Source organism: Netta rufina (assembly GCF_964035555.1).
Source record: "Netta rufina genome assembly, chromosome: 8".
Lineage (NCBI taxonomy): Eukaryota > Metazoa > Chordata > Aves > Anseriformes > Anatidae > Netta > Netta rufina.
The window spans coordinates 30,494,468-30,625,782 of NC_140131.1; the positions used below are offsets into that span (position 1 = coordinate 30,494,468).

At 39.4% G+C, this 131,315-nt stretch overlaps 2 protein-coding genes across 2 annotated transcripts; one reads left to right on the plus strand and one right to left on the minus strand.

Annotated features, from left to right (window-relative positions):
- The first annotated feature begins 5,320 nt into the window (after positions 1-5,320).
- On the plus strand, positions 5,321-27,933 carry CNN3 (calponin 3). Its single transcript, XM_084291392.1, has 7 exons — positions 5,321-5,534; positions 22,229-22,350; positions 22,775-22,841; positions 24,303-24,440; positions 25,315-25,431; positions 26,187-26,333; positions 26,824-27,933. Exons 1-7 carry the CDS (start codon positions 5,478-5,480, stop codon positions 27,169-27,171), a joined length of 996 nt encoding a protein of 331 aa, XP_084147518.1. The 5' UTR covers positions 5,321-5,477; the 3' UTR covers positions 27,172-27,933.
- A 3,908-nt stretch (positions 27,934-31,841) lies between these two features.
- Positions 31,842-72,122, minus strand: SLC44A3 (solute carrier family 44 member 3; the record flags this gene model as incomplete). The annotated part of the gene is made up of 16 exons (XM_084290970.1): positions 31,842-31,980; positions 33,032-33,124; positions 34,945-35,181; positions 35,691-35,828; positions 45,115-45,198; positions 47,757-47,913; positions 53,800-53,965; positions 62,254-62,440; positions 63,964-64,088; positions 64,725-64,814; positions 65,387-65,556; positions 67,031-67,124; positions 68,501-68,637; positions 69,245-69,387; positions 71,836-71,943; positions 72,096-72,122. The coding sequence occupies 16 exons, from the start codon at positions 72,120-72,122 to the stop codon at positions 31,975-31,977; spliced, it is 1,962 nt and encodes a 653-aa protein (XP_084147096.1). The 3' UTR covers positions 31,842-31,974.
- Positions 72,123-131,315: the final 59,193 nt, after the last annotated feature.

The window sequence follows — 131,315 nt, forward strand, 5'->3', positions numbered from 1 at the left end:
CCACTGTGTCAGAGGTGGGAAACACTTCTGATTAGGAATCAGTCTCACTTAGAAAATACAGCCTAGATAACTAAAATTGAAAGAAGTCACTGAACTAGGCAGTAAGGGGACGGTTTTCTATTTTTCTTTTCCATATTCAGATTTTGAGAAGGAAAACGACAGTACCATTGGATAATTTAGCAGCCATTTAAAATATCAGCCCAGCTCAAGCATAGTCTGGTTTTCAATAAAAGGCATTCTGTATCAGAATTAACTGCTTATATCAGTTCGTTTTTAGGTCTGGTCAGAGCAGAAGACAGGACACAAAACCAAGCCTCTATAGTTTTAAGGTCCGCTGAGCTGGAAGCGCCCCGTGGCTTTGGGCACACTGAGCCCCTCAGCTCTCCCCGTGCCTGGCACAGCTTGGTAGAGCAGAGGGTGTGCTCCTAAGATAGCCTCACCTGCTAGCATCCTTTCAAGACCATGCATTATTTCTCTTTGTCACTGATGCAAACAGTTGCAGGACTCTAAGTGTGTGCACATATCCTCTGGCTTGTCGCTGGGAGGAAGAGTTGTAGTGTACACTGCTTGGTGGGCCCGGACCTTGGCTTTCTGATGCTGAGGGCTGCCAGCAAAGCTGCCTGGTGAACTCGGGGAGCAACAGTGAGACTGAAGCAGAGCTTCACATGGGAAATTTTTAGAGGACAATTAAGGAAAAAGCCACCATTTCTTCAGGGGTGTAGCTGTCTTCAACAACAGCATGAAGATACAGTGCCAAGTTTTCTGCCTACCAAAGTCTGCCTTCAGTAGGCACGTGAAAGCCAAGTGCTTTTCCTTTTCTTCCTTTATGAAGAAGAAAAGAAGAAAAAGGAAGATACACTTCTGTCAACTCCTTCACAAGGATGATTGCTAGTAACACATACTGTCCATGCATGCATTGCCTTTGTGTGCTTTGCTACAGTGGTCTTGTAGGTAAATACCAAAAATAAAGCAGATGTTTGTTAACATTCTTTGTTGACAAGTGGAGTGAAACACTTGAGTACACACATGCTGGTGACAAAGATCGTCTGCAAGTGGTTTAGGTCTTACTGATAGAGAAATGAGGTTGCCAAATAGGAGGGAGAAGTGAATCTCTGCTACCTACTGCAAGCCAGCAATCTTACTTGTTGTTACAGTGCTTGAGGCTGAAATCTTGAGGCTGAAATTTCAGCTTGAAGCTGAAATCTCACCATTTTGCGTAGCAAGTGCCCTGAAGTCCTTGTTTGTCTTCTCTTTGTATATTAATTATAGCAAGTTAAAAACCAATACCAGAAGCATACCTATCAATCATATTTGGGACAGGAGGGGAGGAAATCCATAACGCTAACCAGGCTGCAGGTAAGTTGTATTTTTTAAGTCTTTAATATAAAAAGCTCTATCCAGGAACGTACTTTGGCACTGAACTGTTGTCTAGCTGTACTCCCACCGGTAAGAATTCAACTATCACATTTTAATAGGTGATGGATCTCAAAAATAAAAAAGCAAAATGTCCATCTTCAGCTTATTTATCAACAGCTAGCCTCACAGCGGGGGGGGGGGGAATATCTTCATAGGAGAACAGAAAAGGATTTCAGCACTAGAGTCACTGAAGAAAATGGTGAATTAAGAAGTGAACATTTAGATATTGAAATAAAACTGAATATGTATGTGAAATAAAGCTTAGACTGCTACATATTTGTATCTGTAGAGATTTTCACTTCAGGGAGTTATTTTGTCATGAATGTGAGTAACATTTATGTTGTAAAAATCTAAATACAAAGGGGAATCTTTCTCCAAAAGAAGACTAAAGCTCCCAGTCATACTTTCCAGAACTTGTGCTTAAAAACCCTTCCCACAACCAGAGATTTCCACTACTGCCACTTCTCAAGGATGGTCTTGGTTTGTATTTTTTTTCTACTACAGTATTTAAGGTTTGTCCCTATGCAATTCTCAGAGCATTTTGGCATTGCATGTGTCACTGAAGTCTCCATATATTTTTTTTTTTTTTTTTTTTTTTACTCAAACAATACAGGGAAAAAACAGAACATAGGTATCAGATAATTCCATCAAGGCTGAATCTGACCCCATATTTTGTGGTATTTGTAAGAAGCACGCATGCTTTGTTTTTCCAGATGTTGGTTTTTGAAACACTTGTAAATGCCAGCCTTTTAGGTAGAATTAATGACTGCCAAGAAAATGTTGTCTTCTGTAGTCTGCTTGAGAGGAGAGCGGAGTGGCTACAACCACCTCATACAATCTGTAATTGTTCTCCAAGGCAAGAGAATCTCATGTAGGATGAGAATGGAGTCTGCTAAACCAGACACGAAGGCGATACCACATACATACAGTATGGCATGTTTCCTTAAAGCACAGAGGGGAGGACTGCACACCCCCTTAAAATCCCCCCACATATTTACAATTAGTAGCATGAATATAGCAATGTTTTAAATATTTGAGGTAACACATCAACGGATGTTACCTAGGTTTCCCTAGGGAGACATCACTGATTATTTTGGAAAGGACTCCTAGTAAATGAAAAATCCAGGACATACATGAGTACTGGTAGGGTTCACCATTGCCTGTTCTGTACAGCTCTTTTTAGGCAGTTTTTTTTTAAATATTACTGCATGCTGTTCTAACATTTGTTCTGAACAGGAATCAACCAGCAGGGAGATGCAAGTCTTGCTGCAGACAGACTCACAAGCTGTATCTATCCTGCAGCTGGTTATTAACTTTAGTCCTACACATCAGTGAATCAGGCTAAAACATTAGTGAGCAGCAGTAGGACAGGTCATTTCACAGTGCCAGGACTAATTAACACACTGACGTGGGACAGGACTGCCCAGGAAAGGCACCACCAAGTTCAGAGGAAGTGCAAGAGGTCTTAGCTCCTTGCCTCTCAGCTGAAGTGCATCAGAGGGGAAACAAGCAGCGCAGCCTTGTCCTTTGCCTCACCAGGTCAGTACTCACAGTGTTCTCCCCCCAGCCTCAATGCTCAGAAAAGGAACGGTTGTAACTCAGAAAGCTTAGAGTGCTTCCCCTTCCTTAAGGCACCCTTTCTTCAGCCAGCTCCCCCATGGTTACCTGCAGCCAGGTAGCACCATGAACGGCACAGCATGGGACTCCCCACACCAGTCACTACTGCCTTTACCCCACAGGGGCACGGCCCCAGCTTCATCCTTCTCTTCTGCTACAGCACAGCCCCCCCAGGAGCCCACTCTGCTCCAGACAGAGCTACACCCATATCTGCTACTACAAACTCCTGGTGGCATTATCTCCCACCCAGCCCCAAGGCTGACGGCACCTCCTTCCCCCCGAGGAGCTCTGCTCCCCTCCCTAAACAAGCCCCCTCTCAGCAGAGCCCCCTTCTTATGTATCACCTTCTGGAGCCAGACTTGGCAAAGGAGCTTCCTGAGCACAGTTTAGCTCGCCTAAACACACTCTCCATCCCTCAGGGAAATCATCCAGCTCCCGCTCAGCTGAGCCAGATAATTAAACCAAGGCACTTTATCAGGATCAGATGGGTAGGCAAGAGATGATGATCCGTCCCAGGCAGGGCTAGGCCCAAATCCACACGGACGACTTGCCAGTCACCCCATTACATGGCTTCAATCACTGACGCTAAATAGGGCTTCCATCACAGAGTCGAAAATGAATAGAAGTGCGTGTTTGATAGTTTTCCATTGAGCCACATTAATTCTATAGATTACAGTGGAATTACACAAGGGATAATTTAGGCTCGGGGCATTTAATAGGACTACACATATGCTTACAATAATTCATGTGCAAGAATGTTTGCAAGATTATGGCCCATGTTTCCAAGAAAACAGATTGCGTCTCTTCATAGCTCTTTTTTCCTAGTTTCCAGCTGAAGTCATCAGTGCATGTTTATGATATTACATGTGGTTGCTGAAGAAGTTATTACAATGTCACAAAGAGGATTATGATTTCAGGTGGGGAATAATTCTTGTACAAATCCTCTTTCCATACAAACAGCCTTGGCAATAAGGAATGTGGAAAAATAGGGCAAAGATAAGAGATTTATACATAATGAGCCAGATTGCCCAGTATGGTCCAGCTGCTTTGTATGGCACTGAGGGGTTTAAATTTGCTTTGTGTTGTCAGAGGGATGCAAAACAGAATGTGTTTCTAACTATGCTCAAATATTTCTCTCTTGTTGTTTTCCTGTAGGGTATAAGCATGATTCTGTGATATTACTGGTCACAGAAGGAATGGCAGCAGTCACCCCAAGAGATCGGTAGCTTTCTTAGCAGTGTCAGAACAAAAACACCAAGTGTCCCGATCAGATGAGGTAAAAAACAAAAACGCTTAGTGATTTATTTGAGCATTATTTAAACCTGATTGTTCAGCGAGAAAATATTATCCCATATTTTTGTCTGCTACTAATCAGGAACATTTTGTTTCAAAATTGATGAAACATATAATTCATGGAGCTGAGAAAAACATACCAATTGTAAATGTCTGAAACTTCCCAAGCCACTGTGTACTGCAGCAGAAATGATTGAGCGCATTAAGAAGCAAGGTTCTGATCCAACATTTCTTAAGTCAATGGAAACATTTCCAAAGACTTCAGAGGATCTAACCCTAAATCATACGTTCCCTCGAGACCACGAAAGATGAGTTTCTCCCGACAATGATGTCTAAAAATTAATGAACTTTCATTATGTTTACGCGAGCCACCATTTCCCTCACCCCATTCTTTAGTTTCCTGCTTCTCCTGCAGTTTCCTTGTCCCCACGGGTAGCTCAGGCAGCTCTGCTTCCTTTAATTAGGAACAGCCCCGGCCGTTCGCCTTAGAGGCCGAGCGGTTCCCTCCGGGCTGCGGCCGCCTGACGGGGCTCCCACCCCGAGCCTCCCGCCGGGCTCCCGCTGGTCTCAGCCGGGGCCGAGCTTTCCCCACAAACACCTCGACGCCGAACTGCGTTGTATTTTTTTATTATTTATTTCAGTATTTGTACGTGGAAGCACGCCCCGCGCGTGGGGCCGGGCTGACAGACCGGCGGCCCTCCCGGCTCTCCGGCCGCCCGTGAGGGGCTCCCGCACCCCCGGGGGAAGCCCTGAGGGGCGGCGGCGGGGCCGGGCTCCCCGCGGGGATCGGGTGCCGGTGCCGGGCGGGCAGCGCTGCCGCCGCTGGCAGCGGATTCCTCGGCGTTGACGTCTCCCTCCCGCCCCGCTGCGCTGCGCTCCCCCTCCAGCGGCGCCCGGCGGCGGCGGCGGGGCGGGGCCGGGCTCTCCTCCTCCTCCTCCTCCTCCTCCTCCTCCTCCTCCTCCTCCTCCCCCCGGCCGGCCCGGGAGGGGCTCCGCCATCCCGGCGCCGCGATTGGCGAGCGGGCGGCCGCCAGGGCCGCGGGGCCGGGCCGCGAGGGAGGGACTAGAACTTTCCGCGGCCGCGGGCGGACTCTTCCCTCAGCCCCGCCGCAGCGAGCGCCCGCCGCCAGCGCCCCCAGGCAGCGGGGACCATGACCCACTTCAACAAGGGGCCCTCCTACGGGCTGTCCGCGGAGGTCAAGAACAAGGTAGGCGGCGGGGCGGCGGGCAGCTCGCCGCGGCTTTGTCCGGCTCCACGCGGGGCGGCAGCGAGGGATGCGCACCCCCCCGGGCGGGGAGCGGAGCGGAGCGGGGAGCGCTGCCCGGGTGCGGGGCGGCCCCGGTGCCCCCCCCCCCCCCCTTCCTCCGGTCCCGGTCCCGGTCCCGGTCCCGTCCCGGTCCCGCCGGAGCCGTGTGGGCGGGGCCGCGCGGCGCATTCCAGCCGCGTGACATCATGGGCACGGCCGGCGCGCGGCCAATCAGCGGGGGCGGCCCCGCCCCGCCCCGCCCCGCCCGGGCACACAAAGGCGCGGGGGCGGCACCCGGGGGGGGGGCGGCACCCGGGGGGGGGGGGGGCTCGGCCCTGAGGGCTGCGACAAAAAACGGCGAAAAAATATATATATAAAAAAAAAAAAAAGTGAGCCCTGACGTCACCTGCGGCCGCTTCCCTGCTTGGATGATGCCGTGTGTCAGATGCCCTTGTTTGAAACCTTCAGTGCTGGTCCCCAAGCAGTTTTATTTTCCTACAGAAGGCAGGCGTGCTGATAGCTGTGCTGCCTGAGGGCCCAGCTCTGCCGGATAGAAAAGTCTCTCGGTTTCGGTTTTTGTTCTTCATTTTCTCATTTGGCACTGTGTTAGTGTTCAGAGAGACCTTTTGTTTGCTGTGGTATTTGGATAGATGAATGTAACATGTCTTGATGCTGCCTAAGAAATTTTTTAAAATTTACGTTCCAGATTCTGGCTCTAAGCTTCAAATCCTTATTTAGTTCAGTTTGGTGTTCAGGGATGTATATTTTTTTTAGTTTTCTTCTGAGGCCCTGCCCTTCTCTTGTTTTGCTCCTTACCTCAGGTGACCGATGAGGTACCTGCTCCCATTACTGATCTCCTTCCCCCTCTCAACCAATAAAGGGTGGAATTTGGGTACTGGTTCCCAGCTAGAAGGAAACTTGTCTGCATGAGAAATGTGCAGGTAGTCAAACTAGCATAATCCCTTTGAAGTTGGTTCCCTGTTTACTTGAGATCATAGCCGATACTTGATCCAAAACAAATGTTCGGCGAGGAGCCTTTTAAGTTGCTTTAAGCGGATAGTTTTTTCTGCAGGCGGGACATTTTCTTCTGAAGAAGTGGGACGGTTTCTGCAGTGCATGATGTTAGCGTAGCTTGAGACAATGATTAATGAATTAAATAAAGCTACAAGCTGGAGTTGTCTTGGTCTCTGACTTAGGACCAAGGTAGCAAGGCGTTAGCAGAAGCTTGTGCTCCGTTGTCTCACGGCATAGTGCGAGGAAGAAACAGGAACGGGTAGGAGCCGAGCAGGCTCCGGGTCGCTCAGCTGCTTCCTCACGGCTCCACCCTTCCCATGTCAGCCGCATTGGGATGGAGCCTTTATCTATATTCTCCCTCCTCTCAGCTTTGGTGCGTTGCCGCTCCATCCTAGCTGCGCCTGGAAGGAGGATGGCAAAAGCAAGGTGTGGGTGGGGAGTCAAACTTGGTGTGGCCTTCGGCAGTCCTGCATCTCGCCTCCAGTCTCCACCGTTCCTCCCACACCGCCACCCAGCAGGGAGTTGGCCTCGGCCCAGGCCATTTTCTGACGCTTTATAAAAGACGGGGAGTACCTGGAGGGAGTCTGGCTGTCCCTGCAGCGGTGACCCCGAAAGGCCAAGCGCTGGCGACACGCAGGAGGCAGGGATGAACAAAACATCGCCAGGCATGCAGGAGGGCAGTGGCGCTTCCTGCTTTCATTCTCAAGGGCAAATATGAATTAATTAGCATGAAATCAAGTCTGTGCTGAATTAAGACCAACCAGACCTAGGTATGATTATTATGCTCCTCCTGAAACTGCTGAGGAGAAAATTCTTGTACTGTATTTCACTTGCTACAGGCCAAATAAAAACAGATTTAATTTCTTCATCCAGAAATTACCTTTTTGTGAATACTTTAACAGGGAACCAGATTCAAATTACTGCCTTTCAGACTTTATACCTTTGTGATCCAGTTGGCTCAGGATCTAGGTGAAGTTTTGTCTGCCTGTAGCTGGCCTGCTGGGTCCTTTCCCTCCCCTTTCACAGTCTTCCTTTCAACATAAAGATAGTAAATACCCTTTTCTTTTTAAAAAGTAACTTAAAACCAAACTATTCCAACTGTACACTTTTTTCCCCTCTTTTCACACTTCTTATATACTATTTTCCTTCAGCAAACCTTTAGTTTTGCTCACTGAGCATTCTTTAGGAACCTTATATAAGAATTTTTGCTGCTGATGAAACGTATTTCTACTAACATTTATCTGTAATGACATAACAAAAATTAATAATAAGGCAATAGTGAGGCTAAAGGCAATGAGAATGCTTTCAGAGCACAGGTGATGCTAACTGACAGTGCAGGATTTCTGCTTGCCCGTTCTCTTGTACAGAGTACTCTAACCTTTAAAGAAATAGTATCTTTAATTTATGAGTTATGAATTAAACACAGGTGATTAGTTTAAAACAAAAACAGTCTGGCCTTTCCCATGATACACATCTTAACAGTTTGTTGCATGGAGAGTAAATTAAAAAAGCAGTGTTTTGATGCTGTCAGAAACATTACAATAGAAGTATTGTACGCTGAGGTTTTTCACGGGGAATTTCAGAAGCAGCAAAAGGGTTTTAAAGGATCAAGCGCTGAACTCCAGTTTGCCCCAATTAATTCATGGTTTCTGATCACTGATCGTTGCTCTTGAAGTTAACATTTACCAGCTAAATATAAGGTTCATTGTGCACAGGACTGATTTTGTTCTCTTCATGTCTGATTTCTTTATTTTTTTCCAAAGAACTGTGAAATTTTTCCAGCTGGATCCAGGCTTTAGTAACAGATCTGCCATTCAAATGAACTACTCGTAACTTCATCTTTTATATTGATTGTCTTCCAGAAATCTCAGAGCGCAAATCTTCAAGGATTTTATTTTTGTGATATATGTTCCCAAACCTCCTTTATAATTGTAATGTACAAAGATGAATGAAAAAAATCCACTATAGATTTAGTTAAGAAGTCTGTCCACCAGATACGCAGAATGCACCGATGTAAGAAGAGCATGGTACTTAGTGGTCTGCTTCTGATAGCGAAGTCAGCACAAATCTGACCACAACCCACAAATGTTACAGTGGCTATTCCATAGCTAAACTAACGTTCAGTCCGTTTGGCACAACAGCTATATGTACCACTTAAAACACATTACTGATGCAAACACAGGAAAACTTGCATTTTGTAAGTTAGTCTTGAAATGCCAGATTTTTTAATGTATCAGCAATCTAGGTTACTTCTAAGCTACTTAAAATATGCTTGCTGGTTACTTCTTTCCAATGCTTAGTTTTACTTTGACTGATAATACTAAGTTTCAGTAACTTAGGTGCAAGGTCACTTAGAAAATGGTCCTGCCACGTGCTTCCCTTCACATCCAAGTCACGCGTTGCTCCCTCTCTGGACAGAAGTCTCACGCTTGTGAGCATCCTGGGCGTGAAGAGCCCTCACACCAATTCAGGCGGCATGCAGAAGCCTAATCAACAGCTACACGTTTAGTTTAGATCTCTTTTTCAAAGGGGGAAGGTCTTCAGACAGCAGGGAACCTGAACTGCGGTGTCTCCATCCACTGCTGTCTTCTCCCTGCTCTGTCTCCGCGTGCCCGACCTGTTTTTTGTCACACTGCTCACTGTCCGAGGACAGGCCTGCTCTCCTGAGCGTCTCTCAAGCACAGGTTTCCAGTTCACCGGGCATTGTTTAGAAGCATTAATGCTAAAGCAGCAATAGGTGGCCCTCCTAACAAGCTGGTGGCAATGAAACCTGCATAGTAGACAGCTCATATTTAGAATATTTCTCTGTGATAAGCAGAGAGACGTATTTTGCCATGGAACCGTTTCCCTTGCCAGCTAACAGGGATGTGAGCACCCAAAGCACAAGCCTTGTTTCTGTGTGCCGAGCACTGCCCAGCCTGCACCCTTCCCAAGCCCACGGACCCTTCCTCAGCCCACCCGGGTAGGCCCGTCCCATGGCCACGGGTGGCCCCACACGGCTAGGGGGAGGCACGCCACAGAAGGTGGCTGCCAGGAGGACGTTTGGCCGGCACTGCTGGCACCAAGGATGTGACGGGCGATGACTTTACCACATGGTTTAAATCCCCAGCAAACCTCGGCGTGTCGCTGTCAAGCTGACCGCTGCTTTTGGTTGTCCCGATGTGTTCCTAAACTGGCCGGGAGCAGCGTCCCGCAGGAAATCCTGAACTGTGGGACTTGTGTCGGCATCCTGCGTAAAGCCCTGCACGGCGGGTGGAGTCTCGGGTCTGTCCCTTGGCTTACCCTGTCTTTTCGGGGAGGAAGGTGATGAATGGCAGAGCTTAGCTGGGATTAGCTGCTGCTGCCCTGTGAACGCCTCTCTGAGGCGTTCTGAGATGTGAGGCTGGTTGCTCCATGCTGGTCTTGTGGTTACCTTGGGCAGCGCATTGGCTGCACTTCCAATTCAGAGCTGTTAATTTATAAAGTGCCTTACAGAAACATTTCTGGTGGATTAATAAACTTCTCAGTAAAACTTTCACTGGTGATAGAAAAACATAAAATTTGAGCTTAGGGTTTAAGGGTGGGGAATAAGCACCAAGTTTTGCAGCCTTTATGTGCAAGCTAACAGTATACCTCCTGTAGCCAGAACACATCTGAGGAAAGCAAACTGAATTTACACAGTCGTGATGATTAAATACGATTTGTAGTCTCAGAAAATAGAAAATGTAATTTTCACTTCAGTAATACTTGCTTGTTTCAAATGTTTATTTATTTTTTTTGTGTGTATGTGTGGATTCAGAGTTAGACTTGGTTTAGAATTTGGAGAAAAGTACCTAATATATATATATATATTCCTGCTGCTGAGTCAATACTCTAAAAGCTGATGGATGCGTGCACGTGTTGTTTCAGGATAATGGCACATGAGTAATTTTTTTCATCTCAGCTTTCTTTGTAAGTATTAATTCGGAAGCGTTTTCCTGGGTTATAATTTACCTTGGAGAGTAAAGGATAGACACTTCTCTGTGTCCAGGATTGCTGGCTTCGGTAGCTACGTAACACCGTATGCGCTGTGCATCTGACACATCCTTTTAAGGAAAACTTTTTAGAGATTCCCATCCCCTATGGAACAGTACAGGAAAGGCCTTCAGTAAAAATGGGCCTGAGGCCAGGACACGTAGGGCAATTTGAAACAGATTTTTTCTAAGTGAGATCATGTGAAAATCCCTCTTTGTAAGAGGGACTCTTTTGCTTAGAAATGCTTTTTGTAAGTGTTTGATTCTACACAACTGTTAACTTGTATGGATATATTCAGCAGCAAACGTTCTCTTTTGGGTAAATATTTTTGGTTTTGCAGTATTGCCTCAGTAACGTATGTTGTTTCTGTTTAATTGGATTGAATTACTTTGTGTTTTTCTCTACCCTTTCGACTTTCTTCAGGTGGGTGGTTCTATGTTCTTGTTTTCTTTTAAAAAATAAAATAAAAAAGCAACCCTTCATTTTTTCTTAAACCAGTGCCTATTTTATTAGGTACTAGGAGGGGAGACATAGTGAGAATTCTTACTGCCTTTATAAAGCCATCTCTTCCCTGAAGCAGATGAGATTCTGGTGTTCCCTTGCTGCCCTGAAAGGTGTTCGTGAGGGTGGGATCTGCTCTCCTGCATCAAGGACTGAAGAGTTACAGATCAATGCCAAATGAGCCTCCCTAGCTCGCCTTGTATGCTTGGACCATGGCTGTTCCCAGAGTGAAACCAGACATCACAACCATAAAAGCTTTACCTAGCTTTCCTGTTAAGAAAGCTCTCCTGTTATATTGCTTTCCTGTTGATATTTCCACTGCTACAGCCTCTTATTTATAGACAGATAGCCTGCTCTTAGTACTCCTCGTTATGCTTGAATAAGAGTGACTTAACTAAAGTGTTTTTCTGTTGTCCCTGATCCGTTGGCTAAAAGCTCCCAAGTCTTGCCAGCAAAAGACGAGGCAGAAAGAACAAATGCATACAGGAAGGCGTTCGCTTATCCCCAGAGGCTCGGGGTCAGGGGCAGCTCTGCCTTGGTGGTGAGCGGGGACCCCCGCGGCACATTTCCCATCCATGCTGAGCAGGGCCAGGTCGGGAGGAAGGCCCACACGCAGCCCCCAGCCCTGCTGCACAGCAGCTGGGGCTCGTGGCTGCCTGGTGAGTGCTGAGCTGCCACTGCTGGGGCTCTGTAACACCACGCTGCTCCTGCTCGAAGTGGCCCTATCTATAGCACAGCTGGAAGTCACTGCAGCGTTAACTCAACAGAGCATATACAATTCAGACGTCTATCGCTAAATGATCTTTGCAGATTTTTGTAGGAGGCTGTCCCCTTACCTTGCTGAAATTCTTGTAGTAATCATGGCCAAATAGAAGTAAACAGTTCAGGAAACTTTCTAAGAAAATAAAGACTACTGCCTCTTCATTACGGCCTATCTGGATAGCACCCTTTATCATTAGTAAACAATGGCATGAAAATCGTTGCGATATGGAAAAGTACCTCTCTTTTAAAGTAATGAAGTGGTTTTAACAATAATTTTAAAAAGATCTGTAAGATTAAACATCAGAGAGAGAGAACTGGTCTTTTAACGGGTGGAAAAGAACTGGAACAAAACGTAACTAACAAAGGTAGAGTTCAGTCAGGGCACCCCAGCACTTTGTTCTGCAGAAGAATGATGGAACCTTCAGCACTTTAGGTCAGGGACCCCTCTCAGTTACACTTCGTTTGTAATATAGCATTGCTCTGCTCTTGGTTCACCTTGTAAGTTTGGAAAACACCCTGCACGCCTCAATTCGTTGTAATGAGACTACAACTTACCTTGCAGTATCCAGAGTTTGGGATGCTGTGCATACGTGCAACCCCTACCCACCCCTAGTGGTGCTGACTATTGATAATCCTGTAGGATTATCAGGGTCTTTTACCATCTGTGCCATTCACTATCTGAGCAAAAGGAGCTGGCAGGAAGTTTCCAGAAGACCAACCACAACCTGTAAATGAAATCTGTTGTATGATAGGGGAAGACCAGTAACTGCCCCCTTTTTTTTTTTTGTTGTTGTTACAAGCTATTTCTGCCCAAGGTGGATTTACATAAATTAGCAAGGAAGAAACCGCTGAAATAAATCAAGGAATGTGTTTTACCTGTAAAGTGCAAACAAATCTATATGCCCTTTCTGAAAGACTTTTCATTGGTTACTAGCAGTAAAACCACAATCTTTAAGTTTTTAACACTTTTGTAGTATATACCATTCACAAACATTTACACATGATTAATTAAGCATGCGTATGGGTTACTCTCCATTTGGATTTTTGACCAATTCCAACTCTTATACTGCATTCTGTACGTATGATGTGAGTACAGCTGGATTTGAATAGAGATGAAAATTCAGTCAGATGCCAGAATAGCAAATAAAGCAAGTGAATTAAAATAAACAAGTATCGTTATGGTAGTTTTCTGTGTAGAATAGATCATCTTAAGTTCCGTGCTAAGAGTGTGGTTGTATCCAGTGGTGTAAATGAGCCGTTTCAGATCAGTGTGTCCAGCATCCCTTCTGCTGGGATCTTCATACCGATTGGAAGACATAATTGAACTTACTTTCACCATTTTTTCATGTTAAAATAAGTCAGTTATTGAAATGCCTTAGTTTGAAAAACTTACATGAAGAAATATTCTTCCAGTACTTGCTTAATTGCTGAAAAATCCTGCCTTAGAACTTATTACAGGATGGTTAAATCCGAGCATCTTCGTGGTTTGACTGTCTTTAGTACTTTAACAATAGTACTTTCTTTCACACTAGTTATAAACTTCCCATATAGCAGGTTTGTGGCTTGATTTTCACATAACTTAAAATATAATTTAAACAAACAGTTGATCCAAAAGTTCATCATAAACTTCTTAAAAATACCTATTCTACCGTCTGTTACAAAGATTTTATGATTTCTACAGAACTGCCTACAGGATCTGTGTAAACAGGGAAAGTGTCATGCTAAATTTCAAATGGTCTTAGCATATGTTTTCTTAGACTTTCTTGAGTAATCTTCCAGATTTTAAATGGTAGACTTTTAAAGATGGATATTATTACAAAATTAAGTAAACATTTTCTAATATTTTTCTACTTTTTTTTTAATATCACAGTAATTGCAGATCATATTCTTCTTGCAACTCCTTCTACATGGTTAAAGCACAACTTCCCTGGGTGGCCATATCCAGAATATTCTTTGATGTTTCCTGGAATACAATCAACATTTTTTATCTCCTACTGGGACGTTTTAAAAGCTGTTCTACTGGGGGAGAAAAGTATGTAAACTTGAAAGAGCGCATGATTTTGTGGATAGTTGTAGCAGCAGCAGAGAAGTACTCCCAAATAGATATAGTGACCCTTGGTGCTCTTGCTTTCTGGCTGCAGGCTGTCCAGGCTTTGAGAACACCGTTCCACCAGCACTACCGCAGGAGGAACCTCAGGAGACACTTTCTTGTTTGCTACTAGGGAAAATACGACGTTCTCAGAATTTTTGATATTTGATGTTTATGTACCGGGATGCTCAGTTAGATTTTGTTTTTCCCCCACCCATTAAACAAGCAATTCACTGGTCTTTCTGGACGGCATGGTAACAGTATTTTCAGTGTATGGCTCAGCGCTTTTCTTTCAGAAGTAGTCACTGCTGCTGCTGGTGTGATCTGCACCCATTTATTGTTGTACCAGAGTTCAGTAATATTGGGGAAGGGTTCAAATCCAAGTAAAATCTGTTCTCAGGAGGTAACAGGTCTTTGTGCATTGATTGGGATCAGTACTGTCCTGACTGAGAAGAAACTTTACATCCTGGTGCTTTTTGTGCAGTGAAAACTGCCATGGTTTAAAATAATGGGTAGTGAGTATTACTGAAACCATGTTCTGTAAAGAAATTCAAACTATTCAGAAATACACAGAATAAATAGTACAATGCAAACAGATTTGATATCAAGAATAATAATGTATGGTGACAGGAGCAGATTATAGAATCATAAAACGGTTTGGGTTGGGAGGGACCTTAAAGCCCACCTAGTTCCAAGCCCCTGCCATGGGCTGGGACACCTCCCACCAGCCCAGGTTGCTCACAGCCCCATCCAGCCTGGCCTTGAGCACCTCCAGGGATGGGGCATCCACAGCCTCTCTGGGCAGCCTGTGCCAGTGCCTCACCACCCTTTGAGTGAAGAATTTCTTCTTAATATCCAATCTAAACCTACCGTTTTAGTTTAAAGCTATTACTCCTCGTCCTATCGTGTTGCTGCAGTTGGAAGTAGAAGCTGATCAATGAGGAGAACAGGAGTTACAAGCCAGAAATCTGACTGTGACAAGAAACGATTACGTGAACGTGAGGGGAAAAAACTGTGAAAACAAATGTCAGTGTGAGAGAGCTGCAGTAACCCAGCTGCACAAAACAGGGTAGATGCAGTATTCAGTCTGAGGATGGACACGAGTCTGAGTTAGAGCAGTCTGAGGGAAGGGATGGTAACATCTTTTTCTTGACTGGCTTGTGAGCTGTCACAAAATCGTACTGGACAGCCAAGGAATAGAACACATAGTTCTTCCAGCCTGCTGCTCTGGCAGCAAAAGCCCATCATGACTACAGGTATCTTGTTTGTAAGATGACTTGGAAACTGTGAGGCATGGCTTGTTCTTACTTCACAGAGCTTCAACTTGTGCAGGTGGAAGCAATGCCAGGAAATTTGGATTAATTCTCATCCATTCCTCTTTTAAGGTTTGTGATCTAAATTATGATTTACAGAGAAATCAGTGAAACATGTAGCATAGTTGGTAACTCACTCAAATAACAACAAAAAAAAAGTTTAATATTAAGCAAGATGGATACAGCTGTAAAAATTTTGTGCTAGATAGTGTGAGCTCTATCTAGCTCTCAGTGAGCTCTTTTAACATTAGTTTTACACACTGTTTTCTGCCTTTCTGTACAACAGTCCATAATGACAGGAGAAAACTGTGTGTTCAAACAGCAGGATATGCTTAATGGTGGCTTGCATTTTGTACTGTACCTTCCCATTTATTTTTCATCTGGTTTTCCGCATTTCTTCTTACATTTGGGTTTCTCATTGCACAAATATGCATCCCATGACATCTGTTTTTGCATGGAGCCCTGGTCAACATACATAAAATTAACAGGGAATTTTAATTTGTCCTTATGGTGAAAGTTCATTGGGTTGGTAGCTCAAATGACAAAAGGCTCCACTTGATGGTGAGCTTGGTGCTGTCACTCCCTCTTCTGCCCCACCTTCAGTAAAACCAAAGCTTTGTAGTTTCCCACTAAAATTCTTTGTCTCATTTTAAAGGTTACACACTTTATTTTATTCTACAACTAAAGCACTTTGTTGACAGACGTACTTGCTCCAACTAGAAGCCTTGTGCTGAGAAAGGCTGATTATATCCTTATGTTACTCTCCCTTAGCCCTGAAGTTTAGATACGTACAATAATCAATTTACACTTTCAACCACAAAGTTTTAACTCGCTTGTATAAAAAGTAAATCCAAACAACCTTAAAAAAAAAAAAAAAAAGTGGGAATTGGAAACGTTCTGGAACAACAGGCAATGAACACAACAGGGCAGTTGAGATGCAAGGAGCAGGAATGCTGCAGAATAGTTTGGGATTAACCTTGTAGTCTGCCTCACTCCCGCTTTGACAAGCACTTGCTCTTAGGGTTAAAACTTTTGACCAACGATCAGTTTTTCAGCTGTTTTCTGGTACTTCAAGTACAGCATGCTGCATGCTAAAGGCGTGACTCCTGCTGCGGGGGCGTGAGGCCTGAAGCGCAAGTCAAAAGTTCCAGCAGAAGGAAGAGTTGTTGGCAGATGTAACGTGATAGGGAACTTTGGAAGTTTTATCTTCTGGAACTGTTCTTTTTAACTTGCTAAATTCTGTGTTTGTTAGTCCCAGCGACTTGTAAAAAGGTATGCAGCCTGTGTAAACCTTTTCCTGAGATACCGTTACAGTATTTTTCCAGAGCACAGCAGCAAGATAGCTGAACTCGAACTGGAGATTTGGCATATCTATAGCCTGTAATGTGCAGTGTGTACCGTGTAATTTGGAAAAGATTATTATAAACGGACAAATGAAAGTCCATATGAGATCATTTATGGTGTGAAATACTTGTTAACATTATCACTCAAACTCAGCACCCTACAAGCACATGCAGTAACTCGAGTGATCTGCCTGCATCCCTCGAGGTTGGCAAAGATAACTTTGCATTTGTTTCAAGGAATCCATACCCTTGATAAAAACAGCGATGATGATTTCTCTTGTACTAAGGATGGAGGGAGGTTTTTTTACACTGTAAGAGGTCCCAAACGGGAAAGTCCTACCTGAACAGAACAAGATGTGAGGATCAGAGAGAGTTCAAGAATCCTGAATTCTCTGTTTGCCAAAATAAGCATATTATAAGTAAGCATGGATAGCATGAAATACTGCAGTAAGTTTATCCATGTATACCATCACCAAAGCATATTTCACTGTACATCTAAGTATTGTGAAGTTTCTAGAGGAATCAAGTTTAATCCAAGCATTTTAGCCTAAGGCATATGTATTGGCATAAACGTACATATATCAGGATGCCTAGTATTATATGCGTGTGACATTCAAAGATGAAACTTGGCATTTAAAATAGGAATTGCTAGTAAGAGTAAGAGCTGACCTATTGGTACCCCAAGTTCTAAAGCCAAGTCTGCTCCTTCCGCTCCAGAAAGACAAAACAAATTAGGAAGCAAAAGCTTAAAAAAAAAAAAAAAAAAAAAAAAAAAAAAAAAAAGCCCCTCCACCTTCAGAACTGAAATGCATCAGTTTTAGGTTATAAAGATAATGTGCTTTAAGTTATCTGTAATAGAAGATTACTATATGGAAGAGATTTTACCTAAATTTCATACTGTGTTAGTAATTTTTTTTTTCTTTCCTGTTTCTGTGCATCATTAATGAGGCAGTCTTCTATCCTGGCTCTATAAGACAAGATTATATACAGGACAGACTCAGTACAGCAGCAGCCCTTAAGCACCTTAAACAGCTTCTGATAAATTTAAATCCTTTAATAAAATGTTAACATTGTATGACTGCATGTGAAGCTCAAGAAGACAAATGTAATGTCTATGATCTCAACTGGTACAAAAGAGTCAAGCTCAAAATGTTCTTTTAAAGCATGGAGAAGTTTTCCTGATTTCCACCTCCGTCCCAAAAATTCACATACAGCTGGAATGTTTTGCAGAGATGCAATTAACTGAAGTATTTTATACAGCTCTGTTTGAAAAGTACTTTTTTTTTTTTTTAAATGAAAAGAAGCCAGTCCTAAATGACAATAAGATCCTAATTTTTCTGCAGCCTCCTTTTGTGACTTACAGTAGCAAAGTGAAACCTACTTAGTCTTCGGAAGATTACCTCTACCATAAAAGTATCATATTTCTACTTAGAGTTAATCAGAAAAGTTGTCTTCAGTTGTCAAAGTATTTTTTCTGTGCTGAAAGCGAAGCCAGCTCTTCCATATTATGAACTTTACTAATAGTCAGGAGCTTGTAAAAGGCAAGTAACATGTACTTGTTTCCTCCCACAACCATAGAGCACCTACAATTTTTCACCACTTGCGTAAGTTTAGTTTCCTTTCAAAGAGGCTTCTTTGAAATCTGTATCTCAGAAGTAACAAGAACAATAGCATCTATAGCTTTATATCTTTCAAGAATTACAAGAACAAAGTAAAGAACTTATATTAATAGTTGGCTTCCTGCTGTTTTTAAACCAGATTTTAAATTTTTATATCCATTGCTACAATTGGATCTTTTCTACAGTGTTCTGACTGGTACCTTTTTTCGATGGCACTGGCGATGAACACTTTGAATTAAGGTGCTTAGCTACTGCTATCATCTTTGCTAGACGGTGCTTTCTTTTTTTGTGAACATAAGTTTTAAGCATCTTCCATGAAAGTCAGTACTTTAAAAAGAATCAAATGTTGGCATGTTGATAAGCAGTAATGGAAAAAGCCATAAAGTTTTTCATTTATATTAAAGCTTCCAACTTTCCCCTCACAGATAGCAATCAAAGGAAAACTGGAACAACTGATAGTGATAGACATGTGGAAAATATGAAGTATTCACCAGTTTGGTGTTGCATAACTTCTAATTGTGTCACTGGGAGTAAAAAAAAAGCTAACAATTCAAAGTAAACATAATACTTTGCTCCTGGTACCTGACCCAGGCTCTTCCTGCTTAACTCCTTCTTGTCATACGTTTAAGCCAGATTATAAAAGGTTTCCATGTCTTTACCTTTCAGATAGAGTAAGTATAACTTTCAGAGAAACTATCACCACTCTTTACTTTCTGTAACCTAGTTGCCCACCAGTTCAAATACATCAAAACAAAACCTTTGACATATTTAAATCAAACCGCACAGTACTTACTGAAGACAATGCAGAAAATTTTCAGATTTAATAGCAATGCTTTTAATGCCAAAAATGCAAAGCTTCCTCACGTGTTTAAACATTTATTTCCTATCTGTATTTAAGCACAGTAGCGATATCCCCAAGAAACTTTAAAACCTCTTGAAAAACTGAAGATTTTAACACACGTGAGAGTACTCCAACATAGAGTAAATATTTAAGAGACATGATAAAATTCCATCTGATTACTTCCAAGTTACCCAAACAGTGGGGGTTGTGGTTCACTATTCGTCTCAGTTGTAATCTCAAATGTGGAATGTACTTTACATTATATGAGAAAAAATGTTACCTTTCTTTTTCCTTTATATACTTGCAAATAAAGACTGAAATAGCCACACGTAGAACTGTTTGGTGGTACTCTGTCTAGTAGACTTTATTTATTGTAAATAGGGGGAGGGAGGAGATGAGTGATCTTTGAAGTGCGTCCCTTGATCGCTAACTTTTCTGTAACCTCATTTACTTCCATGCACTGGCAATTTTTTTCTTCTTTTAAAAGGAAACTAAGTTGTAGAAAGACAACTCCAGTTGTACCCTTCCAGCTGCAGGATGGCTGACCTATCACTTAGCATTGCCTTTAAGCTACAGTGAAACAAACTGCCTGAATTTTGAGATAGCATAGGGTTTGTTACATGTCTAACTATAACTAAAGAATAGCGGAAGAGAGCATAAACCCCTCTGTACCCACGTGCATGTTAGAGCTGAGATTTTCATGTTGTGTGAACCATCAGCACAGAAGCAGCCAGCCTGCACAGTTCCCTCCCCTACCCGGAGTACCAGAACGGGCCGCGTTCAGGCCTCCGCTGAGCTGGGCATTTCGGAGTATTACCTACAGCACATCTCGTCTGTAAATCTAACTTCAGATTTTGTCTGCGCGCTTCAGTAAGGTCTCTGCAGGTCCTTTAACACATAATAATGTCATGCTACATTTTAGTCTTTGGGATCTGTCTCCTCGGCCCGAATACTTTGACACACACATACAAAACGATTGATTCCGTTGTTTCTGAGATTGCAGCTCCGCTGTGAGTTCGGCGCAACTCAAGCAGCTTGTTCAGATGTTACTAGGGAGACAGACCCAGGGTGTGATCACACAAGCCTGGTTTCCATAGGAATCAAAAATAGCCATGAAAAGTCGTTTGTAAGCTAACCACCAGGTCAGGAAGGAGAAAGACAATAACCAACTTCCTCATACACCATTTTCAAGACAGTTAACCTTTCTGGTAGGCCTCCAAAAGGGGCTACCCTCTCCTTACAATCTCCTATTACAATCACTGAATAATGTGGTAGCACTGAGTCTTGGGCTAAACCTAAAAAAAGGGCAAGAGGAGTATTTCTTAAAAAAAGAAAACGAGACAAAAGTGGTGGCTTTTGGCTGTGAACTTAGCAGCTAACTTTTCTAGTCCACTTCTCATCTTAGCTATGTAGTATCTGAAAAGTATGATTAAAGAAAGTCATTTTCCTCACGCTGAGCAGGGTAACCTGAGCTTTCTTCCTCTTTTCTTTGATAAGAGAGAGCACTTGATTGTTTTAGACCACCATTGGTCTGAGCACTGAGGTACGTATTTACTGTCTTGTGCAGAACACTGCGGAGTTTCACGTATTAATCAATAAGGGAATTATCCTGATCTGTAAGTAAGGCACCAGAGCAGCACTATTACGAATAGTTTAAGGAAAATAACTATTACTCACTCTAGTTTCTGAAGTAAAGCCAGAGATACGGGAATTTTCCATTCCCCTTAGAAGAAAAATAGAGAACAACATACTGTAATTTTTCAGTTTGGTCAGTTTGGAGTTGGGGATTGCTAATGCTAGCCAAAGTGCAGCAATTTCCTCTCTCCCAGTAGTTCAGATAGATTGGAATTATAATGTCCTGCACTATAAAATGGTTGCTAATAATGGTCTTAGCCTTTCTGGGATGGAGTCTATATGCAAGAAGTATGAAACTTACATTGTGGCATGAACGTCAGTGGCGTTACCTGAGCTTCCTGTTAGGAATCTGTAAGGGACCGGCGGCCAGCCGGCCGAGGTGTCAGTGGGGAGTGCTGCAGGCACCCCTGCGCTCGCCTGTCACTCACATTCCTTGTGGCAGCTCCCTCACCCCAGTCCTGCTCACTGACACACGTGGGACGACTTGTAATGCAGGTGGAAAGTGTTGCCAACCTCCGCCCTGGAGAGGTTGGTTATGCCATAAAGTCCTGCGCTCAGTTCACTTGTTGTGTGTGCAGAGAAAGTAGCAAGTTATAGTACTAAGGATTGCTTCCACTGAGGTAATCCCTTCTCTCCAGCTTGCCCCAATGCTTTTCAGCATCACCTGTGAAGAGCAGGGATGGGGAGCCAAGGGCAGAGAGTAGAGCCTGCACCGTTGAAGTGTGCTGGTTTGCATCAACTTCCAGCGGTGAACTCTGAGTATCTGGAAAAGGCATTCAAGTCACCTTGCTAACAACTCTTGGCCTCTGTTTGGTGCCTTGAACTTCAAAGACCAGGCTTCCTCTCTCTACCATAATAGTGTACTAACTTTGCAATGAAGACATGAGATCACAGCTTATTCCATGTGAGTCTTCCAGCAAACCCAAAGAAAAGAGGAATAGCAGGGATACTGACTCCTAGCTTGGGGGTGGGCAAACGCCACACACAGCCCCCAAATTCCCTCGCAAGGTAGCTCTGGATGTTGTAGCAACAAGGGGGAAAGCTAACAAGCCATGTCCATTAATCATAATCTAGGTAAAGAAGCAAATCCACCATAATCTTCTGGTAAATAACATCAGATCTATTATGCTAAAGTTCCCATCTGGAAGTCTGTGCTGGAGCAGTACTACTGATGCTGTGGCAGTTAAAAATTCTTACTTCCATAAAACATTATTTCACTTCTTACTTGCTGCTAAAGTACAACTTAGATGTAAAATATTTTTTTTAAAAAGTCCTTATTCCTCTGCAGCTATCAAAGACGGTTCACAAGTTCTAGCAAATCTTACAGTAGGAAGAACTGTTAAAAGTGCTTTAAAGGACCATTTCCGAATAAACATTTAGTAAAGCCATTAGCATTGTAGTAGAAGGAATAAAGACATGTATCTGTAGCCTGATCACTAAAATACCATACTAAATAAATGCTATGGCATACTCTTTGAAACAGATTTGGGAGAAAGACTTGCAGTTTTCTCTTGTGAAATAACTTTACAACTGCTTCTGTTACAGATAGCCCTCAAGTATGATCCCCAGATAGAAGAAGACCTGCGTAACTGGATAGAAGAAGTTACAGGACTGAGCATTGGTGCAAACTTTCAGCTGGGACTAAAAGACGGCATAATCTTATGCGAGTAAGCATTAAGTAACCTTATTTTTAGCATTTTTCCACATTTGCAAAACTGAAGAGGGACTTTCTGAAGATTCCCGTCAAACACAACAATGACAGTCAAAGATAGCAGACAGTAGGGTGGGAGACAGCTTCTTTGAAATTGTGGAGAAGAATGAGAAATCTCCTTTATACTACAGCAAAGATAAAGAACTATTTCTAAATTTAACAATGAAGCTCTTTTCTGTGATAATGAAATGGCACACAACAATAATGACTTGTCTGTTAGACTTGTTAGACCAGAGGCACTCTGTATAAATCAAAAAACTAACAATTTTGATTAAACTAATGCAACTAATAAAGTATGAGTGAAAATATTATATGCCTGCACAGATGATATAAGGATGAGATTTATTGTTTAAGCATTTCCCTTTTTTTCACCTCCCCAGGCTTATAAATAAGCTGCAGCCAGGATCAGTGAAGAAAATTAATCAATCAAAACTAAATTGGCACCAGGTAAAACAACAGAATAAAACCCCAAAACTACACCTCTAACCCCTCCAACCCCAAAACAGTTCTTTTGTATTAACAAATTTCCTCTGAATATCTACACCTTAATTCTTCATAGCATCAAGTTTTGTGTACGTGTAGCAAGATACACACAGCAGTTGAGATTACTGCGTACATGGAGAGCATTCAACAGGAGAAATTCTAATAACTAAGATGTCTCATAAATGGCAGTTGTCTATACATACTTAATAGTAGTGCTGTTAAATGAAGTCTTAAATGGAGAATGAACATAGAGCAATATAGCAAGGCTTTTTCCAAGTTTAAAACCAACAACAGCTGTCCTTCCGTCTGTCTTCCTTCCCCCCCCCCCAAAAAAAAAAAAAAAAAAAGAGAAAAAAAATGTTTTAACCCAACAAAAACTAGAGTATTCCATCCAGACAGTGCTGTAAGGCTCTAAGGTCAACAGCTTGGCTGTACCTGCACATTTGAGGTCACCATACAAAGCATCCTCCTGAGAAGGCAGCTGGGGGACATAGGGGAGGGAGAGGACCCAAACGGTCTCAGAGGAAGTACTTGTGTAACAAAACTCAGAAAACACATGGTGCAAACTACAGTGTGTATCTGAGTTCATTATATCCAGATTGGATTTCATATGGGTGGTCTGCCAAGCACTTTTTTTTTTTTTTTAATCCCCAAGAGACTACCAACAGCACCATGCTTTGAGAGCATGCATTGGAAAGGTTGCTGGTTAGAGTTGGCTGCCTTTACTGATGCTGGATCGAGCTCAACACTGCTGTGTCAGCCTCTTATTTTATTGGTACCAAACACTAATAAATGCAGGGGATTTTTTATTTTTTAAGTTTTAATCTCTTACAATTCCAAAAGGAAAGATGAGTTTCAGTCTTCACTTATGTACTCCCTATTACTTGCCGTTTTCTATAGTACGCAGTGCTAAAAACTAGCAGTAAAACCCAAAAGCTTGTCTGAATTTTTTCCAGTAGGTGATCAAGAGAATACTTTCAGACCAAGTTTAGCGTTCTTACTAACCACACAGTTATGTTTTTGCTTCTTTTACTCAAAGTTATCAATTGCTAAAGTCAAGCAGCATTGACATTTAAGTAAATTTTTCCTATTTGAAGGTTTTGAATTTGGATTTCTCTTGGGACACAGTTGAATTCTGTCATTACAACCCCCCTCTAACAGATACGCGCTGATAGAGAAATGCTAGACTAGACAAACCCTTAAACTGATTTCAGAAGTTTTCTGTAAAACTTTCTGTAAAACTACAGAAAGTAATCTCAAACTCCTCATTAGTCACTCTTAACCAGGCCAGCTGTTTTGACAAACTTCACAAGGCAAAGAAGGTGTGTAAAGACAAAACCAACACCAATAAGCCGTGAAGTTACTTAAACTTTGTTTCTGAACTGAAACACTGAACAAAAAATGGCTTTTTTTGTTTCTGTTTAGCTGGAGAACATTGGGAATTTTATCAAAGCCATTCAAGTCTACGGCATGAAGCCACATGATATTTTTGAAGCAAATGATCTTTTTGAAAATGGGAACATGACTCAAGTACAGACTACTCTCGTGGCATTAGCAGGTCTGGTAAGTATTTGTACCCCTGGCATTGGTAGAAATCCACATGCCAGTCAAGATACTCTCTTGCCACTCATTTAAATACAGAAAACAGCATCCAGCCTATCAGGAGGGGATACATACTATCTACTAGATAGTTGCTCTTGAGATGGCTGTGTCTTCATTCCTTGAGCAAAGGCTAAAATTATGTTTTTTCAGGGAGACCTTATAGTGGCCTTCCAGTAACCTATAGGGGGCATACAGAAAAGCTGGGGGACTCTGTCAGGGAGTGTAGTCAAAGGACAAGGAGTAATGGCTTCAAACTGAAACAGGGTAGATTTAGACTAGATATAAGGAAGAAATTCTTCACTCAGGGTGGTGAGGCACTGGAACAGGCTACCCGGAGCAGCTGTAAATGCCCCATCCTGGGAAGTGCTCAAGGCCAGACAGGATGGGGCTGCGAGCAACCTCGTCTGGTGGGAAGTGTCCCTGCCCATGGCAGGGTGGGTTTTAAGGCCCCTTCCAACCCCAACCATTCTATGTTCCTTGACTGCAGATACACAGAACCAGGGAATATCACAAGAGAACATTAATGCCTGCAGATTGTCCTTCCCACTCTTACAAAAGATACTTAGATAGCTTGGGAGTGCCACCTTCAAATGGTGATGGAAACTGTTATCTCCTCCCACCCACAATATATGGAGTTTCTCATACAAGTTAATCCTGCTTGTGGCATCATTTGAGAGACCAGAGGATCAGGTACAGAGGCAGCCTGCCTTTCAGCCTAGGTCCCTGTATAATAGTAGCAATTTAAGTAGCAGAAACTATACTTTTAATGCATACTTCAAGTAGCAGAAACTATACTTAATACGAAATACTCCTATTTTCCTTCCCCCCTAAATAGGCAAAAACCAAAGGTTTTCATACTACAATTGATATTGGTGTCAAATATGCAGAGAAACAAGCACGAAGTTTTGATGCAGGAAAACTAAAAGCTGGTCAAAGTGTAATTGGCCTGCAGGTAAGTAAGAAATTCATGTTTGCAGATACTCTTAACAACTTTCTTGTTTTGATTAACTGATTTATTCTGTACACAAAATAAAAAAAATAAAAAAGCTGCAGTTAGAATATGTTCTTATCATGGAAGGAGGTGTGAGGTTTTAATTCCTGTAAGCAGTTAATTGCTGATTGCCTTTCTGTGCTCATGTGACTGTCTGGAAGGTTTTTCTGCTTGTTCTAGATCTGGTAATGAAAAGAGTAGCTAATATTATCAGTATTATCTCTGTCCCTGACAGCGGCTTTAAAATTAGTAGGAGTCTTTGGATATCAAAAGCTCCTTATATGGTAGAAGATTTTTTTTCTCCCCCCCTCTCTCTCCACTTTCCATAATAGTCATAAAACCCAAAATAACTGACATAAAATCCTAAAATTCCTGTGGTAAACAAGTTGTGGCAGTGAAATTGAATCTCTACTGTCCAGAGTAGAAGCCGATTATTATATTTTGAAGCATACATTCATTTCTAACTGCATATGCAGTTGGGCAAATGCCAGTCACTGAAATGCGTTAGGAGGACAGTTGCTTTATTTTACCTTTTGAAGCTCAGTATGGAGAAAGGGTAACTTATTACAGGTAGCGGTCAAGCTACATGAGAAAAGCGTGCATTGAAATTACTTTTTCAGTCAGCCATCAATTACCAACTGTATGTTTCCTTACAATGGTGCTTGCTGTACAAATAGATCTCTTACTCTGTCTACCTCTTCCTTCTCCCCATAAAGATGGGCACCAATAAGTGCGCCAGTCAGGCGGGCATGACTGCTTATGGCACTAGACGACACCTCTATGATCCAAAAATGCAAACTGACAAGCCATTTGACCAGACAACAATTAGCCTACAGATGGGCACTAACAAAGGAGCCAGTCAGGTAAGGAGGACTGCGTGTGGTATTTCTAGAACAGACAGAGCTCCCAACCTGGGAGAGTCTGCAGGATGGGCAAGTGAGTTCTGTGGAGTAATTTAAGAACTTCAATTTCTTATCATTAACCAGTGTGTTCTGTGCTGAAAAATCTTCAAGCATAAAGGTGACCTGGCACTTTTAGAATTTTCCGCTGGCTGTGTTGTATCAGGAGAAAGCGGTAACTTCATTTCCAGTACTAACTAGACAGACATAAAAAAGAAATTACTTCCTGGGCACTACCTCAGTTCAAACAGTATATTCTTTCCAAAGAGGGAAAAGTCCCTTTCAGCAGGGACTTTCTTCCTAGACTTGCTTACTAGTGAACACATGTGCTGTTCTGTTGTACTTAAGTTTGTACTTTCTAGCAATTCCAGTAAATCATGCGAGTTGTAATCATAAACCCTGTAACCGCAGCTCTTTACCTTCTTATTGAACCTCTACAATCCTGTTTCACTAGGCTGGTATGCTGGCACCAGGTACCAGAAGAGACATCTACGATCAGAAGCACATACTGCAACCTGTGGATAACTCAACTATTTCATTACAAATGGGTACCAACAAAGTAGCTTCACAGAAGGGAATGAGTGTGTATGGGCTTGGACGGCAAGTGTACGACCCCAAGTACTGTGCTGCACCCACAGAACCTGTCATTCATAATGGCAGCCAAGGAACAGGAACTAATGGGTCTGAAATCAGCGATAGCGATTATCAGGCAGAATACCCAGATGACTATCATGGAGAGTACCAAGATGACTATCAAAGAGATTACCATGGTCAGTACAGTGACCAAGGCATTGATTATTAGATTTGCATCAAAAGTTCAGTATTAGTCCATTATTTTATTCAGTAAGAACGAAACTAGCCTTGTGGAATTGTTACCTGTCTTTCCTACACACTATGCTTAATGTACCTAAAGAAATACTGCCTTACGTACATTCCTTTCTCCTTTCTCTGCCCTTTCCCTGTCTAGTTGCCTTTAGTGCTGTAACAGTTGTAGTCTACAGCATAAACAATAATTGCATATGAAGTAAAAAGGAATACTGTGAAAGGGGGAGTGCTCTCGTACAGCCAGGCCTTCTAATAAGAAGCTATGCATTTTTCACAATCTACTCAAGTAGGTTTACATACCACATTAAGCCTTCATTTGACATATTTACAGCTTTTCTGTTTTCCAGATGAGATAAAAGAATTCAATGCTTAAAATTAAATACGGTCTCTGCCAATTAAGTTTAAGACATCACACTAGTGATTTAAATATCATTACTATGTTTCTACGGTATTGTTTGCTAATGGTAAGTCCTGCATTAGACATAAGTGTGCATTTGTGATCGTGTATTCATTCCATTATCTACACTGACCAAACTCATAGAAATAGTTGTCTTACTAAAAAGGGAGCTTGTACAAAGTCTTGAGCCAACAGAAGTCCATGTTTGATGGTGCATTTACCTTTTATTGTGCCATAATATATCCATGTAGAAATGCTTTTTCTTCCTTGAACTGTATTTATTGCCACTTCTCAAACTGATCCCAGTGTATTTTTATAAATAAATATTTTTTCTTAAAGGTATGTAGAGGATTCTGCCTCATTTGTTATCCTACCATTATTAAAGAATAGATGGCAAAAATTATTCCCAAATCACCATCACCCTTGCCTCTGTTAAGGGCAATGTAAAACTGCTGTCTGTTGCAGTTAAGTTCTTCATTTTCCATGGGATTTAGTCTAACAACCTTGTAAAAATCTCTTGTGAGTGAGTGACAGTGACTTAACAGGAAAGGAATGTAGCTCCTTTACAGCAGAGTTCAGTTCCCCTCTACGTTACTGTGAGATTAAAACCAAAGATCCTTAGATGTTCGCTAAATCCCTGCTCTTCTTTCAAGGCAAATGAGGAACTGCAGATACTTAACACTAACTCTACTTCAGCCTATAACCTTCCTTCATACCATCATTTTGAGAAATTAAAAGACACTTGCTTTAAAAGGTGAAATGAGATATCCAGATCTTCATTTCCGCTGGTCTGCAGTCTGAATTCTTTAGAAATAAAGCTCTGATAATAGTAACTAAATTGAAAACGTTTTTGTCCTTGCCATAAAATACAGATAGGCTGTACTAATTTACCTGGGCTCCTTGCAACGGGAGAAAAAAGAAGCTTCTATCAAGGGCAGGGGGAATTTCACTAGTCATAAATTCTGTGAATAATAGAAGGTATTTTAACATGTAAGTTTGAGACTTGTATGAGATTCTTCCCTCAAGACAAAATTTTGTGCTTTGCTCCATTAAGTTTATTTTCAGGTGTGGTGACTTTACTTCCAACTGACTTATTTGATGAGTAAGCGTTAAGCTTATTTATTTCATATAATTTAAATTAGGAAGGACCTCTGGAGGTCATTGGTCCAAGCCCTGCGTGTAGGGCAAGAGAATTACCAAGATGTCTGTTCAGACCTGCTTTTCCTGACCTATACTGTACTTCCCCCCTTCAAGACAGTAGCATTTAACAATTTAGAACTAGGTTATTAAATGCTGAAAAGCAGTGCTATGATTGACAACAAAAGCTTTGCTATTTTCATAGTTTGGGTGAAGTTAGGATCTCTTTTGAAAGCCTGACCCATGCCTTCCTGCTATTTCTGATGCCCAAAATGATGTGTTAAACCACTTGCACATATTTATTATGTATGTACTTGAAAGGAGGCCCAAAACAATATGCAAATTGTTCTCAGCACACCTGTTCCTTTCATGCACAGAGGTACACAATGGAATCATAACTAAATTGAGTTTGAAGAAGACACCAAGCAAGACTAGATACAAAACTTCCCTGCTTAAAACAAAAAAACTGTAATATGTAGCTATTTTCCAGTATGCAGAAACACCGTCTAATAGTCCCCATCTCTCTCTCTCTCTCTCTTTTTTTTTTTTTTTTTTTTTTTTAAGGGAAGTAATTTCAAAAGTACCTTCCATTCCTCGGAATCCAGTCTTCTGTAGGTGCAGGAAATAGCATCAGTCAGTCTAGAAGGGTCCATGTGCTGTTGGGCTGCCTTATGGGGCAGACATCGCAAACACCAGAAGTGACTTGGACAAGTACCAGTACACGCAGTAGTACTAACTACACTCTCATGAGCTCTGCCTGCCTTCCTACACCCACCCCTGCACCTACTCCAGCCTGCTTTACAGTTGCCTGACTAGGTATCCTGCAGGGGAGGACAGCAGTAATGAGCGCTAAATAGCATCAGCTTCCCTGTGGGTGCTTTATGCTTTTTACTCAGGTGAAGATTCTTGCAACATTTGGAGACTGTTGACATAATTACTAGAAGAATGTATATGATTAGGAAGTCTTGTGTTGCACCTGAAAGCTATAAAGCTATGCTTTCTGTACAAAATATAGTTAAAAGGTAAACATTCTGAACTGTTCTGTAAAATTATACCTGACCGAAAACATTCTGTTATCACAGTTGTAACTTCTGGACTACAGGCAGTACAGCACTGCTTAAATGAAACACACTCAAGTACAGTTTAACTGTGATTTTCAATAATTTCCTTCTTTGAAATACACACTGAACTTGCTAGTAAGCATCTAAAAGTCCTTTCTCCATGCAGTAACTGCACTGAAGGCAATGATACTGAATCATAATTGCAATGAACATAACCACAGAATTATTGAGACTGAAAGGTACCCCTGGAAGTTATCTAGAGAGTGTCCAGCGTAAGGACTGTCTGAAAATGGAGATACATTTCTTGAAATGTCCCCTCCTTTCTTCCACCACTCAGTTGAGTTCTGAGTCAAGGGCCAAAACATGCAGTGTGAGTATCAAATACAAATTGGGGAAAAAATAATGCACAGTAACTGATTTTTCTAACTTCCAAGGCAATCTACTATGCTTTGTAAATTGCGAAACATCATTTTTACATTGTGCAGACGCTATAATTTGCAAACAATCTTACTGAGACCTGTGGAAGAAGAAAGAATTTTTCCCTCTGTAAGTACTATATCTGCACACTTTCTCAATATTAAAGTGCTATTGCTTATTCAGTGTAATTTTCAGTTGCCACAGCATCCACAAACACAAGCACCAGAAGTACCCAAGTGTATAGTTTAAAATAATGATGAGGTAGTGAGTCACAGCCAAGCAGATCAGCAACCTCACCTGCCAGCCAGAAAGCAATTAATCTTTCTTTTTCTTTCCCAACATCCATCCCTTATCCTTCCACTTCTTGAAGTGGCTCATATTAAAGTAGACAGGTTATTTAAACGAGGAATAAGCAGCCACTATTTCTTAGCATCCACGGGCAAATAACTAGTCTCCTTTCAGCAGCAGATCAGATAACAGTATTCAGATGAAAATAGATTTGGCATTCTGACCATCAATGAGCTTTACTATTCTGTACATGTATGTCACTTCCAAGCTGTGACTAATCAGAGGTTTAGCAGTATATTCTACGGGCCTTATTCGTTACAGCAGTTTCAGTCACTTAACTTGCGGTAATGTCTTGCTTCCTGATGTGCAGCATACTGAAATCCCTACCTAGTTGGAGTCATCTTCCCACCTCAAACCTCTCTTCAAAGAGAGAAAGAATAAAATCATGTTGCACTAAATAAAATCTAAAACTAACCCCATACCCAGAACAAGGTGGACCGTGAAAGTGTTTTATAAACAGTCCAAGTATGAAGTTTAAACAGACCTCAAATCTGCTCACAAGAAAACAGTTTTTCTTCTTAAACTGCATCTAAACTTACCTTCTTTCCCTCTTCTGATTTAAAGCCCTGTCAGTCACCTCTACATTCCTCCATGATACTGTGTATTTCATATCCATGTTTCAACTAACACTTATTCATAAATTATTATTTATGTTATCCTTTTATCTCATTTCTGTTCAGCCACCACTTCTTTGTCAAGCTTTAAATCCAGCTACAATTTGTATTTGCTTTGTCTTTTCAATTGCAAAGAAAAGGTAGTTGTTTATTTACACACACAAAAAAAGCCATTCCTCATCTGCCCTTTGAAGAGGAGCCAATGGATGGTTTATGACACTGACTTGTGAAGCCCATTCCCAATAGAGTCTAATTACAACAATGACAGGTACCTCATAACTATTAATTATCTTGACTACAGAGAGTTTCCATCAATGAGCTCAGTGCCATTCCTTAATTGGATGCACTGTCTGTTCAGATATACTGAATAAATCAGGAAACAACTGGAGTGCTCCTCTGCAAATGTTTCTACATTTTCTGATCCAGGCACAACCAGCCCAGAGAAGCATGATAAGAAAAAAAAACCAAACACATGTTGAATGACATGCTACAAAGGTAAAAAGGACAGCTCTATGATCTTGTAAACTCAGTATTTTTAGCTAAAGGACATAGAAATTTATGAGGAATTTGTTTATTAACAACTTTCATAGACTATCATAACAAGTCTATTAATAAAAATAAGATATGCTGACATGAAACACATTATTCATACAAATAGATGGTCATTTTACCAGTGCAACAGATTTAACAGAGATTTACAGACCTAATAGTTACTTTGTCCTGGGTTATTGGTAACCTGTACTTTTTTTCTGCAACTGTTTTTGCTATTGCTGGTTTGCCTTCATACTTCCTGGTGTACTTCACATTCAAGTCTACAAACAGAGAAAAAAGGAATCAAGCAATGTGTAACACTGCTCCTGTTACTGCATTTATATGCCTGAAAAAGTAAACTGGGAAAATAATTACGGTTCGTGTCTTATATCTGCAGTCATCTCTTAGGGACCAGAAACCCCCCAGTTTCTGTGCTTGCCAAAAAATTACTGAAGAATACATTAACAGACACACACACAGTGAAAAGAACAAGTATTTATACACTGAAGCAGTGCCCTCGAGCCCACCTGCCTACAGCAGAACGCCCACAAACAGTGGAGAGTACCCTCGAGCCTGGGACTTCTTCAAAGTAGACAAGAAAAATCACCAGTCTCTGTGCCCCCGTAACAAGTAGCTAGGACGCAAGATGCTAGTAGTAACGTGGAGCAGGAGCTGGTGCCAGAGTAGCTGCTGCATCTTTCTCCAGCAGCCCTGGCTTAGCCCCCTGGCGCTGGGGTAAAATCGCCCCAGATTCTCAGCTGGTGGGGCAGTTCCTCAGCTCGGGCAGTGTGTAGACCTCAGATGGCAGCTGGTGAGCTTTCACTCTCGGGACATTCCCGTGCTTGGGTGTGGGAGAAAACTCCCTTCTAGCGTCTCAGCTTTTTTACCCCAGCATAAACCAGAGGCAATAAATACTTAATTACTGTAGAGGACATGCCAGGGTGGGGGTGGGGGGAGAAGAAAGGGTAGGCATCTAAGCTCTAACTTTACAGTTCTGGGAAGAGTTCACAAAATCAAGCAGCCTGCTGCTGTTCTGACTTTCCTACAGCAGGCATGTGAAGGACTATCCAAAGAGGATTGCTCTCCCATCACCTTGCAATTGTCTGATTTTTCTCATCCTCTGCTGGGCACACTGGGGAACGGGAAGAAGGATGAGTGTATTTCATCCTTCCATTTTGTACCAGCAGAGGGGTTCCTGAGGACTGAAAGCAATGAAGGGAAATGTTTGTCGCTGTGAAACATCAGAAGACACAACAGTCTACATCTTTTCTTCAGGACATAAAGGCAAACAGCAGCTGGCAGACAAGTTCACAGCCCATATTCCCTCCTCACCATAGGTTGGAGCTCTGTCCCATCTTCGTTGTCACGTCTCATGGTTCTGTGTTTATGCCCTTCTGTTAAGTTGTTACTCTGATTCACAAACATCTACAAACAAAAAGCAGGGTGAGATCATTTGGGAATGCGAACCATTATGTAAACAAAATAAAATAAAATAACAGCCTTGTAAAGGAAGACAGTTAACCTGGGGCTATGAAACTAGCTGGTCCCTAGCTGGATGACACTGAGTGATACTGGGAGGCACTCTGCAGGGTGATGAAAGAAGCTGAATAGGATGAAACAAGAATCCCTCGTACTTTCTCTACTGCAGCAATGAGAGCTCTGGCTGTCTGAAATCACTCACCCAGCTCTCTGTCTATTGCCACATATCATCCTGAGGGCCACAGAGCCTCCCTTCCACCCCCAGATGTTTATCACCCAACTGTAACACAGATGCCACACATAAATGCCTTCATGTGTTGGGAAACTCCAAGCCCTTCTCTATGTGATGAAACATACTCTTGGTCGTGCAATGAGGAGGAGTCTGGATGTGCTGCCCCCAGTTTTTCCATACAAGGTTATACTGCCTGCCCTGCTTGCAAGACTCGCCCCTGCGGGAAGTCCTCTTCACCCCAGACCCCAGGGAATGGCTAACTACAAAGAATTAAGAGTTAAACCAGAATTAAAGAAAAACTACCACAAAGTTTGGAAGTGGAAAAAGGAAAGCCTCTATTTGTTTCATTAAGGAGAATTGGCTTAAGAAGTATTCTAGCATTTGGCAAAACAGAGGAAGAAGAACAGAGGTCAAGGCTTCAGAGTTTTCCATTAAGTAACATATTCCTATTCAGGACATGTGCTTAAGTACTGTTCTGAATCAAGGCCAAAGAATAACCATCTGCTTTCTTCTGTAAAAAGGGTTAAGCCTATTTTTAGGCTGCCTTTTTATTGTTTTTGTTTTCAACAAAATTCTAAGAACATTACAGGAAATCTAATAGCAGCATAAAAACAAACAAACAAACAAAACCAAAACCAACCAACCAAACCAAAGCAAACAAAACCAAACCAAACCAACCAACCAAACAAAAAACAGTTCTTCTGACACTGCCCTGAAGAAATCCTTCCAGAAGATTCACATCATCTGAGCTAGTCTGTCCGGCTGCTAAGACTTTCGTTGTTGCATGGTTTATGAAAAAATGGACAGGACAGGCAAAAATAGTGTGAAAGGAAAAAAAGCTTCCACATTTCCAATATTCATATGAAAGGGATGGCGTGTATACATTCAAATGCTCCAGATGCAGCTGTTAACTAAAGCTCTCCATCATTATTAGCTATGCAATGATTCTCCATGGGAAGCTTGCAGTTCAATACAGTAATTATCAGGGTAGAGACAGAACAGTCAGTCCAGAGACAGAAGGATTTAATCAAGAAACACAGGACAGTATTTTGGCAAAAGAATCTATATATGTATGAAGGAAAGCAACTCAAGTTTGAATCGAGTTTGTTCAAAACTACAGCATCCACAAGATGTATATGAATACCTGACCTGCTACAAGCTCCTTGTTCTTTATTTTTGTTCCTTGCTGTACAGAAAGTCAAAATGGACATAAACATCTAATCTTAGGGCACACTGTGGATAGTACTGCAGCGAGCTCAGCTATTTATTTATATATTTACTAAACCTTAAGAAGTCAGCCATTGCCTATAGGTAGCAGATCACAGCTAGCACACAGGGGCCAGAGGGAGGAGTTCATTTATTTCCATTTTTAAACTCACCTTTTTAATTTGCATCCCTGAGCCCATCCTGTTCTAAGGGCTTGGAAAAGAAATCAGATGGATTAAGAGTTCAGATTAATAGGTCACGGGGAAAGAGAGAATCCCCAAAAGCTTAGAACGGCTCAAACAACTTTGCTGTTATCAGTGGGGCTTACCAACAGTTCCTGATCTACGAAGTACGGCTTCTCTGCAGATCCATCATTTGTTTCCATATCAACAGCAAAGCAAAGGAACATGGCATCCAGCGTCACTTCAAACACAGACAGGAAGCTGTGGGACATCAGGTAGGCAAAAAATCCAACCAGCAACAGAGGAACTACCCAAGCTTGCAGCTCCTGATGGTAGTTAAATGCCATCAATCCTCCAAAAACAGTAAAACATACAACAAACACCTGTAAAGGGCACCGAGAGACAAATGCAGCCTTATTAATAATCACATGATTTGTTTCTTTGTTTTCCTGAGAAACATAAAAAAACAAACAAACAAAAAAAAAACCACCAAAATCCTCAGGCAAATTACAGCTAGTATTTTAAAAGAACATCTCATCTGAGAGATGGCTATGCAGTTTTTGGAAAATAGTTGCCACATTCTGTATTCAATTCAGTGTGCAAATTTTGTAGGGCAGCGGCAATCTACTATATATTTACCAAAGACTGTGCATCAGAAACCGCAAGAGTGGCACCAAGGACACTACTTTAACACAAATAAGTAACTCAGTAAAAGCTATGAAATGGATTAAGTTCCTTAAAATTATCCTCTCTACCAAACTCATTTTACAGCATTAACAACACCGAGTTTAACAAGAATATTACCTTATTTGACCTTAAAGCCTTATTTACTTTTGGTACAAGAAACAGAATCATACCCTGATTATTCACCTCAGCCTTTTCCTACTCTTACCTTTCCTAGAAATATGATAAAATCTCCACAACAACTAATGGATGCAAATTCAGCAGAACTCTTCACCAAAATACGGACAGCATCCTTTGCTGATGTACAAAAACTTGTTCCATTTATGGCAGTAGTTGTGTATACATGCTGAAATGAGAGAAGACAACAATGCAATGTGAGATGAAAGACCCTTTTAATCTAGATTTTACTTCTACAAAAATGAAAAGCTTTAAACATGATTTGGAAATGCTGACTTTGTGAATAAAAAAAAAGTTATTTTGCATAAAATGACAATTTTATTTCAAGTGATTAGAGTAACTATGCTTCTAGTGTCAAATAGTTTGTTTTTTTTTACATCATTTCCACCATTAGCAAATGCTGTAACAGGGATGAAGTAAGTTTCTAAACCGATCTTTATCCAATTTATTTTAAACCACCAAAATTCTCTACCCTAATTTTTTGTTAATTAATTTAACATAGTTACCACAAAACACTTATCTGAATCATGCTATTTGAACTTACTTATTTTCCATGTATCTACCTTCCACAACTGCTGGAAACCTATACATGCAGAACAATCAAGCTATGTAGCGATGAAGTAATTTAAAAGTTGATTATTAAAAAGGTTTTATGCACTGCCCTTTTAGACTATTCATATGCTACTGAAATTCAAGCTTATGGCTACAGCCATAAAATAAAACCATCGCATAAAAAATGAAAACAATTATGACAATGATTGTAAAAAAACAGTTAAAGGACTAGACCAGTGAAGAATCTTGTCACTAAAAATAATAATAATAATTTTAACAGACAGTAGGGGCAATCAAAGGTATCAGGAATATTATAAGATTTCCCTTTGTGGAAATTGGCCAATGCATGTGGGATGGCCTTCTTGGACTGGATTGTTTTAGCACCTGTTCTGGATAAGTTGACACACCTGTCCCATTTATGGAACTCCTCAATAAGGCTTTGAAACAGCATCCAAAGTATCAGCTAGGAATAACAGCACTCAGGATACCTGAAATATTTGCTGAACTTTGCCAGCAAGTCTTATGAATAGTTTCCCTTTTCTCAAAATATTAGAAGGTGGATTATGTCGCAAGATATTAGTTACATCTGGTACATTCAGAAGAACCGCAGTGTGCAAGGGATTACTGTTTTGAAGGAATTTATATACCCGAACATGTACTGAAGTGCTTAGATTACTTTCTGCTACACGTAGAAGCAGAAAAAAATGATTTGCTAAAAGTGAATTATATTGGCCTACTACAAAACAGTTCCTGTTCAAAAATCTGTTTTTTCTTACAAATCAAAATATAAAACAGCTTCAGATATCTCAAGGCACAGAAAATTATTTCTGCAGAGTCCCGTTTTATCCCAACTTCTGTAATAAACCGTAGTGTAGCAAAGCTATATTGACATTACTGTATCTTAAACTATTGCACAGAAAGAAATTAAACACAAAGATCCTTTGTATCTTCATTTTTAATATTATTTATTTTATATATAGCAAACGACTTATTTCCTCTGATTAGTAAGCAAAACAAAGAGTATAAGCAGTGACATCCGGTAAGCACTGTACTTATATCATACCTAATGCATCTGTAGATGGAAAAAATACAACCAGAAACCATGGATTTATTGCCCACTATGAGGAAAAAATACATAAAAATAAAGATTCCCCTGAACTCTACAGAAACATGTAGACTATTTGCATAAAAATCTGTTTAAACAAGCAAGTTCTCTCCATTCCAAAATAAGAAAAAATGCCTTCAGTACAGCTTTCATTTACACCATCCTGTGCAGTGCTGCCCCGGGGCCTGCAGGCAGCCTGCCCCTTGGCGCATCCATCCCTTGGGCTTCCCAGTCGCCCACACCCCTGAAAGAGAGGCAGCCTCATCCCACCTGCCTCACGAAGCCTGGCTGCTTGGCAAGAAAAGCAGGCAGCCTGCCAACTCGCCCTCCCCAGGGTGGAAGGCGATCAGATCAGCAGGCCCAGGGCAGCCCCGCTGGGCCTCCCCCTGCCCAGGGCACTGCCACCAGGTTCAGGGAGGGCGGCCTCAAATCAGGCTCCCTCTCTGCCTTCTGTCTCTGGCTGTCACTGCATTTTTCAAACACGGATAACACACCTATCTTTATAACATGCTGTGAATTAAGGCTGCTTCATTGTTCCCCTTAACAGACAGGAAACTGAGACACAAAGTGGAAAAATTGGTTTTGTAAGTTTGTTGCTGTCCCTTAAGAACTGAATTCACAGAGCAGATCCTGATCTGGTGAGGTCAGTATACATTTTGCCAATAAATTAAATACAGATTCTGTATTCATTATAAACTGAAAGAAAAAAAAAAGTTCTGTTTTAAAGATTAAAAAGAATGCTGAAAATGCATGTGCATTTGTACAAACACTGTACCAAACCTTAAAATAAACAACCACTTGTTCACATTCTGGAATTAGCCACTTCGGTATCTGAGGAATGTGCCATGAAAAGAATTTCTGATATTTATTAACTAGAACAGTTTTCTTGGAAGAACTGGAGAACAATACTAGAGACTGAATACTACCTGGATAGGCATTTGTGTTGCTACGAACCAGCTAATAAGAAGTGGAACTTATAACAATTACAACTTCAACAAATACAACCATCAACTAATAACACATAAGCAAGAGACACAGCCAGGTGGTAATCCAACATTACAGAAGAGGCACAGAAATGAATGAACTAGAAGGCTACAAAAGTAGACATTGGCATGGGTGAAGTATGAATGTTACTAGTAAAAGCTAAAGACTGAGTCAAGCGATCTTTGGGGAAAAAATACATTTTCAAACTCAGAGTTGCACAGAAACTAGTTCAAATGACTTCTCATCCTTACCCACCAAAGAATAACTAACACATAAGCTACTCCCAATATTTGCAAATGATTTTGGACTTTGGACTAAGAAGCTTAGCTCTCCCGTTTATTTTCTACTTGCAGGGATTGCAACCCATTCATTTTCAAAGAAAAGATAGTTGTGAAGGATAAGATGGCAGACTGCAGTCACATAAGAGCCTGCTATCATTTAGAAACAGACTATTCAAATGTGTTTTTTTTCCTACCAGTTGTATTCTCTTTCCTCATGCACAAAAGCTTTAGTGGAATTGGAAATGTGTGAGAGAAGGGCAGCAGGAATGATCCAAAAGGTATGGAATGTCTTCTGTCTGGGGAACTACTGAGTGCACCAGACTCCACTGTCTGGAAAAGAGATGACTGAAGTAGGATGCGGTAAGAGGGCTACAAAAGCACGAGAAATATGGAGAGTAGGTAGGATTCGATGCTTACTGTTTTTTCTAATGCAAGGACTAGGCAGAGTGGGTAACCATATGAAGCAGCAGGAACCAAATTTGAAAACAGATGACTGCTCTTCTCACTGTATCCTGTAAGTTGTGAGCTCCTGGCCAAAGGATGCTCTCTAGCCGCTAAAAGTTCCTGTGAGCTCAAGGGAGCTCAAGTTCAGGGAAAAGGGATCCACTGAGAGATACTAACCACACAGAAACCACACTCAGCTCAGGATGTTCCTAGGCCTAAAACAGATTCAGAAACAGCACTGGATACAGGGAAACACACACTCTTTATGGCTTTGCAGCCACTCACAGCCACTGTTGGAGATGGGTCACCAACCTAGGCAGAGGTTCTACCTGGCCCAATAAAGCTGTTATATACTTATACTTTGCTTAATGCATCGATGTTTTACAGTGGTAGTCTCTGCTGCAGTGACAAGCAAGTACTAATAGCATTGATAGCATACCACGGATCAGCAAGCATGGGAGACAGAGCGTGAGGAGGTGTCTCTATCCTTGCACCATCGAGTTGGTACTGTGTCACCAATTTTGTGAAGAACACAAGCCTCTTCTGGCTTGGAGCCTGGGAACTAGACACTGGTTTCTCAGTGTCAGGAGGAATAAATAAGGAATGTGATTGTTTACATATTTCCAAATACCACACTATGCAAAAAAGAATTTAAAAGAATACATCCTTCTGTGCTTCACAACACAGAATGTCAAGGGTCTTGGAAAAACTGACCTGCCAGTTTCATGAGAAAGGCACTGTGGCTCAGATCCAGCCCATAAGTTCCCCAACTGTTGAGAATAGTTGCTACTTTGTGTAACAGCTGAATTCAGTCTTCCATTCTAGGACTTGCTTTAATAAAATGAGCTTGGGGAAAGACCGGATTGCCATAGCAACAGAATCCTTTTAAAAAAGAAGCAGGAGACATGCTGGTCTCACATCCCATTTCAGCTTTTTCTGCTCTACTGATATTTTCAGCCTGATCCAACGGGCTTGTTGCTGCCAACTCCCTTGGGGGCTGTCCTGGCTATCTACACCCACTACAGTGCCATGCAGCTCAGCCAGGGCTTTTAAACGTCCTAGCTTGCAAGTGCCACAGCTGCCATAGGATTTTCCTCAGAAAACAAAATCTAGTGGTAGCAAGTGGAAGTGACGTTTCTGTGGCTGCTGTACAGGCCTTTAGTGACCCAGTGGGACAGCTGTATCATGACTCTCAGGTGGTGGGGGGAAATTGGAGCAATGCGGGCCTGTGAGGCCCTGCTGAGGAGATGAAGACATGTAAAACTGGAACAGACATTCAGGCACTCCAGTCCCTGGCTATTTCAAGCTATCATGCTACTCAATTTCTTCTATTAAGTGGAAAGCTCCCTCTTTAAACTACTTAGGGCTTTTCCCTCTCCCAGCCCTCGCATTTGGATCTATTCCAGACCATTGTCCCTCTGGTCCTTAGGATCCTTCTTCCAATTTCTAGACAACTCAGGAACTCATGAACAGCCTACAACTACTCATTCTTCTGCTTATCTTGTGTTGGATCTTACCGTTCCCTGCCGTTTCTCTTCCTGATGCACTCAGAGATGGTAAGTCCTGCTCTGACCCTTTATTTGTAAGGGTAGACACACCAGGATATCCCAGTCCCATCTTGTGAGGTAAGATTGTGAGGTTTACTGCCTAAAACCAGCAACCTGAACAAAGGCCATACCTTCCCATACCTTCTCCAGGACTGAATCTGCCACTTCTGCGGCCATCTCAATAACCAACTAATAGCCATTGTCCTGCAAAAGACAAACACACGGAGAACACTCTCGTCCATCACTTCCCCAGTGAGCACACAGCTAATACTGAAACTGTTATTTCTGATTCTTAGGCTAATCACTAATAAGAAACTCGACAAAAGCCTCCTGATTTTTTTCCAAGCAGTCCAAAAAGCCCAGCTTTGCATTCCACCTTACATTTGCAACCTGGACTTGCTGGAAAATACCTTGTCCTTTAACTTCCCTTGTTTTCTACTCTGTCACGTACTCCCTCCACAGGTGTCATCCAGCGGGTACAATCAACACAGCTTTCTCCTGGGTTTGTAGTTGGGTGTTCTCTCCTGCAGCACCTCACTGTTAGCACTCTTACTGCAGAGAACCTGCTCTAAGTGCCCATTGCATCATGATTACATTATTACTGGAGTCACTTAACTGTAGCTTCTGCAATATTAGCGTGACAGTGTTTCCATTAGGGAGTTCTGAAATAAAAACAAACTGAACGTGGTCTGGGAGTTGTTCAGAATTGCCCTGCTTAAGAGCACTAAATTAGTGTTCAGTTGTTTCACTGCATCCCATCCCCCTCAATTTTTATTTATTTATTTTTTTAAAAAAGTGGGAGAAGGGAGAGAAGAAAAGCATCAAAGCAAGAACAGGTCATTCTCATTCATCTCTGTGCCCCACATGGTTCACCCTATGAAGCAAGGAAAGACCTGCAATATTTATCTCCCATTACTGCATATTTAAAAAGTTTTTAGAGGGAAAACAAACATATTTAAAACAACATTTCACCAAAGACTGATGTTTTAGCCAGTATTTTCAAGATGATTGAAAGTTTAGCTTCACATCTAGAAGAAACTTTGCCAGTAACATTAAAGGGCAGTATTGGTTTTGGGAAGAAAAAAGAAGTATTTGATGGTGTGAGGCACAATATCTTTGGCAGCGCACAGGAGAACTGTACTTACATTAGCATGCCTGAATTTTGGTTTTATCTACGTCATTTCTCCAGAAGACATTTAAGCACAGCCTCCTGATAGGCTTCCATCCAAAGTTTAAGAGACAACTAACTACCATGGATATATGACCAACAGACAGACTTGCTTCTGTTTTTTCACACTAGACAGTTGCTGGCTTTCAGTGTCACTGAAGGGTCTCAGTAGGAGCAAACGCAGGCGATCACACCGTGTCATTCACCAGGAATGGCTACCACAGGGCCCGGAAGGCTACGCAGCACGAAGCTGTGCTGAGAAAAACAGAGAAACCACATACACTCAGCAGCTCCAGAAATCCATGTGCTGCACTGTGGAGCGGTTGCCTGCCAACTGGCTGCAGATGAACCCAGTGCAGACACAGAAAAGCAGAATTATCCTGAAATAGATATATTGTTAAAAATGTCATTGCAACAAGGCTGTAAAGAAAAAAAGTGACTGCTTTGATGTATCAAAAGTTAAGATTTTGCCATAACAATTTAAGAGAGCAGGAGACAGACAGACCTTGTAGCTCCCAGACCACATAAAGAAAACAGTATACTCTTTTTACGGAAGAGAAATTTCAATCTCCCAGATTTTACTTGAGATGATTGGATATGTTTATCTGGAACATACTGAAACTATCAGAGCCAGAAGATGAAAAATCTGTGGTAATTCTGACAAGTGTTGGCAAACAGAACTGTCAAGTAAGGATAATGACTTTATATTCACAAAGCACTTTTCATCCAGATAGAACCCAGAGTGCTTTACAATTGTTACTAATGGATTATACACACACATGAATCACTTTGCCCATGACTGAAATGGAACAGCTTAAGGAGTGAACTGTTTAACAGCACATAGCAACACTACACCACAGTTTAGCACAGGATCCAGTTGCATATCCAAAAGAAATTTAGGAAGGCAGAATGTAATTATCCACATTGCAATCTGAACAGGATACTGGTTTACATTATTCCTCCTGCAATGACCGCCACTGGAAATACAGGAACTGTCAGCATCAAGTGCAGCATCTGTCATGACAGGAAGATGACAGGGTACCTTTTTGGCCCTGTTCAACTTAAATTGCAAGAGAGCTGAACACAATTTAGCTGACCAAGGAGAGAAGGAATCTCTTCAGGAATACACACAACAATCAAAGTTAGTGTTATACCCCTCCTGAAAGACAGCACATCAGCCCATTGACAATGTAACAGGGCACTTGGTTCACACTGCATGGGAAGAAAGAAGCTCACACACTATCACCAGTGTTACTTCCTCCAACACCTATTTATCATCTGCAAGTTTCCCAGAGAGAAAACAAGCTGCTCTGCTTAATCTGATTATACTAGTGAATGAAAGAGCAAGAAAGGATTTAAAATATCTAAGCAATACAACAACAGGTTGAAGAAAATAATGCAGAAGTGATGGGGAAGGCTTTTTAAGTTTCCAGGTAATTATATGCTTATTACAATGGTGAACGTAATAGTGGAATAAAAGGCAAAAGCACAGTAAGGAATGTTAATGAGCTTTGGACCGACTTTTGTAACAGCTGTTCCGCATTTCTATAATTTCAACTCATAGAAAAATCAAAATCTAAACTTAAAAATACATTCAAAATGTTTGATACATACGCATATGTAAAAGCAACTTTTTAAAAGTCCCTAAAGTCCAACCCTTGAGTCCATGTTTAACAGCAATGTGAAATTTCAAGGCTGTACCCAACTTTCACTGATCTCAGTGAGCACTCTTAAATTCAACACTTGTGTTAATCAAACTGTATGTTAAGCTTCTTAAAACTAGTTATTTTTTTCCACAAAGACTTTCAATCTTAGTCAACACTTTTATTTTTAATAGCCTTGAATATATTCTTTATAGAAAAAAAAACATTAATTGCCCTATGAAATGCCATAATCTGAGAACATTACCCTTTCAGACAGATAAAATTTCTATCAAAATCTTACGGAATGTTCTTGCTTTTGTTCTCTGTCTCCCAAACTGCCCCAGATTTGAAGCTTGTGTAGCACCATCATCTTTGCTAAACTGACGTTCAAACAAACAATTATCTAGCAGCAAACACAATACTAAGATCACTAGGCTAAAAAACATAACTTGTATAGAAATAAATTTGCCTACAATAGATTAGGAAACAGGAAATCTTTTAAGGGAACAAGAGATACAATACAGCCTTCTGAAACAAAAGAAAGTACATTACTGTAATTAATTCTCCTTTTAGCAAACACATACCATACAACAGCTGGAGAAAGTAAACACTGTGATGCTGGCTATCTCTTTGAAAGGCAGGAAGCCAAAGGGAAAGGGTGACTACAAACGGGAAGCCTGGAGTTAAAAAGAACTCTAAGATTCCTCGCCGAGTCAGTGACCGTAAGAACTACCTAAAAAATTAAGTCTGGAAAATTCATCGGCTAGAACCAGAGATTTTACCGCACAAGTATTTAATCTAAGGTGAACTAAGTGAAAAATGTTCTTTTCATAGTTGTCCAGGATTAAGCTTTATTTATGCAACTACTTTAGAATGAGAAATCTGACCCTTTATCAGCATTGTCTTGTTTACTTCACTGCTGCTCTTAGCAATGAGAACAAAGAAAGCAACAGTTAGAGTTATGAATCAGCAAGAACATCTGATTCCTTGTCACATTAATAATATCACAGCCACCAGAGATAACAAAAGGGGACTGACAAAGAGAAGAATTAACTATTTACAATGATGTACATAGAACTTGGAGAAATATTCATAAATCTGGAGAAAAGGATCAGAAAGGAAAGAGTATCAGAAAACCTGCTGCATGTCATAAGTCATTCATTTCCAATAAAAGCACTTTTGAAACAAAACTGCTAACAAAACAAAGAAGTCCTTCAAATGCAGAGCATTATATCATCTGGCTTTTTGATCATGGTTTATATTCCCAGATATTTTGATAATGGAAATCAGCCAAGACTTCAGTTTTCTTTAACAGGGACTTTCAAGTGGAAAATACTGTATCTAGTTTAATGACGCATCTCCAGGTCTGTTTCTCACTTAATTTCTTCCTTCTACCTGGACATTTCAATTGTCTCTCTGGCACAACTTAACAAGATGTTGTCCTCTTACCTTCAGAAATAGCAAGTGGCCCCCTGAAAGGGTCATCTCAAGCTGTATTAATAAGTTCTCTAAAATTTATACTCAATTACCTTGCATGTTTGTCAACTCCCTGTTTCTTTGCAACAATCTCTACCTACACTTGAAGAATTTTTTATTTGTTTAGCTAGCCAGCAGGTAGCTTTGACTTGTATGCACTGGATATTGCTTTAGTCATGCTAAATGGAGCTAGCATACACACATGGTTTCTAAACTAGGTGTGCAGATGGTTGAGTGGCGGAGATGACAGCGTACCTGGTTAAAGTAACTTAAGCAACCTTCCTGGCACCACAGCCAGCAGGAACAGCATTTCAACAGGCACTTTGCACATGCACTCTCCTGCAATAAAATGAAATGTTTGGTTATTGGACACAGAATTAGACTCAAAACTGCCATTTTAGAAAAGCATGCTTTACAGGTGACCGACTCTTCTAACAGTATTCACTTCGGCAGCACATGCTTCCTTTTGGATTATAGGACTTGTTTTTAATTCAGACCCTACAGTATTAATGACTGATGAGCTGAGCATATTTTTTTTCTTCCTGTAGATGGAAGATACTTCTCCAGGAAAGAAAATAAATGCTGTAAGCAGCTTTGTGAGCTAACAGCTGCACGGAGAACAAAACAGGCAGGCAAGTCAGTAACCCTTACAGTACTATGCAGTGTTTAGGGAGTAGAGTTTGTTGTTTGTTTGTTTTTTACTTTTTGTTTTAAACTTCTTTTGTCATTTATCAAAAAACTTTCACGGTTCTGAAATGAGCAGTATCCTAATGGTCAAAAATTAAAAAATGGGCAGGACTTATGTGTTTGTGTTGATCCAGAGCATACAATCACTTTCCAAGACATGAGGAAAATACTTTTTTCTAGAACAGACCGCAGACCACTGATCTCTATTAATTTCATACTAAAAACAGAGAAGGAAACTCAGTGTTTGTTCTACCCCCCACAGCCCCACCAAGAGCTCAGAACTCTTCATCACCAAAGATTTTATCAAACAAGACAAGAAAAAGATATCTTGGTAACCCTGGTAGCCTTCCAATTTTAAATGCTTGTTTTTCTCAGCAAAAGGAATTTCAGTTCAGTGATATTTGAGTCTTTTTAACCTTATTTTTCCAGAGGCTAGAATGCTTTTCTTTTGTTTTGGAAAGCAGAGATCTTCCAGTTACTGTATGAAATACTCAGGTCCCACAGCTACCATGGAGTTATGTTGAAACCACGGGCCTCCCAACTTTTTTCCCCCAAGTTCTTGAAAATATTCCATGAATAATTCCTTTACAATGGTGAGTGTACATACAAACTCCTGACAGCAGAGAAATACTTTAATCCCACCATGCTTTGCTGGAGAGATGATTTTACTACAACTGTGTTAATCTCATTAAGCACTGTTTATTCAAAACAGAGTAAGGGACTTCAAGCAGAATAGCAGAAAGGAGATTGCAGTTGAAGACCGCTGTGTAGGAAACACCAGTGAATTTACCTGCAAAGCTTGCAAACCCCTGACTTCTCCTCTTCTCAGAAAACAGGAGCTTATTTTGCAAAGGTGACAAATCTGGGTGAGCTCTACAAGAATGCAGCACCTCTTCTCCCTCTTTAGTACTTCTCCTGCCCTCTACTGAGAGAGCTTTGATGGAAAGGGGCCACAGCCCCTCCCTCCTGCCATGGGAAGGAGCAAAGTTACTTTGTGGGGCATCCTTTTGTGGACTGAGCACTTCATAGCCTCTTTAGGAGCAATTATGGCAATGGGACATGTCACATCCTAGCTAGATGCTTGGCAGCTGGACCAAAAGGAGTTTAAAGCATGCTACTATTGAAAAAAAAAAAAAAAAAAAAAAAAAGTAATATTTCTTTCCGAGGTATTTCTACAAGTATTCAGATTACAAACAAGCATGCCCAACAAGTCCACTGATTCTGCTTCCTCTAGATTCAGGCAATACTCTGTCTTCTTTCTAGCACAACACAACCCACCTACCATCTTTAAACAAAATTCTTAATTGACCCAAATCACCATGTTTTATAACCATCATATGCTTTCATATGAAAGCGATGGTAACCCAGTCACTTCTACATCTCTTGAGCATTGTATTACGAAGGGCTTTTTTATCTGAGCATTCTCAAAGTATACCCACATACATCTCGGAGGTACTAGGGATGCTCAAAACTATACCGTCAAAACTATATATAACACGCTTCACGGTCGAGGCATTTGTTCTGCAGTAAAAGAGATGAATTCTAAGACCTACATTTAAAAACTTTGTCTAAATCTACCTCTGAAGTCAGAGCTGTACAGTCACGAGAGCTCACTCTCTCCTTGCCGAAGTGCCAGAGCTAACCACACTGGTATGTTGTCAGCAGAAGGTAAGAGATGCAGAGATGCATGAAAGACAGAAAGAATGCAAGCAACAACCACAACAGCCTAGCCGTATTTTTATATACCTTAATAGATGTGGTTTGGCTCCTGTATAAATCTCTGGAATAGTTCTTATTTCACATATTCTTTCCATAAACACATATCATAAAACACGTGAAATCTTTTCTGTAAAAGGTATTTTTTACTAAACAATATAATTCTTACTTTACTTTTTTTAATCTATGATGTGAAAATTCTAAATAAAGCCTTCTGCCAAATCTGTATTTTTCCTTTATCTGCCATAAAAACATTTCCAAACAAAAACTAAATAAAAGTGGTTTTTATGTTAGCATTTTCTCCTCATATAAATATCTGAGTTGAGAGAAAAAAATGGAAGCACTTGAAAAAGGCCTTCTTCATGAAGAAAATGGGATAAAATAAAAATTCACATTATGTCATCCATTTTAAACAAAGTATATTCTTCACAATATTTTTCTCGAACCTCACCATTTAACTACTACTTTTATGTGTTACAGAATTATATACTTACCTTTTGTTTTAGGATATTAAAAAGGTGCAAGACAACAATCCTTGGTATTCTCAGTATAGTAATTAAAAATGAGCCTTTTACAACAGTTCCTAGATGATAGCAGAAAATAATTGAAATGGAAGACAGGACTGGGTGACGTGGTGGGCTATTTTTGTTTCTAGAAAGAAAAATAACATTTTAAAATGTTTTGGAAACTGTTATTTAAGGAGATATGCATAGTATCAATTTAGTATTTGGAGATTTAAGCATTTAAGCTGGTATACCCTTTCACACTTAAAACTACTCCAATTTTCCTTCTGACTTCATCTGAATGTTCACCTTAGTCCAAAGCAAAGTAGCCAAGTTTATAACTTTTATTAGATTTGTTTAATTCTTAAGCAATGACTATTTTGATATATTCAGTAATGGAAAAAATATCTAGAAAAAAATTCTATGGAAAAGAACAGAAGTGAACAACATCTGAGAATACTTCCTCAAACATCTCCCTCCCATTTCTGTCGCTTTTATCCTCTCAGTCTTTTATTTGACTGTCTTTTCTGCAAGATTTTAGTCTGAAGGAATGAATTCACTATTTCTGCTTTAGTGATAAAGCTAACAACAGAACAAATATAACAAGATCTCTTGTGCAAAACTGAGATTTAGTTACTGTTGCAACTTGACTGAATTTTGTTTTAAATTTTGTTCAGATAATTAATGCTTTTTATTTCTCACTGAACAGGTTTTGTTTTAAAATGGAAGAACACACAAGAAAGGAATTTCAAATTGTATGTTCAACATTATAATTTGGCCTAAAAATCTTGTAATTCCTCTGCAATCTGTGTCGTTCTGGGGAAATAATGTATTTCCCAAATTTCAAATGGAAAGACAAAAAGTTAACCTCATACGACTGGCCTAAGAATCCCAAATACAGGTTTTATTTCCTTGCTTCCTTTATAGAGTTCAGTTTAATGTCAATCATTTACAGAGAATAGTATGACACAGCTCTCAAGAATTTATATGAAATCCAGGAAACAAATTTAAAGCCATTCCCCAACCCCTCTTCAAACACTGTAAGAAAAAAAAATCAATCAGATTAACACTATAAATACCTAAAAAAATATTTTGGAGGGTTCAAAAAGAAACAACAACAACAAAAAAAACACCAATGATTAAGAGTCACAAACTATCCATCTATAATGCAACTGTATGCAATAGGCCCAACCCTGAAAAAGTTACTCAAGCAACAGAAACAGTGGGTAAGTAAAGATCAGACTTCATAAATACGATGTCCTATTTTCATAAGTGATTCCTTCAAAACATCTGTTACCTTGAAAAATTAATAGTTTGCAGAAGAAGGTAAAAAATAAAAAGGAAGTGATAAGAGAGAGTGACTGGTTGGGGCTAAGTATCTACAAATACATTTTTGTTTTATAAATATTTTTTAATTAAGTCTTCATATACACTGCTTTACGATGTGTATCACAGTTCTGCAATAATCCAGAAGGTATCACTGCAGTTCATTCAAAACACTAACTGCAGTTATATTTAAGTATGTGAATATACCACATTATTTTAAATAGGAAATTCCAGCAATGCAATTGCTGCATTTATTATTTTTGGTCTCAAAACTAGAGGAACTGCTTGGGGATACTGAAATTTTATAATAAGTCTTTTTTTTTTTTTTTTCCAAGTTATCAGGTTTCCATGTTGGAAACACATACATCTCAATATAGAGAAGTTACTCTATTCAGATAGCACTAGTGTTTCCTTTTCCCTTTTACACTGTCCTACACATAACAGCCTCAGTCAAATCTCAGAATATAAAAATTAAGTTTCTGCAAGTTAAAAGGCAACCAAGGCTGTGAAATAAAAAAGGATAAAGTTTACTTGATAATTTACTTGCTACCACGGAGAAGAATAAAGAACGGTTTTCCTACTTCTAACAGGTCTGATTAATGAGCAAAAATCTCAGAATTTGAAGTTTAGATAAATTCCTACACATTTGGAAGCTCTTCCACGTCTTCTTTTCCTAGCATTGGAATCCTCACAAGAACAGAGTCTGACAAAGTTTCTTGCTTTGCTTCCAAACAGATTGGAAAAAGAACAAACTTTTTCCTTATAATTCTGGCTCAGGGAAGGAAACATAGGGCAATAGCTAGCCAAATACAACAACAGGTTATACTTGTGACTAATCAAGTTCAAGACTGGCTCAATTATCCATCTACACCCAAGTACCCTCAAGGATGAAGTTTCATCCCACTTTTTACATTATGCCTGCAATCCTGAAACAACTTTAGTAGAAGCATGCAGTCAGCCACATGCATAAGGTTTTGTGGAAAGTTTGTATTGTTCAGTGAATCTATGCATGCAGACTCATGGCATGGATGCAGTGCCCCAACATATGCAAGGTATCAGGGGAAAACAGGAAGATTCCTGATAGGACTGGTTACAGGACTGATTAGGGCCACAGCTTGATTTTCCTCTTCAGTATTCCCATGTTATGTCACCAAGGGATTGCTTGATTCATACAGAACACTATCATTCCAAAATCCTGTGAATCGTCCTCGATACTACATCATCTTTAAATCACTTTATTTTTTCAAGTGCTGCCAACTGTCTATTTTCTTATGAGCTCTGTGATATTTGATACCTTTCTTAACACTAAGTTCCTTGGATTGAATGATCACACAAGCATCTCATCTTTAATTTTAAAACCACTTTTTTTGTGTGATGAAAAAATGCCACCTAGACCCACACAGAAGTCTTGCGTATTTAAAAGAAAAAACAAACAAACAAACAAAAACACTTCTCCTTTTCAGAACTGTGCTTATAGTTTTCTTAATCCTGCCTCACCTTTTTCAAAGAGTGCCTAAATAGAGATTTACTGTAAAATACTTCAGAAGTATTAACGAACGAATCATATATTCTCCAGGTAAATATGAATTCCAGCTTTTAAAGAAGTACTAAGAATTTCAAGATTTGTAACAGAAGAGACATTATCAGGCTAACAGAAAGCTCTCAGAGTGTACTTCAAATTGCCCTTTTAGCTGCTCTCAGCATCACAGGGACAGGTTTGACTACATGCACGCTGATAACCCTTTTCATGAGGTAGGTCAGTAGGGTAAAGGATGCTCATAAATGCTACAGATCTCTTGGAAAAGGGAAGAGGAGTCCTTTACAAATTTAGTCCTAGCTCATGTCTCAATGACTTTGGTGCAAATCTCGATTGTAAATCCATAAAGCTTTGTTTACTGGGAGATGTATTTCACCTCTTACTGAGTCTCGTACTGGAAGTTCGTGGTGCTGAGCATCTTAGAGTCAGGTGGAAAACTCCAGTCCTGCAAATACTTCCTGATCAACACTCTGCAGTGACATACATACAAGATTTAGTTATTGGATAAGCTCAAACATGGACAGGACTGCGATCCCTGTGACACAGGTTGAGTTAGCATACCACCCTCCTTTAACTGCAGGGAAAGGAAAAAGCTCATCTAATCAAAAAGGCAAATACATGAATAACCCCTAAGCACACCAAAGTGAAAATAAACCCTCATGTAGGACAGCAATAATAACAAAGAATATATATATATATATATATATTTAGACTGAGCCTTCTTCACAAGTCATAAAAAGTAACCATTCAATCTATTTTATTGAATTAATACATTATTTCACAAATTCATGTTTCATCTAAAACCAAAGAAGGCAAAATTAATTTGTGGTGGTGGTACTGCAGGTCAAACGTACACTACCTGTAACGCTGACCCAGCTAAAAGATCCACCCTGCCCTCCCTGCTCAGAAACCTGGCATGGCTGCCGGTCGCACAGCACATGGCTGCATGTGCTGTGGAAGGAGATTTCCGCACGGAAAGGCCATGCCATTTCCTCGGAGCACTCAGAAGCCAAGAAGAAAGCATCTCTGCGAGGTATCATAAACAAACTCTTGTGACATGCCTTTGTGATGCTGCCCCAGGGAATACATTAAAAACACATAGCAGGCAAGCCCTGAATTTCTGGAACAGCTTGAGATAACCCCTGCCCTCGGCAGTGCGACTGCTCTTGTAGCTCACCATCCTCTCCCTGTCCCTTCCCTGCTCTCTGCAGGTCTGTGCTGACAGCCTAAAGACCAGGAAGAGGGGTCACCACCACACCAAACCTGCATTTCCTTTTCCAAGCACAAGTCACTCAAAAACAGTATGTTTAACCTGGCAAGCAAAAGGAGGGCTCAAAAGTAGCAGTACAAAAATGATTTCAATACAAGTGGGTGCAGGAACCCTCTGTCCTCCACAGCCAGTTCCTGCAGCAGTAGAAAATAGCTGGAAAGCGGAAGACCCTGACAGAGCAGCAGAAGTCACCACACAACAGCTTTTACAGCTGCTTCCCTGCTCTGCATGAAGATATGGACAGTGTCTTTACCTTGGGGATTTAGATGGTGTATTGTTCAAATATGCACTGCAGCATGCGAAACAGTAAAAGGCAGCAAAACTTACTTTCTTTCCTGTGCTTTCCCAAGCAAACAACCTAAATGAACACTTAGTGCCTCAGCACTCAGCTGCCAAAGCTAATTCAACTGCTAAAGCTTGAAGAACATAAAATTTGCTTAGGAGAAAAGAGCAGCCAGCTACCAGGGAACCACAGACATGCTAGTTACTTGCACTCAGAGCCTCAATAGGGAAAAAGGAGATGACTTGAACTATGAGCTCCTCCCTTATCAGGTCCTTTCACAGGATGTAAAGTAGCAGTGTCACTCAGCAGGTCTTAACCTTTTGAAAACCAGCATTTTAGGTTTTGTCAGCACCCTTACTAGCACCCATTCTGTGGAATGGCTGTCGGCTGTGTAGAGGATCATAGCACAGAATTCGTAATGTACATGTTAAACAGTGCCCTGCCCTGGCCTTCTGAATGGGATGACTAAACATTGCTTAAAACAAGAATGACCACTGACTGTTACACCTTCCAGCTTTGCTGCTACAGCTGGAGCACTCCTGCATGCAGGCCCTGTACTGATGTCTCCGCTGGGCACAGTAGAAACCATTTGGAAACCTTTTGGAAAGAGGCTTTTCTCTGGAACTGAAACATCCAGGGATATGTTCTAAAGAGCATCAACAGAAACCTGCTATCTAGGTGTTGGTGAAGCCCAAAGTCTCCCTTCCCTGGTCCCCAGTCCCAGTTGTCCCAAGCTGCTTTGGCTGAAGCGCTCTGGGCCCTCTCCTGCCACACTTGAGTTTTTCACAGATGGAAACCCTCATTGCTGGGAGTGGAGGAACAGAGCAATGAATGGAAGAAAGCTCATGAAATATTTATGAAGAAAAATGCTTTCCAGATACTACTCTTCCCATTGTCAAAAAAAAAAAAAAAAGCCCAGCAATTGTGGGATTTAAATCTCCCTCACAGTGACAGGGTAGCACCGCACAGGGGCATGAAACCAGTTTAATTTCATCTTAAAATATTTTAAATGTAAAAAGCAGTACAAATCATGATAAGTGGGGATTTTTCCTCCACCTTTACCTTTCAATATAGTATAAAATTCAAGGAATTTTCTTTACATCTCGAAGTTCTTAACAGGCTGTTAAAACATTCACAGTTAACTGAAAATATCTGCACAGAACAAAAAAAGTGGAGCAGACTAGGCACTTACACAGTCAGAACTGGAAACTCAGTGCAGGGATGAACACTTCGGAAGAGGTCAAATGGCCAATGAATACATAAAATTATGGCAGGCCTATATATTACATCCCTATTTGGAGCTTCCAGTCTCCTGGAAAAGGGTCAAATGCAGCCTTGTGCCCTATGAATGGCAATTTCATCAGAGTCAACAACGTTCTCTTGGCTTGTATCATGGCTCATTTTGGCCCATTAACTCAAGTGGTAGGGGGTGAGTCATATTAAGATCACTCACACTGTAAAATCAAGATCTTGCAACAAGTAACACTATTTTATATTAAACTGGATTCCAAAATACTGGCATAAACTGCAGTTCATTTGAGACTACCTTACCTAGAAAGAGACTGAAAGTAAATGCTAGCAAATCCCCAGAACTATAAGGAGGCAATTCAGCACTTACCTGTTGAAGTAGCAAGTAACCACTGCCCCAGCAATTGTCATTTGCTGACAGGCAAGAATGAATTCACTAGTCCAGATAAGGCCAACAAAATGGTACCATGCCATGTAGCAAATTCCAGACAGAGCTCGGTATTCTACCTGTCCTTCTGAAGTGGTTTGTGCGGTACCTGGGATTGGGATTGTATCACCGTATTAATACAATTCATTAGAGAAGAACAAGCAAGTATGTATGTAACCTTTTTCTTAACACTTGTTCAATGAAATAAAAAACATAAAAAATAAGTTCAAGTAATATTTATTTCTACCCACTCCAACAAAACCAAAAAGCCAAAACTTTGTAATTGAAATAGAATTTTGAAAAGTACAACCTTGCAAAAAGTAAAAGTTTGGGTTTTAATTTGGTCTAAAGCACAGCTGCCAATAAAGTCAAGAGGAGAAATACAGATCAGTAAAGATTTCTATGAAAACATTACTAAAATATTGAGTAATGAAACGCTTCAGAAGCATCCTAAAAATATCTTTGTTTTCTTCAATCAAATTTGAAATTAACTCATAGTTATGAAATGTTTTAGATTTTCTCTATAAGGAGCAAAAGAGAAAAAGTGCGTAGAAATATTAAGGATGTATAACACTGCAACAAAACAAAATTACTATTTTAATGACTACTACTAATTAGAACAACAGCAACCCAGTTTGCATTCTCTATACTCTGCAATCTTTGTGCAAAATACAGGCATATAAGGAAAGCCTCTCCAAACCCAGTGCCAATAATAATGCAGATATCTGTATCGTAGTAAGCGCTCCAGTGTGACTACTACATTGAGGAACATTGAAAAATGCACTTATGCAAGCTAAATAAAATTCTCTCCACTTCCATTAATAACAAAGAATTCATTCCATACTCAAAAGGTAGGAATAACTCAGGCAACTTAGCAATCAGACCTTTCCCTATACAATCCGATTTATGACACTTCACTTTGAAGTCTAGTCACAGAATAACTGTATCAGAACATTCATTCCTAGTGAAAGGTCTCTAGGTCCATAACCCATGGTTGTTTTTTTAATGTTTTGATTTTGCTTTTTTTCTTTTTATTTTACCAAGCCTTTACTTCATTAACCTTCAAGATATACATGATCACAGAATAAAATGATCTCTGGAGGTGAGTGGTTTCTTACTCCAACTGCTTGAAAGAAGAGAGAGAATTGTCTTTTACTGCTGGAGCAGCATTCTAATGCCAGCACTAATGTGCACCATCTGCGAGTTCAAAAATACCACAGATCGTAAGCTATGAAGTGGTTCACTTAATTCTGTCCTATTTTCTACAACAACAGAATTCATACTTAAGAATAGCAAGGAGTAGAAACAATAAAGATTTGTTTTCAGCTATCAGGTTTAGACAAGCTTTACAAGCCTTCACAACCGAAGTGCATTTGCCCGTAAATTATGAAAAATATTAATCCACCCCATAGCAGCACTGCAAAATTATTTTGAAGTGCTTTGAAAGGACCAAAAATCACTACACAGGTGCATAATCGTTACTATGTGGTTAGCTTAAATATGTGTCTGTATTTTAAAAATTGAATTATTTTACTCCTACAACATTAGCACTACAAGAAACTCATCTCTCTTAGATGCTCATAGAAGAACTATTTGCTATTGAAAGGCATGGAAAAAAGAACAAGACTATGAATAGATTTATAGCCTACAAACTAAGCATTCTTCCCACAGTTGAGCCAATCTTGTTCTCAGCACTCTTGTAATCAAGACTCGCATGCATCAACGCAACACAACTGGCCTCAAGGAGGTGTTTGTAGGTACTGTAGGTATCAGGCTTGTTCAGCAAGGCAACCTTTGCTGAAGTGCAAACACAGAATTTTACTTTTTTTTTTTAATATTTTGTTTTCTGAAAGGTTATCAATTTTAACTAAACAGTTAAACTCTTTGCAATGCTGTAAGGCTGATCATTCCCATTAATACCACTGCTTCCATTATATTCAAATGCATTTTAAGACTGTGAAATGCAAGATGCTTGCTGTTGTAAAAAAGATATTACTCTTATCTCAGATCCCTTATCACAAACTCTCAGCCATTCTTCCCCATTCCCTGACTCCTTGTTTTTAAGTTTGGATACAAAAGTTATTTATCCTTTTTAGCTTTTTTTAGAATAGACTCATCTACTTTGGCACATTAAAACAAGCTATGTGCTATATCTTCCCTCCTTGTTCTGAATCCAAGGCGGGGTTCATCACCCTTGCTTCTTCCAGGGGCTCTAGACTGCCAGTTTCCTGCAGCACACCCAACTAATTTCCCCCAGATATGCTCATTAACCATAGCCTATAGCCTTTTCTGAGGAATTTGTGCAAATGATAGGTCAATAAAATACAAGGTCTACCACCTCCCCATTTCTATGCAAAGACATAATGCCGTTTGGTAGCAGAATTAACCATGTTTTCCAGCATACAATCTACCTGAACATTTCTTTTTCAAAAAAAAAGGCACATTTCTGGTTTTGCTTCTCTAGCTTTGTCATGAGGATTGGCAAATATCTGCATTGTAAACTAATTCCTTTTGCTTTTTTCCAGCCTACTAAAATAACCACCTGCAGTAACAACAGCAATAGTTTTGTTTCCTGGCCAACCTCACACACGGCTGCATGTACAGCACTGTACCCTGCTGCACAGGTTTTGTTACCTCACAAAAATCTGTTTACCAATGTAAATATCTGTGCCTGACTGATACCCTGTATGCTGGGCCTACTGTGCATATACAACGTTGTCAACAGAATTCCACACAATGCTGTTTCTCATGTCAGTCCTAGCAGCACATATAAACTGTAATGCTACCCTAGATATGCTTATGAGAAAAGTATACGCCTTTTTCCTCATCACTGCACTTTCTTCTTACTGTTCACATAAGCTAAACTTTCTCAACAAAGCCTTGAAATACAGTTTTAATTTGTCAGCAGAGCATTTTTCCTCCAACTACATTCTCACAGCAGAGTCTGCTGAAAATGAATCCTTCTGGTGTACTATATATACATTCCTAGTGGTAAGGCTAATAAGTCAATAGTAAAGAGCTTACGGAACTAGAGTCCTCCAGCTGAATCACCAAATCTGAAAACCTCTGATCAGTACAAATGTTTATCTGCTGCAAATACTTCAAAGCAGTGCTGTTAACAATGCAAACAATCACAAGTGTTTGCAGCAGGATTCGGAACAGTTCCTCCACCTGGCTGTGCACTGACTGCAGTGTGATGCCGTGCCGTGCTGTTGTACCAGCCAGCGCAGCAGTGCAATGACAGGGAAGGCAGCGTGCACAGGCAGCATCACCAGCTACACTCTGGTACTCTAAGACTTGTTCAGAAGCAGCTGCTGCAAGTTTTTGCTGATGCCTGAAGCAGCAGGCTGTTTTAAAGGGATGAAAATTCCTGGGAAGTCTAGTTTAGTAATTGCGTTATCAGAACAAAGAACCACTGCCCAGAAAATACCGAGAGCCTGTTTATCAGTTCCTGTTAACATGAAAATACAATGTGCACTTCCCACTGCTAAGTGAGGAAAGGTTCTGGCAGCATGCACTGAATCTTCATGCATCCTCCAACAGAATTTATTGTGTAATTTTATTTATGTATTTTTCCATGTAGTGGTATTTACAGCAAAGCTAGACAACGGTAATTGGAATGTCAAGGACCCTGCAAGCAATAGGTTTTTATTGTTGGTTTAGCTACTGAACAACTTTATATAGCAGTTCAATTGCTCTTGCTTGTAGGATGCACCTCCACTACAGGAAAATCTCACGCTGCCTTCTCATCCTGCATTACATACATAGTATTAATGCCACCTGGACTTCACAGCTCCCGCACGCTAGAAAGCTGAAAGACATGTTTTGCTGTGCCAGACAGCCACTTAAGTTCTGCAATGAAACACCACACAAATTCACAAACAGTAAGACTCAATAACCCTAAGACATATCAGCTTTTCCAAAGCACAGCTGAATTCCATTCCTACCCGGCTAATGGTTCTAACTGGTGCCACTGTTTGCGCTGTCTCAAGTCTCGTGGAGCCTGGCATTTCTCCTAGATCTCTAGGTCTGGAATTCACTTGCTCTCTGCTGCTCTTACGGACTCTGAATTACTGAGGTACTTAAGCAGGTGCCTACCTTAAAATGCATAAGTAGTCCCACTGATTTTAATAGGATTATCAACGTTTTTCAAGCCAGTCATGTGCATAAGTACCTTTCCAAGGGCATCTATAGGTTCCTATAGCTCCCAAGAAGTTAGTCTCTTCTCAGAGTAACGCTAACTTTTGGAGAGGACGTAAATAAGGTGCCTGTGTGCTCACATAAAGATCAGGTGCATCACAGCTCAAGCGAGAATCCAGTGCTCCAGAGCTGTAAGATGCAGAGACACTATAAATATTATATAACTAGTGAAGATCCAAGAAAAATGTTAAGAACAGGTGCAGCACAGTAGCAAGTCAATTTCATTTGCCCATCTCTGTATTATACAAAAGACTCGTGTTTTTATAAACGTTTCAGTTTCTCAGCTTTCTTAATGTATTTCCGTCTAAGATATAGATCCAGAAAATACACGCGTGAGAAAAAAAGTCAAAATGTCATAAACAAGACATAACCACCTATATTTTATGTAGTCTGGCTAGGCAGCTATTTGTCAACAGAGAAAACAAATTGTTCAAAGAGAGCAGATCCTGGGAGATCTTCAGAAAAGATCTGTGAGCTGTTGCAAAAAGTCCCCAGAATTTAAAAAAAAAACAAAAACACACAAAAGAAATGTCTTCCATCTACAGGGTGATTAAAGAAAACAAGTACAAAATACAAAGCTGGTCTGCCAATGTATTATTAGCCAAACAGTACAGTATATACATATATGTATATATATATTTATGGGATGCTTAATTTCTAGCCATTCTAAAACACCAACGCAACCAGCTACCTTACTGTGATCTGCTTTAACAGTCAGCATTTTGAGGACTCATATTTGGGTTGAAAATTTTAAATAAAGTTTGAAGGAATTTTCTCAATATCAAATCTAGCCTAGAGATTATTATCCTCGTTTTGAGCTACAAAAGAAATCTAAGATGTGGTTTACTGGGTAGAGTACGGGACTGGAACAACTATCATACTTCTTGCTGACACCGACCTTCTGCGTCACCTCATCAAAACCCCTTGATCTGTGAGCCAGATAAAAACAATCCTTTATTACCTCTCCAGATCATTAAAAGGCTAAAACTGCCTTTGTTGTCTTCAAGCTCCTCTCAGGAGGAGTTATTCTGTAATCAGAGCAGCTGTAAACAACTGAGTAGATCCAGAAATAAACCTTTCCTACATTACTTTATCGGCACCTAGTGGGCACTGGGGCTGCTGCAGGTCATTTACATGTTATTTACATATAAACACCTCAGCCCCAGGACTTTGCCAAAAACTCAGTTTACATCTGTTGGGTAACAACAGCCACCATTTAACACAGACATCGTAATAAAAAGCATACTTGCAAACAAATGATAAAACCAATGGATTCAAGTTTTAATCAGGTAAATGAATGAAACTCATAGAGTGCATTTGCTACCTGCATTCATGCTTAGGCTGTAACTTAGAATTGGTACAGATCCTTTATCAGATACACATTCCCTTCTAAATATTAACATACTATCTATTAGTAGAAAACTCATACAAGGATTGCCACCTACACTACAAATATCCTGGCAGAAGATTTCAGTTATAACTTATGTTTTACTAGACTCCCTACATGAGCAATATATTGATAGTTAAGTGCCTGGAAATGACCTCCCTTTCTTATGCAAGAATATCTGCAAGAAATCAATTCTTTCAAAACTGAAAGCATGCTAGAAATTTCAACATTGCTCTACTATGCAGCAAGATTATGCTGCCTTCCATACTGCCATTTGTATCTTGGAGCACTAGCGTTCCTATTATGCTAGGGGAAAAAAAAAAAAAGTAAAATACCTCTGAGCCAAGAGATGTCTGCTGCACTATGAATGTTAGAGCAAGTCACAAGCCATTTGAATTCTGCTCTCCACTATGGCAGGAAAAAAAAAAGCTGAATGGAAATGTCTAGCAGAAAACAAAGAACGTAACCAATATGGGAAAATGGCACAACATGGAAAAATCATAAAAAGTCTCTCAAAGTCAGTTTTCACTGTTTTTTATTTCCCTGTGAATACATGTGGAATTTGCTCTCAGATATAATGTGCAACTCACTATTTTCCTGCAAATCTGTAAAAGCCTCCAGGAAGTATCTGACTAATTCCCCACCCGGCACTTATCATCAAGCTGTTTCTGTCATATAAGCTAAAATATTTCTACTCTTTTAATGATTTCTGCATTTCCAAAAGCTTTTCAATATGACAGACTCGGCTGGCATTTTCTAAATTTAGATTTAACAAGGGCAAGCTTCACATCCCTACGTGTGCTTATTAAGAGTACCAATGAATATTCTTGTGAGTAATGTGTCAGCTCAGATAAAAATCAAAAATGTAGTATTTTTTCTAATAGTTCTTGTTAATTATATATTTAGCAAATCCGTGTGTTATCATTCCTTTTATTTACCTGCTGCTATTTTTACTATAGTTAATGTTTATCTTAAATTGCTTCTGATCCAAGCAGGTGCATGAAATGAGCAGTTGGTTGATAGCCCAGGAGATGCTCAAAGGACTGGTCTGAACCAGTGAAAAGGTACCCCAACAAGGACAGTTTGAAAATTACTGCCACCTAACTGATATGTGCAAAAATGGGATGAAGACTACAGAAAAGCTAACACTCAAAGGTATGTCTAGCACACAATACTGCCTCTGTAATCGGAAAACCCAAATCAGAGGAGCATGGAAAAGAAATATCCATGACCCTTAAAGAAAAGTGAATTTGTCTGACTATTTAGTCAGGCAGGAACCACTCACAAAGAGACTGCAGGCTGGACATCTGGCCTTGCTAGGTCAGACCGTCATCAGGCAGACAGTGCTTCAAGCAGCAATTTCTGATGGACATGAGCTAGTGGGAAAATGGTAGCTGAAACAGAGAGATCCTTGCAAACCTGCATAACTCCCCAAGGAAAAATGGAGGGAAATAGATCCCGGTCTAGCCTAAGCAGTGGCTGGCTGATGCACGATACCAGTATAGACTCAGACAGAGGGTGTCTCATGTTGCAGGTGAAGTGGGTTTTGTACATTGCCAGATTTAAGAGAGTGAGACTGAGATGGAAGCAGTTGTCATGGGAGACGAGTGAGGTGCCTGACCCACAGAGGTGGGGAATACTGCCAGTTTTGGCAAATGGGCTCAGCTACAGAAAAGTTGGAGGCTTTTCTGGCCTTGGAGGGATCTGCAAGCCTGTGCAGAGGAGTTACTACAGCCACAGGCTCAAAAAGTGGTGGAAGCACATAACAAAATAAAACATAAGCGTTAAAAGAGCTTGGCTGCATTTGCTTCTCCACACACAAAGGACCGCAAAGATTCAGGAAAACAAACAAACAAACAACAACAAAACACACAAGAATAACTAAAGCTTCCATGACAAACAGCTGTCTGCCTGCATCAATTCTGTACAAACGCCAACCCACAGGACAACATCTGACTCCTAGCAGTCACTATAGAAATTCAAAATGAAAAACAAACAAAAAAATTCAACACTCAAATCATCATGCTTCCTGTGGACAAAAGCTGATATTTGCATGAAGAGTTATTCCCAGAGCTATACATGACCAGCTTAGCATCCTTCCTTCAGGTGGTTTCACAAAAGGATAACCTTCCCCTCCCTCAGACAGTGATGCTGTGCCAAGGGACAGCATCCAAGTTAGCTATGGTTCAATCAGTGACAAATCTTATAGCAGAATGTCCCTCAGTAATACCATTTCCATAATCATAATCCGTTCTTCTTACAGATCTTTCACAGTATGATTGACTTTCTCTACAGAGCACCTCCTCTACAATTGCAAGAGCCTCTGAATCGATCCAAGTACTATTGTACCAATCTAAATAATTACAGCAGTTGTCAATAAAGTACTGCCCTAAAACAATGTGCTGCCTCCACGAGATCTGGACATTGTTTATAGTCACAGGAGATTAACAGGAGAGAGAAGACAACTTTTAATGCAGTTACGAAATGAGAATGTTACTTTCCTCATTTAAATACATCAAGCATATACATATCTACCACCATCTATTCATAAATTAAGTAACTGAGAAAGAACAAACCTAAAGCCCACATCTAGGAGCAAAAAACATTTCTCCTGTAGTGCTGACTCACAGAAATATAGCAATGTCAAAGACTGCAGCAAGAGTTAAAAAAAAAAAAAAAAAAAAGAGTAAAATGGCTAAATAACATTGCTAGCCCATATTTTGCATACTAACAGCAGAAGGTCACATATTTAAGAACTGAACTTAGGAAGCAGATAACATTCATCAAAAACATGGAAAGCATATACTTACCTGCAGTTCCTAAGCTTAGTAGCACAGCAACCCAGAATATCCAATAGACAATCAGAATCAGAAAGGTCCAAAGTGGTTGGAAAAGGAGGAAAGGGATTCTGCTTATCATTTTACCAACAATCTGGAAGAGTTGGACAGTGAACTGAAGCTTCTTTCTTAGCACAAGTATAAGGGAAAGCAGAACAATCTGTTACAAAAAATAAAACAAAAATAGTACTTTTTTTTCTTTCCTTAAGAAAAGTAGGAGAAGTTGTCACATGTGAAATTTATATTCCATAAACACTGCACTGGAAATGCTTTCTAAGATGCTGCCTATATTATCAAGGAGTCTGTGAATTAAAATCATTAGTTTCATGAAATTAGATCTATGAAATATTACTATTGCTGCTTTAAAACAAAATAAGACTCAAAAAACTGCAGTTCACCCAATGGAAACAGTCTGTTTTGCTTTACAGCAACAAACATAAATGTATGTTTCATGCTACACTTTCAGATACTCTATATGTAATGAACATGTAAATTTCCTTCCTACTCAAGTCAGCTTGCCACCATTCACAATGGTTCAAAAAGGTCCAGTCCTTTTCTGCAGAAAGTAACAGTAGCGAAACTAAATTGATATAAGAGCTCTGTATACACTGAAGCAAAGCAGACAGAAGATGAAACCTCCACTTAAATAATTCAGTTTTCCCAAAGTACAAAAACAAATTCAAAAAACAACAACAAGGTGTAAACACCACACTTCACAAGTTTTTTGTATTTGACAAGGAACTATGAACAACATTTAAAAGGCAGGCTGGAATTCATAAAATAATTAATGCAACCAGTGGCAATTGCTTCACCAGTTTTCTTGCCTGTTCTACAAAGATGCCACCAGTCATGAGAGAAGAGCAATCTGCAGCAGACGCTCCCACTGTCCTATGAATGAAAGTCAGTTGTATACAAATAGACCTTTTCTTACCCTTTTATTATCAACAGAAGTTAATAGGTAAGTTCGTAACTTACAGAGGATATGAAAAAAATCTGATCTGTAACATTTATATTTTCGCTATAAACTCTTAGACTGTTCATATCCAGTGAATTCTAGTCTATGGATCTGCTTTAAGAAAACAAAAATACAAACATTTTGACAAATGTCTCATCAAGTACAAACGGTACGCTTGTATTGAACAATGACTAACACTGCAACATCAGAGTGAAAAAAAAGTCTTTAAAAGTTGAAGGCAAAAGTCAGGTTTTCTGTTGGAAAACAAGGTCAGTGAGAGAAAAGCAGAACTTAACACTGTAACTTGAGGCCTACACACTGCTGCCTGTGCTTCACCTACCCCTTTCATTGCCTGAAAGAGCCACCCCCCTCTACTTCTGCCACGGTGGGCACAGATCTCGTTCATGAGGAGCCAGAGCCACTCTGTTCATTTGCCACGGTTCTCCAACTAGCTGATGCACAGAAGAATGGGGATGGAACATAACTTCTGCATTTCCACAAAACTGGTGCTAATGCTGCTTATACAAGTGTGACACAGCCCTGCGATGAAAAATGAAATTCACAGTGAAGATATAAAACTGTTTAAACGAGTGTAAGCAGATCTCATCATTGATTCTCCTTTTCAAATTTGAAATGGATGAGGAATTGTTCTTATTGCTGCAGAACCCCTGTAGTTCAATTTTTTTAGTTACAGCCTCCATCACTGCTTACTGTAAACTACTACTTACTGTAATTATTGTAGAGAAGATAGCATATCCAAGTAGAAATTTTACATTCTCCTTTTGCGTTTCCAGTTCAGTGCTGGGATCATTTCTGTAGTCATAATAGAGCCACCAGAGGACACCTGAGACAACTGCAGCAAACAAGCAGTGTGAAGGTGGGCAGTGCTCCCCAGGCTGCAGCATGCAGCGTCCCACCTCCCTCCTGAACTTCTCACCCTTCTGCCTATACCCAGCTCCGCTCAGGAGCTGTCATGTATGAGAGGTACAGTATCCATGATCACAAAGAAAATTCACATCATGGTCTGTTAGTCTGAGGTACAAACCCAGAAGAAGGAGCTAGGCTAAAACTCAGCCATATAATTTTGTTGAGGAAATAAGAAGCTAACTGTTATGGAATGACAAGCATTAGCTGGACACATTCCTACAGTTTTCCCTTTCCAAAGCAGGCAATATAAAATTTCACTAAACTTTCTGTGAAACAGCAGCATTTTCGTAACTGCACTCATCTGCCAAAAGAAATGTCATTTCCAGGCATCTATAAATAACTCAATCTTATCATCACCCCGACACTTAGCAGCTGGAACAACACAGCCAGATGTTGGCATCCCAAGGCAAGCAGGACTCAGTTTGGAAATGGCTGGGGTAAGCTTAAGGTTACAGAGGAGGGCCATGGAGAAAAGGGACAGCTGTTTGTTCAGCTGTCTCTCCTTCAGTTCAGTGAGATGAGTGCTTTAACTACGCATACACTAAAAGGTAAATATACTTACATAACAACCCAAATACAACCAGCGCAATCAAAGTATGGACCAGAAGTGTCCGAATGAATCTGAAGGTTAAAACCACTATAAAACAGAAAGCTGAAAAATACACAAAGTTTATTATTAGTGTTACCAACTATTTAACTCTTATTTATATTATAGTTAAGTTTAAGGTTCTTGTAGAATTTGGGCTTTTACTTTGCAAGGGTGGTCTCAAAAGCAACAGCATGTACTGAAGTTGGTGACCTTTTAAACATTTGAAACAGTTATCTATAACTTTCTAGTAAAGAGTTTATAACTCAAATATTTCACCTTGGGAATAACTGGCTATTCAATAATATTATATATAAAGACTAAAGTAAAAATCAAAATGTTAAAGCTAATGTTATTGTTCTTTTTATCAACAATTTCTTAGTCCCATGAAAAAAGGTATATGATCATATCTAGGAACACAGAATCTGGTATTTGCTAGCACTGAATTTCACCAGTCTATGCCTCCTGATAAGGAACAAAAACTCTTTCTTGAAAACATTTCTGCCCAGAAAATGTAAAAAAGGTCAGTACTTTTAAATAAAAAACTATAAAGGTCATAGAAACATTTTAAACCTCACTTTCTAATTGAATATTATTCACTTTTTATTTATAACCTCATTTTTTATTTGTAACCTTACCTAGTGCAAGGACACTCAGTCCTATCACAGTATCTCTTCCTGCCAATATTCCACTCAGAATTCGGTGAAAAACATCCATTTCATTAACCATACTTATTAAGACAGATGCATATTTGGAATAGCATTCAGGATGTTGTGGAACACACCGATTAAATAATGGAAAAGATTTACTGGAAGGTTAAAAAAAAAGATGATGAAAAATGTTTTCATTACTGGACAAACAGTTTCAAACTCACAGCAATCTATTCCACGGCTCCCTTTCAAGCCCTCTGCAGTGCCCTTCCAGCAGCCTCAATACACTTTTGCAGCAGCATTCAGACAATCTGCAACCTACCAGTTATCCTCCCTGCCTGGGACAAAACCTTACACACAGAGTCTGACACAACAGGACAACGGGCATGGCAGTGGTCTGTTACAAGTGGCCAGACAGTACTTCTATGCTCCATCTGCAAAATAAACTCTTGGCAGCACCATGCCTGTGTTGCTGTGCTAGAACATCCACTCAGGACCAACCTGGAGAATTACTATCTCAATCACCATCAGCATGTAGCTCCTATCCTGTTTCTAATCTGGCTTTGTCTGCTTTGCTCCCATGTGTTTATGGGAAACCTAAACTCCTGCTAGCATGGCTGTAAACTATGTTGTTGTAGATAATTCTAGACCAAGAACATTTTGCATCATTTTGAGGATATTTAAGTATTCTCAAAGCTGCTCCAAAACAATGTTTGTAATGTACAATTACCACCACCTAATATTTACATATGAAATTATCTGGCTCTCAGAGCCAGCTTATTGAATTTATCATCCTATTTTGGCAAGACCACACTACAACAAAGAGACATCCCTACCTAAAAAGGAGAGGTCTCTCTGACTAGCTTTGCTGCTACTGTGAAATGTTACTGTGTGAGATGTATATGGTAAGTTCCTTGCCAAATAAAGAAAGGCTTAAAATGTCAAAGAAATAAGTAAAATACACCATATTTTTCATCAGTTTACATGCCTTTCTTTGATCCACTGTATAATGCTTTTATATGTCTCCTGCTCTCTTCTGTGTTTTTTTCCCCCCTTCTATTTTCTCTTGTTCAGAGCAGTAGAGGACTTCGCTCCGCAGACATGGAGATTCCAATTCTTTGCTGTATCTTCATGACAGCGGAATTGAAAATCATGGGTTTAAGGATTTTGACTCACTAATTTGTAACAAATTAAACAATACAACTAAACTGACATCTGTACTTTTTACATGCTGCAGAATGTTAGATGCTGACATCCACAGACCTGCGGTTCAAGCCAGGTGGCTATGAAATGATTCTGACAGAATATTTCTGGGTTCAGGGTAACAAGCCAGGTCTGAGAGCACAGCTCCTCTTCCTTGGCATTGAGGGAGTCTGTGCAGGAGATAAGCTGCTCCTCATGAGGAGCGTTCTGACCCTGAGCTGGAGAGGAAGCATCTCTAAAGGGTGGAGGGATGATGAGAATGCAGTCCTTGTTCATTCTGTGGGACATGACACGGGCGAGTTCACAGGCACACACAGCAACAAAATTCTGATTGTAAAGCATCATGTCAGCTACAAAATGTGAGGAACTAAGAACCCTTAAGAAGCTGCTTGGACTCAAGTGTGTTGTAAAGTACCCATTAATCCTTACCTTGGTGGAACTGGCAGTGTGGGACACAACTCAGCTGCCTTTGGATTTAGTGTGTAGCTGGAAACGTTCAGGTTGTAAACACAAAGACAAGAACCTAAGAAATAAGAGAAATGGTAGCTTAATATTAGTTATAATTTTGGAAAAAAATACATTAAGTTTTGTTCGCACTTCTGCTTTAATCCCTTAGCAGGTCATATTCATCACTGATATTCTTGTAGGAATGTAGATTAGAATTAGTTACCCATTAGAATTAATGGGTAAATCTACAGCAACCTCTACAGGATCTTTTGTCTTCTTCTACACTTAACTTCAATTACCGTTTACAGATCTTCCTTGAGCACAGGCACACTGTTTGTTCCATAGTACAGTACTTCAGCTTTAAACTCTTGCTCCTTTAGACAACAGAAAAGCCTAAATTGACACAAGCTACAATAGAACCAGGTCCCTCATAATTTAGAACAGAATATACATCTATCCAGAAGCTTAATATTTTCTTGACTCTGCCTAAATAGTGCCAGGTACTCTGCTCCATTATATAATGCTTCTAGGATAGAAATGCTGGTTGTATTCAAGCCATTCAAAATGCAACACTGCCCTCTCCCTTGAGATGAATATGCAAGCAGTTTTAGCATGTGGATGGAATTTCATGCCATTTTATTCAGTTACATTGAAATTACTTACACAGTATCACAGGTGTTCACAGCTTTCTGTACATAACCAAATGATGACAAAATATCCCAAAATGAAATTAAAACAAATGTTGTCAATTTAAACAGAAACCCTTGCCAAAAAAATCAACAAAACCAAAAAGAATGGAATTCTGACCTCCAATAAAAATAGCCACTAGTATCTGTATGGTCTGCAGTTCATGCATACACTGTGGCATAAGGGACGGGCCACAGGTTACTTTACTTACATGTTGGAAATGAATAAACTGGAGCTGCCTCTTTTGCACAATAGCTACTTCTGACATCATATTCATTTTGAACAGTAGAAAAATTAAAAAAAAAAAAAAGTCTAGGTAAAATAGCATATTTGGGGCTCTGATGTCAAAAAAGGCAACACTGCCTATGTATATCTAGAATTAATAATTCCATCATGGTTTTAACCAAATTTAAAAGAACCACTTAGGCAAGTTTCTCAAATAGCATGTAAGCTCTGTTCACATACAGGCATCCCCAACAAACCAATTTAGTTCATTCTCAGCAGCCAGTTTTCTGCTGGATAATCTCAGCATCGTGCAGGAATGAATCAACAGCTTTTAAATTTGCAAAAGTGACCTGTAACAATCCTAGAAACTATGGCTCTGAAATAAAGCAGAGACGAGGTTTTATTTTCTGTTGCCATGGACTGCTCAGGAAATTAATGGTAAGAAATGACTCCCTAGGGTAGCAAACAGAAGAATAATAAAGTGAAATCTTCTCAACTGTTCTACAGATACATTAGATACTCATGTTCCCTGTTGCACACCATTGTTCCTTGCAAAACTCTGGAGGTCTTCCAAAGAGTTGAGCTGCTCTTGTGGACAACTAGACACGCACAAGGAAACTGAACTGATTTTGAGGCTTTGCATTTCCAGGCTGCATGAATTCAGAAAGAACACATACCTAGAAAGACAAAAAGATCCTCATTTCAAAAAACAAGCTTTCTGGTTTTCATAGGTTTAAATTCTGAGTCTTCTTTCCATCTTTTTAAAGTGCTACAAAGCAGATGAAACTTTTTCCACATACAATGAAAAAAAAACGGAGTTTGAAGGCTAAAGTTAAGAAGCAACTTGCGAATATGCTATATCTTTACATTTCATTTTAGGTTCTTAAATGGAATCAGGAACTTCCAGGGTGGGTGTCGCTCTACAAGCGTTCTCTTACACAGTAGTCGACAGAATGACTGGCAACTTCAGCTTTTTTTAAACTTCCATAAATTCAAACACTTGTCTGTGTAGAATGACTGCTGGTCCGTCTGAAGTCCTATTTAAGACCCTATCTAAGAAAAAATCAGCATAAAGCATAAAGATGTAGTACCTTTTCAAATTCCATCTTAAATTTTTAGCTTCCCTTACCATTTTGCACAATTCTTATACCTTATTTGCTTTTAAAGTTAAGCATGTATTTGTATATGTATGAAAATGATTGACAACTAGATGATATATATCGTATGAAGTTATGCTCCCTTCTTAAACATTAGATTTATTTAAACAGTATCTGACGTACTTACTTTTTATTAGTCATGTCCTGTCCAGAAAGGGGTGCCCCTTTTACAGGAGTGTTCTTCCTACCACATATGTTCCCAAAGCTGTCATATCCAAGCACAAGTCTTTCTGCCGCACCAGCCATCACAGCATAGCCAGTTATAAACATCTATTAAAACATTTTTTTTTCATGTGAAATCATGCTATGATAGCCCTTCCCTCCCATTCAATAAGTATTTCTTTTAACACATGCATTATTGTCTTGTGAAGGCAAACAGTTAAATCTAAAATTCAGCCCTCTGAACAAGGCCAGACCAAGTCATATGGACAAGTTAAGCCCTGTTGTCTCCTTAGACCCTTCCTTTATCTTGCAGAAAGCGAAGACAGTATGCGAATTTATTTAGCAGAACATCACAGACAAAGAAAGATAGGACCTCAGATTAAAATGATTGGAAAGAAGTAGTGAGGTGCTAAATCCTGCCTCTGCCAAAGTTCCTGTGTGTCCCTGGGCAAGGTCACTCAGGTGGTAATTTTCCACATGTAGCCACTGCTACATATTTCAGAGTGCCCTTCAAGACACACCTGGGCACTACATCTGCTGAAATGTTGAGACATTGCAGCTGCTATTGAAGTGTATTTTAAAAACAAAGAATAATTAAAATTCAGGTTATCTTAAATTTCAGGAAGGTGCATTCTTTACCACACGCGAAAAACCTCAAGAGAACTACATAGTGAACTCAGGTGTCACTGCGCCGAGCTTTTGGATGCTCTGTTGCCTCACCACAGCCCCAGCGCTGCAGGTCAGCTCCCAGGATACCTCAGGGGCAGCTAAGCACCTCTGCTACCTGAGTAGCAGTAACACTTCGCCAACATAAGATGCTCTGCCTAGGAATGCAGCATATACCCTGCTCGTGTACCCCATGAGGGCCAAAATGCCCTTTGAAGAGAACCTTTCCAAGTACCGAGAAGCAGTAATTCTGTGAAGCTGAAGTGTTGGGCATTTTACCCAACAGCTTATTTACAGCTTTCCAGCTGAGGAACTTGGTGATTTAATCATCTCCTCTGTCCCATGGGGCGTAAAATACATTTCACATATATAAAGGACAAAACAGTTGGCTCTATGGCTGCATACAAATTGTTGGCAGCAGGAAGTCTTCTCTGTCCCTCATTAACCACTGCTTCTTTGCATAAAGTAGCTGAGTATCAGCTGTGCTGGGGAGAGATGGCACACACACATATCAGACCCAGCACAACTGCTTTATTAGTTAAGGTTTAGTGCCTTTGTTATTCTACTTTTAACACTCATGACTAAAGATGGTATCTGGGCAGAAACTGAGTCTCATACACAAACAAGTAAATGTGCCTCCTTAGTTCTCAGTGTAGTCTCATTTGTGCTTATGTGTTTGCACTGTAACTATTTAAATAACACTATTTAAATTATGCTCACGTTACTGTTGTCTTAACATGGAGAACTTTGTAGAGACTCCATAATTAAAGTTGGCATACTACTTGTGTGTGTGATGCTTGTTACAGTAACAAGTTATTTTCAGATCCAGTTTCTTTACAAAGCAAATACCTGTTTGTTTTTTGTTTGTTTGTTTTGTTTTTCAGGAGAAAAAAGAAAAAAAGGAGCTGACACTGAAATATGCTTTTAAAAAAAATAAAAATGTGGTAAACCTTCTAAAGATAGAAATTACAGGACCATTGCCATCAGTGCAGCAAGCACTGTGTGCACATGAATTATTATTTTTTTAAGGTACAGACTTGCATACAAGCCATAAATATTGTTAAGCAATAGACAGCTGCATGACTGCTGGAGGGGTGTGTCATTCTCTACATGTCAGTGATACGCGTTTCCACAGAGCCAATAGCGTGATTTTTTTTTTCCCCACTATGTGAATAAATCAGTATTACCCTTTTTTTTTTCTCAAGTCTTTTAAAAATAAGATTAAACAAAAGTATTTTACAGAAATTGAACACTAAGAATAGTAGCAGAGAAAACAAACAAAAATCCTAAATCCTCACCGTTTGACAGGTTTAATATTTGGCATGCCTTACACTGATCGCAGCGCCAAGCATAGGACAGCACATCTAAACAAACAAACCCACCAACCACCCTGATCACAAAGTTCTGCTTCAGCTTATGCAGCGCTCAAGATGTGTACATGCTCTTCTGCATGAGCTTCCATTAAAGCAGTTATTAGGAATTGAATCTAAAACTGATTTAATAGTGTATTCATTCCTCAGTAGCCTCAGAAACGTCGTGAAAAAACACTCATGCTTAAGAAAGACAAAGCGTGCTCCCCAAAGCTGGCGTGCTGTTCCAGGCGCAGGGCAGAAACCCAGCTGACAGACCAAGAGAGACATGTTGCAGGACAAAAAGGTGCAGAGAGTGAAATAAGTAGAAACAAGAGTCCAGTGGGAGCCTGATGAGCTTACAGAAAGCAGACTCCGAGTATCCCAGCCCTGCACAGTCCCGGGACACGGAGCGCAGGGGCAGGACCCGAAGGTGCGGGCAGGCGGCGCGGTGCAGGAGCCCCCCGGGGCAGCAGTGCCCCAGCCCCGGCCCCGGCCCCGTGCTGCGGGGCTGGGCTGCCCCCGGGCAGGGCACGCTTACCGAACCGGCCCAGAAAAGGAAGAAAAGGAGCAGCCACAGAGGGTCCGTGCACTTTCTGTAAACGACCGGTCTCCATTCCCTTAGTTCAGCAACGCATTCTCCAGAATCCTAAAATGAAAGAAAGCCGACTGTGAAATCAGGAAACAAGCTCCCAACGCCTGAGATCCTCTGAAAGCACCTAAAATGCCCGACACCTGGCAGCTCTCTGCCCTCGCGAGCCTGGCAGCTCGCCCGCCCCACGGTGCCGGCCCCCGGCTCACCTGCCGCCGGCCCCCGGGCCGCGCCATGCTCCCTCCCTGCCTCCCTCCCTCCCTCGGGCCGGGCCGGGCCGGGCCGCTCGGGGGCACCACCGGGGCCGAGGGCCGGGCCCTGCCGGGAGGAGCGCCCGGGCCGGGCAGCGGCACCGCGGTGGCTCCTCCTGCCGCCGGGGAAAGGGCATTTTCCCTCCCCTCGCCGGGGCAGCCGCCGTCCCGGCGGCCTTGCCGCAATGCAGACCGCCATGGGGCCCGGCCGGCTTGCGCTGGGGCTTTGTGTTGTCTCTTTCTGTATGTTTGTACAGTTACATTACACTGGCACGGTAGATCGCACATGCCTCTGAGGGATGTGCACATGAATTTAGCATGCACAGAAATAACCACCCCGAGTTAGATCAGCACCTGTGAGTGGAATGGCCAGTGAATGCAGAAACCACCACCCGGCTGCAGCCAGCCCTTTCCCGTGCAGTGCCGTCCCTGCTGTCTTTTTAGATAGGTGTTCAAATCAATAAAATAGAGAAAGCTAATATTACAAAATCAAAAAGATAAAGTGCATTATTGTTCTCTACCTTGACAGTCAATGGAATAATGTGCTTTTTCAGCAATACAAAATCAGCGACTGCAATAAAACAGAATTATATTGAAGCTGTTGTGAAAAGCCATTGAAGAGGTGGTCTGTCTTGCACAGGATGGAGAGCACAAGACTGGCTTTGCTTAGAAGAAAGAATTTACCTCAGTGTTCAAATTCACATGCAGAATGAAATACTGGTGACAAACTAGCACAGATACAAGTAAATTGACAATACCAGAAACTCAGATTTAACAAGAGAGAGAGAGAGAGAGAGAGAAAAGAGAGAGAGAGAGAGAGACAGAATATGAGTCTCTGTCCCAGAGCATTTCAGGCTTTTTCAATGCTAACTGAAAATAAATACATTTTTCAAAGAGAAGAAAATAAATATAAATAAATTATTAATAATAAAAAAGTTAACCTGTGCAGTTTCTTAAATTAACTTTTTCCACTGATTTAATAGGGCTCAGCAAAATTCTGCCGTATGTTTAACCCCTTGCACAAGTGGTTCAGACCAAGCATGACAGATAGGGTTGCTAAAAACTTAAAAACTGTTTTAAAAAGGGTTTTCTAAACCTTTTAGTTTCCAGGCAACTCACAGCTGTCTTTATCAGCATTGTACCTTTTAATGTTCATGATTCATCAGTTTGTAGAGTCTTCATAATGTAGGAAACTTAGAATGAAGTTTTAAGATTTAATACATCTTGCACAAGTAATTTTGTGTCTGTAGAACCTAAATAGACAAATAACTTTTCCTTCACTTTGCTGTACTGCACTCTAAAAATACATGAAAAAAGAAGTCATCTTCCATCAAAATACCAATGTGACATTTCATGTGATGCTCTTTTTTTTTTTTTTTTCTGTAAGAGAAATTAAGTATTTTGATTATATCAAGAAAAATAACCAAAATTATTAATAACTTGTAACTTGGACAGAAGGAGTAACCTCCTTGTCTGATTGAGAAAAATCATTCTGAAAGAACAATGCCAAGGATGAAGGCTAGAACTTCTAGAACTACTAGAACTGCTGGCTTGCAAATACTAGCTTTCATTGTTGATTTGCCTCTTTCTGAATGATTCTCCTTAAGCTTTGCATTACATTCTTATTGTGAATAAAGCAAAGCAGAAAGAAGAGCAAATGTTTTTAAAAAATTCAGATTCCAGGCAGATGAAGTTCATGGAAAACTACCAGAATCAAGTGTAAGGTCTGCTTTTACCAAACAGCATCAGAATTAGTGTATTCTTTCAATCAGTATGGGAAAGTTATCTTATATTCGATAGCAAATAGTTCAGGATTAGAACGGGATTTAAAACAAAACAAAACAATATTTTAATTTAATAGTGTTTTTGTTGTTCTTCTGTTTTGTTTTTCCTGGATTTTAAACATGCCCGAATCAAACCTTTATTGCGTTTAGTAGTAGCAGGTGGGTAATTCTGTGGCATGTCACCAGGTGGTGCTCTGCTCCTTGCTTAGAGTTACAGGACAGCATTCCGGACTTGTGCGAAGGGCTTTATGCAGACTATAGTAAATAATAACAAATGAGGATTTTCATGTTACAATTGAAGAGGATACCCCTAATCAAGGCTCAGATTTTATAAGTGTTTAAAAATCCACATCCAAAGTGTAATAATGAAATATTTTTCTTGTTATTTGTCCAATCCTGCCAGTGCCCAAATGGACTGGGTCCACTAATGACTTTGAAGTTTCTGCCCTACTGTTTTCAGGTACCCATAATGAGCTTTGGGGTGGTGGCTGCCAGCGCCTCACCTTGCACAGGCCCTGAGGTGCCTCACAGCTGAATGCAGCCAGAACTCGAGGGCTGGCACCCCTCAGCACAGGAGCTCGCTTCAGAGCATGTTCTCACTGCCACGTGCCTGCCCTGAACACCAGATGGGGTGAAGCCTGCAGAATTTGTACTGGCAGCTGCAAAGGTTTCTTGCTTTTGTAACAGCTGAATGGCTGGCACTGGAGCAGTAAGGGACTGGGCTCTGTTCTGGGTCTTTTTCTGGTCTGTATGTTACCTGAGGCAAATAATTCCCTGTATCTCTTTAGGGTGAACGTTTCTATAGACAGAGAAAAGTTGAGTTTTAGAGGACTGGAAAGAGCCTGGTTCTGCAGCTCGGTAGTTTCAGCACTTAATGGGGAATGGGGATTTTTAGAATTGATAATTTGTGGCACTGATCCACTTTAACCTAAGTAGAAACAAGATTAAAAAAAAAAAAAAAAAGAGTACTGGATTCCAGTACTGTTCCTTTTCTGAGAGCACTAATGACTTGGCTACAGAGGTGTACACTGACTTGTGCCCTCTGATGAGAAGCTTAACTTGGAGCCTTTGGTTTCCATTCCCTGGGCCACATGCACAAGACACCGACTTCTATAATATGCTACGTTTAAGTCTTTTATCCAACTACAGCCACTTTCCTGGGAGATTAGTATGATATGTGTCTGCATTCTTCTAGGAGTTTTCACTGCTCTCTGGAGGATGCACTGCTCCCTGCAAAGACAAAAGCTACTTAAAAGCCTAATGCTTCATACATTCTGCTGTAACCAGGAACTCATGGACTCTGTCCTCTGTTTTCGATTCACAGAGTCACTCAGAATACATTTAGAAGAAAAACTCAAGCTTCCTGACTCCAAGCCTCTGCTTTAATCACAAGGTTCTTGTTATTACTTATGAGCATGGTGGTTATTCACAGAGAATGAGTCCTGGTGCTGCCAGGACAGCATTCACAGCTCCTCTTTCTTACCAGGAAACTTACCTGGTTAAAACTGGGGCAGGAATGTGGGTTGGGAGAAGGTTTTGAATGAGAGCATGGCAGTTCCTTGCTAGACTGGTTAAGTGAGATGACTACCCCTATCTGTATCCCCTTCTGGGTCAGAAAAGAAACAGAGACCAATTACTTTAATAGCAGGACACAGCAACTGAGAAAGTCAATCTAAAAGCAAATATTTTCTGCCTAATTAGAGAAGGTGCAGCTGGGCACAGTTTCCATTACTCTCAAATAATCTTGCTTATGTACAGTAGTTTTGCAAGTAGGCACTATTCTCCAGATGTAGCTATGTTACTTGGAATATCCTGAACTGAAACACCCAGAAACATAATGCCACCTATTATGTTGAGGCTGTTAGTTTTTTTGACAATTTCTACTCTAAAACCTGTTGTTTATGACCTTGCCTTACTCGAACCATTCAGCCTGAAATTTCTCATGGCAGGTGCTAAAGATTTTTGGACAATTTCAACCCAAACTATTCAGTCATTTCTAAGAATGAAAGTAGAAAAGCAGACATTATGATATCTGTAGTAAATAAATGCAACACCTTTTTTTGGTATTAGTAAAGAAATTCTTACACATGTTTTGGATCAGAGATTTGCTGAACAAGAAGTTCTTTCTGTTTCTTCTCATGTCTGAGAAACATCATATGCGTTTGCCCAAATTACTTTGATAAATCACACTGTAGGCTCAGTCAACTTGCTAAGTTTCACAAAGAAGCTAAGGAGTCTGAAGACAGTGTCTGCATGGTATATTCCTGAGTCTGCTGGACACTGTTTAGACTACCCCGAAATGTGCTTCTAACCTGCCACATACAAACACTTTTTTTGTGTCTCAGTGACTGTCTTGATGGTGTCCAGGTACAGTAGTGAAAGAAAAATGCTGAGATGAATGTAAAGAAAAACAAACGCAGTGATTGTTTTTGCCAAACAGCTTCTTGCAGATGATAAGGAATACCTTGGTGAATAAGGAAAGCAAGGCCTAGGAGCTCTCTGCAAGGGATCAGAGGGTTCAAAAGGTCAGTGTCAGAAGGGCTCATTAAAGCACCTAACATATAGCCCTACACAATGGGTCATTGTGCCTCTGTTGAGCCACAGTAGCTGTGACTGACTGACAGCCAGAAGTGGCTCAGCAAAGGCACCAGAAATAAGTCTTAGAGCAAAACGGGAGACAGTGATAGCAGGGGAATGACAGCCAGAGAGATGAGGCCGACAGAGGGCCATCAGAGGGACATCATGCAGGATTGGAGAAAGGGGTAGGAGTGGATGTGAATGAGTCTGAAAGCCAAGAGGGAGACAGCTGGAAAAGTGAGGTGAAGATGGGACAAAGAAAGACACAGAGAGCAAAGACAGGTCAGCACTGTTTTAGGGAAGAGTACAACTGGCCAGGGAAGAAAAGGGTAGGTCTGAGAAGCATGAAAACAATGTGGGGATTAAGCAAGCAATAGCACAAATCCTGAAAGTGCGTAAAAGATTAAGACTGTGGGGAATGAGTAAAAGAATCTGGGTCTGCTAACACCACTCCCTTTCACAGCCAAAGTATCACCTTTCCTCTGCTCTCAGCAAACATCCGCAAAGCTCCCTTGGAAGTGTCCTGTTGCACTCTGGCCTGCCTAACAAGTCAGATTGCCCTCCCGAGGCTCTGATCAGCCTGCTACTGCTGTCAGTTCCTCCACTGGATCAGCTGGCAGAGATCTGTCCTATGTATCTAGGGTATCCAATCCTTTTGATGATTCGAAGTAGTGTCTTTATGATTCTCTGTGTTAGCTTTTCTGTTTGCTCAGCTGCAAAGTCCCACCTGATAAAGCTATAAAAGAATATGCTTATGGCTGGGAAACAAACTACTCTACATTATCCAGATCATCATGAATGAAAATGCACAAAAGATAGAATACTATTTTTTCTAGTCATTTGATGTGTTTTTTTGAGATGTTTCACATCTCAGCCTTAAAAGTCATTCAAATATAACACACAAATAGTCAGTCAATAAGCCAAGTCCTCTTTTATTCCCAGCTTGCAATTAATATCAATCTCATCTTCTCATGGGTGTTTCCGGGGCATCAAGTGGCTCTATTTCTATTTCAGAATATCAATTATTGTGTCAATTGCACAGGGATTTAGAAGAACAGAGTGTACATCTCCTATAGCCCAGCTATATTAGCTTCAGCTTGCTACCACTAAAGACGACCCCTCCTGTGATTTATCAGTTGTATGAATCGTTCAAGAAAGGAGTATAATACCACAAAGTTAGTTTGTTCCAGTTTCCACATGAGCAAGCAGAGATCTCCACAAAGAGCCTTTTCAGCCTTGTCAATACACAAGCTAGAGTACAATCTGACCCTAGCAAAGTTTTGAGTGTGCTTGCTGAGCTGAAGCTGATAATAAACTTCAGAGCTGAGTCATTTCAAGGTCTTAGAACAGAGCAAGAGGATCAGTGCTTCAGGATTGCATGGTCTTTATACACAAGCCCAGACAAGAAACGGCACTAGAGTTGTGCCTTTGTGGAATGTCACAATTACAATGTACTTACTAAATGGGCTGAGTGGTAAATAGCATGGGTGCCATAAAAGGAATGAGCTTGATTTGGAAGTATATCTGCTATTTGGGACTGTTGTTGTCCCTCTCCATCCCAAAGAGTAGACATGCCAGTACATCCGCGTGCATCAATACAGAGAACAAAGAAGTACATGTATTGCTCTTCGCAACACACAGCAAAAGACAGGAAACAGAATTGGCTGAGTTTCAGAGAAATTAAAATCCTGAAGGAGCAGTAAAGATCTGTTTTTGTAAGGCTGGAGAAGACTGGTTTGTTCTGTAAATTATGTAAATGGAAGGAAGGACAGAAGGCACACTAGAGAGCAGCAAGGGAAACAGCGAATATCTGGGATAAACCCAAGCCAAACAGGCAGTTAGCTAGAAAAAGGCATCAGTCAGCCCATGTGGAGCCTGTAGAGCTTTCTGTGACCGATACAGTCAGGTCTAGATCTGAGTAAAAAGAATGAGAGCTTTTCATTAATTGGGTGGAGCCCAGGGCAGCGTGGTTTTTATCAAGTAACATATTCATTATGAGGACTAGAGGGAAGTCTTTTGTGCCAGCCCAAGATCCTTCAGTGATAGTTCAGTTCTTGTAAGCTCAATTTATTTTAATGAGGTGGATTCAGCTATTGAACGTTTGCCAGTGAAAAGTAATCCTACTGAATCCCGACAGACAACTTGGTCTGTAGGCTTTACGTTAGACCCTTTCAGAAGTGCTGCTTCTGCACAAGGTAAGGAGCTGCTGCTGTGGCAGATTTCCCCACAGGATGTCACTCTCGGGCAGCTTTGCCAGCCCTGGTCTTTGCTTTCAGCAGAGGAAGGATTATGAATTCCAGATGGCAAACGCATACACAACACATCACTTTGTTTACAGTATCATCTAAGTAGTCTAAGTGCAATTTTGTTGTTGATTTTAATTTTGGACTTTCTGGAACTACTTCCCACTGGTTCCTTTAGTGACTAATTAAGAGTAATGCCATGGCTTTATTGTGTCTAGACATTTGTTGTATGGTTTTAAAAGCATGCACAATTCTATCTGTATTTTTACAGTTGTCTTTTTAAAACTAAACTTTTCACAGTATAGAGAGTCTTAGACAGCAGCATATAGTTTCTGTTTTTTTTTTTTATTCTTACAAATAACAGCTTTTATACTGAGAAGACATTAGATCATCCAGTCCTTTCAAACTTACCCGGCCTAATGCTCCCAACCACAACACAGGCAGCCAGCAGAAAATCTACTCCAGTTACTGGGCCACTTTGTAGACTTCATTGTATTCTTCGCATATGTCTGGTCTCTTACTGCCATTCCTGTACATAGGAATAATCGTTACAGTAGTGAGGAATTCCAGCATAAAGCTCTTCATGTGTAATGACACACTTCTGTATACTTTTATAAAAATTAATGAGAATCAAAATTCCACCACAGTGCACTCAAAGACATGGCATCTTCCTTACTTGAAAAGAGAATGCTAAACATCCTGCTTTGCTCAGAATGTGAACGGCAGGAGGAAAGGTAACTATTTGCTCACTGGCAATGTATTCGCCTTTCAAAGAACTGACAATCTACTTTATAGACATGGATGATTGAACATCAAATTTAAAAAAATATATATATGCAAGTAGTCATAGGAAGTCAGATAATGGCCAACAAGATGTCTGTTTTTTATCTGACTTATGCTACCTCTATTTTACCTTCAAGGTTTTATAGAGACACATTTTAATAGGACTTCTCATAAATCACCTGCTCAATTAAAGTTTCACCTTAATTACTCATGAAAAGAAAATCAACAGTGAGCAGAAGGCAGCCATGACTAGCAGTCAGCAATAGTTCTACAGAATGTTGATGGCATGAATTACGTATACAGTTTATTCATCTTCACTAAAGTTGTACTGAATCAGCACCAGGGCCACTGATGAGAAACTCTCTCAGATGACAGGCTCTAACTCACAAAAGTTATGTAGTCATCCTTATAGGTGCAGCTGCTTTCAGGATGAGTCCAATAGATGAAATATTTGCTGGGAACTATGGCCCAGTTCTGCAAATCCCAATTAAATGTTGTATAGCTAGAGAAATAATTCCAACTCTATAAATGAGTGATTATATGCTACTGTTTCAGAGAAAAGAACCCTGAAACCTAGTCTTCTCCATGACATTTTAATTTTCCCTGTTATCAAAAATATCTACAATATATCATTATATGGTGTATGTCAGACTCTTGTCTTGTAACATCCTATCTGGCATATATTCATGAAGTTCAGCTAGTTAGAGCAGCTGGATGCTAAAAAACAGGAGCTTGGCAGCTCCATGTCATCGGTCAGCTATATTCTTCAGGGCTCCATCCATTTGCCTCTTGCTGCTTAAGGTATCAATATATAGTTTCATTTAACTTTTAAGCACTTTGCGGAAATGTTTCCATTGATTGTTTAAAGTGAAAGAAGAAACCATTTTTCTATGATAGCAGTAAAACCAATATTTAGTTATTTTGTAGTATCGCTTCTGAAGTTCATTATGTTCCATATCTCAGATTAGGTTTAAGAAATACATAAGAGAGACTTGCGAGACTTCCTTTCAAGTAATAAAACTGTTTCTGTAATAACAACTAATTTGCCATGGTCATAATGCTTATCACAGAATCCTGATGAAGCTCATCAGCAGTATTATTTTGTAAAGTGCTTCTGTAGTGTTAGCTAAAATGAGATACAGTATTATTTTTGTAGTAGACTTGGAGACCTATGTGAAGAAAAATGTATATAAATGTTTAGATATTGTTGCAATATTGATTTATTTTCATCATGTACAGTTAAACCTAAGAGTGTTCCAAGCTGTTGTGATTCAACAACAGAATAACAGTATCCCTAATCTATTTCATCATCAGGAAAGTTATGGGATAGCTACTGTACTTTTTTCATTTTCATGCAGTAAAGCAGTTATCATTTTAAGAGCTGTTCCTACAAGAGCTTTTATTTTATTTTATTTTATTTTATTTTATTTTATTTTATTTTATTTTATTTTATTTTATTTTATTTTATTTTATGTTATTTTATGTTATTTTTAGTAACTGTGTATCATTACAGTGGAGTAAACTATTAGGTAATGTGTGATACAAACATACTTGATGGGAGGTAAAAATATCTTCTTTGGTCAGCTATTTGAGGAAACAACATTTTGCAGCAATCACTGCATGTTTAATAATGGAAATATATTTTTTGAAAAGAGGATGTTGACCATCTTTCTAGTGACTAAAATTTGAAATGGTCTGAGCAATGACAGTATAATACAGTTTCCTGTTCACGTAACATGTTTGCACAACATAATGTTACTGATAATGCTAACTGTTTAGTAAAGCTTATAAAACACAAAGGATGTGCATGTGTCTGGGAATTCCCATGATCCTTCCTGTCTACCAGTAAGGGGGATCAGACAAAACTAACATCTATGGGCTAATCATGCGAAGGCTTATTCATATGAGTTGCCACTCTTCACCCTGCTGACCTATGAACTTTGTTTCAAATTTCTATATTTACATAGTCAGTTATGCAGCTAAAAGTAATCCCGTTGTCCGTCAACACTTGGCTCAGAAAGTAACATGCCACAGCAAACAGGGATTTAAAATCTGATTTTATTCTGTGCATGTAACTATGGTAAGAGAGTTAGAGGCAATTCTGCTGTTTGTGGCTTTCCTCTGAAACCATTCAAGTCTGTAGGCCAGTTAGTGGTCTTGGTACTACTGCTGAAAGCAGAGTATTTGAAGCACACCAGGACATAGCACCAAGCTGAACTCACAGTATGCTCCCATATGATTATTTGTTTGTAGTCACTTGCTTGCTCATTCTTGCAGCAAAAAAATTGCATAGGCTTGGGGTTATACGCAGAGATCTGACCTTCAGTGAGTTCCTCAGTTCTTCCTCACCTCACTAACTGCTGTTGAACAAGTATCTACTTCTGCTTGCCTCAGCCCTGCTCCTTGGTAAACTGCGAGCCGTGGTGTTTTCCTGCTCTTGTAAAGCACCCTCATATCTATCTACGTACAAGAAGTAAGCAATCTTTGCCACAAATGATTTTGTTTATTCTATTAACCTGAGTATGGTCTGTTATGGATGAATGTAAACACAACAAAGAGTAAAAGGAGAAAAATATGCATATCACAACTAAGTTATAACATTGGTATTATTCATGTAACAAGACTGTTGAAATTCTAAAAATAGTGGCCAGTGTACCTCAGTTTTCTTACTCCGAGATGATATATTAAAAACAAAACAAAAACAACAAAAACAAACAAACAAACAAAAACTACCACCAGCACCACCAACAAAATATTTGATTTTGTACCAGGAAAAGAGGCATCAAAACCAAATATATTTATTCAAGATAATGTAATCTGAATAAAAACATTCAACTGTGATATATTCCCCAGAGGAATCAACTATCTGCAAAGAGGTTTCAACATTCACATCTGTGGGAGTCATAGTGAGAGCCTGATTTCCTTGAATTTATTTTTTTTGAAAATCACTCAAAAAAAAAAAAAAAAAAAAAGATAGTTTCATGTGACAGCTTTCCACAGAACAGTGCAACTTCCATTCTCACTACTACATAGTCCCAGAGAAGTATATATTGTATGTGTATGTGATGATCTGAAAGGACAACAGCTCTAACCCAAAGAATTATAGCATGTGTGGTCTGTATTATTTATCAGACTTCTTAAAGAGGGTTATAAACCAAGAGATGGAGTCCAAGATAAACAGGGCTTTAGCCATTGAAAACAATGTGTGTCATGGATGTAGCCTGTTAAATGGCATCTAGTCAGATCTGTGAGCTGGAAGTTTTTAATGCATATTAGCGAGCTGTACTCTATGGTTCGTGTCTTATTACTGCGGAGTGCCCTGAAGCTTTTGTTTAAAATTAAAAGCATGAAGATACTTATTTTCCAAACATCATAAGCTACCTGTGTGGACCAGGAATCTTCATTCCCTTGTACCATATGTTTACAGCTCTCCTGTTAATATGTTTGTAAATCAAACTACTAGTCATACCTTTCCTGTTGCAGCTTGCTCGTTAGGCTTTTCCATGACACACAAAGCACTTTGGCACTCTAGAACACTTCAGATTTCTGGAAGTATCCGTAATACTTCCAGGTAACTGAATAGGAAATTCTATTATTGCTCATACATGTTTGTTGCAAATTTTTATCATTTGGAAATCCTCATGTGTAAATCTTACTTCCTTCCCTCTAGGGATCAGTGAAGGAGCATTTTAATACTGACTGATAAAGCAAATTTGGTGGAATATAGAAAATAAAACAACTGATGTGGAGGAGGATACACTGATAATATTTGCTGTCCTTCCTGATGTTTCAAAACATTGATTCTGTAGCTGTCACATCTCATGCCCGAACTTCTACGGGGATGGAAACACCTTTGTCAGAATGTCACAAATACTCTGGGGATTGTGTATATTGATTCAGGAACTTTGATTTAGGTATGCTGTTATTTACCAATGCCATCCATTCTTCAATGGCTTTCTTTGTTTCTAATAAAATCCTTTTGTATTTTGTGTTAATGTTTTTATCCAATTACACCAAGTTTGGGAAAGAGAAAACATGAGATGTGGATAACAGAATAATTGGTAATAGAGGCTGACTCACCCCTATTCAGAGCCCTGTCAGATGAGGCTAGGCTCATCAGGTGGGCTAATGTGTGCTAGCCCTGTTGTTACAGCCTGTTGTGTAGACATAAAATGGTTCTGGAACTGCCAGGCTGGAATCTTTAGAAGAGTTACAATTGACTGAAAATGGCTTTAATAAAATGTGGAGTGGAAAAATATCCTCAGTAAAGTCTAGTAAAAATAAACTTTGTGTGTATGCCTGTACTTCAGGTTGAAATCTGGGCTGGCAGAAACCAGCCTGTGATTCAGGGACACAGCAGGTCTGCAAGCCATCAGTAGGTCATCTGCAAAATGACTGCAAAAGGACTGTTCCCCTGTCCCCCTCACACATGCACCATCTGGCTGGCAGTTGTGTGAGTGCTTCCTAGCAAACATAGGCTGTTCACAGCCGCCACTAGCCCCCAGATCCCAATACATTTATATCCTTTGTATGTTTCATTAATGTGCTTAGAACAGCTAAAATGTAGTGCTGTAAAGCAATAACATTGTGCTTACCTAGACAATAAGAATGTTACTGATTTATCTCCCCGTGGAAATACCAAATAATTGTGGAATCCATAATGGCATTTCCTCTATGCAACCTGATTAGACCCTATTAGAAAAGGCTGCAAATACCATTCTAGGCTCAGTTCTCTGCTCATCCATGTGATGATGGAGCACAATACACAGATGGTTGTATTCCCTGCTGCAGGAGACCTTCAGAGACAGAGAAGGGACTCCAGAATATGTTCCAGAACTTCATTTTGCCTCTCTTGTCTGAAGCAGATTACTTATGCTCCATCTGCCCCAGGCCACAGTGCTTTTAAAATGTAGGGTCTGGTCCAAAGTCTGGTAACCTTGGACTCTAGCTGAATGTATGCTTCACAAACTGCATAAAATGAATTTGCCCTGTTACTTGATCTGCTCTGAGGCTTTAAGAGGATGCCTACATGAGTAGGCGGGAGGAAACCCTGCTGTCTCAAAGAAACACATGTAATATGGTCCACGTCTGGTATCAATTTTGTCATGGGAATCTCAGAAGCAAAAAAATTAACTGGTGAAATAGTCCCTTACTTCTTCACCAGAAACCCGGCACTTTTCTCTAAAGTTTAGCCAGGACCACTTTTGACTGAGGCAAGGGGGATCAGGCTTTCAGCACTTTCCCAGGGTATCTCTTTTATAGCAAAAATATTGTTCTGTCATTCCCCTGCAGATTACTCATGGTCCCTAGAATTACCCTAGTAACATGTATTTTATTCCTGTTTTTCTATTTACTGTTATGATACTGTTTCATTCCCCAAATTGTCAGTAATCATCTATCTCCCTCTGCTAGTTATTTGTTGAGTGATTTAGGAAATAGTGTAAGAATGTCTTAAGTGAATTGAGCTGTAAGACTGTAAATAATGCAGTAAGAAGCTATGCAGTATCTTCTAGGTTTTTAAGCACAATAAAAATATTTACTTAACAACCATCCCCAATCTATATTCTTTAGGAAATAGCTTTCCCCAACAATCTTCAGTGTTTGTGGCTTAAAACTAAAACAAAACAAAGTAAAGCCAGAAAACTGAAAACATGAGATGTCGTTAACTCTCCTTCGTTTACACATACTAAGTCCAGCCTTGTTCAATTTAACACAAGTGTTTACTCCTTGGGAAAAATCATGCTGTCAGAAGTAACAACGTAATGAACGATGATGAGCAGTAAATACAAAATATTTATATTATTATGATATGCATAGAGCCTTCAATGTCTTAAAATTGATTGATTGCCTTAGCTAGCTTAATCCGACAGAGAAGACGTCTCAGAGGGAGGAGGTGGTGTGATGGAACAGATGGAATAACAACCATCAGATGGAGCCCCTTTCAGTCATACACAGTAACGATCACAGTCATTATCTGCTTTGCCATTAGCAGAACGTTGTTCTCTGAACACATTATGGGAAGTGAGGATTGAGGAACTGGGTGAAAGCAATGTTAGCTTCTGAGAAGTTGTATTTATCCGTCAAGGGCCAAACTGACAGGAGACACAGAGTCTGGAGTGCTGGGGTGAGGCGTGGCGCCAGCACGGAGGTTCGGGGCCTGGGCTGAGAGAGGTGGCAGGACAGGCAGGGCAGCAATGAGGAACTGCAGCCCCAGCACTGCTCTGGAGGCTGAGAAGACATGGAGGAATAAGGCTTTGGGGCTGGGAGGAAGATGGGAAGCAGGTGTGGTGAGAAGGCAGCTATCAGGGCAGGGTTCCAGGGGCAAGGCAAGCATGAAGGAGGGACACCCGGGGCAAGGGAGGACCATGAGAATGAACCTAGAGCATAATGAGGAGGTGCAGCTCATGGCACCGCTTCAGATGTGGGACAGGCACACAGTATGGGCTTGGGGCTGAGGAGGGCCACCAGGATGGGCCAGGAAAACAGCGAGTCCCTGGCACAGCTTCAGAGAAGACAGCCCCCGGCAGCACGTCTGACGTACGGGCGTCTGCAGAGGCTCAGGTCTTGGGGGAGTGCTGCCAGGCCGGGCCCAGCGGATGCTAATGAGCTGGGCTGGGACAGGTACAGATGGGGACCTGGGTGTGGTGAGAAAATAGCAGCAGCACAGCTGAGCGGTTATGAAATGACAAAATGCCCAGACCTTGGCTGCGTGCCCTGGTAAAATAATAAAAAGGAAGGAGAAGGAAAGAAATCACATGGAGCAAGTGGCAATGTGCTCTGTCCCTGAATCCTTGCTGGAAAAACTTGGCAAAAAAATGGGTTGCTCTCATAAGTCATCTGTGTCAAGACACAACAACATTTCTGAGGGGTCAAGAACTGGCATTGGTGTGTCATTGTCCAAGGCAATGGACCATAGCCTGACACTACGTTTTTCTTTGCAGCAAAGCTAATGAACAATTTACCATTCTCTCCTTCTCCAGATACTTGGCAGGAAAGAATCTTTACTGCCAGCTCCACCATGGGAGAAATCACATTTCTGGTTTCTAAATTATTATAAACTTCAGAAGTGAAATAGTTCACATTATTGTCTTGTTGTTATTATTGTTTTCCTTTTTTTTTTTTTTTTTTTTTTCTGAAAACTATTCAGTTTAAAAAAGAAATATGAATGATACACACCCTGCAGCCAGCTAAAACTGAACATCTGAATCTCCAGAGAACTGAAAAGGGTTGACTCATGTATAAGAAACTTGCTGAGTAATACTAACCCTTAAAAAAAAAAACTGCTCTGACTGTTGCAGACTATTTGCTATTCTTTCAGACCACATCCTCTACAAACAGAAGGTCTTACTACTTCATGTTGCATAATGTCTGTGGCAGTTGTGCTTTCTATTAGCTTTATTGGTGCTTAATAAGAATACGACTGTTTTCCAGTAATTTTGCTTGTTGTGTCTCTATGTCTCTGTATGGTCATGCTAAATGCTGTGTCAGAAATTGCTATGAATAGAACTGCAACATTCCTTAGCACTGAGCAGTACTCTGACTTTAGAAAGGAGAAGTATAACATAAACCAAGCTTTTTTTTTTTTTTTTCCCTGTGTGGTGCCACCTATGTACATGTACATTTATATATAAGTATATATGTGACATACATATTTATGTATGCATATGGAAATACTGCCACATACATGACAAAGTGTTGTGTTTCTGAATGTTGCTGTTCAAATGTTCTATCACCTAAATATAGCTTCTTAAACAGAAAAAACAGTATAACCAACCTGCATTACAGACAAGTTTTATAGTTTAAGGCCTACTGGTAACAAGACTTTGCTGAAAGCTTATTTACTGTGTTAGTTCTGCGTTCCTTGTGAGACCAAAATTCCCATTAAAGTTGATAAAGCACAGTAAGCTGAAAATTTGGATCTTAAAATCTATTCACACAGGTTTGTGAATAAATATTGACGTGACTAAGACTGTTGTCTTTGGGACATTAGAAAGGAGGGTTTATAGTTTGTTGACCTTAGAAATGGATCTTATTGTAACAATAAGAACCTGCACACTGAGGTGATCTTCCAGATCTTACTTGTTTTGCTGGTTAAACATGTCCATGATTTCCAAAGGTGTCCAGAAACACACATTGAAATGTGGAAGCTATGGTAGTATGTTATTGAGTATATAACCTCTAAACACCCTAGAAATGGCAGGTAGGTATATAAAAATATGAAGTTAATTCTCTAAAGTTTATCAGAAGCTACAATGAAGCTACAATGCCCTGCTGGAATACTAAACCACAACAAGGAGTTGGGGTATGTTCAGCTGTGACAAAAAGAGAATACCCTTTTCTATTTTAATAGATCACCTTTTAAAGTCATATAGCCTTTAGCCACTGTCTCTTAAATGGATGGAATATATTTGTTTTGAGAGAAACTTCATCTATTCTCAACATCAACTTATATTTGTTGATTTCAATCCATTTGCCATAGACTTTTCTCCACTGACCCAAATGTTTTGCTGATTGTGCACATCACATTATGCCACCGTCTTTGATGCGTTTTTACAGTCAGTCATTTTACCACTGTAAGAAAAGATTGTGGTTCTCACAACTACATTTCAGCAAAGCTAACATGCAAAGATACATACATTCATCAATATAAGCAGATGTACCATAGCTCTCAGCAGAACTGAAGATTTAACACTTGAGAGCTAAGGTTTGCAGGTGGCTTTGGCCAAGACAGTTACCTCTCTGTGACCCAGTTTTCCCATCTGAGAATGAAAGATGGTATCACCAAGACCTCCAGCTTCCTTTTATAGCATTCCTCAGATGGTTTGCTTTGTCCAAAACACCTTGAAATGTAAGTACAATGCACTCCTTGTTAGTGAGTCTGGTAGTAGAGAAAGAATTGTCTGTCTCATACAGAATTGTCTTCTGTCTCATACTGCACACTATTATAATGAAAGAGTACTTTCATTAGTTTTAAAGACATTTAACCGTATCTTTGAAGTCTTTGAACCTACCAAGATTTGAAAATTATGATGGTGACTTCATGAGAAGTGATTATCTTCCCCAAAGCGTTTCTGATTGCTTATACCTGTGGTGGAAACAACCGAAGCACAATATTTCTCAGGGAATGCCAGTGCTTTTGGTTTTGATGCTGATCAGAAGTCTTAAGCCTCTTGTTTAGAAGACTCTTTAATTCTCCTTTGTAGCATGTGAAAATTTGGTCTGAGTTGGTGCAACTAAAACAAAATTGTGATGAACAAGATTTTCACCTTTGGAAACTTGATTAAAATCCGGCTTGGATCAAACATGCAGGCAGTTTTAAGTTTAACACAGGAAGAAAATTCATGATTGGGAAATAATATAGTGCTTTCAGTGCTCACAATATGCAAAGAATAAGACACTGAACACTAAATTAGAGAGCAACTATGACGTGTTCAGTTTAGCCAACATTACAGGCAGACATTTTGCACATTCAATTTGTTGGTGGGAATTACACTGACTTCTCCTAGAGTGTGGTATCTATTAGACATAAACATTTATCCATGAGTTCAGACTACTGTTTGATAATTCTGCTTATACAGTATTTTAAACTTAAGTGTGAGTTTATATTTGGACTAAAAGGTGTATCCGGTCTCTCTGAACATGAGTCTGTGCTCTGGGTGAATTTGATAGCATTAGAAAGGGACTACTCAAGTGCCTTCTCCCTAAGCACAATCTTATTAGCAGCACGGACAGACACAGCTATTCCTGCTCAGCTCATCTGCCACTATTCATCCTGCAGCACCTTGCAGCAGCATCAGATGACACAGGTTGCTGTACTGTTCTGTGGTCCTCTCCGTGACTTGTTTTCACATGAAGTGCCTTATCAGAAACATGCATAGCAAGACTATCTTAAGCCATGTGGATATCTGGACTACAAGATCTAGGACAGATCAGGCTCTTAGCTTGCCTGGACTTGGACTTCAATTGGAAGAAGTCCTTTGGCTTGGAGTTGTATTGCACCTACCATCATAAGGACAGACTACATACAAAGAGAGTGCTAGCAGGCTGCTTCCTACATGTTTCCAAATAAAGAAATAGAAGGAGAGATCTTTCTGTATTTTGTAATGTTTTCAATAGATTTTGTTTTTTGTTTGTGTTGATCATTTCCAAATACTCTGGCAGAACCAGAAATTCATTATCTAATGTCTCCTTGCAGGGTCTTGGAACGGACTGCTGGAGTAGGTGGTCTCCAACAGAGATCTATTTTCATGAGAATCAGACATTAGGAGCAAAGTTCTTTTGCAGTTGGAAAGATTTCAGACATACATCTGACTTTAACAAAACATCTATCTTTGTTCATTTCCAGCACATTTATTTATTTTGAGAATAAAAACCACCAGCAGCCTGTTGGTGGGGCTTTGCTTCCTGAGTCAGTATCACTCTCTCCAGCGCTAGCTACAGCTTTTTTATTTTCTGAATGAAGATTTTTTTTTTTTTCTCAGAAGTAGTAGAGTCAGAAGTAGAGAGGACAAGAAAAAGGAGGAAATTGTGTTAAAAGTAAACCTCACAGTCTAAGAAAAATCCTGTTGTACACTACATTGATTGAAAAATGTTAGCAGAAGTCAATGAAGGCTCATCAGAACAGACATAAGTGTAAGAGGTGAGGAGCCAGAACGTGTTTTTTTTCAGCAGTGGAGTTTAACAGTCCATCTACCTACTCCTAAATCTGTATTTGAACAGAGCATTTTAAGAAGTTGAAAAAAATATCATTGGATGTCAAAACCTTTATTTCTCACAATAGTTTCTACTACTGCACTCCTCATTATTTACCTGGTTTCTGTTTGCAATATACCTGGCATCAGCACATTCCAGGGTCTACCCTTGAATGGCTGAGCCAACAATGGTTAAGACAACTTAGTGAAGAAGAAAATAAAAAGCTGAAGGACTGGCCTCTTTAGCTATCCAAAGAAGAAATGAAATTGCTTTGTTCAGCTTTTAACCAGACACTTTGTACTTGTATTCATGAAAACACATTCTACAATAATAATTTGTATGTCATCAAGTTTTTCCTTTTAACATTGTGGGAAAACAAAATTATGTTCAGCTGGCTTCATTGCTGGATCCTCAAGTGTATCTAGTTGATGCTAGGGAATCATTAGCTTTTATTTTTTTATGAACTCGAATTTTGTGTCCTAGGGAACAGAAAAAAAAAAAGTCACATCTGTGAATGAAAATATATGCCAAGAAAGTGGCTGGAAAGTTTCTTAAATTAAAAGTCATATTCTACTGAAAGAAAATCCCTTGGTACCAAAAAATATCTGTTTTATTTTGGTAATTACACACTTTTGATTCACAGACTATATAATTCATTTTCAGTGATTAAAATATTATTAGTTTTAAAATGTAGCATTTTTCATCACATCTCTCAGTTCTCAAATGTTTTATACTTCTCTGCTTTATAAATCTGGAAAAGATTGGTATAAAAGTGGGAGGCTGTGGAAAAGGAAGAACATCTGACTCATGCAATTAGAAATCATGGCCAAACCACTCCACAAGGAGGAGGTAATAATATCCTGGGAAAACTGAAAACTAGCTGTTAAGAACAAGAAATGCCAATTACATTCAGTAGGTCTATGTGAGCCTGTATAACTGGTGTATTGCTCTGAACATATAGTCAGCTACACACATTTAAAAGTCATGTGACAGAAACTGATACAAGTGACAAGTGAATTAATGAAACCAATTAAAATAACTGCAAACTTACTAGGGCCTCTTTATATTTCAGATGATAGTTTGGATATGCATGCAGCTCTGGTGTCATTGTATGTTGTAATTTAAGGATCAAAACCAAGCTTTTTCTTGGCTTTTCTACTTTTCTTGAGAGATAACTATGGATTCTATGATATTTCTATATTACAATTATTTGGACATTTGCAAATACTAATACAAGACTGATCATCATGTAAATAAACCAATTTTTATTCTGAATAAAAATCCTTTATTTATTTATTATTATTTTTTGCTCACAAGTGATCATTGTCTAATTAAAAGTTTGTATACAAAGCCAGCCCTATTTTAGAACAGAATAATCCCTTTTTTGATCGTTGGAACTGTTATATCAGACTGCTGTTATAGATTCATATGGACAGCAATCTTCTTTTCCTTAGCACTAGTCACCTGACTTTATGGTTTATGTGCCTTTATTGCATATATGGGAGCTCTGTTTTTAATGAGCAGAGGTTTATACAGAGATGTCCTCTCCTACATAGGTCAAGAACTAAGATTTCAAAATATTTCTCCTGCAGCTGAGAAGTTAACTCTTGCACTGAAACTGTAAGGGCTGCAGCAGGACATGTGGGATCTCTTCGGGTGCAGGAAAGCAAAGCCTGGTGAGACAGGAGCAGCACAGGCACTGCCAGGAGCCAGCTAAGGCCTCAGTGCTCAGGGAGGGCCTCCTTCAGTTGTACCAGGAAGTGTGCAAGAAGAGGTGGATATAGAGGAACTGTTCCCTTCTTATTAGACCTCAGATTGGCTAAAGGGTGCAGATGTCTAAAGAGATCCAAAAAAAAGTCATGCAGTGGGCAGAATCACTTTTAGTTCCTTTTAGTTTGACTAGCAATAAAGTCAGAGAGCTGTTCTGTGGGAGCTGTGACAAACATCACTTGGGCTGGGTTACCTGTGTGCAATGGCAAACATGAACAATACAGCCATGGGAAAACATGGGTCCAGAAGATGTGGTAAAGGGGAAGGAGCAGCAAAAACAACTCTGACAGATTCTGGTGAAGCAAAAAGTGCAACCATTAATAACAAAGCCTATGAATAATTATTAAAACCCACTAATAACTACCAACAAGTCCAACAGAAACTACGGAAAAACCAGTCCTGTTAGCAATGATAGCAACGCCTTGCATAACACTGCACTTATCAAAACAGCAATTCCAGGGAGAGAACTGACAGCAGTTTCTGTTCTGCCTGTGAACCCATGAGAGCCGAAGTCCGAGTCATGGTGCTGGGAGACACTGCAGGAAATAGGGAAGTCCTCCTAAGAATGGAGTGCCGTTAACTCAGAAGCCACTGCAAATATGTTTGAGACCAGTAACTGAGAAAGGGATGAAAGCCACCCACATAGATTCCCATCCCTCTGGGGCATGCCACACAGTGAGCATGAGGTGCAAGGCAGTGGAGCAAATCTCTTTATGCAGTCAATTCAGATAACGCTGGCCTAAGTAAGAACAATTACTGGTGGTGAACTTGAAACTAAGAAATCCAACCTTGAGCAGTACCTTAATAGTTCACAGATTTATATGTATATGAAGACTGAAAACTAAGGCACATTGCAAAGGTGACGTGAAGCAGGGTGAACTAAACCAACTTGGCTGTATCCTCGAGAAAGACCTTGGTACTACCAGCTGTTTGTATTTCAGGCACAAGAGGCAACATAACTGAAGAAAAATGACTTGAAAGCAGAACTTGAGTACCAGCTGAGAGCTGGGAGTGGGATGCACCTTGTAGAGGGCAAACCCAAATGTTCAGCCTTTGTTGGTGCAGTTGGGCTGAGGTTATCCTTTATGTTGGCAACCAACATGAGTACTTGTTAGCACTTGAATGACGCACACCAATGAAGAAAACATGAGGTGTTTTCATTTTTTATCCTGTAAACAGGAGGTGACAAGAGCAGAGGCTATCCCTTGGTATGGTGTCTCATTGTGTACTTCAGGGACTAGGTAAGATGCACCAAATAATGCTGCTTGTCACTTCTGTGAGTGTATGTGAGTTGCCTATGATGATGTATATTTCTAGCCTGTGCATAGGAAAACATGTATGGTGTTAACAGTGACTCAGCAATTGCGGTACCTAGTAATATCAGCCTACGACTGGGATGCATGGGCCTCACTCCAGTCTTGGAACATTTAATGGAAAAATACTGTCCTTTTTCTGACCCTCACTTGTTGATCATTAGCCAGTATCGTGCTGAAAACAATGCTGAGACAGCAGGGAGATGTCTGTAGCCCAAAGGAACTTAAAGCCTTGGAGTACAGTGTAGTAAAGAAGTTCTGGTGACATATCTTGGGAAGGGGGCTGCTCCCACAAACCCTCTGCAGCTGGCTGACATTCTCCTGTATCGAGACAGATTTTGTCCATGGTCAGAGAGCCCTATGTTTTGTACGTGCTGTTCAGCAGATGTTTGACCAGCTTCCTTATACTGAAGTTTCCTGGGGATAATAATCCCCAACACAGTGGCGGGTCAGGATTGAAAGCACCTGAAAAGAGAGAATACTTCTTTGGGCTTTCCACCATTTGAATGGCTGTATAGAAGGCCCTGAAAAATACTGGACCTCTTCCAATAATATGATCAGAGAGTCTATTTGTTCCTCTTTTGTCACTGGTAATAAAAGCAGCAACCAAATCTAATGCTTATTTAATGTCTTGGATTAACAAAACAGCTGGAGGCTTAAGGAAACATGGTGTTACAGAACCACACCTGGCACAACACTGGCAAACAGCCTGAGCCCCAGAACTCAGTCTTGCTGCACGTCCTGGGCCCTGACAGGTTCAGTCTCCTACTTACACAGAGTTTCAATACAATTCTAGAAGCTGCTCTGGTTTCCAGGCAGGTAATACACTGTGGTAAACTCTGCCAACCACCTCCCTGGCAGAGCTCTTGCAGAACATGCAAACTGCCCAGGAGTCTCCCTGTCAACTTGGTTAAACATCAAGGCAGGCATGAATAGACAAAACATGTGAGGTGAAGCCTGAAAAATTAAGCTGCCTGTCATCAGTAATTAAGAAAAGATAAAAACCCTCGTTCAGGTGTGGTAAATTTTTCACTAGAATCCCCTTTGCCTATTAAGCAATGGAGGGTATTTTGGGGGATAGTTTTAGTGATCCATTCAACAACCCCATTAGCTGGTTTACGAGGAGCAGAAAAGCAGAGTGCAGTGTAGCACAGTGGAGGCCTGCATATCTGCCAAATGCATAGCACCCAAGCCTGTACTCTGTAAATGGGTGCTTCTGAACGGTGTTATTACTCCTGTGGGATTTAGGTTGCTACTCAGTGGCTGACATAATTAGTCACTGCTTTGCTATGTTTTTGTAACCGAGTCAGTACAAACTCACTGATTAAAAAAATAAAAATGAAATCGTACTTACCTCTTTAAAGATACACACGTGATTGATTTGCTGCAGGTAAAAGATAGTTAATTTCTTGTGTTTTTCTTGGTGTTCTGTTGCTTTTCAATTTATCAGTCAGCTCTGTTGAACAGGCTGCGGAGTTCACTGCTACACTGTGAACTTTTATTCCTTATCCCAAAGGATACACATGAGAATTAGGTTCTATGACTATATTTTGCTTGGAATGGTGCACACATGCCAGAAACAGTATCTGCATGAAACTTCTGCATGCCTTTGCTTAAGGTTGTTCACTTTCATTCAGTCTTGCATACTGCTAAATAATGATATGAATCATAAAAACTTCTACATCATTTCATGCAATGAGAAAGAAATGAATACAGTCTAGTATAAAAAAAAAATCTGTGTTATAGATATCCAAGCTCACATCATTTAAACTTAGTTTTAAGATTATCTATCTCATAGAGCTGCTCAAAGATTCTGGAGGGCTTATGGCAAAAGATTGTGTACCTCACATTGCAAAACAGATTATAGAAAGTAGAGGCCCTTTTCAACCCCTCAAAGGAAGAAGTCACAAGGAAACTCTCTCACTTCTAGCCTTTTCTGCCTTCCCATTTGAGACAAAATTAGCACAGAATCATCTAGGTTGGAAGAGACCTCCAAGATCACTGAGTCCAACCTCTGACCTAACACTAACAAGTCCTCCACTAAACCCTATCACTAAGCTCTACATCTAAACGTCTTTTAAAGACCTCCAGGGATGGTGACTCAACCACTTCCCTGGGCAGCCCATTCCAATGCCTAATAACCCTCTCAGTAAAGAAGTTCTTCCTAAGATCCAACCTAAACCTCCACTGGCGCAACTTTAGCCCATTCCCCCTCGCCCTGTCACCAGGCACATGGGAGAACAGGCCAACCCCCACCTCACTACAGCCTCCTTTAAGGTACCTGTAGAGAGCAATAAGGTCGCCCTTGAGCCTCCTTTTCTCCAGGCTGAACAACTCCAGCTCCCTCAGCTGCTCCTTGTAAGACTTGTTCTCCAGACCCCTCACCAGCTTTGTCACCCTTCTCTGGACTCGCTCGAGCGCCTCGATGTCCTTCTTGTAGCGAGGGGCCCAAAACTGAACACAGTACTCAAGGTGCGGCCTCACCAGAGCCAAGTACAGGGGGACAATCACTTCCCTAGACCTGCTGGCCACACTGTTTCTTATACAAGCCAGGATGCTGTTGGCCTTCTTGGCCACCTGACCACATTGCTGGCTCATATCCATGCTAAAATTCAAACTCCATCGTGTTGCTTTGCTCTGTGAAAAAATGCAGGAATCTTACTACAATTACATGCCTACATCTCACTGTATAACACCTGACTGGTGGCTCTTTTAATAATATACCATGTGACTCAACTTTAATTATTAATACTTTTTTTTTTTTTTTTTTTTGAGAGCATTACAGGAATGTTGATAAAGGAAAGGGTGTGGGAATTAAATGTTATCTTTTTAATAAGGACTTTTCTAGCTGCATAGCTTAAACAGTAATTCAGTCCTGAACTGAAAATTTACTTTTGCAGATAAAAAACTCTACGTGTTACTAAATTATTAGCTACATTCTTGCTGTCTGTGGATAGTTCCAGACTACCCAACTATTTCCCAAACAATTGAAGCTCTTTTGCATCTTTTGCTTCTCTCCTGTACTTGCACGTGCTCTAAGTGTGGCTCATCTGTTGGAAGTGGGGCAATTTCTGGAATTTCCATATCTGCTCAGAGTCACTCATCATGTAATGCATGATGATATGGGAAAAAAACAGAGCTTGGAAAAAGTCTTTTGAAATCAACTGTAGTCATTGTGGATATGGAGTTCATATCAACAGCAGCTCTGTCATGAGGCACGAGAATCCCTCATTAGCTCGTCTCCCTGTTTATAATTATGTTTTAAATGAAGAGTTAAAAAGTCAAAACAGAATCTCACTACTAAAGCTCCCAAGTCCAACAGTCACTAAGCTACTCAACTAAAGAAGGGTGTCACAAACATCTGTTAAAAAGTACTACCAGCACAACATCATACTAAGTACAACTGTTCTTAGAGGGTGTTGTTTGTTTTTTTTTTTTGTTTCTTTGTTTGTTTGTTTTTAGAAATAGACTGAATTTACATAAGAAAGAAACCTTGCAGGAAAAAAACACCAATTTTCCCAGTGCTTTCTTATATCTGTTACAGTAGTTCCATGCAGTTCCGTGAAATCCATTCCCTGCTCTATTCAAGTCTTTTCTCTTTATGTTATAGTAACTTGTAATAGCCTTGCATAAATGCAGGGAAAAAGAATCACACAGTTAACAGAGAAACAGGATCAAGCCAAAAAGCAAGTAAAGACTTAAACAGAATTGGATTGATACTATCTGCTAAATGAACTTGAATTCTATGAAGTGAATACATGATACAGCACAAAATACAGACAGCAGTCAGGCATTATCAGTTTTCTATTTCAGATGAAGATGCTGTCATCTTGAAGAAGTTTAAGTGTATAAATACTGGTAATTCCAGTGACGTGAATCCTGGAAATACATTAAATTACCCCCCATCACTGCTCACTGAACTTGAGTAAAATTGACATCTAAATGAAATGTTCTGTTTTGTCTGTTTTGTTCTGTTTAGTGGGGACTGTTGGTGTTAGGTCAGAGGTTGGACTCGATGATCTTGAGGTCTCTTCCAACCTAGAAATTCTGTGATTCTGTCAGTTTTAGACAAAAATTTTGTATTGTCTAAATATAAAGAAAATGTGAAGCAAGTCCAAGAATAAAATATAATTAGAAGACTGAAAGTGATATAATTAAGCAGCAGTTATTTATAATTCAGCTTGGTTAGTGCAGTAATCATTCTGCTGTTGGGGTCTACCATCTAGGGTATTTCTAATATTGTCTGATCCAGGTATCTGGAGAAAACATACCTTGTACATTTTCAGGATGACACTGGGGTGTCTGAATTTCTCCCACTGTAGTTTTAGAATCCTGAACAGAGAAGACAAGCCCCTAATTCATTTGTAACTGTTGGAAAAGCAGTCACATTTGACATGACATGTTAGCTAGAGTGAATAAAGAAAAACACTGAAAACTGAGAAGCACGGTCCTGGTAAAAATAAATGCAATTTCAAGCAACTAAGAAAACCAATGTGGAAAAAATATATTTTCCCTGTTTGTTTATTTTTATAAAGAAGACAACACTACAGTAAACTGAATGGAGCAAAAGGAGTTTTTTGTTGCTGTTGTGTTTGGTTTTTTAATCTAGAAAAACATAATTTCTTCTCAGACTGACTGATCCATTTTGAACTACCAGATATAACCCTGAAGAATTCAACATGTTTACTCATGAAAGCATAAAAGAGCTTAACAGTGAGTTTTCACATAATAGTGAAATTTTGATTTATTTTTTTTTTGCATTTTTGTCATGTCAAAAGAAAGAAAGTGGAATGTCATTTCTTTAGGGAGTAGCTTTTATATTTTATCCTCTAAAGCTCTTAATCTTTCAGAATAACAGAACTCTCATCCTCAACTCATTTGAGGTTGAGACACAGGAAAACCGCCCACGTATGGTCACAAGACTATCTAACTGTTTAAATGGAACTATGGGTATGGAGTAGAATAAAAGCACAACTTTTATCCTCAAATATAAATTGTCTAATACATTTTCCTGATTATAGATAGGATTTGAACATCATCTACTCAATTAATAATTCAAAAAATAAATAAATAAAAGAAATTAAATGGAAAGACACCTGTCTTTCCCTCCAAATTTTGAGAGGGCTAAACATCACCACTTTATGGACATTGATGCCACTTCAGTGAAACAAAGAAAAACACGATACTCAAAAGAAATACTGGGGAGTGTATGCTGCTTTTAAGATGGAGCAAACTAGACTGCAAGATTAGCTGTAGTCTTTCATCCTCACATGAAAGCATGACAAACAGAAATTTTGTCTGTTAGTCACATGGAAACCCTTAGAACCACATCTTCAGGAGAAAGTTCTTGCTTGGCACTTCAGACCATTAATACCTTTCTTGGCAGTCTAGCAATCTCCAACCCTGAAACAAATTATGTAGCAGCTGGTCTCCAGATGTGAACCCCTGAAAACTGGAGCTCTGTAGCAGTAAGTCGAGTGAATTGGAAAGGCAGCAGACAGGTCTTTGTAAGAAGGTACTGCGTGGTATAAGGAACCACTCAGTACAGAGATATTCTTTGCCAAATATTTGTTTAAACAAATGACAGTTTTCTAGTGAAAATCTGCTTAGTAGAAAATTGGTGAGCTGCCCTACTTATCACCTTTTTATGAGGCCCCATTCACAAATGAAAAAAAAAATCTATATCTTACAGAATCTGTACCATTGGACTACTCAAAATAAGACCTGGAAGATCCAACTACAACTAAAAAGCTATAAAAAAGCAAACAAACAAAAAACCGTAGTCAGATGAATGGAAAGGAACAGGAATCTCACATTCCATGTCCTCTTCCAATGCCATGAAACTAAAACCATCCATTATTTAGACTATTCATATATTTAACGGGTCATCTTTAATAGACATACGTTAAGAGCTGTGACATCTATTGATTTTAGAGCCATTATGCAAGGTATAAACCTGACATTGGTTTGTGCTCTACTTTAAGAATATAGACAAATCATTTCAGTTCTAAAACTTCTTTCAAGCTTATGTCCCTAAACTCTGTGCTGCCAGAAAGACAAAACTTCCTATGAGAATAGTATCCTAATAACATAATGTTCTTTTCTGAAAAGAAGTAGCATATGATCATTGTAAAAGCAGCTCTTTTTTGTGGTGAGGATTTGTGTGATCTGATGGTCTACAGATGTGCACTGCTTTCAGTCTCCTTCCTGCAGTCTACATGCTTAGTCACTAAAGCTATAAATAGTCCCACTCCTACTAGTTTTTATTTTTTATTTTTTTTCCAAAAAAGCATTCATCAGCTCCCTTCACAGGAAGATTTCTCTTAAGGGGAAAGCAAGAGCTTGGACGCATGTATGGATGAAACAGCGTTTGTTAAAATTTACAAAAACAAAATCAGGTACATGGAATAGTTTCCTCAGAAAAGAATATTTGGAATTGCTGCCCTCAGCTTCCACAAAAAACTTTAGCTGCTAGGGGTTGGTGCGGGAGGAGCTGGTAGGAAGGAGCTGGTAACAATTACTAATCAAAGTTTTGCTCCGTGTTGTAGTCCGCCTTCTTGGACTTGCCACATGTATTCTTTATTGCAAAAATCTGTTGGCAATTGTTACTCAGCTCCTCAGAAAGCAGCCTGAGAGTGATGTCAGCTTCCCAAGGTTTCTGCTGGGAACAGTTCTTAAAACAGCAGGAAGGAGTCTTTTCTACCCCTATGTTTTGTTCATTATTCTCAGCATGCCATCGATGATATCACGCTTCTGTTATATTGGGCTTTTACCAGAAAACCTTAAGGAAACTCAAAGAGGAGGTCTGGTCTAAAACTCATTGAAGAAATCACCGGGAAAAGACTAACAGCAACTTCAGAGATTTATTTCAATCCCCAAATTTTCCTTTCACCATGAGGTGCATGACTCCTTCCTCTCTTTTATGAAGAGCTGGGAATTTGAAAGGGGCCCAAACCTAAATTCCAGTCCCAAATTCTCCACATATTTTGAGGAAGTATTCATTAAGGTCTGAACTGTGCAGCTGACCCCACAGTAAAGGCTGAATGAAATGATGAGTTAGAACCACCTGAAGAGCATAGGATGCTTATATTTTATTTGTTTTATTATTTTAAATTAACCTATTTGATTCTCATGCATGTAATTGTCCAGGCCCCCCTCAAGCAGCACAAGTGAGGGGAAAGAAGAATTAACCTACCCATAAGCTATAAAATTTAACCAATGGCTTTCCTGAAAGCTAAAAGCAGAAAATCTAAAGGTCAGTCACATTGCAGTTTTGTGTGCCTAAACCAAATTTCATTATAAATCTAAACATTTATGGTTTTCAGTTTATTTAAACAAAAACCTCAGTTTAAGGCAAACTTTTTTTTTTTTTTTTTAATAAAAAATAAAAAAATATATATTTTCCTGAGCAGGTTTTGCTAATGTTTAAACCAGTTGGAATTTTATGGGGCTTGGTATTTTTTGTTACAAATGAAATAATATGCAAGATACCAGTTAAATGATCTTCAGAGTGACAGAGAAATAATTCAATTTTCAGAAGATAGTTTTTATTCCCCTTAAATCCATTTCAATTTCTTAACTCCTCTCCCTAGGCATCACAGACCTGACTCACGTACTACGATGAGTAGTGGAAAGCACTCTCTGTACGCACAGATGCTTTCTGAGACATGTTGGAACTGGTATGAAATGCCTTATAAGGTATCGCACTGCTTTGGCCTCACACAAATTATTCTGAGATTTTTTTGGCCTGAACTGTATGAACTAAAAAGTTAAGTAATCCAAAACCTGCAGATGTACAAGGAAGAAAAGCCTGGTGGGGATTAAGTGATGTGGGGTTTTAAACAGATATGTTACGCAATAAGCAACCAGTGACATTGGTTAGACTGCTTCTTTGTGAGAGCTTCTCGAATCTTTACCTTTTCAGTTAATTAAAGTAATAAAGATTTAGAGAATAAACAGAGTGACGTCTCAGTCACAGGTTCCTAAGGGTAAAGCTAAATTCTGCTTCCTGTTTCATATTCTAGTCAGAAGAAGCCATATGATGTCAGTAAAGAGGGCCTTCAAACTCCAGGCAAATGATCCCTGTTTGAAGAAACAAAGATGCACGGGCTGTAGATCTTATCTGTATTAGTAAGTACAGATACAATACTGAGGATAAAAAAAATAAAATACTTTCACAGATTTTGTACTTCTAAGGTATATCACATCAACCATACTGCTGTAAGATATTTTTGTTACACTCCTTGCTTGGAGCTTCAAGCCCCAAGGTTACCTGACAGTGAAAGTAAAATCAAAATCTTACTTCTAGCTTGCTTACATTACTGCATGCAATCAAGGAAATCAGAGAATCATCTTGACAGAGACCTCCAAGATCATCTAGTCCAACCTCTGACCTAATACTAACCAGTCCTCCACTAAACCATATTACTAAGCTCTACATGTAAATGTCTTTTAAAGACCTCCAGGGGTGGTGACTCGACTCAACCACTTCCCTGGGCAGCCTATTCCAATGCCTAACAACCCTTTTGGTAAAGAAGTTCTTCCTAATATCCAATCTAAATTATGCATGGAATCAGCATTAAGTCTCATATAAGTATTTAGCCAAATTTCTAGCTTCAACAAGCTGCCATGTGTTACATTTTTCAGTTCTGCTGAAATGCTGCTTCGTCCAGGTCTAAAGTATGAAATAGGTTGAAAGATCATGGTAACATTTCATTGGGAATAACTGATGGATAGCTGAATTTGTTTTTCTATATTATCTGTATACATAGGTTCATCTCTTCCTAGACTATCTATATAATTTCTACATTATTTGCTTTACCTAAGTATATCAGCTAACACTAAGACTTCAGTGTGGTGGCTTCATTCACATAAGATGCCTGAGCTGCAAAAAGCTGAATAGATGAGACTGTGCAGAAAGGAGATGTTGTTCCCACTGCAACACATAGGAAAATGAGATGAAAGATGATGGTTTCAGTTTTTAGACTTCAGTATAGTTTAAGTGGAGCATTCAGTATTTCTCCTTCTCCCTGATTCTCTCTCTTTTTCTCTTTTCTGAGTAGCATTTTATCCCTGCTTCTTAGCATTCATGAGCTGCCTTACTGCTTCCTCTCCCACATACTTTGTTCTCCCCCCTCTGCTGAAGCTCTCTCTAGCTTGTCTGCTCAGACAGTAAGTTCTTCAGAGCAAATACTGTTTTATTTCCTGTTTATATAGCACATGTAGAACAACATCTCAACATCAACCATTCTACTAATATACACACCTGGTACAGAAGAACACGAGAGATGTTAAACATTGCCTTCATCTCTTCATGGTAACAACTACTGAGCTGCATGCTCAGCCTTTGATTTCCCCTATAGCTTGCATTAAAAAACAAGCAAACAAACAAAAAACCTGCTCAATTTCTTTCTTAATAAGAATGCCTTGTTCACAAAGCAGCTTCTAGGCTGACATCATTATAGCAACTGATCATAGTAAGTCTAACTGCTAGAAAACCTGGTACTTCCACATACTTTAAAATTTACTACTGAGGTCCACATACTTTGACTTTTTTTTTTAGTTAGTCACAAAGCCACTGGTTAATAACATGCATACACAACTTATGTGAAAGTACTTGGCTGCGTATAAATTCAATGGGAAGAAACTCTCATATTTTACACAACACATTTAATAGAGACCCCAATAACCTTCTCTATCCTAGTCCCTGCCGGCAGAAGTTGCTGCAGTTCCTATGGAGCACATTGTCTAGTTTCCCTGGAGAATGTCAATGTGAAAAATGAAAGGGCAATACCCCCATCAGGGACAGACCTATCAGGTTGTCAGGATTAATTTTGAATATAGGTGCATGTGTTCATCGTGTACAGAGAAAAAGCTGTTAAATTTCCACATGCTAGTAGCTGCACAGTAGCTGCAGGTAAATGGGACGGTTCCTGACTGGAAATTTGGAAAGCAAGTGCTCTTGTGACAGCATTTCATTTGAATGTGAGAACATACATATATAGAAAACTGCGACTGCTTCAACAATTCAGCACTTCGCCACTGTCATTGCCAGCACGTTTTTTTATAGTGCTATGCTATTTCCTGCTCTCTACAAATGTCTGTGAAGCATTTTAGTCCTGACATTTTAAGCAGTAAATTAGAAAAGGTTGGATGAGGTTAAGATGAAAATGAAGATGAGTACAAAGGACCCGGTAGGTCAGTCTTCACACCCCATGACTTGCTTATTTTCTTACTAGGGATCTTATCTAAACTAAACTTGTTTACTAAAAGACCCGGTGCCACTTTCAGCTTATTCTGCCAACTCACACCAGTATTGGAGCAGTAGTTTACAAAAAAAGACATAACTTAAGAGCAATATTTGTCTCTGTGTTAGAGGATCCAATGTTCTTCTGCTGTCTCAGACATGATTTTCTTCCCAGCTGCTCCCTCATTTCCTTGGGTGCAGTGAAACAAATAGGTTGCTCAATAGGTTAGTCTGATATAATGTTATTTCATGGAAGTTTGTGTAAGAACAGCCAGTGGCTTCTAACCTTTCAGGCTGACTGATTTACTGCCCCTTTGTTTATCGGGAGAGGTGTTAGTCATTGTTTTGCACTATTCCGCTCAGGGGTGCGGCATTGCTAGTTTAAAGTAACGCCAATTTTAGGAAGTTACAGTGCAATGTATAGGCCCAAAACATTCTCCATCCCACTTTTTTTTTTTGCAAAGAAAGCTCTGTTATTTCCATTCTAGCCATCCTAGAAACAGGAACATGCAGAATTTGGTTCTCTGCCCAACTCAGGAACTTCCACCACCAAAAAAGGTACCAGTGCTTCCAGGGCAGGAACACCTGAACACTGTGAGCTCACATCTCACCTGACAGGAAGGTGTGTAACTAGCAGTACAACTACTTACTTTCTCTAAGTTTCTCAGAAACTACGTGGTCCACAGACATTTATTTTTTCCTCCAGTTTGTCTAGTTGCCAAGTGCAAAGCCCAGTGTCCCTCAAGAACATCACTGTACACTAAGTTACCATGTGTTCTGAGAGGCATGTCGTACATTCTGATAAACAAGTCCTGCGGTGAGATAAAGAAAGGCTGTCTGTTTAACTGGGAAAGAAGAGCACCCCATCATGAGAGAAACTGAACATGCTCATACTAACTATAAAAGCTCCTAAGGTACAGGGTCAGGCAGCCAGGAGGGAGACAGTAAGTGGGAAACTACACATTGGGGGGATTGCTGCGAGGAGAAGGGGGGTTTGCCTGCTGTGGGGAGCAGATCTAGTGGCAGTGTGACAGTGATGGATAGAAGGCTGTGACTTGTAACAAGGGAGGTAGGAGCAGAACTGCACGGCTGGTACTGCATGCCAAATATCTGCAGTGTGATTAGGTCATTTTACTGCAGAAAAGTTCTGGTCCTGTAGCCAGAAAGTCCCATAAGAAGTTGGGAGACATACTATGTTCAGGGGAAAATCTTGTGTTTTAGTTTCATCTGAAAGGTGGCCAGTTTGCATACTCAGATTGCTAGATAATATCTTTCCATAACCATCAGGATGTGGCATGGTTAACTAAACAGATAACACTGCAGTCTATAACTGAAAGTAGATTTGTTTGTCACCTGGAGAATACATAGGAACAGTTCCCCAGTCATTCTGAGCTGCTATTCACGTAACTACGTTCAAGATCTATTCTACTGCATTACCAAATTCAGAAACATGAAGAATGAAGAAAGTATTTTCTGTATTAGTAATAAATTCCTGACCTTTATTGTGTAGTTAACCTCCTGCCATTCACCCTGTGATGTGATGATACAAGGAAGAAATGAGAAATGGAAATCCTGGTAATGAAAGACAAGCTCAGAGAAGAATGAGAGGGAAGTGCCCTTCATTTCTGATCATCTGAGAGGTGCATTACAGGAAAACAGCATGTAAAATCTTTGTGGATTCATACCTGATGTAAAGAGAGATGCTTGTAATTGTACAAGACCAGAAGTAATTTATTTAGTTAGAAGAATGCAACTACACTTTCTAAGCTTTGAAATCAGTATGTGTTTACCTGATTCCATTTTTACAGTGAAACAACTCTGGCTGCTTTTTTAGATCTTAATCACTTTTGAAGAAAAGAGAAGAGAAACAAACTGTATTGCAATTTAAAAGTTGAGTTTGTTATTAGTATTAGATACACCTAGAAACCCACATGTGAACACAATACATTTTAAAACCGCCATGATTTTTAACTTTGTTCAAGACCTGAGATGTGCTAATGTGTTCCAGTTCTCCAAAACCAATTCTTCCTGTGACTATACAGAGATTAGTTTGTTTTCCAGTTTGAAAACAAGTCTTAGTGTCCTCTATATCCCTGTATCAAAAATTTTACTTAGCTTAGAATTTGAGTGCTAACACACAAATTTTGGTTTCTCTTCTGCTGACACTGTCTTGTGTTTTTGCGCTACCAGTTCAGTCACAGGAATACAGGAGGTGGGTTCTGAGGCAGCAAGTTTCGTGATCACTTTATATAAATCTGTCTTGGAAATCCCAATTCAGTAGCAACTTCCTCCTCCTGCTCTGCTACATTTTAAGAGTGACCCAAGCTCCTAACTCCATAGTTTTCTGCAGTTCATATGCATATTTCTGGGTGTACAGTCATGACAACTTAGTCTTTCTGTAGGTCTATTCAAAGCAGAGCTTAAAACCTTTCTAAAGGCCTCTGACAAAGAACAGCACATTGTCATTATAGGGGACAAAGTGACACAGGAATGTACCAAGAGGAGTAAACTGAGCTTAAATCTTATCATTCTTCCAACTCTACAGAAGTATAATTCTGCCTGGTACCTACCTGAATACTACCAGATGTCACTTGCCACCACTTCTTAAGAATGTGATAGAACAAGTATATTTGCACATGGCAAGGCATTTTAGGTAAAACTAGGCACTTAAAATTAGGTGATATAACAGGCAGTTGGGGTTTTATTTTTTCTTCCCCTCCCCCCCCCTTTTGCAATTTCCTTTGGGCTAAAACAGTGTTGATTGGTTGGGCTTACATTTGTTAAGCAAGCATATCTAGCTGCCAGAAAATTTTCAAAATATCAAGTCTTTTTGGTGTATATGGACTAACAGAACAATAAACTGTATATTTTGGCATGAATTTAACATGTATGGAAGTAGAACAGTATCTCAAAGACAGCATGGTATACCACGCAACTTTCAGCAACACACAGAAGTGTTAAGAGGATGCCTAAACATATAAGCTAACGTCACAAAATTTTCTCAAAGGATACAAATGCCTATTTTAGTTTAAGTTAACGAATAAGGATTTTCCAAAACCCACATATGGCTTTGACCTGTAAATAATTTTTAAGGATCTCTATAAGTACAGATTGAGAGATCTCCTGCTCAGTGGCTTCTACAGTATTCTTTCTTGATTTGTTAGTTCTTGAGCAAAGTACGACATTCTTTGCTTTACACTTTACGCTAGTGTCAATAATTAAGAGTGTTACAGACCTAATTAGAAGGCCAGCTACTTCTAGTAATCCTACTGCTGGCATTATGCTGTCACAGATGCAAGCCACCGGAATTAGGGAAGAGTGCTTCTGGTAAAACACGAAACAGCTGTATCCAGCTTCTGCTTTTAGATGGTTGTGAAAAAGCAGTAAGATTCTCAGAGAGAAGAAGAAAACCAAAGAGTCATACTTGAAAGAGTCAGGAAGTGCACTAAGTTTCTCTTTAGTAAAAATGATTACATATTTTTCATGGTACCAGCCTTTTATAAATAAAAATATTTTAAGAATTAATTTTAATAAAATTAATAAAACTTTGTTTTTCTTTAACAAGCTCTTGTAACATAGACTTCATAACTGCATAATAAATCATATTAAAACATTTCTAAAAATATAAAGAGTATGACTAGTGAATCTTTCTATTGTAATATTACCACGAAGACAAAGTTCTGTGGCCTTTCAAACTCACGTGTTTAAGTCTTTCCTTGTGCCGCTGTTTAAACATATCAGCAAGTACAGAAGAAGCTTGCTAATAACATAACAACAGTTTTGTTTTCACTTCTTCATTGCACTGTGGCTACAAGAAGAAATTAATTAGATCTGTTTCTGCTTCATTACAGTTAATGAAGTACACGTCATCTTAGCAGAGATCCTGACATGAATAACAGTTAAAGCCTGAATAATTTACTTCAGCAGAAATTAATTCATTGAAAGGGTTTGTGGTGAACAGTATGTTATGACACATTCTCTGTAAAGTTTTTCAGCAGCGGTGCTAAACGAAGAATTAATTTAACCAAGGATATGAAACTTGACTTTGTTAAAAATGAAATCACAAGGGAAAACATCACTTTCTGTCAATATGTACATCAGTCATCAGTATGTGAACCTGATACAGCAAACAATTTCAAATGCAACTGAACTCTATAATCGCTTGAAAAATAAACCAGAATGAGCTCATCTGCATGTATAAACTAAATCCATTAGAGGTCAAGGAGTGTTCTACAGGAACAGTTACGCAAAAGGAACCCATTGTACCCACCGATGAGTAGGCACAGAAGCACGGAGTGCCTGGTACTTTTCCTAAAGTGTCAAGCAAAAGTGAACAGAAGGAAGAAAGGCAGCAAAGCATAACTAGGCTTTTTCTTCTTCCTGTCCAAAGAGAGAAGTTGAGATTTCCAATAACTTACCCTTCCTTTTTGGTTGGTGGGATGCAGGTTGTCCAGTCTAATTCCTGGTATTTAGACATGTAAGAACAGTGACAAACTACAAGGAAGAAGAAGCATTAATGAAGTCCATATTAACACCATGTTTTCTAGAACAGGCAGCTGGAATGCTGTAAGGGCATTACAACTCTGTAATTCACTAATTTGTTGATTTTTTTTTTTAGCTCAGGACTAAGCCTTTTTTGCTTAGTAATGCAAAGTACACACTACTACTACTAAATTACATTTCTTGGATATCTGTATTTATCATGAAACTTTCAACAGCACAATCCACACTTTCTACAACATTTTGACTGATTTGCCCATAAATTGTGAAGCCTTGTTATGTGAGCATAGTACCTTTCCCCAAGTAACACTTGTTCCATTAGATGCATAGACAAAAGGCAAGAATACATGGCCAGAAATTTTTTCTTTAATCAGAGATTAATTTAGGAAGTATCACTAAAGCTAGTCTGAGTAGGGCAGAACTCCATCCATTTTACCCATTACTGTTCTGCAGCAGAAACAGCCCAGACCAGTCCAAGAGGATTTGAACTTGCAGTTTAAAGAAGTATCTGAGGATTAGTGTCTGCCTCAAAGACATTCAAAGACATTTTGCCTTGTGAATAATCCTGTGTTATATAAGCTATCATAATATTTACATATAATACTATATTTTACAGTGACTGTTCAAAATTTGCATCTCATTTCTGATCAAGCTGCAGGGTTGTCATGCTTCAATTTCCAAGCATTAGCTGGCAATATGAGTGCCTCTCTAGACAGGAGAAACAGCTCTTCTGCAGACAGTTTCTTCTAGGCTAGCAGGAGTTGCTTCTTCATCTTCACAAGTAAACAGGTTGAGTTAACCTATTATTGAACTAAGGAAGACTTTTAAAATTATTATAAGTGTAATTACACTAATATTTTCTGTTATTACAACAACAACAACTTTTTTTTATATTATTTTGAAAAGCTACACTAGATAGTGACTAAAAATAAATGGGATCGTTGAGTAATTAGAAAAAGAATCGAAGTGAAACAATTGGAAAAGATAATCATTTTTCCGATTCTGTGAGTCAAATCAGTTAATGTGTCTAGCCAGGAAAGAGACTGAAAGTATTGCAAAACATATTGCTGTGTTCTTTTTTTCCTTTTATTCTTCACCTGGAAAGGAAAGACTACAATTACTTCTCTTGTAATCACTAGCCTTAATTGTGCCTCTAGCGCAGTACCACAACATTTTAAACGTATGTTGGTCCTACATGGTCTGACATACTGTAGGTCAAATATGAGAGCTAGGCTAGTAGAAAACTATTACTATTTTTCCATACAAACAATATTCTGGCAGTTTTGCTGTAAACACTGTTCTCCTAAAGGAGAATGTATGTGCCTTAACATGTGAAGGAATTGGGTCGTAGTAGACGTTACATTGGCTGAAATACTCCTGGATTTGAGTTGCTGGTGCCAACCTCTCCATTTAAAAACATCTTAGGGCTCTGTTTACTCAGTGCAACAAGAACATCCTTGCCACTGACAATGACTTATGTTCAGTCTTCCAGGTTCCTTCCAGCAAGACAAAGACAGCAAACAAAAGAGATGGTGGTCTGGCAAATGATTAACTTAGCTTATTGATGTACTCACAGCAATGATGTGATAGCAATATCAGCATCATAAACAAGATAATCCTAGCACCTCAGAAACATTGCCTGAAGAATGAAAGGCAACAGTCAACTTGGTGCTGGCAGCAAAGAAGATACCAAGAATGAGTCAGTGAGGAATTAGTTAAGCTTAAACCATGTCGTTGAAGTAAATGTGGTCTTTGGAGTGTTCTTGGAGTTGTCAGAGAACTGATACAGGTCTGGGATTCCCACCTCAGCGTGACTGCCTCCCAACACCTTCCTTCCTCACCTTTTTCTCTCCAGACCACAGTACAGGGCTCTTCCCAGCCCAGCCCCTTACCAGGATTGCCTCCTCTTTTCCCATCCCAACTCCCCACTACAGCACCCCATTTGTTGATGCATCTGTGCTGCTTGTTTGCTCCTCTGCCTCCTGCCACCACTAACAACATAAGTGAGACATGAGGGGAAACATGGATCTGTTATAACACTAAATATTGTGATTTTATTTAGAATTACTATTTAAAGCTAGCTCAGGCAGGTCTATGCAGCATACAGAGCAACCTATTAACAGAAGGGTCACATTACATTATTAGGAGAACAGGAGTTACAGCGCACGTCTCTAGGGTCCCACATGAGCATGTTTCCTAAGAAAACCCTCACATGGCTTTCCTGCATGTTTTTAGAGGCCTATGCCACATGCCAACGGCTGCATAGCCCCCAAAACACACAGGGACAGAAAACCTAATACTGTCAATTGTTTTTGCTGCCATTGTGTTTACACCATCCTCTTGTAGTTTAACAGCTGTGAGTGCCTGAACCAGGGTACATAGGAGAGCCTTTCCAAGCTTTACACAGATGAAAACCTCATCACGAATCACAGGTAGACAAAAAAAAAAAAAAAAAAAAACACTAAGCCAGTCTGGCATTTATTTTTTACTGACATAGTTTGGGTTTCTACCCAAACTACCCACTAAAGAAAATACCATAGGAACTCTGCACAGCATCTGTGTATTGTATGTCAGCCTGGGCTTGGATTCAAACCATCCACTAAACAAAATACTATGGAAACTTACTGCACGGCATCTTGCATCATGTGTGCCTTACTCTGAAATATTTATCTCCCATACAGTGGAAGGCCTTCTGCTGCCATTAATATCCCCCTGTTCGTCCACAGGTAAGTAGACTCCTTTTATTATTGTTTGTTTTTGTTTGTTTTTTTTTTGGTTTATTTTTTCTTTAAATAAAATGATTAGTGCTTTCAGATGTAAATATTTTGTAGTATCATTTCTTATATTCCTACCTTGTATATTAGAATCATTAATTACAGTAGCAGTTGAGTCTGGAAAGGGCCAACAAGAAAAAATGGCCAAGAAGTGAATGGTTTAGTAACAAGAATTTCAAAGGATTACTACACAGCAATTCTGTATTTTTAGAGCCATTTTAAACTTAATATTTGATTAAATTTTCAGCTTCTGTAAAGTTGTATAGTTGCTGAAGATAATGGCTTTAACATGCATTTAGTTCATCTGAGTATCAAGACCAATAATTACATGGGAAAATAAACTTCTATGACTTCATTATTGGATTCAAAAAACCAACATGAAATCTGTTTTGAAACTTACACATTCCCAATTCCAAAATATTTTTGCTTGTATTGCTTTTATATGACAAAATACTGATAGTAGAAAAATGATATTTAAATGAAAACATCTTTGTATATTTCTAAGGAAGTTATGCAAATTTTCCTGTTTAGAAAACCACATGTCAGGCTTTGACAGTTCTATTCAGAGATGTAACTTCACTGACCCGGCAATCTGTGACATCATTTACTGAAATGGTCATTCCAGGAAAGTAAATTATTCTTTTTATTTTGGTCTTAGAAAGCTACCCACAGAGGAAGCGTTTTCAATGCTCAGAGACAACGCCATTATTGACATGCTTTTAATGTATGAAGTTGCACCAGTTACACCATTTACACGAGGTATAGAATTCATTTTCTGTTTTCAAAAAAAAAAAAAAAAAAAATATTCACTTCAACAATACTGCTCTTTACATTTTCATTTGAAACAAGATGAATTCGCTATATGAATGCACTTACATATCTTAAAACACTATAAAAAAGAAATACTAAGATTTTAGATCATCTTAAATAGAAGAAAATGTTCTGGGCATTACAGGCATACTAACCTCTTTCATGTCCTCCAGCCCCCACTTATCAGTAGAACGGTTTGAAAAAAATATTGAAATTGGTAAATAAACTTAAACAACTCTTTTCATTTGCCAAATTTGTTCACTAAAATAACATTTTATAGTATTAACTGTAGGATCACAGAATCAGTAACTGAGTTGAGTTTTCTGCTAAATCCTCTGTTTCTGTCTGCTCTACCTGACACCCACTGTGCTCATTAGACAGTGGCTGCACAAGACTTTCCATGATGGCTATTTCTTAACTTCATGCAATATTAGAAACACCACTTCCACTACTTGCACCACTATGTGCTATGCACTTTCATAGACCCATTTCTACTTGACTCACTTTCAGCACTATCCCTCCTTTCTTACTGTATTCCAAGACTGAGTCAGCGAAGTTCTACCCCTTCTCTTCATATTCTCTTGTCTTCATTAGGCAATGACTATTCCAGTTTACAGTGCAGTTTTCTATCATAATAAGTACCATCGTAGCAAATTGCATCTTGCAGCAATAACCTGCCTACACTGTTTGCACAAGAATTTCAATAACACCTTCCACAGTACTTTTCATAACAATAAACTAAAGACAGTTGGCAGTGTTAGTAAATAAACCATCATCTGGCATGTATTCCTGACAGCCCTAATTGCGCAGACTCCGCAGTTAAACAAGTTCCTTTGCAAGAGAATCAAGCCCACGTCACATCATCACAAAGCAAGAGCTGTTTCCCCTGCATCCTGCAAGCTTCCTGAAACCTCTTGCAGTTTTTCTGTCCCTCAATTCTGAAGCAATGATGTAATCATCATATTGATGGTAGATTGCAAACTGCAGAAGAACCAACCTATTTTAGCTTCATATGCTTTTCAGTGTACATTGTCTGTTCTCCAGGTAATGCCTATGGAAGCTCTAGAAGATAAGGATAGCAACTCCTCCTAAACACCTGCATCTATGAGAAAGTTCCAGGAACTTAGGAAGACCTAGCGACATAGTGGTAAACCTTCTTTCGTACCTGAATAAGTTCTTTCTCGGGTACAGATAGGAGTCAGCTATTTAATACAGGACAAATGTATTTTAATTTTGACACTGAAAATTTAAGACCAAATTTCTGAATTCCTATCACGCTCTTTTCTCACGCCTCACAAGCCTAGCTGGTGACAGGGAACTGCACACAAAGGAAAGAAATCACACCTCATTCCCACTTGTCTGCCCTGCCTTAGATTACAAATAAAGTCAACATTGCAGTGCTAGCAAGTGGATTGAACAAACATGTGCGTATATTTAGATTAATTAGCATTCAACTTTAGCCTGAATTATAAGGTTACTCTTTGTCATCTCCCTGTGTAAACATTAATTTTACGTTAGTCTACTCCAGAGGGCCATTCAGAGCAAGACCTATTCTATCTCCACTGACTGGAAAGGGGGTGAGGTGAAACTGGAACTCCTAATCTCAGTATTTAAAGTTAGAAGTAGAAAGATAGGACACATGAAAGCCGTCTTATCCTCATGACTGAGAAGAATTCACTGTTTCTATTTATATTCTCTGTTCCGTTTAATGTTCTACACATATCCTTTCTTCATTCAAAGTAGCCACCATATTTCAACAGGTATTAAAGATATGCAAATCAGATTGGAAGTGATCACTAGTTTTATGTTCTTTATCTTACAGTTACCTGATCAGAAGCATTGGGTTTTGACTCACTGAACTATTATCTGAGTTTAAGTAATGTATTATAAGCAAGCTTAAAAAAAATATCAAGACAAATATCTCACATCTCTCACTTTTTTGGGGAGGAATCTACCGAGTCAATCTACATGAAATGATAAACTGACAAGTACTAGCCAGCAATGTTTTGTAAGGTTTTAGAGCAGGTTGCAGGGTAGAGAAAACAAAGATCCAATTAACCCCACACCACCAAACCCCCAGAATCTTCTGTCCTAAAATAGAGCCCTATTGGAAACAAGCTGTAAGATGAACAAGCCCTGGGACATTAACTAATCACAGAATGACCGTCAGACTGCTGCCAGTCTGAACAAGATATATGTGACTATGTTGCATTGGAAAAAGTTATTTCCAGCAGAGGAGTATGAGTGGCTTTGTGGATGTCTTCATCTGGATTATTGGAGAAATACTGGTCACCCACAATAATGAAAAGAAAACTCAAGGTTCTACACACACAAAAAGAGGCTAGTAGTTAGAGATCTTATCTGACAGAAAAAGAGGAGAAAGCCTAGTTTGTTTAATGTGACAAGTGAAGATTCTGAAGTTCTGTTCTCTGCACAGAGGAAAAACAAAAGGAGGAAAAGAACTATTCAGGTTAAAAACTAACCTGAGCATTAGAACAGAAGTATACATTAGTACATGCATAAGGTTAGTAGCAGTACTTTTAAGCTGAATCTCAAAGACAAGTTCCTATTAATCACACTTCAGAACAGTCTTACTGAATAATCTTTTGACAGGAAGATCTTCAAACACAAAAGGTAACTCACTAGGTACTGCAGACAATACTGACAGTGTAAATTAGGAATTAAACAGCAGAATTACATTAAGCCCTGTTTTGTTACTACTGGCCTGTTGAAGTTTTGTATTGGTACTGCAGGACTCTATTTCAGGACAAATTCTGACTACCACTTTTAACCATCTTTTTGTTTAATTCTAATGATTCAACAACCATCTGATTCATTGTTGTTATGTATATCTACCAAGTGGCAGGCATTCTCAAGTACCTTAAAGAGAGGTGAGATGGGCACCCATTTTTTCCTTGCTGTATGACTCATTTAAAAGTTGTATTAGCCAAAAATAAATTAATAATAATAATAATAAAAAAACTTATCACAAGTATTTAACCTCCCACAGTTGTAAAAGTCTGCGATCCATGAAACCCCAGTCATATTTGCATACTATTTAGTTAGTTTCATAGAGGTATCTATTGTGGTTAATTTGAATTACTAATACAGTAGAAGATACATAAAAAAATAAAACAGATGATAAGTTTTTTGAAGTCATAATAGGCCCTTATCTTTTCCCCCCCTCTCCCTCTATGGAAAATTGTTCCAAGGAAGGGCACACACACGACCAGCTGTATCAATTGCAATACTTAAGATAAGAAATAGCAACACAGCATAAGTCAAACCACTAACTATGGAGATCGCTGCCAAAACAAGCAACAAAACACACAATTCTGAAGAAATAGGGAAAGGGATGGAGAGGGAACTGTATAACAAACCAGCCGTCAGGAAATAAACAGAGTGAATCTAAGTCACCAAACCGCAGCCAGACATGTTGGGCTAGACAGTACAGTTTACATGGAGACTTGTGTTGAGGGTGTGAAACAGCTGTAGAGTATCAAACAATTGTCCACAACACCCTCTGATAGAATTTTATAGACTATTTGCTGCCATGAAACCAGCCCTTATTTCTCACCTAGCCCCCAAGATGAGGGGCACAGGGACTTTAATCAGGTCTAGTCTGCTTAGTAGTGTTACTGCTAGTGCACTGGGGGGAAAAGGTGCTCCTGAGTCCTCACGCTGTGCTTTACAATACATCCTTATGTGAGTCATGAAACAAGACTGGAGAGAAACTCTGTATGTGCACCCACCCGGATATATTTCTGTAAGGGCCTGTTGTAATCTTTGCTGAAGCGCAAGGTAATATCTATGAGCGGATGCAGCACACGCAAACCAGGTCATTAAGCAATAAACAGACATTACTATCTCAGTCGTTTTCTTCATTAGTGCCAAAAGCTTTTAGTCTCTTGGGTGGAAGGTGTGTTTATCATCACAGCACACACCCAAATGTGTCTCACTGAGCTTATGAATCCTAACGAGCATTACCTTATGTAAATACAAGTTTCTCTTATCTCACTAAGGTGGAACATTTCCTATCGGTCTATTGGCCTCAGCGTTACAGCAGTGAGGTACTAGCCCTGCTACCATTCTGCTTTGGTATTTTAAAACTTCATTCCAGATGAAGAGCAATGTCTTGATCTCACTTTAATCCCACCTGGGATGACTAGCTGCAATACATATATTTGGACTACAAATACATATTTGTTGTATTAAAATGAAAACATTTGGTTTTAGGCTTATTAACATGCAACATTTAGAGCTTCAGATATCACTGAGGTGCTAGCTAGCTTAGATAACATTTAGATTTAACTGAAGTCAGCAAAATACCTGTAAATGTAGTATTGACTGGGAGATCTAAATTTGTGAGTTTTAATGCAGTGAAGCAGTAAAAGCCATACTGACAGGACTGAGCCCTAACCTCTTAACTGTAAATTGAAGGTGGGGACAGTGCTAGTGTACCCTTAAAGGAAGAATACAAGATAGGTTTTCTGTACAAAGAAAAAAGTGAAAAAGCAGTACAGATTGGGAGCTAAGAAAAATTTGTCTCTGATCTGCAGTCTGCCTTTGAAGCATGTGAGCTGACAGCACGTCCTACCAGGAACAAGGAGTTCAGGTTCCTCGGTCCACAGCTCAACCAAACACCCCCATTACGCTGCATTGACAAATAAAGGGCTTTCAGAAACAATGATAGATTTCAAGGAGAAGCATGACTGACATCATAGGGTCAAAACTTAGCACTGACTATGTATGCGATGACTAAAGAAAAACAAAGTAATAAGGGCAGTGAGAATAATGAATCCCTAAAATGGTAGTGGGATTATTTTGAAATGTCTAAAGAAATACTAGCATAAATAAATGAGATAAACTAAAGAAAAATAATCTAGGTAAATACTATCTTATCACCTAAAAAAAAAAAAAAAAAAAAAAAAAAAACACTACCTAATGAAATGCTATAGCTAGTAGCAATTATGTTCAAAAATGCCTCTCTTCCTTTCTGACAGAAAGGGAAAGAAATTAGGTGTGACTGAAAATTGTATATATTATTGTTGCTCTAATGCAGCAGTTCTGTACTGAGAAATAATGGATTTTGAAAGAAATCAGTGTTTTACAGAAGTATAATGTTAAGTACAAGCAAAAAAATATATTTATTTATTTATTTTACAAGCATAGCGATTTTAGCCTGTGTCAAAGCAAATCTTTTTCTGCGATGTTACACCTCTAGGACAGGTTAACATAGTTTGCCATTTAGACATCTAGTATTTTCTCTATATGTCATACTTGAGCATGTCCAGTGCTCCTATAAATAAGCAATCAAATAAAACTCTGGTTATTTCTTAAGCAAAAGAGATTTTGCAAAGGTCAGAATCCTTCCTTCCCCTTTTCCAAAATAAGAGCAGAGCAATAGTAGAACTGATCTGTGCCAAGCTCTACTAATGACTGAGCAGGTGAATTGCAGCTCCCATAGAGTCTCACTGACTGACCTCATTTGCCGTGAATTATAAAGTCTTAACTGCTACAGTACCTTTTAACAATGTTGCCTTCAGAGATCTCAGAGTATTTTCAGTCATGCCCTCACAGAAGATTGAGTAATTTTTCTTTTCGAAGCCTGTTTGGGATAGGCAAGGAGAACAGCTTCTGTCCACTCACCCACTTACATACTTTTTTTACTAACCCATTACCATGCTTTATCAGGCTCATAGGACTCTTATTTTCTCATCCTAACTGCTAGGATAACATCCTAACATCAAGAATATAGTTTCTAGTTGAAATGTACTCACACCCTTATTTATCTTCGTTTGCAATAACTACATTTATATCAGGTTTCTCCTCTGTGAAGCACTAGCAACAGCAGCTCCTGCAAACTCTTCAGACAGTCGCTGACCTAACAAGCTAGCATGGGAGGTCCTTTCCCCACAATGCCATTATCTCTCATCAGACTTGAAAGAACTTTTTTCCTCCTTTGTTTGGCCAAGGTGTGGTTTGTTAATCCATGCCAGTGACTGTAGATTGATAGCTCAAAATCTTGCAAGTCAGAGCAGCAAGATCTACCCTGGTCTCCAGGGTACCTCAGAGACCCAGCTTTTACCAGGAATACCCTTCATATATTAAAGACAAAGTGTTATATAAATATTGTTTCAGACACTTGTCAATCTGGTAGCATTTACAATCTCAGATAAAGATAGATTGCTTCTTTAAGTAGTACTGTTTGTAACTAATATACTACTATATAATAACTTAAATACTGGGGAGGACTGTAGCCTTTAAACATCTGGCATATGTTGATACCTAACTTCTAAGTTATTTAAAAAAGAAACTCTGAAGTTCCCATTGCACATCTGGCAAGAATTCCTACTTCAAGTAGATAAAAGACTTCGCCTTCCAGTGGGAGGGAAGTAGAGTAGCACCACTTCTTTACAGAAGCAGGTCCTTTGTTGTTTCAAAGGACCTGCTTCTGTTGTTCAAAACAACAAAACTTCGCCTTAGTGCAAGAGCTGGTATTGTTCCCAGCTGCTGCTTTGCTGGGAAGAGCAGCCTCTGGCTGTAAACATCACTTGTTCCCCTTCCCTGGGAAGCCTCATTAGTGGACTTTGAATATTCTTAGGAAAAGATGGATTAAGACTTCTCAGAATACTTTCCTATTCTGACTAGATTTCTTGGCAAAGGATTAATTCATCCTGGCCTGACTACAGTCTGCTGATCTGAACATATTGACAAAAACAGTAAACTTTTGCCCCACATCCTGGTGGTTTTTTAAGGAAGCAGCCAAGAATGCAGTACAATCATTATCAGCAACTTGTTAAGATAGGAAACCAAATAGGAGTTATGGATCTTTTATCCTCCCATGGCAGGTATCTTGGCAATACCAATGTTTTTGATATGTTTTGGATAAACAAAGTCTGAGGAATACCATAAGTGAAAATGGAAACATTTCTGTACAAACAGAAGAAACAAATTTCAAGTGTTGACAACACTAAAAATTACTTGATGGTTAATAGTAGTAAGTGAAATTCCCCTGACCAAAAACAAACAAAACAAAAAAAAGAAAAAAAAAAGAAAAAAAAAAAAACACTGCTAAACCCACAGCATTTAAATTTTAATTAGTGCCCTTATCTGCTTTCTTTATCACATCAATAAAAATAGTTGTGTATCTTGAGCTTATATTTTTGTGTTTTGCATGCTTACTGTTCTGCTTCTGTTTTTATAGTGGGCTGTTAGGAATATTAAATACTGATGTAATCATACATCCTTGTTTGGCAAGCTTTTAAGTTACATACAGATTATATAAATCCATTTATAAATTTAAGGTAGCTGCTGTGTAAACTCCACTCATTTCCTTAGTTTCTTGTTTGCCACCTTCTCCCCAACCTAAGGCATAATTCTAAGCCCTTTAGTGGCTTTATGCAGCTGTTCATACACATACTGAAGTGCACTTCACTACATTTTTTCTGGAGAAAGCCACTTGTGCTGTTAAACATCTCCTAGGCTACTAGGAAATTTCAACTATTATTATTTCATTTTCTTAACTTACTGTATGCTTTTAGTGTCTTAATCTGCTTGCAGCACTGCTTAGGAATCATAATCGCATACCAAGAATCATAAGGTCTATCTCACTGTATAAAGTTACCTACCTACAAAGAGGAAATAATTTGGAGTTTTGCTCCATAATTCAGCATGAATTTCAAGAAGCACTCCTGTAAGTACTCGTGTTTGGCTCAGTCACCCCTGCCCACAGCAGAAGCCATCTCCTGACTACTGTGAGAGAAAAGCCAACAAATAATACATTGCTTGTAAAGGTAAGTAAGGGTACTGAGACTGGTACTCCCACCGTTTTATAGGCACCATTTTCACAGCAGAAAGACACCTTTTGTTGTACACATCTTCATAAGACTATATTCCTAAGACTGGTAATTCATAGAAACATATTTTAAGCTTTTTTGTTTGTTTGTTTAAAGTATTTGTGGATTGGAAAAATCCGTTATCCTTCTAAGCACTGTAAAAAATGACATTATCACCCCTTTGTCTAATAAAGAGGTAGAAAATGCTTGCAAGATCACAAAGGCTTCCTGTAAGCTTTATCACTATTACAGATTTCAGATTAAACCATACAGGGGACTCTGCTGATATGAAGACACCTGCAAGACATTCTAGCATCATACCAGATAAAAAGCACTCTAGGGAGCCATCACTCTTTTTAATGAGGTAACATCCCACTGATTTCAACATCTCCCTGTTTCGCACACCTTGTGTACTCTTCCTTTCCTTCCCCATTCTAACAATTTCCAATAGCTGCTCTCTTACAGAGAGCTTCACTTCTTTCTGTTTGACAGCTATAAAATGTTTAGAAGTGGTCAGCATGTTTTATATTGTTATGTAGATGATGGTAAGAAGTTGAAAATGCTACAGATGCCTCCAGATCCACTTACACTTACTGTGCAAGCTGTTCGTTTCATCCCAGAAGGTGTAGGAACCTAATGGAGGTGCCAGTGTGTACTCAGATCAAGATACATTCTGCATTGCAGTCTTCAGGTAAATGGTGTCAGGCAGTTATATTGGGGTGACAGTGGAATATGCATCTTTTGTAACATGAATTAGAGAAATCTATTTATTGGGGGAGAGATTCTTTATCACCAGTTTCACTATTTCCTCCTTCTGAACTCAAGACAGGGTCTGAAGTAGAACAGAAAATTTTTATGAAGCCCTTCAGCAATATTTCTTTAATGATTAAAGACTCTAAAACATTAAAGAATTCACTAGATGCTGAATGAATTTTCTGCATAAAGTCATTGTGTTGGATTGCAGAGACCAACAGTCAGGTTACATATTAGCACTCTCCATTCTATAGCACTCCCAATAACGTCTCCTCCCATCAGCCGGGCCTAGAACACTACACAAGTTTTAATCAACTTCCACAAGAACTGGGTGAGATAAGTAAAATAACAGGTATCAACAGCTTATGAAAAATAAAAACAAATCTCAGAAAAATTATGTCCCCAAAGATAAATACGCAGTCTTGGAAGAGCTAGAAGTTGTCAGCCCAGATTCTTCCTCCAGAAATTTAATTGGTAGATTATGCTGCCTTTTAATACATGAAGTTAGTAAATACAGAAGATAAAAATAGTCCTTTTCAGACTATGCCGGAAAACAAAAACATAGAAGTGATGCTTCAGCTTTTAACTAAGTAATGAAGTCTTCTTTACAGCTTTTTTATACATGAAACTTTTTCAACATCTTACTTCAGTTTAGAAAATTCACCTAGGGCTGAATACTTGCATATACTAGAAACCTCAAAATATCTTTTTTTTTTTTTTAAAAGTAACATACCATAAATACCGAACATAAATATTCAGCCAAGAAATATAATAGGAACCACATACAGACAAGTCCCGACAGCTACAAAATTCCAGTTAACAAGATCCCTCAAAATCTAAGCATATACAAATGAAATTTCAACAAACCTTCATTCTTGTTACTTCAAGACAAAGGAGACATGCTGGAGAGAAAAGGAGAATAAGTTTCTGGTAGAGACTTGGACTTCTTGGAAAGGCCTTTCCTCCCTTTATGAACAACTGCAAAACTACAGAAGAGAAGCATGCTGGTTCTTAGGGTGTTAATTGGCAAAGTAAATGAGACTTACTACTCTTCCAGGTGGTTATGACTTCTGTTAAGTAAAATTTAGTTTGACAATTAGAGCTTCAGAGTGATACCTATCATGTATTTTATCATCATTAACTGACAATCATTAATGGAGTTCTGTAGACTTACATAAGCTTTTGTAAACAAAGATTTAGAAGAAACATTGAAGATTTACTTGAATTGGTTCTTTAAAAAAAGATTTGCACTAAGGAACTGTATGTGGAAGAAAATTAAAGCTATCTCAGGCAAAGGCTGACTGAAAGGTTGTAGGAAATACAGAGAAAGAGAATGGTATAAGCATTATTATGCTTTGGATGTGAGTGTTTTTAAGTAATGCAGTGGGAAAAGAAAAAGAAAAAGAAAAAGAAAAAGAAAAAGAAAAAGAAAAAGAAAAAGAAAAAAGGTATAATCCCTGACCAAAGTTCAGGTAAACTGGCTGTCAATATAAGGAATCTGTGCGTTTACAGCTGAGACAATCTTTCTCACCAGTCTGCAGAAAACAGACCTCATCTTGGGCTAGAGGAGCCCAGATGCTTGCCTCCCTGTTGATGGAAGACAGCTGCCTGCCTTTGGTGACCTCAGCCTTGACCTCTTTTTTGACTTGCCTCTGTCTTGCCTGTCTGGGCAATCCTCACTTCCACTTGCATTCTTAATAAAAGCAAGCCTGTAGACAGAGAAGTCAGAAAATCACACTCCTGAGAATGAACAAATTCAGCAACTGCTGGATCAGGTCTCTTAGTCCATCTGCAACTGTGCCAACCCCTTAACTCTTCATTCAGTTTGAATGCCATTCCTTCAAAAGATTCCCAGAAAATCCAAGAAGCAAAATGCTCAACAGCAAGGGACAACATTATGTTCATTTTAACAGTAGTCTACTTTCCTACAAGTCTGCTATAGTGGGAAGATGAGGCCCTTCTCTAGTCATACCACATTATTAAAAAACGTTAATAATGTATAAAAACTCAGCATTTGGGCTGATTAGACTCTTAAATTAGTTGCATGTGTCTCGGTTTAGTTTTTATTTTTATAAAGACAGGGGGCAAATTTCCTAGTGGAAATTCCCAGTGATGGTTTTAGCTGTGTACTCCTTGATATTAACAGTATTTTCTTCAAACCTATACATTAATAACAGCAGGATAATCTGGCTGGTTTTTGAAGCAGTATCACATAAATATTTTCAAACCCTTAAAAATGAATAATTTGGCCCAGTGATTTTAAAACAAAATTTGTCTCAATACCAATGATTTTTAGAAAAATAAATAAATAAATAAATAAATAAGAGAGAAAAAAAAACACCTTCTGGAAGAAGGACAGCTGCTTTTCCTGTATGGAATATACAGAAGTATTCAGGCATGGTCTCAGCTGCCAGGTTTTGAAGGCACTGTGCCAATGACACTGCTCATAGAAATTAAGTCTGGAGAAGAGCTTAAGACCAAAAGCAGTGAGATCCATACAGTGAGATTATAGTCATAGAATCATTACGATTGGAAAAGACCGGCAAGATCATCTGGTCCAACCACCCCCCTACCAGCAATATCACCTGCTACTCTGTGCCCCTAAGCACCATGTCCAGCCTTTCCTTAACACCCCCAGGGACAATGACTCTGACACCTCCAGAGATGAACCATATCTCTAACAGTATTTTCTTAGTTCGCATTAATTAAATCAGAAAAGGTCTGTGCAGGAGTCTCTTAGTTTAACATACAGTTCTATCCATCCTGCAATAAGAAGAATGTGAAATTCAAGTCTTGACAGTTTTCAGCTAAACATTGATTTCACATATGGCTTATGTCCCTGGTGGAGATATTCCTGTAAATGGATACCATCAAATTACATCAGTATATTTTTCTGTCTGGGAATACTCATATAAATCATGATGCAATTCACGGGGTTTTTTCATTGTTTATCTTTTAAAAATCGCCTTGTTTAGGAAAAGAGAACAAGGATGTGACTAGTAGTTGTAAGGAGAAGTAAAATAAGGAAGGAATAAAACAATGCAGCAAATAAGTGATTTTTACAAATACAATAAATCCAATAAAATTTCAGTGACTTCATGGCCTGCTTCTGTTCCTTCTCATTCAAGAGCAAAAATAAAGTAGTCCTAACTGAATTACTTAGATTAACTTTTTTACTAATTTACAGCAGCCCTAATAAAACCAGAACCTCGAATCTTGTATAGCCATCTACGCATTAACAAGTGGGTGTATGACACCACAGAATCAACTTAGTATATTTCATATTTAAAACTTGTATTAATAAACAGTTTGCATATGTTGTGAACTTTGTGTTTCTTGTTTGTTTTGTCTCAGTGTTTCAGCACTATGGTTTCTGAAAACATGGAGATTATGAGACTGAATGGTAATAGGCATTTTTAAACATATAGCAGTTTAAATTATGACCCAGCATAGCATTAGGACATGACAGATAGTGTCCAAATGAACTTAGCTGGTTGGAGGAAGATACCATTAGCTGATGATTGTTTCCTTTGCAGAGAGGGTCAGGTCTTATGGAGAAAACAAAGTTCCTCTATGAATCATAGTTTTAAGCCCACTGATGAAGAACGTACTATGTCTGACAGATGTAGGTCTCGCATATATATCCAAATCTCATATACCTTGAACCTGATTTGCTTTTCATTATCAAATTAACTTCATAAAGCTTAAGATCTCATATAAGCAGTGCAAACAAAATTAGTATATATGTCCTTTTAATAGATTTGCACAGCTATATAAAGTTTACAAATAAATGCAAATTATTTGGTATTTAAGGTAGGTGATTTAAGGTTGGTATTTAAGTAGGTGATTTAAAACTCAGTTCCAAGTTCCTCAGGTTCAGACTTGTTATAAGCCACATACCTTCAAATTATAAATGTGGCTTGTAATTGAAAACTCTTCTGAAAAAGTCATTCAGACCTGGAGACAAATTACGCTCCTTTAGGACCAAAAGGTGACTTCTGATCAGCTTCAGTAGTGCAGATTTTTGCACCCAGAGGTTAATGATGTGTAGGAATGCTGGTGTTCATTCAAGTAGCACATCAGGTATTGCTTACATGATATTATACCAACACTAAAGAAAAGGTTTCCACACATCAGATCTATCTTAAAAATTGAAAACAGAAACTGGGATAACGAAGTTAGTTTAGCTAGCAGTGTAGAAGGAAAATCTCTGAATTTGAATTAGGACAGAAGTAATTGAGATTACTATTATTTGCTGTCTTTCTTCTGAAAGCAGTATTGAAGACAACTTAGTCATAGACCCGGTCGCTCATCTTCAAATCTAAGACACTTGAAAGAAAAAGACAAAAAAGACATTATACTTTTTGTAACACTTCCAAGAACAGTAACTCCAGTTATAGAGCTGGAGCTGAGTCTCTGGATTTATTCAACTCAAATGTGTGTTTTGCAATTTAAAAATGTCATGAAATGTCATGAAGAGAAAATGAAGTCTCAAGACAGATTAATATTTTTACTGTGAAGATAAATTTACATTGGATTTTTATTTATTTATTTATTGCTAATATAGTTAGACTTGTGAAACTTTCCTGACCAAAAACTTTCTGTATGGTTGTCTGATGTTCCAACTTTGCTTTTGTAGGACAGTTCACTTATTTAACTCAAGTATTCTATATGGGGGGGGGGGGGGGGGGGGGGGGGGGAAGGTTATGAGGCATGTTTTTTCTTATATTAATTCCCCTTGCATCTAAAAGCAAATTATCATTAACATTTTCATCTGGAACTACTGTTCTGAAGGATATATGAACCTAAGGATACAAAAATAATCTACCATTAATTCTATCCATTACAGGAACATTTTAAAAGTTATTTTACATTAACAAAATGTTTTAATTTTTATTAACTAAATTTTCTTCATTGTACTTCACAGTGTCAGCTACTTTCCACTTCTATACTGAGAGAGAGAACCAGTGATTGTTGAAGAAACAGTACTGAATGGAATTATAAAGCCCAGCTGAGTAGGAGGCCATTAAAAACACAACTAAAAGGGGAATTAGTTACTGAGCAAAAACTATGGAAATGTGTCAAACACAGGCTGTATTTGCCAAGTGATCAAAACAAAATGTAAAGCTCTTATAGATGCTAAGTACCATGTCAGTTTAATTTAACAGCACTTATATTTGCAACATTCCTTTTTATATAACTGAAGCTCCTTTCAGGGTTAAATCAGGACAAAATATGAATGTCAGCTACAAGTGACAGAAAAGAGCGATGGCAGAAGAGGCTAACAAAAGCTGCTCTCCTGCCTGCCACTCTCGAATGGGAGTCTACACCACTGATCACTGGCAAATAACCAGAGAGGTGGAACAAAATTTGCCTGTTTCTTCCTTGGCAGAAAGAAAATATGTTTCCGTGTATCTCTGTTAGTTTCTTTAGACTTCTAATTTCTTCTATGCCATCAAGGCTAAGACCAAAAAAGTGTCTGCCTCCATCCTCTCTTTCAAGTAGCTCATAAAAGGCTGCATGAGTCTGGTATTATGTGTGTCAGATTCCGGGTTAGATTGAATCATTAAAGCCTTAGTCGATTCATGCGCAAAGCAGCCCCTATTTATATTCAGAAAGTGTCTGTGCTCCAGTTCTTAGGGCTACCTCCTTTCTTTTCTAGATGTAAGTATCAATATCTTTATCATACATAGGAATTAGAACAAGCAATGAAAGAGGAAATCCTTGGTGCATGCTTAATCAAAACCTCAAGTTTTAGATTCAAAACTGTTAGTGAGTTGCGCACCACTACACGACTCCCCTTTTAATGCAGGAAGCCTTTTCAAGCAGAGTAATGAATTCACTGAACTGAATGATTTCAGACAAGAACCTATAAAGTATTCAGAAACATTTAAGACAGAAGAACAGAGGGGCTGGAGACAATCTTAGATTTTGGGGACACGGTTTTGGATTGGACACAAGATATCAAGACTGAATGTACGCAGAATTGTGCAGTGGGGGTTTAAGGCTGTGTCAAAAGAGTTTGGAAGCTGAAATCCAGCCAATTCCGGCCTCTCTTACTGGAATTCCACCTCCCATTTAATGCCTGTCTCTGCCTGGCAGTACTAAGTGTTTGCAAAAGTAACACCTCAAGTTCAAAGGACTGCAGAATTCTTCCTGAGATTTTAAAATTCCAAGGTGATAGAAACTCAGCTCAAGCCTCTGTTGTGTATCAAGGATGCCTATGCCAAGCATGCCTCAGAACAGGAGAAGAGAGGCAAGAAAGGATCCTGTGAAGTATTTAAAAAATGCAGTCCGAGATTTTCTTTGCCTAGCCAGTTTTTACGTTTTAATTGTAAAACCTGGAGACTCTTAAAATTCCAACCAGATTAAGAACAAAGGAAAGTCATAAGTAAGATTAGAATTAGGTGCTATAAAATTTTATGCCTCTTTTTACTAAAGCATTTCAGGAAAATTTATCAGGGCTGATCATTATATATGTATATATATATATAAAAAAAAAAAAAAAAGGAAATGCTATCAAGGAAAGCAACAGTCCCAAAATTTTATTGGGACTGCTAATTATTAGCACACCACTATCTGCCTTCAATGTCTTATACATGCTGCACAATACTACAATACTACAATACTGCATTTGATCAAGGAAATTATCAGCACAAATGCTACAGATTATTCATCAGGAAAGGCAAAGCTATATCCTTCCAAATCTTATCATATCTAGCAAAAACAAATGTGCTGGAGTTGCATAGAGTGCATGGAGTTGTTATCAAGTTGATCGCGTACACCCTAAGATTTATAAGCACGAAGGAAACTATGCAAGTTGGACAGTCAGGTTTTGCACTAAATTAGGACTTGCACTAAGGAATGGAACAACCTCCAAGCAGATTAACTGCTGGATGTACACGTATGGAATTCAGGAGCAGGTATCTGTGTATCTACAGGACTGTAAGTATGCTTCTCTATTATCAGATACAACTTGGTTCTCTTTACTTCTTTGTTAGGCTCTCTCGCCAAAAGCCAAAGGGAAAAAAAAAATAATAATAATTGAGCTGAATTGCAGGGGAAAAATATACTTGCTCTGCATATCATTTGAACATTAGTCTCAAAGAAGTTCTAACTGAGAAACTGAGAAGTTAGAAGAGGAAACTTTTATAAGATGTCCTGTTTTCAACCCTCTGTTTGAACAGTTGAAGTGCTGCTATTTTTAATGAATCAGACTTGATTATATAAGTACCAAATTCCATGTTAGTTTCATGGGCCCATGAACTCAGCAACCTTTTTTCTCAAATTCTTAAGCATTATGTTTCTTAAGGTGTCCCTGAGGGACAGCAGTTTACAAGGATTCCACAGCTAACACTCACCTGATCACAGTCTTTAGATAAGAAATAGTTTTTCTTCAAAACTTTGTCCCCAACATCTTAAGTGGGAGTTTCAGACATGTTTGTGCTGGTAGTAAATTCCTAAGACCCTGCTTTGTAAACCTGGAAAAGTCTAAAAGGATTTTGCCAAATCTTTGGGACTTCTTAGGTGACGATTCACAGCATTTGATTGTGGTACTGACCTATTTATGAACTGACAAGTTTTTGTCTCAAATTGCCTGTAAACTAATGATTAACCACAAAACTCAGGACATGTAGCATTTGAGATATGTTAAGGATTTTTCTTCTGAAGGAACCTTTGTTGCAGAATTGCTATCTGTTATAATGGTGCGATAGATGCTCTCTGTTTTATTTGTAGTCTACTGTGTCCTGTATGTTGTGTTCTGCTATTAAGAAAGGGAGAAAAATAATGAGTGAGAGGCATAGACAGCAGGAGCCTGCAATACAAGCAGAGGCTGGGAGACTGCTGAGATCAGGGAAAAACGTACAGCTAGTTCTCCAAAAGGTATTTGAAAAAAAAAAAAAAGTTATTTTTCTAGGGACCTAGAAGGACTCTATCAAGTGTATTGCAGCCCATGAAGGACTGGGGAAAAGCACAAGCCTAGAGGACAGGACTGTCCTTTGGAGGAAAGGAGGAGTCTAAATGCAAGTTTGTTTTGAGTTTACAAAACACTTTGGGTAGGCAATGTATGAAAAGACCCAGGCAACTGCACTTCAAAACTTGCACTAAACTTTGGACTTGCTACCAGCAGAAATACTACATCACCAAAGCTCTGAACAGCCTAAGCTCATAACTGGAAGCTTACAGGGTTGTTTTCATTTTTTGGCTGTCCAGGTGTCTTAGAGAGCCAAGGAGTATTTTCTCTTTATATGAAAGGTACTTTTCCTCCTACACTGACAATTGGTTTATCAATCAGTTACAACCAAGACAGACCAAATTAGGAGCTGGAGGGGAGGCATATAGTCCAAGATGTTCCTGCTGGTATCAGCAGGAGTCAGTATGGCCCAGCAGGGTTTAGATGATGCAGAATGATACCAGGAAATAAAAATTGATCTAATGTTATTTAGAAGTTAAATATCACAGAGAAAGAACAATTATAATTGAGCTCCAAATAAAATCAGGTTTTTAATCTTAAAATAGGTATGCTGTCTCTAGCTGTTCAGAGAATCATTTGAAATCACACTTCTTTTATGACCAAAATCATTTGAACTTTCAGACTAATACTATTCCTTTTTAATTTTTCCTTTTTTTCCAAGGCAAACATTCAGTTTAAGAACGATTTTCTTTATGATGTGCTTTACATTCCATTCAAATACACTCACAAAGCTCCAAATACAGCTAATCAAACTGCTATGTTTTGAAGGTAACACTTTGGAATGCCAGAATTAAGGCTCTACAAGAGATCATAACTTGCCTCCTATTGCATTAAAATAATATAATGATACAGTTGTTTAAAATTTCTTGAGACTTTCGGGGTTCAACATTCAACACTTCGCTGAAAACCGCAAAGATTTTCTAACTAAACACGGGTTACTGGAAGTTTCACTTCACCCCCTTCTTTACTAACTCCTGAATCAACCCACACAGGTCAGTGAAGTGTACTATTTATTAGCTCTCTGATATGGTGAAAGAATGCATTTGGATGCTGGCCACTGCAGGAGGATTGCTCCACACAGAGGAATGTGTTGCCTGAGTTCTTACCAGCTTTTGCTCTAATCATCCTGTCTAGAGCTGCCCGAGTTAAAATTGGTTATGACTTTCAGACACAGACAATGAGTATGTCTGTAAAGACCAATGCAGTGTATTGATATTCAAGAAAACCACTTCAGACTTTGTCCCTAGATCAGATGTACATGTATAATGGTTCTTACCCTTTGTATCGAACAGCTAAGAAACTGGTTAGTAATGGTGATGTCCCCCCCGGCTCGGCATAGCTTGTTAACAGAGCTTAAATTTTAAGATCCGTACACTGACTCTGTGATTTGAGCTGACAAATTGCCCAAAGGAGCAGAGAAAATCTATTAGGTGACATGGTCTCTGCCAGTATTATGACAATACCAATGGATACCAGAGAACTCAAATCCTTCTTTCATTCTTTCTTTCTTTTTTTTTTTTTTTTTTTCACTTCTTTCCATATCTTTCAGAAGATCTGGAAGGTAGACTTCACTCTTGAAGACTTCTGAGCTCAAACCAATGGTGCACCATTAGTCATGTAAGTTTTTAAACACTTTTTTTTTTTGTTCCTTTTTTTAAGAAGGTTTCCAATCTGACTCTGAGGGCCAAATGCATTGATTTCACTAAATAGTATGCCTAATCTACATTGGTTTTGTATCATTTTAAAGTAATGTTTCTTTACAATAATATTATTTATTCAGTAAATTGTAAGCAATTATGTCACATTAAATATATATGCCTAGTATTTGGGTACTGTTCTTTCCATTAGGATTTTATTAAGGAAAAAGATAAGAAGATGAATAAGATAAGGTGAATATGAAGATAATAATAAGAATACTTCAGTATTTTTCTGAAAAAAATGCCATTATTTATTTTCAAAATCTCTAAACAAAACCCTTTTTTATCACATAGGGTAATATTATAAGCATATTTCTAACTACCACTGGCATGATTTGTTTTCTGAGGAAACAAAAAAAATCAGGATATTAAATTCCAGTGATAACAAAAATATACTAAATTAGCTAATTGCAATACAAACTTAGAAAGTGCAAAACAAAGATTGTACTGTGACAATCGTTACAAAACAGCCATTTCCCATCGTGCAGAAAGCTTTCAAAACTTCAACGACTACCTTTGACCAAGGAAGCAATCAGCGCTAGGTCTCGTAGTAACCTGTAGTACCACACAAACTTACCTGATGTTTTATAGGAAGGAGACAAACGCTGTATTTTGTTGAAAGTATAGAAAGTATATAGAAAATATGTGAAAGTGTATCGAAAGATGGCTGACAGGACACAGCAATCTACAGTCTGATACCTGGGGAAGAAAAGTATATCTACCTAATGTCATCACTAGTGCACAGAATGTAATTCAAATCTATGATACTGAAAAAGTTGTCTATATACTGCTGAGCTAAACAGGAACTTGGGATACATTTTAAAAAGTCAAATCTATGTTTGATAATCTCATTGACTCTCCTTGGGTGTGATACAGAAAAGCAGACTTGGGAAGTGGAGAAATCATTTCAGAAGGAAATCTCCTGAACTGTAGCAAGGACAAACTACCAGTGGGAGTTACACTGATGCAGCAGGCTAATTCTGTCAGATTATCAAATCCAGAATTAGTCTCCTATAATAGCTAAGCTGATCCATTCTCTAATTATCTGTAATCTATTCACCCCCAAATCAGCAGTAAAGAAAGTATCAACAGAGTACTGTAATGTCAAAGAACAGAGATACATATGATACATATTAAAGAAACTATCACTTTAATTTTGCAGGGTACTTTCTGTACAGATGTGTTTTGTTCCTATCAAGTAACTCGAAAAGAGAGCAATACAATAGCATTAAACATTATAACAGCCAAATCAAACAAGGTTCAGTTTACCTTTTCATCTCCCACAGTTCTTAAGAATGCATGTAATGACAGACCAGGAACCACACTTGTTCAAACTGAAGCTTGCCTGACCTTGAAGGCGTGTTCACAGCAATATTTTTAGAGCACAGAACTTAACTTCCATTTTCTTCATGGAGAAGTTGCA

Bases quoted from the DNA above. Each gene is read 5' to 3' on its own strand.
- CNN3 (XM_084291392.1), top strand. From the start codon at position 5,478: ATGACCCACTTCAACAAGGGGCCCTCCTACGGGCTGTCCGCGGAGGTC. The intron at 5,535-22,228 runs GTAGGCGGCGGG...CTTCTGTTACAG, and splicing joins CCGCGGAGGTCAAGAACAAG to ATAGCCCTCAAGTATGATCC. The intron at 26,334-26,823 runs GTAAGGAGGACT...CTGTTTCACTAG, and splicing joins CTAACAAAGGAGCCAGTCAG to GCTGGTATGCTGGCACCAGG.